The sequence below is a fragment of the Phalacrocorax aristotelis genome, chromosome 3 (genome assembly GCF_949628215.1).
Source record: "Phalacrocorax aristotelis chromosome 3, bGulAri2.1, whole genome shotgun sequence".
In the NCBI taxonomy this organism is placed as follows: Eukaryota; Metazoa; Chordata; class Aves; order Suliformes; family Phalacrocoracidae; genus Phalacrocorax; species Phalacrocorax aristotelis.
Window position 1 is genome coordinate 104,894,353 of NC_134278.1, and position 144,179 is coordinate 105,038,531.

The 144,179-nt window shown below is 39.7% G+C and overlaps 1 protein-coding gene across 1 annotated transcript; it reads right to left on the reverse strand.

Annotated features, from left to right (window-relative positions):
* Positions 1-1,693: 1,693 nt before the first annotated feature.
* On the reverse strand, positions 1,694-83,704 carry KCNK2 (potassium two pore domain channel subfamily K member 2). Its single transcript, XM_075089799.1, has 7 exons — positions 83,581-83,704; positions 81,345-81,820; positions 67,301-67,418; positions 31,165-31,325; positions 29,031-29,217; positions 18,992-19,131; positions 1,694-4,014 (listed from the first exon to the last, which is right to left on the reverse strand). Exons 1-7 carry the CDS (start codon positions 83,702-83,704, stop codon positions 3,697-3,699), a joined length of 1,524 nt encoding a protein of 507 aa, XP_074945900.1. The 3' UTR covers positions 1,694-3,696.
* Between the last annotated feature and the right edge of the window lie 60,475 nt (positions 83,705-144,179).

Below are 144,179 nucleotides of genomic sequence, written 5' to 3' on the forward strand. Positions count from 1 at the left end.
CTACTCATGCAAGGCTATCCAAAAATCGAGGCTTTGACCAACATAGACACTTTGGACACTTTACCAGATGTAGTACCCCAGAGAATGCAAAGAAAAGGCAGGATTAGCATAGACAACAGCAAACAATACAGATTATCTCTAGCTACTTCTCTAACAGATTTTGGGTCATATTTATTAATGTATTGTTTCCTGTAGCACTGAGGGATAAATTACTTTGTTAGGTGGTTCATGTGCCTTTACAGATTCTCATGTGCTAGAACTTGTCTCTCATCCAAAATGTTTTGCCAATGTCTTTTTTTTTTTTTAATGTTATTTGTTTGGCAGTACAAGAGAAAACAACCCTCTACCAAACTGAAATACCGTTTTCACAAACTTGCTTAATTAGCAAGTATCCTAACAGTCTGGAAATGTCTCCGTGTGTGTGAGAGGAAGAAGGTTACAAATGGAATTTCATTAAGTCCTAGTTCATGCTTTTGTAGCTCTACATTTGGAAGGGAAAAGTGAGCTATACAAGATTTCCAGAGGCAAGAAAGACACAGGTTTTTAATATAAAAGTCTGCTCTTACAGGAACAAAAAGAAAAACCTTTATAGAGTTCATATAAATTCACTTAGCCATTCACAGCATTGATGATCTATCACTGTATATGGAGAGGGAGAAAAAGATTTTCCAATAACATGAATGGTAATAGGCACATTTGGCTCATGATAACTCTATCTACTTATACCATCTGGACTGTTGCATCTTTTCTTCTTCTTCAGTTACTAAACTTACAAATAAAGGATTTTATTTGCTAATGCTTTGTTCCAAACAGACAAATCTAATATATTTTAATAAGGTAGGACAATTTAGATCTGTTACAAACGTGAAAAAAGAACCGATATCTTTTATATATAAATTAACAGGGTTTCTTTTCCCAGAGATCATATACAAAATGAAGGAAAATAAATGCTGAATGGGCTTAACAAATATCCATAATATCTCAAACATTGTCACAGGATCTTGAAACAGTGTACTCTTTTCAGCAGATTCTGAGATGACCAAAAGTGTCTTTAAAATTAAAGAAACCACATAGACGCTCACTTCCATAGGTTGGTAAATGGAAACAAACTTCTTAGAATGATCCAGGGTTTAAACTAAGATAGCACATCTCTGAGTGTCAAAGGCAATAAATCTTAAACACTACCAGTCCCTTTCTGAAAAATCATATCCAAAAGGCACTGAGACACACCCCACACAAACCAGATTGGAACAATGTAAGAAAACAGTCCTCTTCACTTACCACCACCAGTTGCAGGCTACGTTCCCTTGGCCAAGACCTAATTAAGGAGTCCATTGTAAAATATTCACTGCAGAAATGACTGCTCTGGTGTGAAAAGGCTACTGCCCTTAGAGCTGCTTGTTCACACACTTCTGCAGAAGGTTACCACCAGCATGGGAGAACTGGCAGGGCAGCAGATCTGAGCTCCCCACACGTCCCTCAGTACAAAGTCAGAGCAATTACCGTCAGCTCTGTAGCACACGACAGAAGAAAACTCCAGCCTTCCAAGTTTTTGAAACAAAATCGCAAGAAACGCAACTTAAGGTACAGCAACCAAACAACATTATTTTTAATATCAAGAAAAAAAATAATTTCCGTGCTGGGTGAGCCAAGCCTTTATTGCTAAACCAGCTGAAATTAAAGCAGGTGGCAAACTGCTATACTCTGTAACCAATGAAAGCACAAAAATCAGTTTCACAATTATTTCTTAGCATTCCAGTTGTAGCAAGCAGGAGATTCAGAAAAGTTTATTTTCATTAAAAACTTTATTTTTCATTGCAGTTCACAGTTTATACATGGCAAGACGAACCCTTGCCATGTGGACATTCAGAACACTGTGCTGGGGAGACAAGGGTCTTTGTTATAAGAGCATTACTCGGTGCTGTGTTGTGGAACTTCCTTAGTTTTAAAAGCGTACTCTCTGTAAATGTTAATTGACTGATATTTACACTGAATTGACTGAATTTACATATTAACTTATATTTATTAGAAAACAAGCTAAGCATCCAAAAAACATTAACATTCATATCTTGCATGTTATCTAATGGTCAGAGATGCTGTAAGATTTGCCACTTGAATCATGCCCAATCAGCAAAGTCCCGTTTGTTTTTTTAATTTACACAGAGCCTAAATTATTCTTTAAGGCCTGTTCTATTCGTTTTATGTACAGCCAGGTTACAACAGACTAACATAAGAAAAAAATGCAAAATTATGCATTCCATCCTGCATTTCTTCTGAATCTCATGTACACCTATATAAGCAAAACAGAAGATACAAAATTAAAGTTAATGTGTTTTCTTAAAACCAATAAAGAAAACCCATAGTCTGGTTTAGATCTGCTTCTCGTCAGCCTATCCTGTCTGAACAATCATCGGTATTCAGATTGTGCTATTTATCAGCTCTTCTCCATGCCTGCGCTTATATTCAGAGCCATCTCTATTTGAAATGTAGAAAGTCACAGTGATACCAGTTTCAGTTGCATTCCCACGTTAGTCACAGCTCCGGCACAGGCAGCCACTGTACAGCATGACATTCAGGAAAGCACTCCAGCAGGATTCCTGGGTAAAATATCATATGGCGTCTGGTGTGACTTGACTTAAAGAGGAAGTTAAGAATCCTTTTCACAGAGCAAATATCTGGCAGGAGGTTTATGCTTATTAAAAATTGCTATATTTTTCTGCATTGTTTTCTGGATGTGGTTATTAGAATACAGCAATTAAAAGCCTCTCCTGCCTCTCCTCAAAACAGTAATTTTTATTTGCTCTTGTCATCTACCAAATAATTAAGTGATAGATAAGCTGCAGGTTTTTTTGGTACATCTGAGACAGAAAAAAAAAAACCAAAACCCAAAAACCAACAAATGACTGGTGAACACTGCTTGGAAAAATACGACCTGAAGAGGGTCTGCAAATTCTACAAGTCAGCGTGAACAAGTATCAGCTGGACCTGAGTAAAACAAAATGCTTCTGGGGGACATGTTCGCAACTTTTGAAACTGCAGTGCCTTTAAATTTAGGGCTAAGAACATCATTTGACGCTTGTTGAGTTTTGGCATTCATTCATGCTGGTTGGTATCTTCATGACAGACACCTTTAAAACACCATTGTTTCAAGAAGAATGAAAGCTCAAATGAAATACACTTCTCATGCAAGAAAACCCAACCAAACAAAAAACCATACAGGAACTGTAGAGGTTCTGGTTCTTCAAAAGATAAGGCACTGACAAAAATTTCTTAGGTAAAAGGCTGCATAAGAATTTCTTGCCATTTACAAATGTGTTGTAGTCCAGAAATGGTCCATTCCTAGGCTCAGTAAGGTAGACCCTGAAATTTTAAGGACTGATCCCTCAAAGCTACATTGTTACCATAAACAAGTGTGATTCATTCTTGAGGCCATATGGCACATTAGGAGAAGTGAAAAACAGTCTGGGCAGATAAAGGCAGAAGACGTTGCTTGTTCCAGCATCTTTCGATAACAGAAGTGCCATTCATCTTTGTGTCTTTGAAGAGATGCGATGGTAACTCTGGACTGTAGTTTCTGTGGAACTCATGCACACATATAAAATGCTATTAGCATTGATCATCGACAGGGTGGAGAAAAAATGGTGTATGGCTAGTCTAAGCCAAGAGCTTCTCAAGGACTGGGATCCAAAGTCACAGCTATTTAATGTTTTCAATAACAGCTATCTCTTCTCCTGCACAGTGCGGTGTCAAACCATTCATGTAAATGCTGTCTGTCTTTGTTAGAGCTGGCAAGATGTCCTTCTCACTGGTGAGATGGTTGACTGACAGGGTTCTCTTGCAGGGAGTCAGGTCTTGATTGTGGTTGACGGCAAGTTCTGCAGAGAGCTTCCTTTTGATAGAGGTAGCCCGCTGGAATTTGTCATAGATCTCCACACTCAGGCGCCTTCGAGTTTCTTTGAACTCTGCAGTGACGTTGGCTGTCCACTCCGCAGCATGGGCTCTGAATTCCCCTACCTGCAGCAAAAATGAAAAAAAAAAAAAAATTAAAAAACCAAACCAACCAAACAAAAAGCATTACGGGGCTGAGGGCTTTAAAGGCTGTTTAGGCTCAAGAGCCTAGTGAGAGAGCAGTGTGGCTTTGGGCTGGCAAAGAGCCGCTGCTGGCACAGATTTCTCATGCTGCAGACTCACTCTCTTACTGATAGCGACTAAACAAGAAGAAATGTTGCACTAGGTAAGAGTTAACTATAATTCTAAAAACACAATAAAAATCTTTTCTGCTAAATTTTCTTTAATTATAGGCAGTCAACAATACAGGGAAGCTACAGAGCCCTGACAGCTGCACAGTACCCAGCTGGTCAGGGGATGCTGAAATCCCAGCAATCCAGGCTGTGCTGTGTATTGTTACAAGGGTGCAGGGTTATTTATGATCACTTCTACTGTCTCTGGAAAGATCCCTGGGAGACTTGGCAAAGAATTTTCTAAAATTAGACAGAAAAGCTTTTGAAAGGAAAACGTCAGCTGCTTGTATTATCTTTTTTTGTGCTTGCTCAAACGTAGCACCAATACAGCAGCAGTTTCAGTCGTGTCAGCAACATGTCTGCTTACCACCCTGACTCTGCCAAAGTGACATACTAAAAAGCAGCACGAAGACAATTGCAGAGTGGGACTCCGGGAGCTGTTACCGATCACACCCAAAGGAAATGCAGCCTGCCGGTCACCGCAGGCGGCTGCTGTACAATTACCATGTAGCTGGAGGGGGCTATTTCCCCTGCTATGCCCAGATCTCCAGTCAGGTTGGCTGCAAGGTGGTAGCTGTATCATCACCACCATTTCATGAACACATGTATAAGCCCCTGCTGCTCCCTCGGTTCCTGTGCTCTAACTCTATATGTCTTTATATTGACAGCTTTGGAAAAGGCTGATCCACTTTCACTAAAAACTACCCTCATTTTTACCCCTTAAGATTGTTTTCACCATTTCAGTGTTTCAGTACTAGGAAAGCTGGAGCATCCCATGAGCCCAAGCTCTGAGGGTAGGGCTGAGGAGGGGGAGGAAGGCAGCTGCTGGCACAGAATCCCAAGTTATCCTTATTTTTTCCCAGATATGGCATAAGGTAGACTGAGGAGCTTACTTTAGGTAATAGCCTGAGGTTAACTATGGCCTTGTAATTTATAAGCTACTTATAGTTTTGCTTTTGTACTTCAACCAAAACACTCTTACAATATTAAATAAATCATCCAGATAGTTTAAGAAAGCACCTTTTGAGGAGATTATCACATTATAATCACAAAGGAAATAGACTGTTTCTCTCAAAATCTCTTTTTTTTAGGCAGTTTAACAGTTGGAAGGTATAGCACAGGGAAGATAGACTGCTGATATAATTCTAAAGCAAAGCATTTCAGAAGAATTAACCCACTTAAATAAATTAGTCTAATTGGTACTGCTCAGTCCCGACTTTCAATCATTGGCAAGCAAGCTTGGATTTGGTGAGTATAGAAATTTTAAAAAAAAAGTTAACACAGAGAAATATAGGGGGTAAATCATCAGAGAAAAGTCACCACAGGCTTATTCATGCTTTTCAGTGCAGTGGAAAACAGGCATATAATGAAGGTAAAAAATAATCAGCTGACCCAGGAGTGACAGAGTTTCAGGAAAACTTTCCCCCTTCAGAAACAGAACAAAAAAATCTTTTCACCCAGGCCTCATTTTATTACATTTGTCTCAGCTTCAGTGAATTACACAGGTGACTAATGTGGACCCATTATGTGTATTTTCTAAAACAAAGATTATCATCTGTAATACATAGAGGACTTGCCCAGCTGAACGATTATTAGTATTTAAATTGTGCAATTAGGATCAGACACACTGCACTTCAGACCTAAAAATGAAATCCTTAATGCGGAAACATTTCAGCTGCTACGATATTTTTATTTGTAGTAAACAAGTAATAAAAATATGACAGGCAGTTTCTGTGCACACCCCAGGGCAACTTTGTCCTTCTCCAAAGTCTTACTAAAGGCAGGCTACTCAGATTCTGGAGCATGCTTCTGTCCAGGGGAGCAAAGAGCCAGTATACTGTTTCCTGTTTTACCCTATGGATTTGTACCCCTCACCAGCTGTGTAAGCATTTGCCAGACTAGTTATTTTGTTGAGGCATGCATCTCCAGGGCATTGCACATGGTCATAATTCAAGGGATGTTATCAGACTGGTAGCTTTAAAATTGTGTCTTGGCAACCTACAGAAAGCTACACGTATCTTGAACTTTCTCCCCATATGCTTTTTAACTTCCATTTGCTAGCAGTTTCAGTTCCCACTTCTGTCGTGTTTTCCCAGGAAAGAAAAAACAGCTGGCCATCCTTCTGATGAAAGCAAGACTATGTAACCCCTAGGATAGGCTCAGAATTCCCTCACCAGCCCACCTCACCACATGCTGGTGATGGACCTGTCTTGCACAGGGCAAGCTGCTATATTCTAACTCTTGTGCATGTAAGTTATTCAGGAGAATTTTAAAATTGCAGTTGTTATGATATCTGATTACTAAATTTTAATTAGATTTCTTTTGGGAACCAAGTTTATGCAGGTAGCTGAAGAACATAGTTAAATAATGCCTTTGGAGATGGGTTCATGTTCCAGTTAAGGTGATGTGGAACATGAACATGGTGGACTCAATCCTATCTTCGTATAGACCAGAATTATGCTGCTGCTTGGCACAATTTCAGTTTTATTAAAATCATAGAAAAATGCAGCGCTATGGCTAAGCAGAATGGAAATGCATTAGTAGTAAAACAGAGGTAATTGGCACAGCATGAGAAACTAGATGTTCAGTGCTGTGTGAACTATGCGTGCCCCAAATTACTGCTTTCAGCCCCTAGCTTTTGTGTGAACTGAAATGCACTCAAAAATGTTACCTTTTCAGAATAAAACTCTTAATTCCATAGCACTAATGGACTCAAGCACAAAAGGTTATGGTAAAAGAAATGTGCAGTTTTTAACAGCCAGTGTACCTAAGCAACTTGCTTTTATGATTTGATCCCACTTTTATCCATAGGGGCATTTCTGTATACGTTCAGGTTCTTTCTGTCCTTAGGGTATGACATTTTATCGTATTGCATTACAGCTCCTCTTCATCTGGGGGCTGACAGCCACAAAATGTCTATGCAAAGTGATTGAAAAGCCAGTTGCCTGTGCTGCTCAAAAAAAAAAATCTTCACATACCTACCTACTGTAACAATTGTTTACTTTTCTCCAATTCTCTTGCCTCATTACAGCTCACAGCTCTGTAGACTCTGCAGCTGTCATAGTTGGGGGCAATGTGACATGAGGACAAGTCTTCTTAGTCACAGAAATTATTGACAACTAAGTACTTACATAAGGCTGAATGACACAAAATATTTCAAAAGTAATAGGAAAAACATGTCACAGTGATAGCACCTGACTCAGCCATACAATAAGCAGCACTAATCTGGTGATGCTGCTCACTCCTAACCTTCGGGGAATAGAGATACCACCAGTAATGGGGACACAGTGCCTTGCCCAGCTCCAGGATTTACTTCCTCCACATCAAAATCCAAATTAGACTGCAAGGCATTGGACATATTTCACAAGGAGCATCAACTCTAACCTTTTAACACTGTACTTTGAACATCAACAGCTAGTGACTTTATTAGATATTTATGAAGCAATACCCTCCCTACATTATGAGTCCAGGGAAGACAGGTCTCAATGACAAATTCTCAAGAAATATGGTAATGGTAACACAATTAAATATTCCACACAGCACACTTCACCACAAAAAACTAGATACTTTTCTATCAAATAAACAGCCAATTCCTTGCACAGGCTGCCTGACCTCCAGCTACCACTGCAGATGGGCCTGGATATCCCATACATTCTGCATCATACCTGACAGCCCCATGGGAATATCTCGAATGCCATAGGTCATCTCTAACAGCACCTCTAAATGTCTATGTTAAGGTGCCTCTGTCTACCTGTGGTGGAAATGTCACATTTACTCTATTAGGATGTAATGAGGAAGAGCCTCTGTACAATTTGCAAGTCTGTCTACTCATTCCTGTTAAAGTCACTTTTTATTTTTTGGGGGTTTGGCTCTTCGTTTTTAACAATACATCAAACAAATACTGCATGAAGTTCCTGAATGATCAAGCAGCTCCCAGGCTGTGCACATGCGTTATCACCAATATCATTTAAAGACAGACATACTGAATTTGACAGAACTAGGAAAAAAAACATTCCTTCACCTATTCCTGCCAAAACCCATCTAAATTAATAATGACCCAGAACTGGCTCCCAGCCAATATCACTGGTGAGACCAAAACTCTCTATTCATTTTCATCGCCACCATGTTTTAGCTTTCTCGCTGTGTAGCTGAGCTCTGCACTTGGATAGAGGCCAACAGCATAACTGAGAATGTAAGTGTGTCCAAGGCGATGCTACTGTTAAAAATTTAAAAAAAAAAAAAAAAAGGCATTTGAAGGTACTGAAGCACTTGCTTCATTCTCCAGTACATTCACTCTAATTCCTTATACTTGTCAGGAGTTTGGGGATCTTTCTGGACACTCTGCTCACAACAGATTTCCAAATATTTGTACAAACAAAAATGCCCACCATGCAGGAAGACCACTGATCCTATTAAGTGTGGTCTGGACAGCACAAGCTACGTAGCCATAACCTTTACATGAGTAATCTGTACTTTGAATTAAGCCACATCTCTGGTCTAACAGAAAAAAACCCACAAGCCTAAGTAAGGGTGTCCCTAAATAGACCAAAATGAATACACATTTGTCTAACTTAACTTTGCTTTAGTTTCACTTCTCTCTCTCAGGGAGATTCTTGAAAAATCCCAGCAGTACAGTATAACCAGTTAATCTACTTACAGAGTGGGAAGAAAGATATCCTGCTTGGATGGAACTCAGATGTATGACATGAAAGCTATGATATACTTGGGAGGAGCTAAACCACTAAGTACCAAATAAGAAAAAAATTAAAATTATACATGCTATGCAATAAAATGAAAATGAAAATATATATTTCTAAATAATGTGTGTAGCTTTTTCTTTCATAGCTGTACTTTGTTGTTTCTTTTGGCATATAGGGCTCATACATTTTACAATGGCCATGTTAGCGCAAGCCAAAAAAATTAATTAAATAGCAAGTAGATGAGCTGGAGATATCCATCTGACAGCATTTTAGGAAAAAGAAAAAAAGTGTCCTTCCTTACAGATATTCTTAATGCTCTAGATGTTCTTCAGTATATAATTTCTAACATTTATACCTCATGTGTTCTCCAAAGTTTCACAGCTTCATTTTTTCCTTTCCAATGTACTTACTCTGTTACTTAAAAATAACTTAAAAATATGCTACTCAGAGACAAAACTAGAAAGAGCATGTACATGTCACATTACCCAGGCAGCAGAGTAGAGTACTTAACATTTTGTCTTAGCTTTCAAGAAACTCATCCAGTGTTCGCAGAAATTGCTCTCAAAGTCCCATTTGAAAATAAAAATTAAAAAAAAAAAAGGAGGTATGGAGAGAGTTGATGGGTTTAACAAGGCAGCTGCTGGGTGGGTTGATTCCTTGTGTGGGTAGGAGGGTTTGTCTAGCTGCCATGTCACTTTTCTGCAGTTTTGGGCAAGCATACACCACCTCTTCCCACCTGAGCTACTGCTGGCCACAAATTCATGTTCACTACATCAGTTGTCTATAGGCTAGAAAGAAAAGACTGGAGTGCAAAAGAGAAAAAGACAAGTTTCACAGACATTTGTTTTGAAGCCTATGCATTTTCTGTACATTAAAGGAATCTCATTTAAAGTTCAACTAAATAAATTCCCATCCCAATTATCTGGCTTTTAGTATTTCTGTAATTATAGCATTCTTAATAAGTACCCAAACCCCACTGTGCTGCAATCTGTGGACAGGTATTTAGGGAAGGTGGTGCTCTACTTGTCTTTAAAGGTAACAGGAAACAGTAGCAAAATGCAGTGTAGAAATAGCACAGGTACTAATGAGATACCTATGCTGAGCTTTCCCAGGCATTTCACCACTATTGTCTATTCCTTCATTCTAACAGGACCCTAGCAGAGAACTCTTCTAACACCAGGTCTTTAAGCTACCAGGCTTAAAGACATTCAAAATGAATGACACAAATGAAGCAGTAAGTGATCTCTTTTTTGGTTCCCCCTGACTGGTATAGATGTCCGTCTGTTTTTCAGACAAATATTAGAGGGGAAATGATTCTACTTTGTGAAATTGCCATCTTCTGGAGTAACATTTAAATTCCAGAGTTGTATTTTTGTAGCAATGGTGGTCAGAAACATTTTGGGAACAATGCTCTCCCACTGGATATTGGATTATTCAGTCCTGTAATAAGTGATGTTTGTGCCTTCATTCTGGTGAGCAATGATTGTTTGGTTTCACCCACATAAATTCCATGAGCACATCTGATGCCTTGGATGAAATAAACCACATTCTCCAATGGGAATGCAGAGAGCCCATGAATTTTGATTATTTTTTTGTGGAGGAACATCTATGGTGGCAACTGTGGGAATATGTTTTGTGGCAATGTGACAGATGGCAGATGCAGAAATGGCCCTTTTGCTCTATCATGGTCTGATTCAACAAAATAAAAACAGATAGCCCACAAAATTGAAAAAAAAAGTCTACAAAATCAGAACCAGATATACTAACGGTCACATTTATTTTAGCTTATCTGTTTTGTTTAGGTTTTGTTTTTTCTTTTCCCCAGAAATTTGAACAATTCTATGTCAGATACCTCCTCAGAACTATTATTGAATATTACCCATCAGAAACCTCTTTGCATAGAGCTGAATGTGTGTGTGTCTCAATACTGTACAAGTTATTGGCCTGATTATCTCAGTGTCTAGTGTTCTGCTTCATTAATAACTTCCAAAGATAAAAAAAGATGCTGACACTTTCCTATCAAAATCAGCTGTTCTGTTTAGTTGTTTCATCTACCTCAGAGAGCCATTTAGCCCCTCTTTCAAACTGATGAGAATGAATTACATCCACCAGTATTAGCCATAAGAAACTATTTAGATTTACATAAAGCCCTACCAGCTGAGCCTAAGGTGATTCAGGAGAACAGCATTCTGTCATCACTATACAGCCAATGACTTTGCCATGTCCAGAAATAGCAAGCATTTTAAGAATTATACTAGAAGCATAATGAAATACAAACCACAGGCAGTTGAAAGACTGTCTCAACTTTCTACCACAGGAAAGAGATGACGACTGTTTCATAAACCCATTGGACTTTTTAAGCTTATAAAGATATGCTAAAGAAAATATTAAAAAAGAACTTTTAATTTTGACTTGGTACTGAGTAGGGAATGGCTATTGTAACTACATGGTCAAGTCCCAGCAAAAAAATCATTTGTTTCTTAACTTTCTAATGACAATATCTGGAGTAATATTTGTGTGAAATATTAAAGCTCCACTTTGGTTGTTTAAACACTAGTATTACAGCTGCACTCGCCCCTTGTAAAGGAAAACATTCCATAGTTTCTTCAGTCCTTTTTATCCATGACTGCAAAGCAGTTTCCTCACTGTCAACACAACTTCTTGAAGATGCAAGGGTATTCTGCTGAACTGGCTTTGTCTGGGGACTCATCCAAAAGACAGCTATCAAATGCATACACACGCAGTATTACTAAAATGTTTTGGCATCTTTGCCTAACAATATCTAAGCACTGAGATTAGTTTCAAAAAAGTAAAGTTTTCAGGAATGTTAATCATGAAGATGTGGGCTGAACAGATTCCAGATTAAATATCACTCTGTCAATAGAGTTAAATCACAGATATGTTTGTCACAGTGACATAAAGGATCAATTACATCTTGTCTCCAGAGATCAAGATTTCCTAATGTAAACCATGATAATGTACATTCAAGGAATCTTCATGGGTAATTAACTCCAAGAAATGCCACTGCTATAACCGAGCTCTCTTTAATCAGTTTCTCTTATCATGAAGTGTAAGTCACTTGCTCTAGTTCTATTTTTGCAAATTCAATAGCTCTCGCCATCACTACGTGGTTGTATGCAGCCTGCACTGGAGGCATTTCCATCTCCTCTGAACCATCCAGTGAGGGAAGGGGGAGCACTGTGGGAGAACAGGACCAGGCATAGGGTCTGGCAGGCGAGGCACCGAGAGTGCCCCCCTGCCTTCGCAAGCACAGCATGCCTCGCTAGTTCATGGAAGTGTATGTAGGCAGCGCGTCTTTTGTACCTGGTACCACAGCAGCATCACTTTGGGACCTGGTACTTAATATGCAGTAACAAACAGCTGTCTCTAAAGGGCTTTAATATGCCCAGCTAAGAGGTGTGATATAGATATAAACCACACTAAAATGATAACAGTGTAGATGGTACCTTTGTGTGTGTGTTGAATCTGAAGTTAAGCAGGCATCACGTGGCCAAAGGACACAAAGCTATGAGGAAAGACATCTCAAAAAATTGTCAAAAACCATCAGCAGATTAGTTTTCCTGGGACTCTCAGAACAACACATTCTCTCATATTCATTACTGCACATAGTACTACAGTGTACTTGTAAAAGTGTGATCGATATAGAAACTCAGTATTACAGACTGTTGCTAGGGCAGGACCGAGAACACCACCAGGTTGACTTACAATCTCTTGAGAAGGGAAGAGGTCAAACTGCGTTCAAAATCAAATCAGCCATTTCTACCTTCTCCTTACAACAATACCAATCTTTATACATCTCCAAGATGTTATGGAGGGACTGTACTCCCATCTTTCAGTTTTGGGTTTGTTTTTTGGTTGGTTGGGTTTTTTTTGTTTTTGGTTGTTTTTTTTTTTGTTCTGTTGCTAGTCAAATTTGACTGGAGACCTATGGATACATTTACTGTAGAAAGATTTTATATTTTTCACCATCTCATTGAAATTATTAGAAACAATCACATTTTTGAATGTGGCTATTCCTTCTCAAACACACTTTTCTGTCCATCTTGGATGGACTGGAAAAAACTCTTCATGCTAGGTGGACTGATCTTCAGACCGTTCTTTTGCCATTTTTGTAGCTCTCTGCATTCTTTCCAAGTTTAGGCCACAGATCTAGGGACTGTTTTCTGTTAATATACCTTTTAATAACATCTGCAGCAGTAGCACCACTTTCCTACAGAAACCCAGTGATCCCCTGTTTGCCCATCCTGGAATTGTGTCATCCCTATTAAGCGCTGCCTTGCAAAAGGACTTCACATGCAACTGCTTTCACACCACGACTGTGTCTCACAAATATTTCTGATCCAGTGCTGCCTAGGAACAGATTTCCATCAAGTCAGTCTACCTACCCATTGAACTTGTGAATATAATATTCTTAAAAATAGTGCTTTTTTTTTTTTTTAATTTTTTGTAAGAAAAAGCCCAAATAGTTGTTTCTTTAACAGAAGCAGATCTGTGTCGCTTAAAACAATGCACAATGGATCAGCAATTGGCTCACGCCTTTGTAAAAAGCCTCTGAACACCAGACTGAAGGTTATTCTTATCACCTTCATTTCTAGGTGAACAGATTTTGTTTCTTAAAACAGAGAGAGCCAGATTAAGAGCTCACCACCACTGAAAGAACTTCTTCCTCCTCCTTGATCACACACCCTCACTGAATAGCCTCTGAGGCCTATCTGTTTGCCTGGTATGCCAGTTCAACTCACTGAAACCTTGCAAAATGGTTTCTCACTTGAGTCCACTCTTTTTTTAATCTTTTCATGCATACAGCCTACATTTGAGGTCCCTCCTTGGGGCGATATGAGAGATGAGTTCAAGTTCTCTTTAGTCTGGGACCCTTATGCTGGGTAAGCACCTTTAGCCTGAAGCTAGTAAAATAGAAAGACAACAAATATAGGGAGTGCGATAATCTCCATGGCATCATCACGACAAACCTAATTCTGTTTTGACAAACATGAGTGACAGCTCTGCCACGGGTGCCAAGAAAATTAAACTGAATGATGATTCAAATGGGTTGAATTTGTTTAATTTGTTTATAAATATCAAAGATAAAAATTGCCGCTTGAATTTCCACAAGAATTAAATGTGATATTTCTCATGAAATCTTAGGCTTGGTCTTTAAAGCTGGGATCTATATTGTTCAATTCAAAAGAAAGACACCCAGCATGAAAAATCACTTGTCCAAACTGAGCTGATGTCTAACATGAGTCAGTCACCTGGACTCTTGATATACAGTGAAGAGATTGGTCTCTGCCAGGATGCAATTCATCTCATATGGTAGATGCCTTAAAAATTCAAATGGATCATGCTAGAAACACCTATTTCCTTCCCCTGACTACAAAGGAAATGTAGATGACTAGGTCAGATGTTGATATCTACACTGGAGATGAAACCCATCTTTATTGACTTGAATGGAGTCTGGACTAGAGCTTAACAACAAGACTATTGTGAGGCCAAGGGACATAATCACTTAATTTTAAAAACAGGAATTTGAAATGTATAGCTCAAGAGACCAAGATTCCTGGTTGGGTAGGCATTTTTCCTGGAAATGCTGAAATTCAGAAGTAAATACTGCATACTGAAGTAAAAGTAAAATATGACAAGGAAAAAAATCCTGCTGGAGTTTTACCTTTCAAAAAGACTAAAATCAGAAGACTTTAAAAGTGCTCTGAGTAATCACAGTATAGAGAATAATGAAGAGGAGGGAATTTAAGGCAAGCTAGTACAGCTGAAGCTGAACTTCAGAGACAGATCGCCTACTTAAGATTACAGCACACAGCATGTTCCAGTGACTTTCTGACACTTCATCTATCTTACTGTATGAACTGCTTCCAGCAGCAGATCTATCCTTCTAAAACTCCCACTTCTGTCTCTACTTGTCTTTCACTTCCCTCCCCATTTGATGCATTCAAAACTCTCAAGAGTATTTCAGGAGACAAAAGCCACCTGAGCAACTGACAGACATTCTGGTTATGTGGATTTTAATATCCAAAAACAGCATTATTGTGCAACAGTGCATATCTGATCACATTTTTTTAATCTCAGTTCCACTTGCATATGGCAAACTTTCCTGGAAGTATCCTGAAAAAAGAAAAGTTTTATTCTGTTGAAATATTATTACTGCAAAGTCTTACATAAACTGCTTTTAAGAACAATGCAACTGCATTAAGAAAAATGTGAACAGGACTACAGATACTAGGTGATATTGTCAGCAAGTCGACTTCGTGGAATATGGAGGTTTTCTTTCACAATAGTGTCCCTAAATATGCTATGATAAACTATTTTTTACTTTAGACTACAGGAAAAAGCAAAAAAATATATTATTACAGCTGCCTATCAAAAAAGGTATCAAATACCTCAGCTGTTACATAGTTTTGGTTGTTGAGGGGAAGTAAAGAGAGGACCTTTTCAACACTTGCAATCCCTCTGTCTTCATCCTGGACTCTGGTACAATTCACTGGACTTGGCTGCTATCGGCCCTCTGTCTTAGACCACTGAAATCAACACAACCGATGGGTTGGACTTGATGATCTTAAGGGTCTTTTCCAACCTTAATGATTCCATGATTCTATGATCGCTACTGAATGATCTGCTCCCTCCTGTACCTAAAACACGGGAGGCTACTACTATTTTTCAAATTAAAAATATGACACAAATCCCACACAAAATCTTGTTTACTTGCAGGTGTTGATACCCATAGTAAGTTTCATGAAGGAAGATTTTCATTGTCTTATATTACCTAGGAAATACGTTAAACTGTTACAGTTTTCAGAGTGCATTAATTATGGTCCTATAGATTTTATCATAGCCTCTGTATTTCAGTATATTTCAGTATATAACATTGTTTCTAATTTCAAAGGCTACCTTTAGGTATAATGAGCTACTTCTTCAAGGTCTGACAGAATGTTTCCTTAAAAGGCAGTCAAAAAACGTACTTAGAACTAGGATTTTCCATTGCACTCATTTCTATTTGAACTCCAGATATGCTCCTCCGCTATAATCTGCATCCACAAAAGTTGGAACAGAACATCGTAAATTTAGGTTTAACTGAAAAAACAGACAATACAAGGAATTCAGAGTCTCCTCTGGCTTCTGCTGACATAGAGGAGACTTGATGATTACATTTCCACTAAACTCCCTCAGCTTCTTCACTCAAATTTTCCTAGGCAGATAGTAAGCATGAGCTAAGAGCAGCAGTTTTTAATCATAAAATGCTAATTGTAAAGTGAATATCTGTACAGTGCTTCTGTTCAAACACAGCAAATCCTATACCAAATGCAATATTTTTATATAACTTTCTTCCTACAAAGTATCATTAGGATAGAATACGGAAATAATTTTTCATATTTTCTAACTAGCACACAACTTGTGCTATGCCATGCCATAATTCAGTTCTCAGACTGGTCTCTGTCATTTTTAAAACTAGCACTTTTAAACAGCTAAAATATTTTCTCTCTGTTATGAATTCTCAGACATGCCTGAGCAATGGGTTAAGAAGTAGGGGGAGGGAGACTTCTGAACATCAGAGATATGATTAATTGAACAAGTGGTACCAATTATGTTATGTCTGTCTTTAATCAAACCTAACGCGCGAGACACTTTGTATACAGCAAAATCCTGAATACCTGCATCAGCCAAGAGAATTTGGATATATCTGAAGAATGAGGTTTTCTTTTCTGTAGACAAAATGATTATGCTTGTTTAGGCTACAAAGGTGAGAAAGAATAGAAAGATGAAATAGGGCATACATTCCTGGTGCCTGAGAAAAGAGTCTGGCGTAGAATTGTGCTGCATAACCTGGCAAATGGAGTTTTACTTGATAGATATAAGAATGTATTTAATGTGTTAAAGGAATCCATGAGTTTGTTGAATTCATATTTCTTCAAATCTTTTCCAAAATCAGTCTATATTGAATAGCTTGAGTATATAATAAAAACAAGATACTATAAATTCAAATACTATTAATATATTATCATCATTACAATAACATGGATAATGAGACACTTTAAACAAGGTTAAACCCTCAGTGTGCTATGTACAATTATACAGACAAGAGAGCATCTTATCCAGAGATCTTACTGTCTGGATAAGAGAGGAGAGTATGAGAAAAGTGAGATCAAAGACCAGATTAATTCTAGGAAGTAGTGTGAAGAACTAGACTATGTCACCAGCGTCTGAGGAAATGCAGCAAAACCAAGCCTGAGCAAGGTATTTTTGCAGTCCCAAGTCATAGTGCTTCAGTCATATCACATTTTTTCAAGAATCCAGAAACAAGTAACCCAGGGAAACTAAATGCAGTTTAGGAAATGCTCCAAGTTGAGAACATTTAGACACTAGGAGAGTGCACAGTGGAAACACCACATGTGCTTGCCCAGCTCTTTCTTCTTCCTAGTTCAGAGTGAAAAAATGGGCTAGGTCAACCTAATTCTGAAGTTCGAAATAATGATGAAAAAAAAAAGGCAGGTTAATGGCATTCAAAGTGATGTATTGGTTTCCCTGCAGTCAGTGTAAATCATGCAGGTTGGGTATTAAAGACACCCTCAATGCTTTTCCAGAAAACAAAATGGTGATTCTGCAAACTGTTGAACTTGTAAATGGGAACACTTGTGTGAGACCTGCTGCTCCATATCTGTGAAGGACACTAGTAAACCTTGTTGTGTGAGTTATAAATACCCTTTCAAATCTACATCACAGGGGCAGAAGGCGGTACTCTTTAAAAGGAACTGATCAAATAAATATTGTCCTCTGCTTCAGAGCTAAGTGTTTATGAAATGTCTGGTAAGAGCGTACTTAGAACAGACCTGCCACAATGCTGTGTCTAACTGTAAAGAGCAATGAGCATAGCAAGGGTAATGAAAAAGGGCTGCCCACTCCACATGCCTCACAAAGTGGGCTTAACCCTGCCCAAGCACTCAGCTCGCCTCCTCCTGCCTGCTGTCACCATCACTGCTGCCTTCTGGTCAGAAAGCAGCAGGGACTCTGAGGGTCTGCAGTGAGTGAAGGTGTATAGGGGGGGTAAGCTACCCTCTACAGCAAAGTCTTTGGGAATTCAAGGATTACATCTAAGTGTTGACGTCGAGCCTTACAGCTAGGAAAACAATTTAAAACAATATAAGTAGTAGGCCACTGCACAGTAACCAACATATTCATTCCATCAGAAAGGAATTAGAGTTTTTATATTTAAGTAACACAAATGACCCGATGCATACAGAAGAATTTAAGTTAAATTAGGGGGAAATAATATGTTACTTAGACCAAAATTAATTTATTTCTCAAACTTCTAGTAAACCTGAACTGCACTAGCTGCAATCAAAGGAAACTTTATTTACCCTCTAACATTTTCAAAACCAGGACATTTTCTTAAAAGACAAAATTTAAAGTAAAATATTGTAGCATCATTGGAATAATAAATACACATTTACAAGTAAAAATATACCTGAATTGAAAACAAAGCACCTGACTACAAATAACTAGGCATGCCACTGAAGATATTATGGTAAAATACACCCATGAATATTTAAATAATTAATTCCAATACCTTGCATGATATGAAACATTTATTCTCTTAGCACTATAAAATGATCAGAGATATCTTGAATATAACCATTTAGTGATTTAGTATTTTTTTTACATACCTGTGTCCCATATAGAAACTATCAAAGCTAAATGATTTTTGCCTCAAAAATTAAGGACTACATTCTCCTGTCTAGAATAATCCTTTTAGAGAAATTTTTTTCCTTTAAATCTGATGCAGTTGTGCATATACACTGAATTTAATAATACATTTAATCTCATTTTATATGCAGCCGTGTAAAAATCACTCTATGTTCAACTGGAGTGCTACTAAGTTTGCTGTAGCTTGAGCTGCAGCATATACTTCATACATCAACAGTTATGACCTATGCCCTAAGAGCAAAACAGCTATAAGCTCACCTGACTTCTAATCAAGGCTTTTAAAAATTAGTATTTCTTCCCCTTTCAAAATGTTCTTACCTCTTCCTTTGTCTTTTTTGATATGACTCTTAGCCAGTCTCCAATCATGCTGAGGACAGCTGCAAAGTAAGCAAGCCCAACAAGGATCCAGAACCACACCACTGGCTTATAAAAATCTAGGTACTCAATATCTGATCCCCCTGAAAAACAATACAGTTAAAATTAAAGCAGACTTAATAGTTATAGGTGCAAAAGTATTTTTAACTTAGTTCTTTTCCTAAAAAAAAAAAAAGTTAAATTTCTTACAACTTCTATTTTCTTACCCATGCAAAAATTCATAGCAAAGCATTTTGTTGTATTTGAATAAATGATGATCTAAATTCATCCACTCTTGAAAATGGTTTGGAGTATGCAAATTTTAGACAATAATTGCTAATCATTCATAATAATTAAAGAGTGAACACAGAAAAACTGATTCAACTTCTGATATATCATTATTTAAGGTAGAGGTCATTGAGGATAGTTTGAATGAAAGGACTTCCCAGCTGCTGCAAATAACAACGCTGTACCAAATTTCAATATTGCCCTGGAATACATAATGTGTTCATATCCCGAGAAAGCTGACTTTGAAACACATCTCAATCCTTATATGAATCCTTTAGCCCTAGTAAAGAAAAATAGCACCTGCAGTAACAAGTATCCCTGTTGGGTATGCAAACATTATCTCCATTTTGCAGAGGAGGAAACCAGGGGGCAGGGACTTGAGCTGAACTGATCATACTCAATAAAAAAGGTGGATAAAATAGGTGTCGGCTGAAGGCAGCTTTTTTGACTCCCACTGCCGTAAGCACCGGTCATTTCCTTCCTTCCAGCGCTAGAGTAAAAAATGATACATTTCAGAGGTGTCTGTAATGGAGCTTTCAGGTGCAATACAGCTATAGAGAACAGACGCTTAATTTCCACAAAAAAAAGTTACGTTCACCCAGAGCTCATGACAACACAAAATAACTCACATTCCATATCTTTCAGTACAACAAAACAAAAGCCTTAAACTTGCAGTTCAGCTGTGTTATGACAAATAAAATCGAGCTCCTAATTTGTGTTGCTGCAAGTAGAAGTTTGATATGTGTATCTCCCCACAAGTGAAGAGACTCTACAGTAAAACATTTTCAGGCACATCAAAGTAGTCCGTACGGGTACATGCTTTATGTATCTGCATCCTGTACTAAAACAGTCAAAGTAATATTGGCCCCAAAATATCAATATCTTGTTACAGTAACAAGATTAACTCTCATGAAGAAAAATGTTTTTTCGTAGCTGTAATTATCTAATCATCACAGAGATTATATGCAAATAAAGAATTTTACTGATGGTTATCTTTGTATGGAAGCCCTCACAGGCAGAAATTTTGTTATTCTCATGTCAATAAGCCTTTTCATCAATAAAATGTGTTGAGCTGTAGTGGTTTACTCAACTATCCAAGAGGTGAATCCACATTGCAAAAATAGATATACTTCAACACCTGCATGATCACAAGTGAGGTAGAAGACAGGGCTCTGTCTGGAACAGAAGACAGCCAACCACCAAATGGTAGAGTTTATCACAGCCCAAGGCAAACAAAATACCAGAAACTAAGTGATTTGTTAACATCATCCAGCTCATGTCTATTCAGTTAAACAGGATTTTAGGAATGATTCACCCAAAATCTATTGTCATTCAAAAAATTTTTACCACTATGCCTTTGCTCTATCAGGAGCTAGTAACGAACCACACTCAGCGGTTCACCTTCTTCTCCAGCAGTTCATACAATGCACAAGGAAGTATCATATAAAGCATCCATTCAGCTGGTTTCTAATTTTTGGTTGTTAAGTTTATAAGCTGAAACTGGAACCTAACTTTTCCAGTCTGCAGGGAGCATTTCCTTTACAGTTTATGCCTAGTTTGTTTGCAGCAAGGTTACCAGGGCAGAACATAGGACACATTCATACTCAAGAGTTTTCTTTACTGTCTGGCCGGGAGATGGCTCCATCTAGCCATGCCCAAAGGAGTTCACCTTTCCTAAAGTTAGAAGGGGACAATAACGCTCTAGGAAAAGGCTTAACAGCTAAAATATTTATCAGCTGCTGAGTTTCTGAATTTCAAGGACTCCTCAGGTGAGGTCTCAATTTAATGGAATACCAGGGAGAGACATACCTAAGGATATTTGTCCTGAGATAACTACTGTCTCCTGTGATGCTTAAACATCACAGAGTGCTATAATGCAATTACCTGGGAATGTCATTCAACAGGATTTCACTGGTAGGAAAACATGACCAAAAGTCAACTGTACTGAAGATATAGTAAATGGAGTTCATTAATTACCACTCTACAATTCACATAAATGGATATGAATGTATGCGGGCATGAGTTTGTATAGGTAACTGTATTTGTACTGAAGTATATGAGATAATTCATCTAATGATTTTACTGGTAACATTGTAAAAAGCATAGCAACATGATACATTTGCAAGGGTTTTTCATAGTATAATTTTTACTTAATGCTATCAACTTTCTTTTGCAAAGCAGATTATTTTATATAGCTCTTCAGGAAGCAAAATGTTGAGAAGGCAGAAACTGAATTTTGTTGTTTGGCAAAACCAGTTTTGTGGGCCAAGGGACAAAATTTTCCAACTTTGACCTCTATCTGAAATAGGAATATATATTTCTTCTTTATTTTGGTTGTAACCTACCTCCCAACAGGAGTGTGCTTACTCTTTAACTAGAAGTCTCACTGCCATAATCTTTTACCAAAAGCAGCCACAGTTTATTGCCAGAATCTTTTGTGGTAAAGATTTGATCCAAAGTCCCTTGCAATCTATGAGAAATCAGAGTCTTTCCATCCATCTTCATCACAGGCTATTGTACTGGTGCTGCCAGCATGCTTACATCTGCCAAACTACTTTTCAATTATTTGCAACTTTCAACATTTTGGAAGGCATAGGTTGTTTTATGGCTCAAACACATATTCCTTACTGAGGTGAAAAGCTTTGTGTCTTAAAGAAGGATGGCATTAAAGAAGATATCAGGGGTACATTAGGACATATTCTGGTTCTCAGGTAAGGGATCAGACTTCATATACATCATAGAATCCTAAAGCTTGGAAAAGACCTCTAGGATCATCAAGTCTAACCATCAACCCAACACTACCATGTCTCCTAAATCATGCCGTCAAGTGCCACGTCTACACATCTTTTAAATACCTCCAGGGATGGTGACTCCACCACCTCTCTGGGCAGCCTGTTCCAGTGCCTGACCACTCTTCCAGTAAAGAAATTTTTCCTAATATCCAATCTAAACCTCCCCTGATGCAGCTTGAAGCCGTTTCCTCTCATTCTATTGCTAGTAACTTGGGAGAAGAGACCAACACCCACCTCATTACAACTACCTGAAAGGACTCCAGACTAAACAACCCCAGTTGCCTCAACCTCTCCTCATAAGGGTTGTTCTCTAGACCCTTCACCAACTTCGTTGCCCTTCTCTGGACACGCTCCAGTACCCCAATGTCCTTCTTGTAGTGAGGGGCCCAAAACTGAACACAGTACTCGAGGTGTGGCCTCACCAGTGCCGAGTACAGGCACACTATCACCTCCCTGCTCCTGCTGGCCACACTATTCCTGATACAAGCCAGGATGCTGTTGGCCACCTTGGCCACCTGGGCACGCTGCTGGCTCATATTCAACTGGCTGTCAACCAACACCCCCAGGTCCTTCTCTGCTGGGCAACTTTTCAGCCACCCTTCCCCAAGCCTGTAGCGTTGCATGGGGTTTTGGTGGCCAAAGTGCAGGCCCTGGCACTTGACCTTGTTAAACTTCATACAATTGGCCTTGGCCCATTGATCCAGCCTGTCCAGGTCCCTCTGTAGGGCCTTCCTACCTCAAGCAGATCAACACTCCTGCCCATCTTGGTGTCATCTGCAAGCTTACTGAGGTGCACTCGATCCCCTTGTTCAGATCATTGACAAAGGTATTAAACAGAACTGGCCCCAACACTGAGCCCTGGGTGACCTCGCTCATGACCAGGCACCAGATTGATTTAGCTCCATTCACCACAACTCTCTGGGCTTAGCCATCCAGCCAGTTTTTTACCAGCAAAGAGTACACCCATCCAAGCCATGAGGTGCTAGCTTCTCTAGGAGAATGCTTTGGGAGACAGCATCAAAGGCTTTGCTAAAGTCTGGGTGGATACCATCTACAGCCTTTCCCTCATCCACTAGGCAGGTCGCCTGGTCATAGAAGCAGAACAGGTTGGTCAGGCAGGACCTGCCTTTCATGAAGCCATGCTGGCTGGGCCTGATCCCCTGGTTGCCCTGCACTTGCCTAGTAAGCTCACTCAAGATGTATCGCTCCATAACCTTCCCCGGTTCAGAGGTCAGGCTTGACAGGCCTGTAGTTCCCCGGATCCTCCTTCGAGCCATTCTTGTAGATGATGTTTTATTTATTTATTTACATAAAATAAGTACTTTTTAAGTAAATCATTTTCTTTATTGTTGCCACTCTTTCCCCCATTCTTTTACAGCTGAATGACTCAATATAGAAACATGCAATTATTTCTGTAAAATAGTCTGGTTTTGTTTGCATTTTTGCTTCAAATGTAGAAGCAGAGAATAGAAAGTGCTATTGGTGTTGAGTATCTTAATTCCATACCAGCACAAATTTCTGGGTTACTCAAACGTTGGCCCTTCAAACCAGGAAATGTTTTTACCATTTTTTATCAGCAGTACAAATTATTCTGGGTATAGAAATATGATTAAAACCAAACACAGTTTTAATTGCAGAATAATGAGTAGCTGTCCATCATCCCCATTGTGACAAACCTGGCCAACAGGCTTAATCCAGAAATGTCATTTATCCTACTCCAAAGGACTACAGAGGTTCAGCCCTGCAGCTTGAAAGGAATTACCTCCATGGACTGCGAAAAGGGACAGAGAAGGGCTAGCTTAAACGGAGACATGGAAAGGCAGCATGCATGGGACAAGATAACATTGCACTCTCTGTGAGAAAGAATGTAAGTAGGGCATACGAGTTACTTGATGCCACTCAGTGGAAATGGAGAGCTACTTCAGAATACAAAGCACAGCTATAAAATGCTCCTTGCAAGCTGTCCTATACAGAAATCAAGCAAGACATGGCGCGCTGACTTAAGCTTAAAGCAGACTGCACTGTTCATACCAGACAGCCCATATCATGGACATGAAGTCCTGAGGTGGCAAAGAACACTTCCAAATGCCCCCCCAAAAAAGACACAAACCCTGCAGGAGAGCACACAGCTCTTTTATGGGAAGCTCAACACGTGCCTCTTGCTCGGCATGACAGCGATTTCTTTCTGTAGAGATTTTTCTGCCAGTTAAGTAATATCACAGAGTGAGAGCAGCTCTACTGGGCTGCTCTGACCACCAGGTGAAGTGTTCCAGTTCAGTGACATTAAGTGAGACTAAAATATCTTAGTACTTTACAAACTGGGTCTCAGGCCAAGCAATACTGTACAGACCTAGATATCTGTATTACAGTGTCAATACACCAAATTAAATTACAGACCAAAACAGTAAAGAAGCAATAAGCTAAAAAATCAGAGCTCAAAGAAGAAAAAAAAAAAACACCAAACAAAAGACAAAAAAGCCAAAAGCAAATTAAAATAAAAGAGTTAGAACACATTTTTTGAAGCAACACTTGCAAAATTCTGTGATCTGTTGAATTGGACTGATTGCAGCACAACCTTGTATCATCACGCCCCACTGTGAAACAGACAACAGATGTGTTATTTATATTTCTGACCCCTACTTAATTCAGTCAAGTTCTGGACATCTCATCTAATCTAGATTTGAAACCTGTTAGATTAACTGCCTTAGAAATATTGGACTATACCTTCCAATCTACACTGCAGTTAAAAGGATTTATCTGCACATATGAACAATTTATTAACATGTTATACAATATATACCCACACATACCTCAGTGCTAACTTTAGTACCCCATAATATTTTTCATTATACTAAAAAAAATTACACGTTTGACATGTAAAGATCTCTTTCTTTTCTCTTTCACAGAACATTCATAATACTGGCTGGATTTTCTCCTGTCCTATTAAAGACAATGGTTTCTCTTGAAAACACGAAAAGGGATGTTTGACTATGTCCTGATTTTTATAAGACAGTGCAGGCTGTCGTACAGTTTCTTAGTTCCCTTTTTTTTTTTTTTTTTTTGTGAAAAGCCACAACAATAAACTTTATTCAATTACAAAAAAAAAAAATCACTTCCCTACAAAAATAAAATAAATAAATCAATCAACCCCTCCAAAAATTAGAAAAATCAAACCATTTCATAAGGCAGACAAACATTAAGTTTGTTTTTTGGAATACTGTTCATACTTTTTCTTGACCATGCACTACAAGGGCTCTTCACCTTTTCCCTCCTTGCATGCACCCTGAGTGATCAGTCTGTTATGTTTGCCCTAAGGCTTCTTGTGCTGGTGGAAACTGCACCTGAAATTTCCAGAGGCTCCAAATAGCAACCTAGATTCTGAGTACAAAAGGGGATGTTTTGGCATTCTAGTTTCTGGGAACAGAGTACTCGGTCTCCAGTACAAACGAGAAGAAACTTGTAGAAAAATTCTGGAGAACTCTACAAGAATTTCTAATACGATAACCCGCACTACAGCCTTTAATACCATTACATTCCTGAATCCCAAGTTCTTCTGTTGGCTCCCTTTTGATACAGCTATTCAGAAACACTGTCTCCTTTCCCTCCTAAAAGTTCTTCAGGGGTTCTCTTCAGCTCTTACCTGCAGTGGTGCCAGAAAGCAGCGAACTCCATGTTAGTGAAAAATGACAGATATTGTGAGAAATATTTGTTACAATACACATGTTATCACAACCATGACACTTGTATGGAGGGCTTGCAAACCTGTATTTTTTCCTCTGGGATGACAGTGCCCAGAAAAAAATTACCAGAATATTTGGAAGTTTTCAAATATTTAGGAATTTTGCATTTTTGAGGAAACTTTGAGCCAAAATTGACACACAATCATGAAATATCCCGTGGATCTCCAATATGCTACAAGGATTTGCCAATTTTATTTTTAGTGCTAAAATAGTTCACTCCACTGTGTTGCAAAATGGAGTATCGCTGCTCACCACTCTGCTTTAGATTTGGCTATAATTCTGAGTGGAAAAAGGTAATTTTCACTCTAGGTATTATTTACAAAACATGCCTTTCTGGCCAGGAAAATAATTAATAAATTAATGCCAGTGTGAGTTTTTTTCCAAATGCATTGCTGTCCAGGCACTAAATGGACTGAAGCATCATTCTGACTGCTGCATGCCTCACTGTGACAAACCAGAACCAAGAACGCCATGCTCTAGAGCCACAATTTCAGATGCAATACCCATATTCTATCATGACAACCTCCCCTATGGCCTTGTACAGCATTACATGCCTTAACTTCACGTGCTTGTTTCGCCTGTGTTTATGGCACTCAGCTTTCCTAAACTTCAAGGAAAGAGTGTTCTAGACGAAGCTTACCACAAAAATATCAATGGCCCTAGTGTCTGCAAGGTAGCTATGAATTCCCTAAAGGAAAAACAAGCGAACCAAAAAAAATCATAAAGACAACATACTAATTTGTTGGCATGTAAAAGATTCTGCACACCTCAAAATTAACAAGGAAGCCCAGCCCTTAAGACAAATTTTATCAGCTCTATTGAGAACTTGCAATGTCAGTTTTCTTCAAACAGCTTAGTATTTATGCACACCGACAACTGTAAGCTTCCACAATGCAAAGCACAGTCAATCAATACCTTACCTTTTTTTTTTCAGATTTTTATTTAACTAGACAGTTATGTACTAGAATAAGAAGACAACAAACGGCCCGTTTTGAAAAATCCTTCAAGTAATCTGTCATGAACTGAGTATGTTAGTCCACACAAAGATGATAATATTGTCAACTTCCTCCCTGACAAAATACAGTCCAGTGGCACCATTAACCTCTCAGTTATGATGGAGATGGTCATCTAACCCTATTCTCTTGAGCATCATCTCTTCAAGTACAAATCTAATTCCCACACACTAAAACTTTAAGTCAATAGCACATTACAGTACAAATACAAGTCTTGTGCACGTTACTCTAAAAGAAAATAGAAAACATTCATGAAATTTTGACATTATGCATTTATGGTGGAACTTGAAAATTTAAAAAAAAATGTATGAAGTGAAGCATAAAAGGCCATAAGCTATAGAGCAATGCAATTCAAGGACATTCTGTACAAAGAGAAACTGTTTCCTGGTAAAATTAAAAAACAGACATGATGTAGGAACCAATTATGATATCAAGTGATCTACAAATAGAAAAATCTGTGGAAATTTATAATGAGAGTAATGACGAATGTACTCAGTGTTCTAGTTAGAGCCAAGTGGGCCATTTCACATAATGCTTTACAGTAAATATAACCAGGCCTTTATACAGTATTATTTTTATTCCCTGTCATACATGTGCCCCTCAGGAATGAAAGTCTAAAACACCCAGACTCTTGGCTTGGAAACAGCATAAATTTTTTATTTGGTGCTAGTCAGATTCTGACTAGAATCACAAATTCCCAAAGGCAAAAGGGAAATAAGAAAAACAATATGGGAAAAGGAAAGAGAAATCACATTCACAAGAAATATGGAAACATCAAAAACCCAATGTGAAAGTCCAAATAAATTTAATTTGCCATTTTACAGCCCAGTTCTATAATTTCTGAGAATCTTTGGCAACATCTCGTGTGGCCTTTGTTTCTTAAACAGCTTGCATAACTTAGTATCTTCAACACTAACTAAATTTCCCTCCATTTTACCCAGATCATTTATGAATATGCCAAACAGTTCAGACACTTCAGAGGGCTCTGTGGGACTTCACTAACCTGAAAAACCTTTGCCAGCGACAAGACCAGTCACATTCCCGCCATCAAGGCAAACTTCAGGCAGGCCTGCAAGTCACCAGGAGGAGCTACCCAACCCGAGACCCTCACCTTGGTGCACTTGGACTCATGCAACAGCTGTGGCTACAGATGGGACACAGGAGGAGCCCACACCACATGGATGTCTGCTAGAAACGCTTCCCTCCTGCAGCATAGCTCACTGACAGCAACCCAGCACTGCTGTCCTCCTCATCTACCTTTCTCAGCTACCTCTGCCTTGCAGAGTTCAGGCGTGGGAGAGAGGCTTCTCGTGAAAGAGAGGATGGTGCTGCATCAGGAGAAGCATGAGATCAGGCTGAAGAAAGCAAGTCTCAGACTCAGAGCACAAAGCTCTGAATTTCTAATCCTCACCTCAACACATCACTGACTTGGACCAACACACTTCTTCAATGCAGACAACATATACTTAATCCTATTCTGAGACTTTTTAAGAAAGAAGCTGATGCAGAGAACTGGCCCAAGCTTTTTTTAGCTCAGTTTGTCAAAATTATTTGCAACCAATCCAATCCGGGTTAATAGAACCATAAAAGTTGGACAGGTTATCTATGGGTTGTGCTAAACCTTCTCCTTACATTACAAAACACACAGACAAATGCATACATAGCAAACAAAAGAAAGCACAGAAGTGGGATCCAACAGCAATAGAGGAATCTCAGTGGCAGGAGCAGAGCTCCAGAACAACACTCTGAAAATGCACACAAAAACTATGTCATATAACTTCACAGGGTGAGACATTTTAAGCAACTCCAGCTGAAGAAATAGACTCAGCAGACTAAAACACTGTATTAATTCCTGCGCTTATTCAATCTGTAAGAACAAAACATCTACCTAAAAATTAAATAAAGCATCCTTTAACAGTACAGAAGGAAAAACGGAGTATGCAGAGACAGACACCATGCATTTCACTGTCCCACCTCCTGTCGCTAGCCTGCCACATGATCCAAGATGAGGGCAGACCCCCTCATGTGAACTGACACAAGAATGATAAAAGATAAAATTGGGAGAGAGGAACCGCAACAGAGATGTGTCTGTCTCAAAATAATACAAAAATACAGAACATGTATCACTGGGCAAAATATCATAAGATAAAGAGTTACGAGAAAATCTTACCTGCAACATAGTCACCAAATCCAATGGTAGTTAAAGTGATAACCACAAAGTAAATTGCATCTAGTGTGCTCCAGCCTTCTATGTGCTTGAATATAACCGCAGGAAGAGCAACAAACAGCACGCAGCCAAACAGTATGAATATTATTGTTGAAATTATGCGAATCTTTGTCTGACTCACATTCCATTTCTGGAAAGGGAAGGGGAAAGAGAGGAAACCCATGGTTAATAAAACTGTGCCACTGTACAGAAGCACCTATCACCCACAGTGAGTACTACATTGCTGAAGAGGACAGTGCATTATAATTCTCAAACAAACAGGAAAATCAAAGCATGGTTTTATTTTCAAAGGGTTTTCAAAGCAAACATGACTACCCTAGGAAACACTTACTAGCAGGAAATGCAGAGCAGGGCTGGACTCTTCATTGCAGCCAGGTTTGTGATGTGGGTGAGTGGCATGTGTAGTATTCATTAATATTAACAGCTGATCATGCTAAAGTTTTGAGTGGGGGGAAAGATATTTGAGTAAGCTTCAAGTAGCTCTTGCACTTGTGATGTCTCTACTTTTGCACATCCACAGATCACTGAATAATAAGTGTGAATTTTAACCATGCAGTTCTCTCTAATCAAGTAACTGGCTAAACAGAACCACAGAAAATAGATCTGGAAGGGAGAGACCACTGCTTCCAAACCTGCCCTAAGACAAAAACAACCCAACTAAGCCACTGCAGGTATATTACTGGCCAGGCAATATGTGACCACGCTTAACTGTTCTTGTCTTCAGAAAGTTTTCCTAATGCTTAACTTGCATCTCCTTTCCTTCAGTTTAAGTCTCTTATTTATGATCTTATACAATGCAAAGAAAGAAATTACTACTTTGTGAACCAGTCCAGACTGGTTCTCAAAATTTTCAAGATAATTTTAAAGTCAAATTCTGTCCTCCAAATTAAGTTCTCCCCATCTTGAGATAATCTGTAGATTTAATAACAAAGTCCTGTATCTGCCCAGTAAATTATTAATGAAATTTAACAGTACCAAAGCTAGAACAGATGACTGCAATGTCCCGTTTGACATGCCTTGCCAGTTTGACAATTTTCCTCTCAGTAGTTTTCCATCCATCCAAAGCATGTTGGTTCAACTTAAAGTAAGCAAGGGATTGCACATAAGTTTCATTATGCCATTTATTCTATGCTTCAAAAATCTCAGTAAATACATTTTTAATAACAGCACTAGTAAAATACAACCTTAGTAAACTTTTCTCTGTGTGAAACAGAGACTAAGACTTCTCTGCTAGAATTCAAAGCATTTGGTTGTTAAGGACTGGGTATGGATGAACTTTGTTAGTATCTGCACAAGCTCCTAGTCTGTTTGACAGGTGTCTTCCTCTAATGTAGCTGTGCCACTTTGCATGAATAATTGAAGATCAGTAGCCAAAGAGAGTGAAGGGCATGAACCTCTAGGCTGTGCTAAGCAGTTCAGCAGAAGAGGCTGAAAATACCTTAAATGGTAGAACATACTACAGCCTAGTGAGGAGACCACAAAGGGAAGTCCAATGTCAGGGAATCACCAACAGACTCTGTACGATTTAGGCTGTCCTGCTTCTACAGACAGGTCTACAGACCTGTAAATCTGGAAATGTAGATGCCTACAGACTTTAAGCATTCCCTCCGGTATGATGGCATCTCTGCAGAGATTTTAAGACTTCTGATTTTAGGCTCAGACACTAATGAACTTCTGTGAATCAACTCAAAAGCAGCAGCAATAATTTTCACATTACCCCTATGGCTCCACGCTTCCATCTCTCCGATTCAGTGATTTCCTACCACAATCTATATGACAACCTTTAATGGTGAACATCATAGCACGCTTAGGAGTATAAAGGCAAAGCAAAAATAAAATATTTTGGATCTTGTTCCTCTTCCCGACCATAATTATTGTAGAAAATGATGGGCTTCATCCAATTCTCAGTTAACAATGTTCAATAACATGTTCAGACTTTGCTAAGTTTTTCCTACCTGCTGCTAGACGTCTGGTTACAATGATGAGCTATAACCCGTTTTTCCGACTTTTCATTTCACTTGTTAACTTCAGAAAAACAAGCAGCATTCAGAATAAATGAGGTGGTCAGAATACTCACAACAAAGGTATCTTCTACTTTGGCAATTCCTTTTCCAAAGATCGTCCCTAGTTGATCTCCAACACCAGCCAACAGAAAACCAAACAGAGGAATTCCCAATAAGGCATAGATGATACAGAATATCTTTCCACCTTGTGTGCGTGGGGAGATGTTTCCAAAGCCTAAATTACAAATTACTTGAGATGTTTAAGGAGTTACATATATTACATTACACATTTTAAAAGGACAATTTGCAAACAGGTCATACTAGGTTAACCCTATGACACAGCAAACATTGCAAAAAATCAAATTAAAGAATAGGTCATATAATCCTCTTTGAGGTAAAATTAAACTGCTGTACAATTTACCAATTTTTTTTATTATTGTATATATACTATGGAGAAAAAAACCCCACTCCCATTAAAGAAATAACTTTTTTTTTTTTAAATTATTTAAATGACAGCTTTTCTCACCTACTACAGGTAGTTAATACCAGTTGGTTAAGATATGCCTTAGTCTCTGCTACCTGGAAATGTCTACTACTGGACTTGTAATTGGCAGGCTGCAGTACTTGTAAACAAGATACAATTTTCCTTCAGATGTGCTGTGTTTCAAAGTGAAGCAGCCTGAAAAAAAGCCTCTTGGATGAGTAAAACGGGGATTTCTAGAATAAATAGAACTGCTTAGAGTCTTCATTATTAAAGGCTTTGGTTCTTTCAGCGTTGCAAACAAAGCTTAGGGAAACAGTTTACAGTTCACAGCTCTGTCCGTTCAAAAGTGGAAAACATTTTGTCTTCATTGTAAAAGAGCACCCTGATATGCCTGTAATAGCTTGATTGCTGCTGGTCTACTTAAAACGGAGAAAGTGGAATACAAAGAGCAAGGCCCCAGCATCTGTGAAACGCTCTCAGGTGCATCTCCCAGGATTGGTATTTTAATGATTTACTAAGGTCAGCAGAATCCTACAGATGAGTTTCATGAGCATCAGTCCTCAGTTTTAATTCAAAAGTTTTTCTCCTCCAAGGGGCCACTCAGTGTTTTGAGGGAACAGTGGGGCAGTAGTAGCAACACCCCAGAATTTTTGACGTTATTTCACTTTTTAGCACAATGTGCACTTTGAAGGAAAAAGACTTATTTGTTTCTGGGGGAAAAAAAGGCCTTTTGTCAGAAAAAGGCTTATTTTCCATGGAGAAATTAAACAAAGGTCTTTCTAAAAAGTTACCTTTTTTGTTGGAAAAAATAAATTGTAAATAAAAGTAATTGAGAAACTTATTTCTCAGTGTCTTAATTAAATATTAAAAGAGATACTTTTCATATACACAAAAATCATTCAATGAAAATGCAATTTTCATGTGAAAAAGCTGATAGACAAGTTTTATCAGCCCTATTCAGAATTTGCAATGTCAGTTTCCTTTTTAAAATAGCTTAGTATTTATGTGGAATGACTGTAAGCTTCCACAATGCAAAGCACATTTAATGAATAGTTTACCTATTTACCAGAATTTTTATTTAACTATTTTGAGCAGGTTGTTTTAACATAAATATAGATTTTTCTTTGCTAAACCTATCATCTTAATTTTTTGTTAGAATCATAGAATCCTTAAGGTCGGAAAAGACCTCTAGGATCAGGGTTCTGCTCTCATGTAGGTAAGCTACACCAAAGCTGTGTCAAAACTACTTTTTCCTTTCAGTACACAGAAGAAAGATGCCCCTTACCCAATTTCATTAAAGAAAAATTAAATCATATTGGGGATATATTTTACTCCTACATATTTTGCTCTAATAACTAATAAACCCTGTCAAACTAAATATAAAGGACAAAACTACAGGAAACATCATCAGTTACTGGTCATGGAGTCCTCCAACTTTGTAAGTTTTCCCAAAGTAGTATAATAAAAAAGTCTGTCTCAGGCAAGTGGAAAAACTCACAGTGCCTTTAGACCAACCTAATATGCTTCCCTAACCCAGAGCCAGGGCTAAAATTACAGATTATTATAAAATTCAGGAAATTTCAGCTCCACTGAGTTCACTCTGTCCCTTCATGCACCAAGCAGCAAAGACCCTTGAGTTTAAAAATAAAATTAGCTCATCACCAACCAAAAAGGGACAAACAGATCCAAGCTACTCTGTTTCATACATATGCCTGTTTATCCGTCAACAGGAGCTTGAATAGTTGCCAGGGTATAATTCCTGAGGGGTCTTAATGCAATTCAGAATCAGGGGTCTGGATACACCAGATATATAAAACTTACAAGGATTTGGAAAGTGTTCTCCCTTTATTTTGTTTAAGAACTGTATTCACTTGCCCTACAAAAGTGGTGTCTTGTAATGGTGACAAAATCCGAGCCCAGCGAAGCACATGCCAAGCAGGCAGTTCTACTCTGTTACCTTCATAAAGCAAAGTGGCATTTTCTGTGCATCCCACAGCTATTACAGAGACAACTGCTTCTGTGGCATACTTCTCATCTGCTGCTAATCCGTATGAGGACAAGAAGTTCACGTTCCGTTCTATATATTCTCCTCCCTAAATTAGGGTCATGCTTTGCTCAAGAAAAGGATTGTACCTCACTTCTACACTCACAAATTCTTGCTTTTCATCCTGAAAAATGACAAATGCTTTTCTTCCATAAACGACAAAGAAGGTCTTGTATTATTAATTATACTTCTTTAAAAATCTCACACGTTACTGGATAAAATAATACTCCAACAGGTAGTACTTTATCTCTGTCTAGATGCTCACTGCACATAATACAAACCATGGCGCTCTCATGTCAGGACATGTACTTTAGTGAACTGATCTACCAAGGGGTGCCTATCACACATTTATCATATGTCCCACAGTGTCATGTTTCATAACAGTCTGATGTTGTACACCACAGCCTACTTTGCAAGTTACACAAATTGTCCCTACATCCTAATCTCGGTTTCTCCGGTGAAAAGCTAATCCATCATTTATGCAATGGGACAGAAAATGTATTTGTATTTCATATGGTTGATGTAATTCCTGAGGGTTTTGTCTCAGAAAAGTATTATTCTTTTCTTTAAAGAAAAAAAAAAAACATAGAAAATCAGAAAAATCCTGCTGCTAGGTAAAACCAAAGGAAAACTTCATTTTGGTTCTACCTAGCAGCAACTCCAAATGTGGTTGGAGAGGAGCACACAGCCACGGGAATGCCACCACATATCACTGCGTACCACGCAGCTGTTGCCCACATGCAGGGCAGGAACGCCCAGCACTGCTGCAGCAGCTCCCTGGCACAGGGTTGTCACTTCAAGTTTCCACTTCTGCCTGGCACAGAGTTGTCACTCCCGTTTCCACTTCTGCTCCAGAGCCCAGCATAAAGTCTGTCTACAACTGTCTCGCTTACTGAGAAACCTCAGGGAATCAGCCATATCACACCACACTTTCTGCTGCCTCTTCCCTCCCTCTGAGCTGGTTGCCTAGAGATGGGGAACAGCACACGCTGTAATCGCCCAGGCAGCCTCAGTACCTCGGTTACCCTTCCCATCTTCCATCCCATGCAGTTTTTCTCTTCCTCTGGTTATACTAAATGGATTGTTCCTAGAACTGGTTGGTTCCCCATTACAACCAATATACTTGATTTGAACAGGGAAAATATCTAAACACTTGATTTAAACTTGCTAGATTTATTGGAAAGTCTTCCTCAAAGAGCTTTTACCCAACACTGACTGCAATGAACAGTACACAGTACAAAATTTAACTTGCAGAATGGGATCAGTTTCACCCAGGATAATGTCAGTACCATGTTCAGACTGTCCTTCCCTAATGCACCCCCTCACTTCACTTTCATAACCAGGAGCACGATTTGCCTCCTAGTTTCACCAAACCCCTTTCACGTCCTGCTAAATGCTTAGCATGCCTTTAATGCCCAAAGGACTTTGTGCATTTAGAATATGTTGTCTCTGACAAGCAGCTGTAGACAAGAAATACATTTTAGAAGGAGCTTCCAATAACCCCTGAGTGAATTAAGAATAAAAGGCCATTGCAAATAGATTGTAACCAATTGCTCCATTCAACAACATAACATATTCCATGGTTTAAGCTCCAAAGCTCTTACAGCCTCCAAGTTTCAAATCAGATTCAAGGGGAACCTCAGCCCCTTTGGCCAGCTACAGAGATGGAAGCAAGGGTATGCTAAATGAAAAAAATCCCAAAAGACTTTATAGGAATTATTTTTTATTTTCATGCTCCCTGTTTTTTGTATATTTGAGGATGAAAGTGTCTAACTTCTCTATCTGAAATAGATTCACTATTAAGTAGAAATTTGTAACTTTGATAACTATAAATATATTACTGCTTTTGAGCAAAACAATGTTTCAAGTTTTAATTTCTAGTTGTTTTTTTTCCCCATGACAAATGATAGATTATATTGCAAATATGGAAAATTTTGAAGTGCTAGAAATTCTCACACAATTGACAAGACAATTCTGTTCAGATGAGGCATGAGACTGTCTTTGCATTCAAACCCCCATAAAAAGAAGACTGGCAACTAATTTGAAAACAAAACGATCTAATTCCTGTTTTACGTAGAGAAAAAGATCCCTTTGCTTTCTAGTTAACTGGTACCTCAATCTTTTAGAAAGCTTTTTTAGACCCACATTTTCAAAGCTGAGTTAGAAGAATAGAGATTCCAGATGAATATAATTTCACAGAAAATTGCTAGACAAAGCAGGGCATCTACTGAAACTAACTGGCTGCAATTAAGTTTTTCTCATGTGAGAGATTACAGGTGCTTTTGAGAGTTCTAGGACTAGATTTTACTTGCAAAATTAACTGGAAAAGAGTGTCACCACTTATGATTCATTTATATTAAATAGCTTAAGTGGGATTGAAAGGTCTGGGGAAGGTTTGAAACATTTTCTTTCCAAACAGGAAAATGTAAATTCAAATACCAGTAAACGTTTTCTCACTGTTTTTGACATACCTCAGATTACACAAGAGATCATTCATCAGGTAGCAAACAAAATGAAGGTTATACTGAAATAACGTCATATATTTTGAGATATTAGAAACTACTCACAGCTGTAGGTTTGGATATGTGGGCAATTGATGAAACACTTCAATACTGAAAGATAAACTACTTGGTGAACACACACACCTTAATTACACAAAAATGGATTACAGAAACTTGATACTGAGAAGATTGCATAGACTCAGAGGAAAGGCTGAGCTCCTTGCTGCTGAATCCCACAAGGCCAGAGCCACGTGAACCAGCTACTGTGCCCTCGCCTTCAGCCACTGGACACTGTGCAGCTGCTGGCGGTATTGCCATAAGCTGACATCCACCCTGACTATGCAGCTCAATTACGGTGATTACCTTTTTCAAAGAGCATACATATGTTTTGATACTGAATGTCAAATTGATTTTAAGAGATCAAAAGATGCTTTTTCCAGACCCTGAGGAGCTATCTGACAAAATCCTTATTAAAGGTACGTTGCTGAATTTCTAGTAGTAAGATGCTTTTTTCATTTGGATCGCCATTTGGACTCAGGAGATCAGCGTTTAAATACATGCCTGCCCATCGGTGCCAAGGCAAAGATATGCACTTATTCATAGATGAATAAGATATCCCTTTTAGCATAAATAATTGTCTGGACATAATCATTAAACAAAAAGGCAGTATATGTCCCCATACTGGCTATGTGGAAATCTCTGCATGCACAGCAGAAATACTAAAACTTGCATGTTCATATTCACTGTGTGGAAACATCTGCATTTTTACACTGATCCCCTTTCATTTCCTCTTCTTAACTCTGTCCTACATTCCAAAGTTTGATATACTGAACTCAACCTGGCCACTGCTGTAAAGGATAACAAAACATGGTTTTACAAATATATTAACAACAAAAGGAGAATCAAAGACAATCTCCATCCTCTATTGGATGCAGAGGGGAACATTGTAACTGAGGACGAGGAAATGGCTCAGGAACTAAATGCCTTCTTTGCCTCAGTCTTTAACAGTCAGACCAATTATCCCCAGGGTATTCAGCCCCTGGAGTTGGAAGGCAGGGACAGATCACAGAATAAACCCCCCATAATCCAGGAAGAAGCGGTTTATGACCTGCTGCTCCACCTGAACACTCACAAGTCTATGGGGCCGGATGGGATCCACCCAAGAGCAATGAGGGAGCTGGCAGAGAAGTTTGCCAAGCCTCTCTCCATCATTTACTAGCTGTCCTGGTTAACAGGGGAGGTCCCTGTTGATCTGTGCAAGGGTAGGAGGGTAGGAAGGCTCTGCAGAGGGACCTGGACAGGCTGGATCAATGGGCCAAGGCCAATTGTATGAAGTTTAACAAGGTCAAGTGCCAGGGCCTGCACTTTGGCCACCAAAACCCCCATGCAATGCTACAGGCTTGGGGAAGAGTGGCTGAAAAGTTGCCCAGCAGAGAAGGACCTGGGGGTGTTGGTTCACAGCCAGTTGAATATGAGCCAGCAGTGTGCCCAGGTGGCCAATGTGGCCAACAGCATCCTGACTTGTATCAGGAACAGTGTGGCCAGCAGGAGCAGGGAGGTGATAGTGTGCCTGTACTCGGCACTGGTGAGGCCACACCTCGAGTACTGTGTTCAGTTTTGGGCCCCTCACTACAAGAAAGACATTGGGGTACTGGAGCATGTCCAGAGAGGGCAACGAAGTTGGTGAAGGGTCTAGAGAACAACCCTTATGAGGAGAGGTTGAGGGAGCTGGGGTTGTTTAGTCTGGACAAGAGGAGGCTGAGGGGGGACCTTATCACGCTCTACAACTACCTGAAAGGGGGTTGTAGCAAGGTGGGTGTTGGTCTCTTCTCCCAAGTTACTAGCAATAGAATGAGAGGAAACGGCTTCAAGCTGCATCAGGGGAGGTTTAGATTGGATATTAGGAAAAATTTCTTTACTGGAAGAGTGGTCAGGCACTGGAACAGGCTGCCCAGAGAGGTGGTGGAGTCACCATCCCTGGAGGTATTTAAAAGATGTGTAGACGTGGCACCTGAGGGCATGGTTTAGGAGACATGGTAGTGTTGGGTTGATGGTTGGACTTGATGATCCTAGAGGTCTTTTCCAACCTTAATGATTCTATGATTCTATGATACTCGTGTCATATACATATATATTTACAAATAAATACTTCATGGGGTTTATGGCTTTGGTTAGCAATATATAAGGGCATTTTCAGTCTTCTATGTGACTGTCCTCCCAACATTGTTAAGTAGCTTGAAAATTCCCATTCCCCTTTTTATGAATAGATAACTGAAGCACAGAGGGAAGGAAAGTCCAAAAGTCTCTGTATCATTTAGGACTGTAACTACACCAAATCTGTGGCTGAGGACTATGCAATCACATTACATTGACCCTTAACTAGGGAAACCTTGGCATCGAAAAGTCCTCAGAGAACTTTAGTCAAGTTTGTTCGAGGCCACACAGAAATCTTTTGTGAATACTTACAAAATCTATGACTCCTCTTCTGTCAGGGCACACACATATGCACATGCACATACATTCCTGAACACAGTGCAATAGAATTTGAAGGCTGAATAAGGACAGACTGTCTGCAAATCTGAATACTTGGATGAACTGAATAGGAATAACCTTGCAGTGAAAGTACAATATTTCTGTGTTACATATATACATTAATTCTTTCACGCATGCATATACTATAACTATATCTTATAGCCATTGCTCAGAAGCTGTTGCCTGTGGATCTTGTTATGGGCGTGCAACCAATGCTACTCCTCCAAGTTAATTCTTCAATTTAAAAGTTAAATACTTCTCTGTACAGGCAATTGATGAAATTGCTGCCTGAATCTTCCTGAAGGCAGTGCCCTGTGCAATAAGGAGGTGAAGGTACCTCTGTTTTAAACTGCGCTCTGCTATGAAACTGAAAATCTCTGCTTTACAGGAGTTAGGTGTAATTTCTCTACGAGTTACTGTAGTTTCTAGAAGTCAGTTCTCTTACTAGTTTTACTGATTTGGGAACCTATGTTGTCACAAAGTGCTATTTACTTCATGTTATTGCTCAGCACAGTACTCCCTTTGGTATTATCTGGATTCCAACCTACAAAATTCTGATTTTTAGCACTAATCCATAATTCTGTGTCACAGAAATGTCAATATATTATTTTGAAGGTTATAATGTTCTGGCTCAAGCCTGAAAAAAGACATTTTATTAAAAAACCCTTTCAATTACCTTAAGATATAACTTCTCTGTTTCAACTATGAGTAATAACAGGAAAACCTAGACTGACATTAATAAAATGTGTAATAGTCAAGAATTGACAAGACAGAGGCTGATCTTCTTTCAGTGATTTCTTTTCATCTGTGTTCTGTGGGAGCAGTAATCAAATCAATAAAACTTCTTTTAAAAGAACAGGCTATAAATATTCATGGAAAGCAAGTTTCCTTCAAGTCAAAGTCCTGTGCTGGTGAGGTGAAGGAGCATTGTAAGGAAAGTCTCTGTATGGATACAGAAGCTGTTGCAGTATTCAATAACTCACATTCTGTTGCTAAGGCAATTTTTAAGGAACTGGGTAATAATTGTTAAAAGGCTTTTAAAAGCTTAAACACCAATTCAGATAGCTCTTCCTCCCAGTACAGGTTCTTCATTTCATTCAGCTGTCACTTTGCCCAGTGAAGAATATCTACTAAACAGCAGTAGGACTTCTGTCCTTTTTTCTGTTATTTCTTTTTTGTTGTTGTTATTGCTTGATTTCATTTTACTTCTAATTATTATTCTAGCAAAATTGAATTGGCTCCAAAACCCAAAAACTCCCACTTGCTTTTTTCCTTTAAGTGAGATTGCTCCATGGGAGCAAGATGCCTGGCTAAAACATAATGTAGTTTAAAGTAAAAAGTTAATAGTTCACAATATCATGAAACTTTTACTACCCACATATTCTTATCAAGTGTCAACACGTATCAAATGTGACAAAGTGACATTCATTCTGCACCAAAGTCATGAACAATATCAACATTTAGATAAAACACGTTGATACAGGTGATCCACAGAAAAACAAAAATTGTGAATTTCAGATGTACTGATAAAAACTAGCCATGAACAGTCTCTCTGACATTGCAACTTTAGTGGAGATATGAAATAATTTTTTTTCTAGAGTTTGGGGTCTTTCTTTTAATACCTTTCCTTTTTGTTCTCTTAAAGTAATTGAAGAAACAGGTTTGTTTTTTTGTTTACAAATAAAGCAGTTCTTGGTTCTGAGTAAAGCAAGCTCTTGCTGGCCTCTTCAATCCCAAGTACAAAGCAATCCGCATGCTTTCCAGCAGATTTAAACTGCACCCTGCCTGTATATGTTTCTGTCTTTCCTACAAACAATAAAATATAGAAAAAGTTTTAGCAACTTCAAGACTATGGCAGACTTACAGCAACAAATGAGACGTGAACAGCTAAAATACATCAAGTCTCCAGCACTTGCCCTTCCTCTCTAGGACCACTGCTATTCCCAGAGGTGAGGACACCCAGTTTCTCTTCTGAAACATGTTCTGTGCCAGCACAGGTATTCTGCAAATGCACCCTGGTTTCACTGAAGTCACAGACTCAAAACAAGAACTAAAAATCCCATAATCCTACAGTCAACAGACCCAGACCTTAGATCCTCTCAAGCTGATACAACTGGCCAGAATGAATGCAGGCACCTTGACCTGTGAGGTAAGCTACAGTTTTCTTGGGTTTTAAACCTATTTTCATTTACCTTTTTTCACCTTAAGAGACCTTTCACCAGGTCAGTGTTCAAAAATGCAAATATTTTGCCTCATCAGTTTTTTTTCTGTATGTCCTGTATCTATCCTTACTTATGAGCTATATGTACGCAGCTCATCCAGATCATTCACCCTGAATCAGAGATAAGCAGAGAAATTCTGGGGAAGACAGTGCAGTCCAGGGGAGATCAGAGGCAAGGAGACTGCCAGGAAAGAGACCATCCTTCTTTGCACATATTTATCTAATTACACAATTGCTTCACCTTAGTAAGGGAGGTAGGAATGAGGGCTCTTCAAGAGAATACCTACACACGTTATTTTGCACATAATGTCAAATAACCAAATATTTTATTACTAAAAAAATGCCTCTTGGTGCAGTTAGTCCTAACATATACTGGCGTATTAAGAAACACAATTTCCTCAAAAGAGTTAAGGTTAAAAAAGAACACTACCATGTTTCTAAAACAAAAAGCTCTAAAGATTTTTATTCACAGTATTATCTTCTTTAAAAAGAAAATGAGAGAATTTTTTGACTGTGAGGCTCACCATCAGGTATCAGAAAGTGTGAGGTCATTCTCCTTTTTCTTTCTTTTTTTTTTTTTTTTCCTCCCTCCACTCTCCTGGGGCTTTCTTTACAATTAGTACTAATGTGGAAACTTAAGAACAGAAAAAAATGAACCACTATGCATAACTAACTTCTACTGACTTCACATTTTGGCTTCTAGTTGCTTATGTGTTATATTCCTGATTCAGCAAAGCAACAAATATGCTTAACTTTAAAAATGTTTAAATAGATCTATATTCAGGTAACATTTAAATACCTGAAAGCATACTCATTCCGTCAGCATAAATACCTGCAAAGATGAACAAACATATATACTTTGTAAAATGAAATCCTTAATAGATTTTTCAATTGATTTTCAACACTGTTGTTATGTGGCAGAAATCAATCCTGGAAATCATGCTGTCACCAGCTCTAATTTCTCAGAATTTCACACTATATATCAAAAATCTTTTGTTATAATGTCATTATCCAAGCAATTGAAGAAAGTGCAATTACAAGACTGCAAAAAAATATTTAAAATCCTTCAAAGGAGCAAGAATTAATTTTTGCTTCCACAGTTTTCACTTTTTACTGACTTAAAACTATGCAGGTGTGTGGGTTTTTCCTCTGCAGTGACAGTGCTTCAGCAGAAGGCAGTGGAAGATGAGCACTCTGGCTCACCAGGATCCTACCAAACCTCAGTACAACTCCATGTCTTCACTCAAGCCACTCAGTGAGCTATCACACCGGGAATTCTCCCTTGATTCTTTGGCAAAAAGAGCAGTCTAGAGTTGGGGATCTATAGAAAAAAATAAAGATAAGTTTCTCGTAAGAGTTTGTGCTTCTAACCAAAAGTTCCTAACAGAGCAGTAATGGAATATTAAATTGCCTCTGTGCATGCTGTAAAGCCATTAAAAAGATTATTGTCAGGCAATGCAAAATAAATTCCAAAGTTTGTGCTTTAAGTACACTGAAATATTTTGGGTTTACATGCTCAGCTTGCTTTTGGAAGAAGCCAACGTGATTCACAGTGGACAGGAATTTCAGCAAATAGTAAAATCATGAACAGTCATTTTCTTCACACCTTTTTAATACATAAGCTATGATTTTTCATTAATAAAGTAAGAGAAATCTTTCCGAAATCTCTAATCACCTCACCTGCACATAAGAAAATAATTCAAAATGGGACAGACTACTTCAACAAGACAGAGAATAAGGCTTTCAGCTAAAGGTCTTAAATTTATATAATCTTGCATTTCAGTTCACAGGGGGAAAAGGAACACTAAAATAAATGTATATAAAAATTAACCATGTGTAAAGATACTTCTCGAACACTATTTCACTTCTTCCCCTGCCCTCCAAAGCCCTGAGCTGGAATAGCTAAGTTAGACTAAGCTGTCTGACTCTACAAACAGCTCTGAATCTTGCCTGGACTATGGGATTTGTGTAGTCTCCTGAAATCAGGTATGAAATACAGTCTCAGAAAAAGCACACCAACTAAGAGTAAAAAAAATATTATTTATTAAGCAAAGGGAAAAATCAAAAGGAAAATAACTTGAGAATTTGACATCTAAAAGGTCAGATCATCAGCTCAAACATTTAGTGCTCCTCTTCATCATGGCCGTGAGGCACAAGGCACAACCTGTCTCTTCCCTGGCTTTCCCAAAAGGCCTCCAGGTATTCCCTGGAGCTGTCCTATTTAAATCTAAACTACTTGAGGGCATTTCACACCCTGCAGGGTCAGGCCCTTTGGTTTCTCCATCATTTAGCGTCCAACAGCCCACATGAAAGTAAATGATAACTCAGGAAAGATACCAGAACCAAATTAAGCGCTGTGTTGGATTACCACTGCCAAAGAGTAAAACAGAGTCAGAGAAGGAAAGAGCATCACCTTTGGGGAGCGCATACTGGTGTCTTTCAATATAACTAAAAGTTATAGGTTTAATGGATTCAGGTTTGGTGTAGTTCCTACTTTGAACAAACATCTTCACCCATATGTCAGTTTTAAAACACAGAAGCATCAGTTGACTTTTTTCTCTGTCTCTCCTTTAAGTATCAGTACATCTTGTAAATGCAACAGCTCTTTTCCTCAAAACCACGACAACTCTTTGAACTTAGAGACAGGGAAAACCTTTTCCTGAATAATATTGGTTTTCTTCTAATAAAACATGGAAGCATATAGAGATACAGACAGCACAGCAATTATGCAAGCTAAGGACAGTAAACCTTAATGACTTTTCAATAGGAATGTTCTTGGTATGAAAATAGGACAGTTACATTAAAGTATAACCCATGCACTTGTTCAACCTTAAAATCTAAAAGAGTAAGATGGAGATAAGACGACTAATATTTTTAGTAATATTTTAGCAGATAGCATATATTGATATTAATTTTTATATTGTTATTATAGCATTCTAAAATGCATTGCAAAGGAGAACAAGTGTTAATTAGCCTCACTAAAGGTCAATACTACTCCATTACTAACAGAAATAAGCAAATAGTAGCTCAGACTCATCCTCAATTATATGGAAAGTTTCATCAATGTTTTAGCTCCTGTGAATTCCATGTTAGTCACTCCAGTTTGACACAGCAAATAAGCATGGAATTTAAAATTCCCTAGGCTACATTTCAGGAAAAAAAATCCTGTATAAATAAATAAATCTGCACTCATTTTCTTAAAATGCATTTTGCCCTTACACACAGAAAATAGTATTTGCCAGAAGATACTTAGAAGGGTTTTTTACAAATATTCTGCAGCAGAGTTCATTAACTGTCTTTGAAGATCTGAACTGGTGTTAAGTTTAAGCATGTTTCTATTCCTTTGGGCTCTTAAGACACTTATGACATTTACCTATATAGCTTTTATTCACACAAATATTTATTAAATTCTTGTTTGTAAGCATTTCCAGCCTGAACAGACATTTGTGCTTATTTCCATATCACATCCGGATGGGACAATAAAAAAACCCAGACATTAAGAGTCTAGGTTAACACAAGAGCATTACTCATCATACTTTTGTCTACCCCTTCCAAAGGTTTCCATTTTTATTTAGGAGTATATGATCCTGAAAATCACACGAGCATAACCAAGACTGTCTATGTTGAAGGGCTTATAAGAAGCCAAATGCTTCAAATTATTTTCTTCATTATTTTTGGCAAATAGTAACAGCTAATTTTTCAGAAGCCTGAATAACAATCATGAACAGATTAAAAAAAATTAAAATTTATACTTTCCCCAATCCATATTAATTTCTTTACAATCAGCTTGAGCAAGGAAATTAGAGTAGCTAGTTTGTGTCCAAATATGTAAAAAAATAATACATTGTCTCCTATTTAATTTACATGGAATTATCACGGAAAGATTACTACTCAAAACACTTTGTAACTCCAGCTGCTTTTGCTTACAGGATCTCATTTTTCTCAAGCAACCAGAATGGAACCTAACCAGGATGATAACTGGGAAAACAGTGAATGTTTTTAAAAATCCCACTTCTAAAGCCTAAATTAATTTGTTTACACTACAGTTGTCTGATTCTACTGGAGACTATTCATCCAAGAGAACACCATAATCCTCTGACTATAATAATTAATTTTGCAGCAAGTAATTAAGCTATCATAAACTGAAGACTAATGATTTTTATCTTGCTTTAACCAGGACTTCTTTTCTGGGACCAGAAATATTTGTAAGGGCGATCTGTGTCAGTTTGGTATCTCCCAGCTACATCTGTCAACACAAAAATGGGAAACAAATTGTTTGCTGCCATTTTGGTTTTCTCAGCACAGCTCTGACTTGTGGTAGAAAAAGAACCATCGAGTGATTTCTTTATGTTTACACACAAACAGACCACGAATAGAGGAAAGCTAAATTATCATATGTCTATTCATCTGCCCAAAGACTCAGTGGGATTCATTACTCTAAGTCTTTTGATTCTCTTCTATAAGTGATCATGTACAAATGTTACGATATTTATCATCTGGCATTTTAAATTTTTCCACACCAAAAATATATTTTTAGGCTCGCAACTGGTGACTAAGACACTAATTAAATCCTTACTCCATCCCAGGTGTTAAAGTTGAAGTCAAAAGAACCTATGCACCACATATTTTTCCCCCAAATAAGGCCACAAAATTATCTGCATGTGTATATTAGCTCCAATCAAAAGGATGCAAATCTGGGACCTAAGGGTTTTCCATACTAGAGTTCCTGAAATCAATCTAAAATTGTACTTTAGTTCTCAGAGCATTAAAAAAGTGTATTGCTTCCACACGAAAAAAGGGGAACATCCCATGCAGCAAGAATTATAAGTGAATGAACGGCAATAACGGTTCTTCCAGATGGGACTGTTGGCAATTTAGGCTGCTTGGTAGCTAAATACTACAGCACTACACACATTAAAATACATTAAAATTGTGAACAACCAGACTAGAAATATTTTTCTAAACAATTCTATGTAAGTTTAATTTACACTTAGTTCTACACTTCAGAATGGTCAAAATTGATAAAACATTTTGAACAGAAATAAACGCTTAATGAAATGCCTACAGATGAAACTTATTCTCAGAAGAAATACTGTTCCCAAATACATTTTTCTACTAGAATAAAATGGTTACAGCCTTCTAGATGAAACCACAGGGGTAGAGCTGAATGATTCAAAGCTGTCTGTAATTGGAATAGCCGTTATGAAAATAAGTAGACATGGGACTCACATGCAGCCACACTCAGGAAACACAGAGAATATACAAAGTTTCTACATAATAGTATCCTGTTCCTTCCATGTCTTCAATTATATTCGTGTAGCATACACATACAAAAAAAATTAGGTGCAACAGATGTGCCTTTCCTTGTTCCTCACTTCAGGAAAGTTGCTCAAGACATCAGCTCATACTAAATCAAAGTGCTCCAGAAATACAGTAACAGTTCTTTTTATGAATGCATACTGGTGTATTTATTTAAGTAAAGAAGAAATGCCCTTCCAAAAAGATATTAAGACTAAGCTATGAACACTTTTGCCTTCAGAATCCACACATACAGGTTAGAAATACATGCAGACAATAATGAAAGTGGAGCAAATCATGAGTGTGCATACAAAGAGCCAGTCTCATATCCCTTGAACTGAAAAAGAGGAATCAAATTTTAAAAATCTGAATCCTCAACATGAGTACATAAAAACCCTCAAAAAAACCATGTACCAGACAGAGCTCTGGTAGTGAAATTTCAGGCTATCTATCCTGATGAGATGCTTAAGTACTTGGACATCATAAGATGTTAGCTTTGAAACACATGAATCACATTCCTGATCTTCAGAAGAATTTTTCCAATTAAAAATACAAATCAACTGCAGAAATATTATAATTTTACATAGATATCTCAGGAAAAATAATCTACCTTTGAGATTAAGTGTATTTTCAGATGTGTATTGCCAAAAGAAAGAAAATTACAACCATTTTAACTTACATTTAATAATCTCGGAATAGGTAATGCCACTCCCAATTCTTCTCCTGGCAAAGAACATACTGTGAACTGGAAATAAGTGTATTCAGTACTACAGAGATAGTAACTGCATATCTTAAAAAAATCTACTGCATATGACTAAGACACTTGATGCTACCTCTTCTATCCTGAATAGCCTCCAGATGCTCATTTTCATATATCAGTAGAACTGGAGGGGGGGGTAATAATTACAAATCTGATGCAGTGGAGAAATACAATCTGCGTTTAACAGAAGCTGGCATAGAGCTTTTCAGTGCAGCCTCTTCAGTAGAAACCTACATTGTGTGCCTCTGCTGGGTCGTACAATGCTGTACTCATAAACTCTTGGTAAACACTACGGAGTCCTAATAAACACCTAGTGCACAACTAGTCTTCCCTGCAGTACTGTTATCATAATTTTGATGAACTGAGAATCTAGAAACTACTACACAAACTGAATACTCGGTTAAACAATTTAGGCTAGGAAATACAGGATTCCACGTAAAAATATCTTCAAAATCAGAAGTTTTCTCCAGTCAGTATATCATCTTTGCATGTCAGCATTTAGCCAACAAAAAAAATTAGTTTATTTTCTTATTTGGCATCAAATAAGTATTTTAATCAGTATTTTAGGATGCAGGCCTGTCTGTAACAATGGTGGAAGACTAGGAGAAACTGGGCAAGTGATATAACAGTCAAGGAAGTTCAAATAAAATTTTTAGGATTGGACAAAAAAGTTGTACATTTCTCAAAGTGGCGGATGTTTTCCTTTTACTTTCTCACTCATTTTAACCCCTGCCACTCTCAAGCTGATTTGAGAACAAAGATCTCCCAGCAAAATTATTGAAATACGTATAAAAAATTCAGAGCCCAAAACTGGATATACACCCTGGCCTTTTGACAGTTGCGTAATAAAATTAATTAAGGATATAAATTACAATGCAACTTCTTCCTGTAAGAGCTCCCTCATGAATGCAATCAGCTACTTAAAATTCCTCCCTGTTGTTCATGCACAAAAAGAAAACAAGACACACTGCTAACTCTACTCTTCTTCAGGGAAGCCACAAGAGTGTGTCCTTTTTTCTCCCACTGTATTTCTAAGCAGACAAAAAGGATAGGCCTGGTGACTTGCCATCCCCTGATTTTACTATCCACATAACTGTTTCAAGCTTCAGCTACCACTACCCCTGCGTTACTTGTTGTCTTCTAACATGAAGGAGGAAACTGTATCTTTTAGCCAAGTGACATGAGGTGTCCCAGCTGAGGACACTCAGAACAAGGGAGAAAGACAACAGAAAGACAACAAGGGAGAAAGACAGCAGAAAGACAACAAGGGAGAAAGACAGCAGAAAGACAACAAGGGAGAAAGACAGCAGAAAGACAACAACAGGGAAAGGGTTTTTCCCCCACAGTTATTGAATTAGCTTTCTTTTATTTGCTCCCACACTTCTTTCACAACACCCCCTTCAGAGAGGGTTGACAAACTCCTGAGCCGCAAAGAATTTAGCTCCATTAAAACCTCTCTGACCAGAAATGAAACCAGGACCCAGAGCTCAGCCAGAGGCTCTGACCGCAGTACCAATCCTCTCCAAAATTCCTAAGACAGTATCTTAAAAAAGCTGGATATCTTTAGTTTTTCTACCGGAGATTAGACCTGCACATGCTAGAATCCTGCTCAGGGCTCCAAAAATCCCTGAGAAATCCCTTAGAGATGTTACATAAAACAGCACTATTCTCAAAGGGACTGATAATATGCATCCAAGATCACTCCTGCTATCGCTCAAACCAAAAGCCTCCCTAGACAGCCAAGCTTACCTGTCAGTCAACAGCTTCACACAGAACATGCAGAGCACAAAGTGCCGCAGACCCCCCACCAGGCAGGGAAGTATCAGGGCAGAGAGGAGAGGACCAAAGGTGTCACCACATCAACACCACAAGCTACTGGGCCACACAGCCTTGGTGCAGCTGGTGCAGACACCAGAGGTTTTAAACCAGCGTTTACTTATATACTGGTTGAGGGGGTTGTTTGCATCTTTGCATCCCAGAGACAAATACATTCAATGGACATTATACAGCAATTACCAAGGTATATCAGCTACATGTGAAGTAACGCTCAAAACAACTCCCAGAAGGAGATCTTAGGTATACAATTTATGTACAAGAGATTTGATTTCTCACACCTGGTCAGCCTCTCTCCATTTTGCATTAATTTGAAGAGAAATCTCTGCAAGAACAAAAAGTTGTTAACATACACTTACTTGTCTGGAGGTGGGAACAATTAGTGAGTATTAAAAGGTAAAGCCATATACTGCTTGTAGAGAGGCTATTTATATATTTTTTTAAAAAAAGACCTTGATGAAAACATGCTTAAATATGTTAAATAATGTCTAAACATTATTTGTGCAGCTAGGGAATACAGAAGTTTATTGTACACAGATTGCATTATATCGTTCTTCCTACTGCATGGCTGTATTGAAGCCAAATACCAGGAAATCTTCATATTCTTACATACAACAAGACATATCCTCCTGGTGGTCTTTTTGCTATTCCAGTTAAGTTATTGCCCCATTAGCACTGAGAAAGCTGAGGTAAGTTATGGGAATAGCTGTGGCTGCCCTACAACACAGCTACCAAGAACTAAATTGCTCCACTGTTAGAACACAAGTTGCTCTTCGGGAAATTCCGACTGGACATGAGAAGGAAATTTTTCACAGTGAGAACAGTCAGCCATTGGTATAATCTCACCAGGGAAGTGGTTGACTCGGCCACATTGGATACTTTCAAGAGTCGGCTGGACAGGCTGCTGGGCCATCTTGTCTAGACTGTGCTCTTCCTAGAAAGGTTGGACTGGATGATGCCTGAGGTCCCTTCCAACCTGTGATTCTGTCAACAGGTAAGAGAAAATTTCCGAAACAGAAGTACCTTGGACTTGAAGGTTGGACTTGAAACCTTTCTGCACTGTCAGCTGGGACAGTATATGCAGCACTCAAAGCAGCAAAGGTCTGAACTCAGCATCTGTCTACCAGTTTTGAGTGGGACTTCAGTGGAGAATGTCCAAAATACAGTAAGCGTGGGTAGCAACTGAGCCAACGGTGAAGTACTCAATAGCTGACTGCTGAACTTACATGCTTTAAGGAGACTGAAAGCCAGTGAGTCAATAGAAACATACAATTTCTATGAAAAGTAGAATTTTGATATGTGTATGAAAGGACAAGAATTGGCAGAGAGGACTTCAGAAGTTTCAAATAAACTCATCAGAAGCTAATATGTGTAAGAGAGAAAATTAGAATGGCATTGATTTGAAGAAATATTAAAGGATATATAGCCAAGTCACCTCGAGGTAGTTTCAGTAAAACTACCTTTTCACTGGACCCTGGTGGTTTTCCCCAGATCAAAGGAAATTTTTTTAAAATACTATTTTTCCAGTGTATTTAAATTAATTTGTGTTAAAATTACCAAAGCGTGCCTCACAGGAAGCACAAAGTCTCATGACTACAGAAAGACTTCAGAAGCATATGCCTCTACCACAAATCAAAAACAGAAGAATGGAAAATTCTGGGGTTAGACATCACTGAACTCACAAATACTGGATCCAGCTGTAACACCAGGCACGTCTTGTCTTCTCCTAGCCTCACAATCATCCCTTTTCCACAGAGTTCTCCAAGGTCCTGACCCACAAAGAACCTCCTCATGCTCCTCAAGTCAGGCATATGCACAGGTGCTTGTAGGCTCAGGACCTAGCATTTTAACTATACCACATCACACATGCATTATTTTTAAATGTTCACAGTTGGATATGATTCCATCTGACTCATGTATAGATTTACTAGCTGTATGCATCAATACTGTCAAATGCTGTCAAATCTGCTTTTCTCTCTGGAATCTTCAGATTTAAATTTCCCTAGAAATTTCTTCGTGATTTAGTACTTAGCTATACTGTTACTGATAGTGCCATATGCAATATATTACATGACAGATTTATTACTAGGGGCTTACATCTGGATTAGCCCAAAACCTAAGTTTTAAAATGCTTTGTGATAAAAAGAAGCAGCTCCAAATGGTGCCACTTGCTGTCTCAAAGCCCCTCCCTCATTCAGATGCAGGATGCAGCCTTCACCGGCAAGGTGTTCTGTTAGTTCTGCAGTTATTTTTCCAGGTGAGTTCAGAGGGGGGACAGACAGAAAAGGAGACAAGAAAGGTGGATGTAGACGAATCTGAGATGAAAAGGATGTTAGAAAAGGATGGGGAGAGGAGGGAATGCTGGAGAAAGAAGGCAGCACAGGACGAAGAACACCCACTTGGGCTTCCACACAACTCAGAGGAACATCCCAGCTTTAATGCTTATGGTAGGTGTCTCCTCTTTACAATTTCTCCAAAGGCCATATGCCAGGGAGAGGCATAACATTCCCAGAGACAGAACGCACTTTGCACTATTCTGTGTCCAATGGTCCCTCATCAATAAAGCATTCACCATCCCAGCTGCTTTTTCAGCTTCTCTTGCTATTTTTTTGGTGTTAGTTAACAAGCAGATCTCTGTGGGAGCATTTGTACAGAGGACTGCAGTTGAAGTTGCCATCCTCTCTCTCTGTGCCTACTTAGCAACATGCTGTTCTAACCAGCATCTGGTAATCTTTCACGTCTTCCAACAGCTTTTAATACTTCATTCCTCTATCTCATCATTAGAAATAGGTGCTTTAAGTAGAACACAAAAATCCAGCTTTTGCAAAATCCTGAGCTTTCTGAATGGGGATGAGAATGAAGTAGTTCTCTATCTTTACACCCAGCACATGAACCATTTTACCTTTGAAGGAGCACGTGGCCAGCCAGTGGCAAGCTGCCATGACATATTTTTTGCCCTTCTGAAACACATCACAGCATGTATCCTCAGGAAAGCCATACTGCTCGCTGTTGCATGCATCCTGTCTGGCAGGGAACTCACACATGCCCAAGACTGGCAGGCTACTTTCATGATGGATAACATTATATATTCATATGTATGCACATTCATTCACACATCTGTCAAACATAGGGTTCACAAAGCACCACGGTGCAAAACTACCCACTCAAACATGATGGGCTGGTTTCTCTCAAAGACAAATACAAAACTTGTTAATGCTAATGACAGCTGTATATGGGTCCCATCCTATCATCAATCTCTGTTTTATTGCTAGTTCTAGGGGAAAGTCCTCATGTTTCTTCCTTTGATTCCCACCTCTATTGCCTTATCATGGCTGCAGAGCACAGGACAGGACTTGTTCAGTCAGCCAGAACCTGGAGAAGGGATGTCGCTAATGTGGAACCCAATGTATTACAAATTATTTTCTTAATTGACAAATAATTTTGACTGCTTCATTAAATTTTATGAATCATATCTCTAAATTCATTTATCCTAAATCTGATCTCTTATTTTCAGCATATTATGGAAAGAATTACTAATTCTAATTAGTCCCTATGGGTTACCATTCACAGAGAAATATTAGACAACCACCAAGGTTAAGGTGCTCTAACCATCAAACATAAAACATGGGGGGGGAGGGCGGGGAATTAGTACCACAGATGGGTCTTTACACTTCCACATCAGTGCTGTACTTGATATTTGTATGATGATCCAGCAGCATATCATTATGGAAATCTCATTTTAAAAATTAAGCGAGAACAATAAACATTTTAAAATGTGTTACTATGAGAAGGGAGACATGAATCTCTCAATATCAGCAAGACGGTTCAAACATTTCATAGAGAGGCCTAAAAATAGTTCTTTTATAATCAGGATGGTAGAAGAACATAAGTGGGCTAAAATGATAAAAAAGCAAAATGTCTTTGAGTAGAGTATCTGATAGAATTAGAAAAACAACAGTATTTTGGGTAAATGAAGCCTTCCTCGGCTATGCCCAAAAAGTATATCTGTTCTTCCAGCTGTTTCGAGTGGCTCTAGTAAAACATAGTGCCTTTCCCTACAAATCATATGTCTTCTTACCAACAAGTAATCGCCCATGTCATAGTCGTTACCCTCCCTCATAAAACGCTGTGGTTTTATCAATATGTAGTAAGACTTGCTCATAAAAGAAGTCATCCCTACACAAAACATTCTTCCAAACTCTTAAGAGATCACCAACAAATAGTAGTCATACCCTGCTACAATCTACTCCTTCATACAACCATTTCCAGGTTTATGACCTGCCTTCACTAGACCCATCTGAATTATTTTCATTTTAAAGATAATTTAAAATTTAATTTAAATTTATCTTTAAAATCCCAATTTCTTTCCTGTCTATCTCTGCTTCTCTATTGTTGTTACTGATCACCAAGGATGTTTTTTAACTCTTTAAATATCTCTAATCTACAGGACTGAGAATTTGCCATACTACATTATCATGTAGGCACATCAAGCTCACTACCACTGGGGGCAATTGCCAGGACAGGTTACTTCAAAGGATGGCAGAACATGGCATAACATAACACATTTCTCCTGTTGTGCTTGAAGGAACTGTACTCCTGTCTCCTCTATGCATTGTTATTTCAATGAAACAAAGAAGCTGAACTTAAGATATCAAATGATCATTTCTGTTACAAGTTCTAATACATCAAGCTCCAAGACTAGGGATCTACAATCTGCAGTTCCTGCAAATCCACCCTTTAAAACAGATCATGATCCTTGGTCTCTGCAACACACTCACATTCCTTCATAGCAAAAAAATATACAGCAAAGTCCCAGACAATTTGATACTGTACACTTGGACATGCATGTCCAAGTTTCAGGTTTCTCACCCCACCAGTGAAGCACTCTGTGCAAACGTTCGTCTCTCCTGCAAATAAGTCAATGAAAGTAAAAAGAAAGAAGCAAATGTTGGTATCTTATCCGGTACACTAACCTAAAGTCAACTGGTTTAGTAGAAGGATACAATATTTTCCCTTTTTATGCCAGACCTACCAAAACCACTCAATTGGTTATAGTGCAGCTTCAGAGGCACCAAAGAATCTATATATTTAACAAGACACCTAGCAATGAAATCTTTAATTCTTGCATTTCAGAGTCTTCACTCTTGTCTAACATTATTTTGAGACTAATATTTTACTAGTAGCAATCATTCACTTTTAATATGCGTGCATTTCTGATGGCACTGACTCATTTCTTCTATAATTACTGCTGCAGAACCACACTGGTTACCGCTCCTTTTACCCAATCATAAGAAAAGCATAGCTTGAAGATTGCAAGAAAAAAAATACAGAGCAAGAGCAAAGAGTATAGAATAACGACTTCTCCAAGTCTGCACTGACCTATAGTGGACAAAAGGGACTATCAGTTTAGTTGAACAATCAAAGCCATATTTTATATTTGTCTGTAGACATGAAAATTCTGATCAATTTAACAGCAATGACTAATTAGCAGTCAAAGGTCAGACAAGAGCATGTGATGCTTGCAAGTACAGATCTAAAAGCTATTTACTAGGATAAAAAACATATTAATAAGAAACTGTCATAAATCATTGCCAATTTATAGATATCTCTTCACACAGATGATCTACAATTCACCTCACAGCAAAATAAGGTATTTCAGGCAAATGCAGACCTAAATTACATTTTTATGTAGCCTAAGAAAATACCACTTCAGGGCTCAGCTGAAGCTCGATAAATCTCATTATGAGACACACAAAAATTAAGAATTTCTCAGTTTTGATGATCTGTAACAAAGCAGTGAATCAGATCATGGATTCTTGTTCTGGTAAGCACATTTTCTCTGGCCAGTTCTTAACCAGACAGTAGACAGACATATGGTCAGAGAAGTTCTCCTTGCTCAGGCTGATGAATTACACTTTCCAATTACACTGTCCAAAATGTGGAGCAAGGTTTACGGCCCCTAATATATCTCCTTTCACATCCACCATCCTTTCTTATATCAGAGAAAGAACAGAGCAAACCAAGGAGCAACAGTTTCTTTGCCTTCATCAGGAGCACTGCAATAGCTGTTGGTGCCCTAGCACTTCCTGAATGCTAGGAAATGTATTTTCCTGCACCCATTTTTCCATGCAGCCATCACGGTTGTTTATTAAAAACCCAAATGCTGGCTTTTTGCAAATAATATGCGCTTTTCTGATCAGAGTGAAGTTTATCAGTCTGTGGTGCAATAAAAGCATGAATTGGTATCCAGGTCAGCTGGAAGAGGAGAAAGCGTTTAACCCAGCAACAATGCTGGCAGATTGCTAAAAGCATTTGGTGACATCAAATGTGTTTCAGCATAAGTATATCGAAATCTAAGACTACATTCAGACTGCCAACATCACTTTAGAGTGGGTATATGTAACCAAGGACCTTTCTAAACCATCAAAATTACCAAAATTATTTTCTACAGAGAATGTTACCTACTTAAAAGCCAAAGTTAGAGGCTCTAATAGCCTGACATTATCTTATTTAACTAAAAGATTGTTGAGTAAGACTAAAAGATCCACCACTACATTGAAAGAAGTTTCAGTCTTTTTAAGTTAGTCTGTAGTGGGTTCATGTTTTTTTTGTTTTGTTTTGTTTGGGTTCTTTTTTTAAACAGTATTCAAATATCACATAAAATTAGATTATGTAAATTAGAAGTAGTACAGATTCTTAATCTGAGAGAACCTTGATGCAGGAGTTTTTCTTGATTGCAGAGCTAGGAAATAAAAAATAGCAATTTTACCTGTGTATTGTAAGAGATCTCCCTAACATGTCATCAGTTGAACTGAGCAATACAGACACTTGGGATACTTGATCCTATTGTTACCATTATGACCCAAAATACTTGCTTCAAAGAATCTGTGATCTAAATAAACAAGCCATACAAAACAATGCAACAGCAAAGAGATCGGAACAGCGGATGGCAAGCATCATGCTGGTTCCACAAACTTTTGTTGCTGTGATGCATCACACTGCAAAAAGCCTCAAAGACCTCTGAACCAAGGTCAGTCATCCATGTTTTCCCCGATAACTGTCTTGTGCCACACTACCTGAAGAATGCAGGTAAACTGAGCAAGTCATTACTAATATATGATCCAAGGATATAATTTCAGAATGAAATTCTGCAAAAATTACAGGTGAACAAATAATCCTCACTATGGCTAATCCTGGGGGTTGAAGAGGAAAAAAGACAACTAAAACATTCTAAATTAGGACAAGAAGAAACACCAACTGTAGAAAAGAGGAGGGAATTTCCTTCCTATGCAGTCTCTTCAGATAGTGAAAGTTTTCACAGGCTAACAATACACTAACATGCAATAAAAGTATCCAAAATTAAACTTTCCTGAACTAAAGTAAGTTGTACAACTAACCCCAGCGACAGAGAAGAGTTTATTTGTTAGCCCCACAAGTACTGAACACCATCAATCCATTCTTGAGAAGTATTTAATTCAGATTATATGCCTGGAGAAAGGAAGTGAGATGAAAAAAATCTATACAGCAAAAGGTGATGACAGCAAGAAAGCAATTATTCAGAAGTTACAGCTGGAGCCTGGCTATCCAAAACAAGAGAAGACCCAAGAGCGATGTACCCCATTCTTCTATTTGGTTACAATTTCAGACATCCTCATGACATTCTGGCAGATAAGAAACACCACCAACATTTTCAAATAATGTCATGCTTAACCATATATAGTCTTAACACTGGATACCAGACCTTAAACATATGTTTTATAGAAAAGAATAACAAGTTCTGAGGAATGGGAAAAAAAAATACAGCTACATTCAAAGCATTAAAAAAACACCTTTGCTTTGATGGATTTTATTAAGTATTTGAATTCTCAAGATTGGATTTTTTTTCCCCTACTCAGACTGCTTGATACTTTCCACCTATTCATCTAAATATTAAATTAATATTTCTGTACCCACAGTACCTAAGCATACTGAATTACTGATTTCAGATGGACCAATGGTTTTGAGTAAGGTTCTCTGCAGGTAAGGGAGACTAAGTGGAGCCATGATTACCATCAAATTCCTGCCCAGCAAGTAAGGCTTGAATTTACACTGTTTGCATTGTTGCTATGAAACATCCACAGTAAAGATGTCCAAATGAAGTAATGTCTTTTCTTCTTTAATTATACTTGGCTTTCTCTAGGCTCCGGTTACTGGTCCAGCAAAACACATCAGAATCCAACACAAGTGCAGAAAAGAGAGAAAAGCACATCTCTAGTAAAGCCACAACAGTAAAACTATCTGCAGATACCAAAAGCCAAAAACTTAGATGCTAATCTCTCATTAACATCAAGCAAAGAGTCCTTCTAGCTGCTTCTTTTCTTTAAAAAAAAAAAAAAAGAAATAAAACCAATGTGAGACTGCCTTAGCTACAATAGGATGACTTTCAGAAAGTAAATTAACTTCAAGGAAAAAGGCGTCTTCCTGATGTTGCTGCACAAGTCCAGACTAAAATTTTAACCGTTAGTACTCCATATAAGAACACCTTGAGAAAGACAGCAACTCATCATATGTTTTACAGGCTAATAGTTGTAATACCACACATATTTACTTCCTTTTAGTTAGTATGTACCAGCCAATTGTCTTTCCTTTAGCTTACATCCCTTTCTTTCACATCTAGAAAAGCATCTCACTATTCATTGGTGAAACCCAGCATCACCAGAAAAGGGTAGATAATGCATGTATTGGGCTTTTCTGCACTGTAACCTAAGATTTGCATCCTGTGAGTCATTTTTACCACCTATCTTACTGTTAACTTGGAAGTAGCAGGTGTCTTTTGTAAATGTCTGTTCCTCCCAAATGAAAAACTGAACTCGTCAGAATATAACTTTTGTACTCAATGATTACACTTGCATTAGCAATTCAGTTTTTATAATTTTTAACCTTTTTATCTTAAGCACTGCATATGCAGATTATTTTTCTACGTTACTGTAGAAATAAACTTGTACTCCTGAAAAATACTAATTTCTAACCCACACCGAGATGTGAGCTAGAACTTTGCCTGCAGTCATACTGACTGCTGCAGATCTTGCAAAAAAGGATAACACCAGAGGGTGAGATTTTCCAAAGCACCAGAGGATTCAATACAGCAAAAGACTCACTGAAAAAAGTTAATGGATTTTGTTAATTTCCCCTTTGCCTATATTTCTACGCAGATTCCCTTTTGGTTTTTCAGGTTTTTTGCTGCTGGCAATAATGAGAAACCTATAAAATACAGAGAGCTCTCAGTGTATTAAGAAAAAATAACACTTGTATAAAATGCTAATGGATATTCTCATGCACTATAGTGATACTTTAATGCTGTTTTACTCCATAATGTTGGTGGTACAACACATCAGATTTTATACGACTAGCAGTTCACTTTTTCAAGAAATCTTTAAGCCCTTCTAGGCTAACTGTGTAACTTCCTTTTCATATTCTTTGGAGGGGGGAAAAAAAAGGAAAAAAATAGTTATGTGTCAAATATTATTGAAGTAGAATCCATTACTTTTTTAAATTCCAGCTGTCAGGGATGGTACAGCCCAGTTTACATACAAACATATGAATGGAGGGATAAGAGTCTACTCTAGCCAACCAAGCCTTTTCTTCAGCAGATCCTAGATCTCCAATTGGATACACCACTGGAATATCCAGGCCCAGCTACTCCCCATGAGCACTAGCCCCTGCCCTGCTCCAGACAGCCAGGGTGCCAAGGGCCATTCTGGGGACTTGTGAGCAGAGGTACAGTTGATGTGTACATTGAGCAAAGCCTCAGGACAACAGAAGCAATATTCCTCAGATCTTAGTTTCCAGGAATACAAACCGCCTCATCCTACACTCAGGTCAATATGATAGGCAAACGGAGTGGGACTTATATTAGGCAAGTTCTCACCTGATATAAAGCAACATGTTATTTAGCCAGTTTTGTCAAACTGCTCAGCCAGAGATTTTCAAGTCTTCAGAACCCAGATCTTGTGCTAAAGGCACCTAAAAAGTGCTTTAGTTTCTAGGTGATCAGTGGGCAGGAATTCCAGCTGAGATATTGAGCTTCACTTTCAAAGGAAGCTACTTTTATATTGTTAGTCTGAAGAAAGAAAGAAGAAAAACAAACAAACAAAAAAAAACAAACACATAAAAAGACAAACAAACAAAAAACCCACCCAAAACCAACAACAAAAAAACCCCAAACTGGTATTGATTATGGCTGCCATTCCCTTTTTAAAAGCTGGTCCTGTTTAGCAGCTCAGCTAAACAGTAAGTGCTAACAGCTGTGAATAAAGCAGCATATAATGGTAAACAGCTTAGCATGGCCAAAGGGGAACTTACCAACAGATCATCCTGATAGGGTATACACACTACATACACGTGCTTTTATTTTGACCTCTAAACCCTACATGTTCAGTGATTCCTATTTTGTTACTTCTTGTTTAGTAGAAACAAAGCACAAAGCATCCACTTTTTCTGTATTCTCCAAAATCCTGTGCCTCTGTTTGCTTATAACATTTGAGGTTCTCATGGTTGGTTGCACTGCTCCTGATGAAATTACAAGAAGAAACAAAAATGGGTGCAGGAAATAATTAAATTCTTCCTAGTATTCTGCCAACAGTGTAACCATATTCAGCAATTCTTCCTGGCAGCCTTCCCTTTATTGATAAACAACAAGCTTTTGTAACCTGGAAATGAAAATGGACATGATTGGGAGGCTCAGAAACCCTATACTGATCAGCTGGTGATGACAAATCTGAATAAAGAAAACAAAATCCAGTTCCATTAGCACACTAGCATTAACAGAGTAAGCTGTGAAAATTTCACTGCTCGTTTGCAGTGTAAATTGGGGACTGTGTCACAACTGATGAACTGACATTTTCACTCTACAGCAAGACCTCAGCAGAACTGTATTAAGTGTAGTCTGTTGTTTAGGAAATTACAGAAGGTACAAAAGAGTGATGGAAAGCTGCATACCTGGACATTTGTTTTAACACAACTTTTTGCTGGTTTTGAGGAAAAGGAAGATTAAAAGGTCAGAATATACAAGCACATCAAACTGCAAAAATGGTACGTCTTCTCCCTTGCTTTGCAAGATCCAACAATAAACAGACACTACACCAAAATAAAACCATCGGTCCTACCTAGCAGGAAGCTTATCAATGAAATTAAAAAGGCGTTTTTGACAAAAACAATTTTTAATTAATCATAGAATCATTAAGGTTGGAAAAGACCTCTAGGATCATCAAGTCCAACCATCAACCCAACACTACCATGTCTCCTAAACCATGCCCTCAAGTGCCCCGTCTACATGTCTTTTAAATACCTCCAGGGATGGCGACTCCACCACCTCTCTGGGCAGCCTGTTCCAGTGCCTGACCGCTCTCTCAGTAAAGAAATTCATTCCAGGTGGTTGGAAAAAAGTATTCCAGAATATAAACATAGTTGAAAATCAGTGTTAAAAGAAAAGTAAGTAGTTAGCAATACTCTCAATCAGAATTAAAAGACCAAAAATGTGTAAAAAAATATCAGTGCAAAAAAGATATGAAAAGTGATATGAAACGTCACTGATGCCACCACCTTCTCTAAAGAGACAGCATCCCCTTATACATCCATTGCCAAGTTTCTTATCCAGAATTCAGAACTTACCAGGTCAACAAAACCTCCCTTGTATGTTCACACTTCTAAGAGGCTACATCAACCTAAGCTTTTCTAATATAGCCAATAATTTAAAGTAACAATATCACCAGAAATATCAGATCCTTTCTGTTATGACTATGGCCTACAGAACATGCAAATGCTTGCAATTTACCATATACCTGCATGTCAGATACCTGTGCATCAAAATGGGGCTGAGAGAAAAAATAGTAGTTCTCTGTGTAATTAAAGCTGTGCATCATGCCATAATCTTGCCCTTCTTCAATTTCAGAGCCACCCTTAGCCTTTTTGAGTATTCTAGCATGTGCAGGAAAAAAACCAGTCCTCTCCTTCTCTTACTTTCAGTTGTTTTAGTCAGTGAGGCTCAATTGCTTTTCTTGATTTGCTCATTCAATTTAATTCAATTTTTCTGATATATCAAGTCCTCAATGTCTCTAACTGAGCTCTTCATCTAATATCATTTCCTTTCAGCTCTTCTCCATGGTCCTTCCTCCACCACTGTTCCAGGTTCCCTAGCTCCCAGCAGTCTTATCCTAATTATTACTTCTGAACCTTGTACAGTCCAAGTGTTATTTCCTCAGCATTTGAGTCAGATAAGCCCTCTTCTTGCTGCCTGAACAAACGCAGGAGAAAATTGAGGGCATAGAGGTAATATACTCTCTACTCACTGATCCTGGGAGAAATAATTACAGAGGAAATCTTGTTCAGTCGCTACTGTCCTGGGAGAGAGTATGCTCAGTTCAGATGAAATATTTGGAGAATTTTGTTGCCAAATCCTAACAGGTCTCTCCAGAGCGTGAGTGAACCGCTATTTGTCAACAGCCAATAACTGGGTCAAATTCAGACACTTTTTCACAGGAGCAACAAAAGAAGCGAAGGAGGTGAATTAGAATGGAACAAAAAGAGACTAAAAAGCTAGTTTAGCTCTAACATCTTCTATTAAGAATAGCAGCACGGGGATGGGAAGGTAAGCACAATGCTAACCTAGAGGAAAGATTGAATTCTGAAGAGATCTCAAGGGATTTTTTAAAAACAAAATAGTTCCTTCTGTTGAAATTTTATCAGATGAGATATACATAACACACATTGAGAGTCTATATGAAATCATGGTAAGATAACAGGAGCTTTGGTGGAGTCCTCTGCAGAGTAAGAGACAGAAGGAACATTTCCATCTCATTCCCCAGCGACCTCTTCAGCGTGTCTCTCACTACCACATTTTCACAGACCATAAATCTTAACCACTTTTTTTCTGCATTGCTCTGCAGCTGGTCTTATCAACTGGTTACACGCAGCTTTGCCACACACATACCCCCGCTAGAAGCGATATGAAATTTGGACACATGCATCCAGGCTACTAGTGGACGATAAGATCCATCACCTTGCCTTAATGAAATTTTACCTGAAAGGGAACCGAAGATTATTTTAAGTTGAGGAGCCTTGAAAGAAACAGGTCCTCAGAAGCCATATACTCCAATGTCTACCATATAGTCAAGTTTATTTAAGTCATAGTCCCAAATGCAGATTTGAATACTGAGATGATGGAGAAAATCACGTATCAGAGTATCCTTCAGGCAAAGGTATTTTATGTTTTTTACTTTTAGGAGTTTTTCACCAACCCCCCTCCTCAATCACCTCAGCATTTGCACTTCACACTCTTTTGCTTGCTTCTTCTCTCTTCCCTTTTAAATACATGAACAGAAATCCCAGCATTTATGTGCTGATAAGCAAGTTGGAGTAATCTTTTCAAATGCAATTTTTACGCTCATCCTCGATAGTTCTGTTTCTTCTTTAGTGGCACAACAAACAAACAAACGAACAAAAAGAAAACCATTCTAACATAATTATGTGATGCTTCTTATTTTTCTGAACTAAGGGAACAAATTTTTCAACATCATTTGCAATTTTTTATCTTTATGATTATCTGACATAATAGGTAACATATTTGATTATCAACAATATTTGTCTTTTTATAACATCAAACATATTTTGTATATTTTAATTATCAACACATTATTCTGTTACTCTGTATTTCAAAAATGCAATCAAATGGTGCCAGAAGGGACAGATTTAGAAGCAGGATTTTATTATCATATCAAATCAATAAGCAATGTAATAAGACTTTTTAAAATACCCTGTCTTCACAAGAAAAGCTTTCAGCCAGGCAGTGGGAAAATGGAGGAAATTACGTTTGAAGCTACATAACTAATTGCAACTCTAAAAGTAACAAATCAAGTTCAGATCTCTAGCCAAAAATGTTAATCTTTTTTCAGAATCTTAGCTGCTTGCTATTTACAGCTGTTCCCTAAAACATAAATATTTACAATTTGTTTCTTTTTCTTTTTTAAAAAAGGATTCACATTTCTTTGTACTCTTTAATAACAGTTGCTAGTCTTTCGACCCCAAAAACACATAACTCTATTACCATAACTAGCAGCATGAAGTTAGGTTAGAGACTTTAGTCATGAGTGAACTTCTCAAGAGGCTCAGTTTCCAGTGCATATGAGAAAACTGAGTTCAAAAATCAAGGGCTGGTGAAAAAGTGGGAAAAGACAAAAAAAGAAAAAGTGTTCTTCCTTTTTTGATTTGTAGACACAGTTAGTAGCAACAAATGGATTTGGACATCAGTATGGCTGCAAAGTATCTTCAAGTGCTAAGGTATTCATGGACATCTGTGAGCTCATCTGCATGGAGACATGACTCTGAAAGTCTGTGCTCTGGCAAACCACAGCTACCAGTGAGGTTGCTGGCACTCCTGATGGGCTCACAACTGCTGTTGAAGATACTGCATCTTCCAGGAGTCTGAAGAAGTGTCCTTTCCACTATATGTCTACTTGCAGTGCTTGAAAAAGTTGTCATAGACTGGCCTGAGTAACAGCAGAAATAATACATCTATTTTAGATGAAGACCCGTAGAAGTCTAGTAGAGGTTTTCATGATATGGTTTCTGATATTATGGTTGACACTTCATTTTTTATGTGCTGAGACAGCAGCCATTTGGGAAAACAACTGCTAAGCTCAAGGTCTTGGCATGTCTACTTTGTTTTTTCATTTTTCTAGCTACAGGTCTCAAGCTTGCAGTAAGAGAGGTCTCCTTTCCTACCCGACTGCCAATAAAAAACTTTCTTGGGCCCTAAAATACAAACTGTCATTGGGGAAGCGTGGTGTGCACACGTTGTGTCTGTATGCCCATTTCTGAGTTAAGCTACCTATTGAAGGAAATTATATAGAGGATAAAAAAACATGCTCGGTGCCAACAATGAGCTCTCAAAATAAAAAGAGGTGACATAGAGATTATTTTCCCCTCTTCCTCAGCACTATCTCCAGCTTTATGATTGAGTTACCATTTTTTCTTGCTTAAGACACTTGCTCAACACTCTTCTTCCTTTTCTTTGGACACATGGTCTTAGAACTTGACTGACTGGATAATGACGTTTACAGATAGAAAAATAGAGTATCTTCTGTGCTTTGCAGCATGCACAGTATCCCAGGGAACAATGCAACATTATTCTTTACAGACAATTTTTGCATTCCTATTTCCCCCTGTTACCCTTTTCCTTCTTAGGGACTGTCTGAAACTGCTCCATATGCACAGAGTAATCACATAGTTTCACATTTCTTTGTTGAGATGAGACATATTTATTCTAGAAACATATCCGCAAGTGAGAACACCTAACTAAGCAAGCCAAACCTACAATCAGTGAGGTCCCTTCCTGAAACAAGTTCTATGTGGTTGCACAGTAGTAAATGCGAAGCCAAAACCAAACTACTCAGACATGGTAAAAATAAAAGCTACAAAGGATCTTTTCTACATAAAGTATTGAGAAATTGTTTGACCCTGACCCTGACCCTGACCACTTCTTAGGAAAGATCTAGTAGCAGTATGACAGATTGTGTTCTATTAAAACCGAGTTTATTAATATTATAATATGCACTGTAATATTTATTGGATACCATGAAGGATTATAAGAGAATAAAAAACCATGTTAAATAAATATCCAGCCTTGCTTTCTCTAATGTTACCTCTGCTTTTGTTAGCTGGCTTCGAAGCCTGGTAGATTTACATGTCCCCATCACAGAGCCTTTGAGCAGCCTACAGGAGACCCAGAAAAGTAAGAAACTACAGATGGTTCTCCAAAATACTGGTCAATATTTTTCAATTAAATGTTCATCACTACTGTGATACAATAGTAACAGTAACTGTAAAACAATAACTTATTGCTCAGGGAAATGCTAACGGCCTTATCTATTAGCCCCTCTCCCCAGGAGCCAAATACTTGTGGGATGCAAATGATGCTGTCATTAAAGAGAAGTCTGGGAAACACTATCCGTAAATAAACTCTTGGTTCCATTTGAATTTCTTAGATTCTGAGATATCACCAGGAGGAGCGTGGCCTAAATGATAAGGTAAAATTATAGTAAAAAGAGATTTGGAGCTAGAGAATCTGCTGCAACGCTGGAAAGCTATTGTTTTCTCTAAATGGTCATAATCCTTTTTTCTTGTATTCAAGTACTTCTTGAGGTGTACAGTCTAAAGGCCATAATATTTATAAATTTTATTCATACTTATACAATCACTTTTACAAATCATTTCTGTAAAGTAGCTTTATGAATTTATAAGGTCCTGTCTTTGTCCATAGAGAATATCTGTATTGTTGGCTGAAATCTATGGCAACTCTCTGGAGATGTTCATAAACCACATTTTTAGTCTCTTGAGAAATTAAAATATCCAGTTACATGATAACCATATGCCCCCTAATTGGAAGGAGTGCCTTCATTTTCAAAAGGTGACTCATATATGAAAAGATATTGCTCTGAAGACAAAATCACTTGATGGCACATAATAATAAAACAAATAAGGGAAAGCACACCCAACTTTTATGCTTGTCACCATTTTCCTAGGAAAGTCATAATTCCAAGGGCTTTTCATGACAGCTCCTCCTGCTGTCACACTGCAAGCCCTGTGAACCATTGGGAAGATGGTTCACAGCAGTAAGGCAACCACACTACGGCTTTCATATAAGCATGCTGTCCTCAGGTCCTAAGAAACAAAGCTCAAAACTGCAACTGACTGGGAGCTTCCCATCAGAAAGGATCTCTGTTGAAAAAGACAGTTATGCCAAAGCCAAAATATTTTATGGAAGGCTTTTTTCCCTAGGTTTTCTCAGCTTTCTATCACAAAACCTGAAATAAATATTTACAGTTGCCCAGTCGGACCTGATTCTGACAACTCTGGTTTGCAGAAATGACCTGAAATATTAATTTTCAAATGGATTTCCTATTGGGTTATCTTGCCTCTTGGGGAGAGCAGATCTGTGGCCCGGATGCCTGTGCAGATCCCTCTCTCTCCTGTAAGCAGGAACTCACACATGTTTAGGTTGAATCAGGTCAATAAATTGAATCAGGAAACATTTTTATTTAGAAAAGCCTTAGTTTTACTTAGAAACAAAATAGAAAAACAAAATGTTCCACTGCTTTAAAATAACTTTTGAGTCATTTAATTCATTAAACACTTTTCATACATGAACTTTTATCCTTATTTGGAACTGGAACAAATATTAAGCACTTTTTACAGGACCATAGATACTTACTTACAACATAAAGTTTTGTGCTGTTGGAAGAGGATAATGTAAGACTGATCATAAAGCTATCCTTTCAAGGTTCTTGCTTTTCTTGGTTATAATCTGTTAGAATTACATTTTTCATTACTTGTTTTTTATTACCTTGTGGACCTACTATTATCAAATCATTAAGTTTGTTACTAACCTCAGGGAAGTAAAAGTTTCACCCTGTTTTCACTAAACCCATGTTTCAGTTATTCTAGATATGAAAAGATATTACACATGGACATAATATGCATACATATAGACATGTATATACTCAAACACACAAAAAAATATAGTATTCATGCACTTCTACATAAAGAAAGAACAAAGGTACATACAACAATTGAAAAGAACATACCCTTCCATCACAATTTGTGTATAGATAATTATTGTAGCAGTGCTACAATTCCATATACACTGTTCTCATAATGTACGTCTTCAATTTTTCTCATTTGATTTCTTCTTCAAATTTCCAGTCACCTTTGTGAATGCCCCTTCTATGATCTGGGAGCTATACTCCGTCTTTGAACCGTCTGTATACCATGTGCACTAAATTGTAGTCAAAGGGAAGAAACTGAAAGACGAACCACTGCTCCGGTTCACACCTGCTCAGAGGGACAGTGCCTCTCAAATGCAGAAAGGGCTGGGGCACTTTTTTTTTTTTTTTTTTTTTTTTATTTGGACTGCAAAAATGGACTTTGGGCACAAAAGCCCAGGAAAGCCCTGGGCTTGTGAGCATGGATAAATCACCCTACACCTTTGGACTTCTCTGAATGCAACAGAAGCCTCAAAGTAAGCCTTTGAAGGTAAATCTGCCTATCAATACAACGCTCATAACTGATCAAATTAAGCTGAACTGAATCTTTACTGTGTTCTTATCTTTTTCAGAATTTAGAGAAAACAATATAGAATGGGATTACACAGACTTGAAATGCTATACATCTCAGTCAAGATTTAATGCACATGTGCTTTAAATCATGCCCTATTTAACACTTGTGATTACACAGTTGATGAAATTCCCCCCAGAAAATGTTTACACAACCTCTTCTAGTCACCTTGCAGAAATACAGAGCAGCATTTTTCTTCTACAGAATTATCATTTAGTTAGGTAGGGATCCCTACAGACAGCTATAATTTCTGCTCCTACAGCTAAAAAGTAATTCTCTACTTTGAACCAGAAGGTTTGGAATATTTACCATTAACAAATACATGTACACACTGGAAATCAAAAGAATTTCAGCTCATTTACTATGAAAAGATAATAAGCTGTGTCCTACCTATGGTGGTAATAACAGTGCCAGCAAAGAAGAAGGAACTTCCCAAGTCCCAGTGACTGATCTGAGTAGTTGTGTTTCCTAAAGGTATGATTCCTGCATTTATTGCTGCCACTACTTGCTGCAAATTTAAAAAGATTTTTGTCAATATGCATGAAACAATGATATTAATATACATTACACAGTAAATTGATTAAATCTCTTCTTTAATCCAAGCAATAAAACAGGAAAGGATCAGTGTTGCTCTGCCCAAGTTTTGTCATTCAGTCAGGCTACAATTTAATCTTCAGCAGACACCCCAAGCACTTCAGCACACAGCAGAGCTGTAAGCTCCAGACCATTAAGAAGAATGCAAAAGCCACAGTATCAGAAACAGTATCACCTTAGCTAGACAGCAAACACAATTATTTTTACCTTTGTGACTATTTGGTGAAGAAAAATATGCATTAGACAAAGATTTACAATGAGAGCTTCGCAAAATATTTCTCTATTGAGTTAGGCAAGGAAACGTACTTCTTAAAACACAGTCATTTTAAAACTCCAAGAAAAAATGCCCATGCATTGTTTTGGATCAAATGAAGTCCAATTAATTAAAACACTTTTGTAGAATAGATAATTCAATAATTAAATACTAACAATTACACTTATAGGTATACAACTTTCACTATATTAATAAAAATTCAGAGTAAAATATCAAATGTGTATCTCTAAAATATACAACTATATACTTTACAAATGTCGTTCTTGAAAGATTCAGTTCTAGCAGCTAAAATGAACAAGCTTGCCACTAGTGCCATTTTTATAATCTCAAGAAATAAGAAACATTTCTTATTTCAGCAGTGTCACCTACTGTAAATTCTTATCACAAACAGTATTCCTGTTTAGTTATATTTCTATTGCAGATATATACCAGTACTTGAGTTAAACAGTACACATTAGAAAAAGTATTTTTAAACTTGCAGTAAATATTTTAATGAATGTAATAACTTACATTCATTCTGAAACTTTAAAACAGGGCTTGTATCATAATCACGATCCTTATTATAAAAATTGGTGTTTAACAAAAGAACCTCAGAGGCAGCCATACTGCAAAGCTAAAATGAACATTTTAACTAATACTTTCTGCTTGGCAAGTTGTCCAACAACGATTATGCACATAAAGGTATTCAGCAATAGGGCAGATCAGAATGGTTTTCCATGTGGGCCGTCTGTTGCAGAGGAACAGTGTTGTGCAGTGGCAATAGTTTTTTCAATCCCAACATACAGATAATTGCAAAGGAAAACATTTTTGTTTCTAAACAGCGCCCATGGAAGTCAGTTGATCTGGACAGAAATAACAAATACCAATGCTGGATTAACCAGGCCATCAATTTTTCATGACAGGATCTCAACTTAAATCCACCATTTCCAGTTTGCCGTTTTCAAAGCTCAGATGCACAAAGTAGCAATTTTAAAGTCCACAGCTGCATCTCTGCAGCCACAGGGATCTTGCTGCCACACCTAAGCCATTTTCAACACCCAGGGTTGTCAACAGAAAGCCAGCTGGGGTATCTTTACATAGACTTTACACTGCTTTATCTTCTATACCTTCAAGTGGTTTCATTTTAACTTTTTTTTAAACACCAGAAAGGCAAACATCAAAGATGTGGAATTTTCAATCCTACTGAGGAAGGAGAAAGGGTGGGGAAAGGGAAGAGAGTTTAATTTTGCTTTGGGTTGGAATAATTTAGCTTCTTCTACATTTGTACATCACATACAACTTGGCAACAGTAAATACAGCAGCACTGATACTGGCAGGTGTTTACATTACTGTGGGAAGGGACACACCAGACTAAGTGGCATCTGAAGACTATCCCTTGTATTGATTTTATAATTTACGCAATATTGATATTCCTTTGACTTACAAACCCCAGTGTGCTGCATTATAAAGCCTACTGAATACATTTTGAGTACTGTTTCATTTCAGTGGACTAAGAGCTTTCATCACAAGTCCTTGTACCTGCAAACGGGAACATGGTCTCCAGTGAGGATGTCATATGGTAAAGCACTGGATCAATATAATTTTATGGGACCGTTCATGCTTTATTACAGTTTATTATACTGGATGAATGCACTACCCAGAGCAACACACCTGTTTAAGCAGTCTAGCAAGACCAAGTTTTATACAGATACAGATGTAAAATGTTTTCAGAGCTTTATATGATCACTACACATTCTTGAAGCCATGCTACCTCAACACCTTTTATATGAAAGGTGTGCCAATCTATACTGCTCAAAGATCCATTACAGCTATGCATTTCCTAACTGCACTATACTGTACCTACAGACTTCCAGGAAAAAAGACTCAGCTGAACCCAATGCCATGGTTTTACCTGGGATAGAGTTAATTTTCTTCACTGCATCTGGCACAGTGCTGTGCTTTGGACTTGGTATGAAAACAATGTTGATAACACACCAATGTTTTGGTTGCTGCTGGGTAGCGCTTGTACTAGTCAAGGACTCTTCTAGCTTCCCACGCTCTGCCGGGTGCACAAGAAGCCGGGAGGGGAGGGCGCACAGCTAAGAGAGCGGATTCAAACGGGCCAAAGGGATATTCCATGTCATGTAACATGATGCCCAGTATGTTACCTGGGAGGAGCTGGCCGGGGGAGGCAGGCAGCAATCGCAGCTCAGGGACGGGCAGCGTCAGTCAGTGGGTGGTAAGCAGTTGTGTCGTTTGTAGTTTTATTTTTTTTCCTTTTTCCCTTTTCCTTTTTATTATATTATCATTATTGTTATTATTTCATAATCAATATTATTACCATTATTATTTTATTTTAATTATTAAACTGTTCTTATCTCAACCCACAATTTTTTTTTTGCTTTTGCTCTTCCAATATTGTCCCCCATCCCACAGGGGTGGGGGGGGAGTGAGCGAGCCGCTGCTTGGTGTTTAGTTGCCAACTGGGGCTGAACCACGACACCCAAAAGTAGTCTGTTGGGTCAGCCTTAACAAAACACAACAGATGGCTACAAAAGACAATTAGCCGCTATTATTATGTCTCTGATTTCAGCCAACTGCTAATTAGGAAAACATTCAGGGCAAGTAGGCAAGCGATGCTTTCTCTTCATACATCCTCCAACTTCTGACTAAGCACAGTTTTAGGGACTTTCTGAGCGGAAGGCTGCAGCTGCATCATGGTGTTCTGATTGGTTTGGGTGGATCATTTTACCATTAATTTACCTAACTACCTTTGGAGCTTGCTTTTATTTTGGGAGCCAAGTCATTCTGTGGCTGTAAGTTCTGCAATTTACTTGTGGATCACTTAAAAAGCATTTCCCTTTTGAGATTTTTATGTGCTTCAAAATAATTTTATAAATTCTTATGTTATGAGAAACACTTGAATAGCTATTTCTTATTTGTCTCTTTCAGGAAATCAACGCTCCTATAGACCCCTTGGCTGCCTCTTTTTTCCAAATTAAAGGCTCTTTCTTATCAAATAATATATTTACCTATTTAAATAAATCTGTTGAATATTGTGTATAAGTAATTTTTTTTATTGCCAGTATTTCTCATTGACTTTCTTCGGACCTTTACTTATTTACCTTATCAATTGTTTTAAAAATAGTTCTAGTCATGAAGAGCCAGATGATGCCTTCTTCATCACAGGTTATTAAGTTTCCAAACATACACTATCATGCTTTCTCCTGCACTGTTCCCATGTTTGGGAGGAGCCAGCCTTAAATACTAACAAAGGTGCTGCAGTATATTCGTTCATTATGTAGGAGTCTCCCTTACTATTGAGGATGACAGTTGGGTAAGGTTCCTGGTTTACTGAGATCAATACTACTATCTCATGAAGTCTTTGAATGTTGCCTGCAGATTTTTTGGGAGGGGTTATATAACCTAACTCCTCACATATGTACTTTTCAGGACACTAATTTCAGAGGAGCATCTTCTTTCTGACTACATCCACTGCACAAACTTACCTGGAATATTGGTTAACATTTCCTTAGCCTGGAATAAAAACCCAGGCTCATGCAGCTGGTTTCCACTAACTTCACTAGGGGCCAGGATCTCGCCCTCAGCGTTCAAATAGCATGCTACTCATTGTCAGTGCTCTTAGATCTCATTTTGTCTGCCACTTTATTCTTGGTCTTCAGCCTTTTTTTTTGACTGATGCTTTACTACTAGAGCAAGCACAGCCACTTTGTCACAAGTTTGGCATGTCATTCGTTCCTTCCTTCCTAACTTCTTTCTGTCATCTGTGCCCTTCAGCTTATCCTAACTTACACAATAGTGATAGTAACTCTGTGCATTTTGAATCTCAAAACAGTCAGAATCGTGAAAACTCTATATAATCTGTACATTTATCATATGTTGCAGCCTGTAAACACTTCGTCTGATCTTAACATGGGAATTTCTTAATTTTAAAAAAAATTGCTTTACAGTATTAAACTTTACTGACTGCCTCAGTGGTAATTTTCTAGTTTTTCTTATTTTTATTCCATATACAAACTAAATTCTGACTTCAAAACCAGTTTCACTTTAGCACTACAGCACTAGCCAGCATTAAAATAGGGACATAGACAGTTTCAGTTCTGAAACTATGTCGATTATTTCACTTGCCTTCCCTTCTTCCAGAGCATTTGTCTACTGGTTGTTTCATATGAGATGACTGAGCAGAGGAGGGGTCACCCAGCATGTAGCACCCACTCAAGGCCTCTATCTGTAATGATTTTAAGAGTAATATTAAATGGTTACAGTAAAAGTAATAGGTTTTTCACCATTTGCTCTTCTTTAATTGTCTTTATAATGGTGAAAATGTGGGCTTTGTTTAATAGTAAAATAAAAACTGAGACAAAATTTTCAAATATCTAAAGCTTTTAGGAACTTCATTCCCATTTTTTAAGTTACATGGATTCTTAGGCTAGTTCTGTACTGTATGTTAGGACAAGCATGAGTTGTATCTGGGTACAAGTCCTAACGTGTACTACATCCAAACTACCTGGCTTTATACCCATATTTGGGAATAAGCTTTAGTAGAGCATCAAAGAAAAGAGGCAGAGATGCTTGAGCCTAGAGTGGATGGGCCAGCATGACCTGGATTACTTTCAAAAGCAGCACCTGAGCTCCATAGACACATAAGCATTGCATTCAGGCTACAATTTTTTGCTTGAAATCAGAACACTGGGAAAAAGAGAGTGATAATATAAAATCTCATTTTAATTGAATGTCATCTTTTCATTTCCTATATAATATAGAAACACTTTCTGGTAAATACATTGTCCAGTTGTGTATTATCACATCCCTGCGTTCACACAGATATCTGTCCGTAGAGGCCACGCTGCACTACCCTTGTAGCTTAAGCCACAGAATTTTGTGACTTATTTCTGTCAGAATGAGAGATAAAACTACCTTTCAAACAGCACGGTCATTTTGTGAAAACAGAGGACAATTCTCCCAGATCAGGGATTTCAATCTCTGGTCCTCTGACTGTGCAAGGAGTCAATGGAGATGACTGACAAAAGCCAGCCTGTTGGCAGTAGAGCTACATTCAGTAAGCAGAACCACAGCAGCAATACAGAGAGGTTGTAAACTGCAAAGGCTGGCCTCTGGTAGTCTACCACTGTCTTATACAAGGATTGGGCAGAAACAGGTATGTGTCAAGCCAGTTGCCCCAATAGTAATCTCTTTGTTCCCCACCAGGCTCTTAATACGTGCTTTTGTACCATCTTCCAGTCACTTTATAAAGTGATATAACGCAACACATCATTACTCTCAGATTTTCTATCCAAAGATTAAAATACAAGCACCTTAAATTATGCTTCTGGTAAAATACAGAGCGTGCAGTCTTTCGTTACCCAGCTTGTCAGGGGTTAGCTTGTGCTTCCTGGCAATCATTTAACAAGCAATGTCAAAAAGTCAGATATGCCTCAAAGTTTCTGGAAGCTAATTTCTTAACCTGGATTTCTTCCTTCGTTGTCCTGCTGCCGTTTGACAAGAGCGCTCTCTCACTCTCCAGAATAATGATAAATCTTATATGGCTCAGCTACTGCATGAGTCCTGAGTTTTTATTTCAGCTTTGGTTTACAAAGAATGGAAATCCTTGTTCTTTGTTCAGAGGCACACTAGGATGCTTTTAACACTTAGCAAACAATTCTCTAGCCTCCAAAAGCACAGCTTTTGAGCCTTGCTGTTGAAAGAGATTGCAATGTTTGTATTATAATTCTGTGACTCCATGCTTTTCTTTTTAGTTTGTATAACATATGACTGTAATCTGCACTGGAGATTAGTATCCAATACGTTGAAGTATTGAAGAACTCTTTGTCCTATGTTCACAATCTACTTGAATTAAAAATGTGTAGAAACATATTGAAATACATTTCTATTTCTAAATATGCATTACAAACAGACTATGTATATAAATTTTGTGTGTGTTCATACATATATATATGCATGTATGCATACACGTTCAGGGAAGAGGGTTTTTCTTTCCTTCTTGAGATTAAAGACTTGAAGAATTATGCAGAGAGCTGCTCAGCAAAACTGACTTACTAATGAGTCATACCTGCCACCCTTTCTAAGACAAAAGCTGTCATCAGATGCATTCAAGCTAGCTAGGTTCTACGTCCTATAAAACTGTTCATCTGAAGTAAATGTATCCCTTAAGAGCCCCAACACCAGAAGCAGCAAGAAAAGTTAGAAACCAACCTGCCTGAACAAAGAAGTGACACGGGCGGTTAGAATTTATTTACTGTTCTCCCAAAAACCTGTGTTGCTCTTATGCTCATGAAAGAGAAAGGCTGCGATTAAAAAAATTCCTTTTGGTTTAAACACCATGCGGAAAATAGCTACAGAAAAGGGAACGCTCCCAGGCAACAGAAAGTTTGGCAAAAAATTCCCTCCCTCCAGAGGCTAAGTGAAGAGCCAGAAGAGAGGATCCGGCTGCAAGAGGACACTAAGAACCAAAGCAACCCCAAGCGAGGGGTGCACACAACCCAGGAGCTCTGCAGCCCATTGGACTTGACCACAGCGGGTGAGTATCTCTGTAGATGACAGGTCTGGGTAAGGTTATGATTGAAGGTCTTTCACAGAAATCTTTTATTTAATAAATACTTCTCTGATCTGGGGATATATGTAGAATTTGGCGGGCTTTACTGTGGAAGGAGACAACAGCATCTGAATGTTTACTTCTGACAGAGTGAAGCAGAAAGCAAATACAGGGGTGAAAACTAGACTTACAGACTTAGCAAGAGGAAAAGAGAAACAGGACCTTACTGTACCATCTAGGACTACCTTTACACTTAAAGTTAAGAATACATAAGCTCGAGTGCTTTGATGGGCGGACACCTCACTAAGGACAGATGCAGAAGGTAACACAAACTACAGTTCCTGCACTTCATCTTTTGCCTACTTTAAAAGTCATTCATTTCATGTTGCATCAAAAACACCAACAGGCAGCTCTCCTACTGGTATTTGCAATTTGTCACAAGCTTCATGTCTGACATGCAGACAGTACATTTAAAAACTGATGTAATGGTATTTTGGATCCCCAGATAAATAAATAAAACATTCTGCAGCATCAATTTCTTTTATGCTGATCTATCAATCTTTTCAAGGTTTTAAGTTTTACAAAGTACGAACACCTGCTGCTTCCAGGTTAGGATCCAGACATGGGATGGTTCCTGCTTCCTTTTAGAGAGGCTGGGTGGAATTGCGTAAGGGAGAAACTAAGAATATTTAGGGTTTAAACTGATACATGCAAACTCCCTCAAAAAGTGTCTGCTTAGAGGACCCATAAGCTACAGCTCACAGGACTGAGAATGTCCGTAAATGTTGTGATTCAACGAATGAATAACATTTGATTCAAGCTTAATAGGCTTAGCTAATGGATTTTAAATTTGTCTAAATAAATTTCAGATTTGCCTGAAAACAAGATCCTTGCACCTCTCTAATTTATTATTTCCAAAAATGCTACAGCAAGCTCAAATACCTTCTGATCTCTGGAAGAGAAAGAAAAATTTACACTTCTTTATTTTAACAGTTTTCTACATCATCAGAGAGGTTGTGGCTCAAGGAGCTTAGCTGGCTGAAATAAAACAATATATTCCTGAAGATGCAGCAAAATTAGTTTCTTGGGGCTACAATGCAAGTTGAAAAAACCCTACAGAAAAGACGTAAAATCATCTATTGGTGGAGGTGCAACTTAATGTAGCCAGCTACCTTGAATTCTAAAAATGAAGCCACAGAAAACATGTATTTTTAAGTAAAATATTTTTACAAGAAATTAATCACACAAGAAGCCATGATGATATTCTAGTGACGCCAGCTTGATGAAAGAACTGCTACTCCCATGTCAGTCATAACTCTGGCGGGGTTTCCTCAAGAGAGACCAAGGGAAAAAAAAACCACATTTTTCCCCAAAGGAGATTAAAAAAACCCCACATTTTGGTCTCATTCACAGTCTGAGAGATGAATGGAAAGGAAAGGGAGAATGCAGCTGATGCAAATGTAAGATGAAAACAGGCATGGGACATAACTGTGGACCCCAGCACGGAGAGCTGTTCTCCTCATGTTAACCACAAGCCCACACAGAACCCAAGGAGATCAACTTGTGGGATCAAGGTCAATTTAGCTAATCCTGGTGGTTCATTAATTCTTTTTTTTTGTTTTAAATGCAAGCACATTTTTGTGGGCACTCAGTTTTCAGAAGAATCCACATACCCTGAAAGGGGCTGGACTTAAAACTCTACAAGAGTTCTTTATTGCTGAGACAGCTTCGTGCAGCACCCTGAAAACTGGTTCAGATTTCGAAATGAAGGCTTTCCAAGACAAAAATTACCACTTGGAACACATTAAAAGATTGTGCTGTTTAGTGTGATATTATTTTTTCCACTTGCGGTTTTCAGAGTAAATATATTTGAAGGATGTTTCTGTTAAAAGAACCAGAAATGAGGTATGTTCTGTAATTAACTTGTTTCAGTGTACCTTTACTTGAAAACTCTCTATTAAGTTTCAGAATTAACTCACTAAGATAACTAAAATAATTCACACCAGCTTGCTGGGACACTCCACATATTTAAAAACATGTAAGTGAAATTTCTCTTATTTCCAATTTTTTTATGCAAAAATAATACTTTAAACAACTTGATGCTCGGGGATCAAAAGGATTTTTTTTTTTCTGTTTTGGTTTATAAAGGTCAACACTAAAACAAATAACTGATGAGCAATACATAATTAGCTGATATTTACACAAAAAGCTTTTCTCTTTTTTATCAGCTTTCTTTTTGACAGGGGGACAAATATTTGTCTCCCATTGCCAAGACATCCCAAAATGTGCAGTACTGGTCACATCCTTACCTCCTAGGAACAGCACGGGTTCTGGTGGGGCAGAAAGCAAATTCATTTCCCCTCTATAGAGGAATGACGTGTATGATACCACAGTCATGACAATTTTGCAAAGTTGTTGGATACCATATTCAGTCAGGCTCACCTGTCCCCAGAGACAAACTCAACCCCAAGAGATGTCACAAAGGTATCTGTATTTGATGGCTGCAAGGCACTGCAGGAGAACATGCATGCAACCTGCACATCAGCAATGTAACCTGAGGTCTCTTCACATTTGCTCTACACACAGGTGCATAAATAGAGCAGGACATTTTTCTAAGTACTTGGCAATCCACTTTGTGCATCTGAGTTTGGAAACAGCCTCCAACGTTTTCAAATGTTTAGCAGCAAGCTTGCTATAGGGAGCAGTCAACATGCTAAAAGAGAACTAGAACTAGAACTAGACTGAGTAATTAGAGAGACAAGTTCTCTAATTAGAGAATTTTTTTCATTCTTTAATGCTCATTGTTATTTTTTTGTGTGTAGCTAGATTACTCCCAGGTTTCTACCAGCTTCTGCCCACAGAAAGCTCAGTGGTGGGGAAAAAACCTGTTCCATGTGAGATGTAAAAAAATCCTTAGTGCAAATGAAGATCAAGTTTATGTATTTTGTCACATATACATAGAATCCACACAGTCTGAACTACATTTACTCTTTTATTCTGTCACCTTGCAGTTACTTTGCATTGCCTGGCAGGACCAAGTTGTGAGCAGGCATGGACAGAGAAACCAAAACACCATCCATGATGAATTGTCAAGAGTTCTTCTTCTTCTTCCAAAAGAAGAAATATCAGCAAAGTGTCTGGCCACATCCCTTTCTACAGCTTTTTGTTGTATTAGATATTGTATATAACCTTCACCAAACTAATGCTTTCTCATCTGTTAACAACTGAGGTCCTTTCAAGCCCTTCCAACTGGAACTTTAAAAAAATCAAGTTTAACATCAGACCACAGACAGCTTGCTGGTCTGTTGCATACTGATTAGACTCACCAAGGTAGTCCTTGTATGTTCACAAGCTTCCCCCGGGACATTTCTTTAGTTGTAGATTTAGATATACCACCACTGATTGCTGTGCACTTCCCACCTCAGCACTGCTGGGTAAACCATGCAGTGATCCACTTAATGTTGTCGATAATACTGTCTTCAGGCTACAGCAAAAGGAGTTGAAATTGCCTGGAAAAAACTGCCTCTTGGATGCACAGATATGCTCTGCGTGACTTTTGCATATTTTAAATACGGTACTAAATAGAAGTGCTCATGAAATATCAAAAAAAATGATGTACCTGTAAGCAGGTCTCAGGGTCATACATTGCTGTTGTTCATTGCGGGAGATTTTTGCTACAGTGAGGCAACAAGTAACTGGAGTGGTTTAGACTGAAAGAGATTTGCAACACTGGGCCATGGAAGTCAGAGACGGACAAGGTCATGAAGACCATCCCTTTGTCAACATACAAACAACGCTGCTGGACTGCGCTGAAAAGTTATGAGGAAAAGTCAGGTCAGTTTTCTGAGGCAGCTAAGGCTACTTGGCTGTCATCATCAGAGCGCTCTGTTTCATTAACTTTGCACATTTTCTGTGTTGCATAGCAGCTCTCCATTGCCCCATGTTTCACGTCTGTATAAAATACATAGTCTATGAAAGTATAACTCACAGAGTACACCTAGAAAAGCCACACAATCAATGTGAAAATATGTGATTTCAGGAATTGGAAACCCAAGGCCGTATGTGCTGAGTAGTTGGCAACAGTATACATTATTGTGCCAGGAAAATTTTTGGTAATCAGTGAGATAAAACAAGAATAGAGAAGACAGGAAGGGAAAATTCCTTACCCCATGTGCACCTATAGAAGCACACCACTCTGTGTTGTAATCAGCTCTGCGGCAAAGGGAAGATTTTAGGAAATGTGATGGAAACTAGATGCCCCCTGGGTGCTAGTGAGCTGGACTTTCGTTCCAATTCCACTTGTACAATTTTTTTAGCTAAATTTGTGCTTGCAAACTAGTCTTCCTAGTTTGCTCACCTGACTAAGCCACCTCACACTGTACTGTCAGTTAGCAGTCTCAGACAAGTCAGGCCTGCTTCAGAGTAAGGATTGAATGGCAGATCAGAAGTTGTGAAGACTGAAAAAGCTTGGCATGATAAGCACCTTGAGCAATGACTAGCACGAACCAGAGCCAAACCAGTTTCTGGAATCCCAGAACACTAAGTTCAAAAGGAAAAGTTTATAATTAATTTCATTATAGTTTGACTCAAGGTAAATACTTGATTAAAGAAGACATTACAGTCTGTAAGCTCTGTAATTTTCTTCACACACACTAATCATTCCAGCTTCCTACTACACTAGTAGGTATTAATTTTCAGTTTTATAGCTTTCAGTGAATTCTTAAATATCATTTACTTTTTCCCTACACAATTTACTTTTATTCATACAGACATCCAACGAAAACTGAAGAAACACTGCATTATATAGTAATAGCAGTCAGACATAAACCCAGAGAGACAAATGTATTCCAGGAGTTCAGCTTCTGTGACAAAGTGATAAGTAGGGAAAAAATATGACCCCATGGTTTGGGCAGCAGCCTAGACTTGGAAAAATGGATTTGAGACTCTGCTTTACCGCTGATTTCCTACTTTACTTTGGGCGAGTCACTTAATTCCTGACCTTAAACAACCTGATGTAATTTGTTATCACTTATTCTGTGTAAAGAAAAGCACCCAAATGCACTTGTAGGGCCAGGCTCCCTATGGCTCAGCTCTCCTATAAAAGGAGTGTAACAGCATGTTCCTACTTCCACGTCATGGTGTTCTTCTTCACAGAGAAGCAGAAGGAAACAAGGAGAAATTAAGTTTTCCATTTAGCCCAAAAACAAGCAGAGCAAACTCTTCCCACAACCATCTCTCATCCACGTGCTGTGTGAGGCCACATCACACCCCCGTGCTTCACAAGCCTTGTGTCTTTCTGGTCAAGCCAAGATTGCTAGCGAAGATGGGTGCTAATGCTGATACAGGTATCTGTGCTCTGGTAATTGTACTGAAACTGTCATTTATTTCACACAGAATGTCAAATGGGCATTGAATGCTGACAAAGTGGGTTTTTATTACCATTCTGTGCTTCTGGGTAGGGAATCATAAATGCTAAAATATCTAAGTACCCCAAAGCAAATTTCAACAGTTTTTGCCTTAAGGACCATTTCATAGATGATGTAAGATAATATTGCTTAAAAATTTCTATTTTTGTCTTCACAAGTACAGGATCTGACCTAAAAATTTCATATGGGGATATTTATACTACCTGCAAGAGATCATTTTAATCAAAATGTGCGCGTATATTTCTCTGAAAGATTATCTCACATTCTGCTGGCAGAACCGCTGAAACATAGTTATTACGCAGCATTGAAATTCGTATCGACAGCACCTCTTCAGGCATGCCTAGTCAGGACACATGGAGATAGGAACTGCCTGACCCGTCATTTAAAGGGTGGCAGTTTTGGAACATATTTTAGCAACAAGGCGGGGAGAAATCACAAAATACAAGACATTTTCCCGGTTTGCCTTTAAAATTCAGTAGTAGTATGCCATAAAAATAACTCGGTACATCAAAGCAGTGCATTTAAAACTGCAAAAAAAATTGGTGTCCATGCTGATGCTCAAGGCAGATTGGTCTAGAGAGGTAAAACCGACTTATAAACTCCCAGCCAGATCCGCCCTCAAAAACCACCTCCAGAAAGCTTTGCTGCCCATGCAACTGGCATGCTCCAGAGCTCGTCGTGCTAGCCGGAGCCTGGACGCCCACCACCCTCTCCTGCTCTCTGCTGTCCTATCTCAGGCTCTGCAGATGGCCACACAGCTACTGTTAACGAAGAGGTCAATCCTTGCCAACTCTTGGCTGTTCAGTCCAGCCTCCCAGTTCATGGTCTCATCCCCAGAACTGACATTATTTGGCAGCCCCTTGCTGTTCCCTGCAATGCCACTGGATATTCATAAGAACATGGGAACATGGGATTTAAGTTGGAGAGGGCCTCATAAGGCTCTGGATATAGTTCTGTGCTACTGCAAATAAATATTTCCTATGGTTCTGAGGCAGGTGACCTGCAAGGGTAAAGCCACGTTAGTAGGAACGCACTGATGTACTTCAGTTGTGGATGTGCCTTTAAGGAGTGGAGAAAACTGATAGTTAAGATCAAAATAGCAAGTCCATGGTACTTTCCTCTACTGAAAACAAAATCAATAAAAAGAAACATACAGCTGGAAGGAAAGCTAGCTTGATACAATCACAGTAAATTAGAAGTCCTTTAAGGCAATAGACGGTATATTTTCTTCCTCAGAATCAGGCATTTCAAATATTGACAGACCTAGTAAGGCACAATCAATATATCAATTCCTTTGTGAACTATTAGTTATATATATTGCTGATGAATAATCACTTAATTAGCATAATGGCATGCTTTGGTGAAAAGGCTGTCTACCAAGCGTACTGGACCTAAAAATTGCAATAGCTTTTCAACCATGAGGCTTTGCAAGAAAATTCTACCACTCAACTTCTGGTCTCAACACTTGTTACATCCCTCGGCCAATACAGAGCTTTGCTCATACAGTTTTTCCTCTTTATTACAGCAGTGCTGCCAGATGTAATTTGTTCCTCTAGGGCGTGGTGGCAAGGGTTTGGTATGGATTACCTGAATCAGTTCATCAAGCTCTGTTGCATTCACACAGGCATGCTGAGATACAAACGTCTGCTTCTGAATCACAATGGTGGTTCTCTGGGAGGTCTCATGAGGCTGCTCCAGGGCTTTAAATACTGTTGCTCCAATTATTAAATATACGACTACCACCAGAAAAATTGTAGACACCGTCTTCCATTTCATAACATTAATAGCCGAATCGCTTTCCTCCCGTGAAGAGAGCACGGTAGGCTTGGTGGAAAATGATAACCTTGGTTTGGAGTTCTGAGTGGCCGATTTGGGATCCAGCAAGTCAGGTGCCGCCACTGGCAAAACAGAAAAAGAAAGTTCATTGTTACAGTGCCGCTCAGATTGTGGTAAGTGAACTTCTTGCCAAGAGATTACAGAAATTCTGTTGCTTCCAACTGGAATTCTTAAACTGTCGAATCTTTCACATAAACCCCATGCCACCTTGCAACGAAGCTGCTGCTCTGAGTAGTATCATCCACTTCACACACATTTGTAACATTTTCTGTATGCATCTGTCCCCTTCTGGTATTCGAACATTTCATAAACGCAGAATTCCCTTACGGTCTTGCACTTAAATCAGTGTAAGGTGGTATTTTGCTGCAGAGATTCTTTACATCTGCTGCTCTCTTAAGCCCTGCTAAGCAGCTTTCCATCTGTGTTTTACCTCAGTGTTACAGAGGTAGCAGTAAAACAGAAATCCTCCTTTCTCTCACCTATTTTGTCCTGCGCTCCGACAAACGCTCTCCGAGAGCAGTTGCGCGATCACTTCTGAACTCCCCAGACACAACCGTAAAAATAATACATCGCTCATCATACCGGTCTTAAAGCATTAATTGCGTATCGATTACACCTTTCAGAAAATACCAGTAAAACATATGTGTACTTACTGGAAAAGTCGCCCATTTGTTAAGGCATGTATTTTTATTTACAGCTACAAAAACCCACTGGGTTAGGAAAAGAGCAGCTGAGTGTGTTATCAAGTATCTCGATAACTCATGTGACTACCAGCAACCACACGGGCACTAAAAAAGAATCCGCCACATCAAGTGCAGGTAAAGGTCTCCTGTGGGAAGATGGCCACAGCAGTTGACCGCACAAGCTATATTTAAATTGTTTTGAATTACAAGTACGTTTTGAACGGCCACGACACCGCTTCCAGCTGCCGGTGGGAAAAGCCCAGATCTAAATCTAGAGGAAAGTCTCCCTCCGGCCGGCGGCGGTGGGACGCGTCCCGGCAGGGTCGGCGGTGGCACTCGGCGGGGTCACCCCCCGGGCGCCCGCGGGCTCAGGCGCACACACCTCGGCGGCAGCGGCCGGGAGGGAGGCAGCCCCCCGCCCTGGGGGACCCGGGGCGCCCCGCACACCCCACGCACGACGCGGTCACGCCTCCCACGCCCACTCCTGCTGCCCCGGCCCCCGCCCCGCCGGCACCCCGGGGTCGGCCGCGCTCCCCACCGCGCCCCGCACCTCGGCGGGGGGAGACCCCTCCCCGCCGCCCTCCCCTCGCCCGTCGCGGCCACCGCGACGCTCCGAGGCCCCCCCCCGGATGGTGCCGGGGGTCGCGGCGCTCCCGGCCGGGGCAGCTCCCCTCCCGGCCGGCCCCGCCGACCCGCCCCGGGGCAGCGCCGACCCGCCGCGGCCGCTGGCGGCGAACAAAGGAGCGGGCACCGGGCACCGCCGCTCCGCCGCCGGCCCCGCCGCTCCCTCCCCGCGGCCGGTGCAATGCGCCGGGGGATGCCCGCCGCCCCCCCTGGAGGGGCGCAGCCCCGGTGCGGCGGGCAGCGACGGGCGAGCCCTGAGCCGCCGCCGGCGGGGATGCTCCGCGTCGGGGAAGCGGGGCGGGGGCGGCGGGGCTGGGGCGCGGCGCGGAGCGGGGCCGGGAGGGAAGGGAAGGGAAAAGGGAAGGCAAAGGGGAGGCAGCCAGGCAAGGTACAAAGGGGACCCGGGCCGCCGCGACGCGGGGAGCATCCCGGGCTTCCCCCCGCGCCCGGGCGCGGAGGAAGCAGGGGCGCATGCAGCATCCGCAGGGCTGGGAGCGGGGAGACACGCCATTGTGCTCGTACTCACTTCTTATTTACCGACCCGGTGCCCTCTCCTCGCTCCACGGGCAGGCATTTTTTCCGGGCTTGGGTAGATACAGTTAGGGCAAATTAAAAAAAAAAACAAAAATTTAAAATTAAAAAAAAATAAGTAAAAAGAAAAGAAAAAGGAAGGAGCAGACCGGGAGGAGGAGGCTGATGGATGGGTCTGGAGGAGAGGGAGCGGCAGGGGCGGGCGGGCTGGCAGCACGGATCCCGCCGGCTCCCCCCGGCCCCGGGGCGTGCGAGGTGCCTCACGTCGCGCATCGCGCATCGCACATCGCGGCGTGTGTCTGCGTGTTGTGTGTCCGTGCGTGTCTGTGTGTCCGTGCGTGCCCGTGTGCGGGAGGCGTGCGGAGCAGCCCGAGCCCGGCGATGCCTTTTGTGGGGCGGCGGGCACCAGCGCCGCGGGTCCCCCCCCCGCCCCTCCGCGCCCCCTTCCGCGCCCCCCCGCTGGCGGGGGGGGGCAACGCCACGCCGCTCCCCGTCGCTCCCGGCCCGCCGGGGACGCGCACCCCTCCGCGCCCCTCCGCGCCCCTCCGCGCCCCTCCGCGCCCCTCCGCGCAGGCAGCCCGGCGGGGCGGCGGGCAAATGCTGCAGGGGCGCAGGGAAAAAAATGGACGGGGGGGTAAGGTAGGGGGAGGCAGAGCGGTACCTGCGGAGACCAAGGTCTCGCCTGGAAACGAGCGAGGAGGGAGGCGAGGAGGGAGAAGGCACCGGCCACCCCAGCCGGCGAGGCAGGACCTGACGACGGTCCCCGCTCCAGCCCCAAAACGGGACCGCCTCGCCAGAGCCTCCCCGGGAACTTTTGAACTAGACGAAATGTCACGGCCGGGCGAGCGGGGGGACAAGCGGGGAGCCCTCGGCCCTCGCCCGGGAGCGGCGGGGGGCTGCGGAGCCAGGCGGCTCCCTCCTTCCCGGCTTGGCCTGATTTTTAACCCGTGTGCTTTGCAGCCCGGTGTTTTGCTGCAAGGAGTTAACTAGGTGGGATCTAGGAGTCAGGGATGGTAGCTGCTCTCCTATCGCACGCACTGCCAGCGTACTGCCTCCTTCCATTTTAGTCCGATGGATACATCAGAAATGCTGCTTCAGCTGTGGTTTCTGTCACTAAAAAGCCTGAAATTATTCTCGTTATCTTTGCCACGGGCTAAGTCCCTGATTTCCCGGTCATCTATCACCTGTGACATTATCCACGGGTCAGTTGTTCACGCTGAGGTGATGAACAGCTACGCTTGCCTGAAAGATGGAAGAGGGTTTACCAAGAGAATCCAAAAACTGCTGCCACAACCACTCTCTTAAGAAGTCTCTGCAAACACATTAAAAAATTATTCACTGTAAGAAATGGGTATAGGTCGCAAGCATTTAAAGCCAGAGGCTGTATCTGTAAAATGGCCAGTGTCAGTCATACATCGGGTCTTTAATAGGCTATAATCCTGCTCAAATCAGCAGCACCATCAGCAAACACTTTAGAAGTCACTTATTTTAATGCTTCTCCGTATCAATGTGACATAATACAAATGAGTGTAATATTGAGTTCTTTAGGACTCCAATTTCAGCAACATCAATCACGCCAATCTTCCCTAGCGTGTTCACACATCTCCGCGAGGCGCAGCGTAGGGCAGGAAGCTGCGTCTGCTATTTCAGTTTGAGCTGTAGCTCATCGCTCCCCATCGCCATGAATGAGCAAGGCAGTTGTAAAGTAACAAGAGCCGTTGGGCCCCATCCAGCAAACCCTTTTGCAAGTAGATCTTCAGTCATATGGTCAACCCCATCAACGTAGTCCCAACCCTCAAACAACAGAAGAAAAGTGGAATGCCCACTCCTGTCTACTGATACTCCCTTGCTCAAGGGATTCTTGAAGATGAAAGATTTTCACACCTGGACCTTTTTCATTAAAAAAAAAAAAAATCATCTTTTCCCATTTCTCCCAAAAAGGGTTCTTAACCCTCAGCCTATGTGAACACCATCTGTTCCTATCTCATCGAAAAGAACCATTTCACAGGATTTCTTCCAACATCCTATGGGAAAACACACATGAAAATTTTCCTCCATGCTGACCTGTGTCTCTATAAAATATTGTGGAAAATAGTACTACATGGCTTTCTTTAGCAATCTAAATATTTGGAATAAGGTTTTGTTTTTCCTTGAGTGGAGGAATTATTATTAAAAGCTGAATAAGGGCCAGGCTTATTGCCTACAATTTGAAATCAGCGGGAAGCCTCCCAATAGCTTCAGGAGGGTTTGGATCAGGCCTCAAATTCAGGCATTCCACCCAATGGGCAGAAACCGTTTTGAGATCCACTCCAGGAAATGACAGCATTGGTGCCTTAAGTTTCATAGCTGAAGAGCTGTCTCTGTGGAAGTAATTATTTCCATTAATTACCTACTAAATATCTCCAATACCTACTTCCAGTTGGCTGGTATTTTCCACCTATTGTGATCCCAGATGTAATCCTCAGTGGGAGCTTACTGCTTACTTAAAGTGGACTTAAGCTGTGCTTTCACACTTCTGCTACAGGTATAAACACTCCCCATACAGTAGGTGTAGGCATCTTCAAATCCATCTAGAAAACCCATAATTCTTATTGTAGTGTACAACAAAAAACATCGTGTATAGCAGCTCCTATTTTCTAGAGGCCTTATATAGCACCAGCTTTTATTCTGTGGAGTTGTGCCCTCCAATATTTTTATTGTAGTGTACACCACACATTGCCTGACTATTGTGTGTGACCATTTTGCCCCCAGATTTGGAACTGACATTTGACCAGTTTGAAGCATCAGGCCTGAGCTTTACTATGCAAACGCACTCAAATGCAGCCTATCACTGACAAAACATCCCGCCAACCACCATGGACCAAAGGGGCTACAACGCAGAGCTCCAACCTTGCAAGCAAGTGGGCTTGCTACTGAGCTGAAGAGATTTATCTGAACAAACTAAACACAAAAATAAAATGCTTTTAAGATCAAGTATATGCAGGTTTGTGTATTTCATGCTAACATGAGAAAGACTCACAAAGTACAGGACTGTCAAATGCTGTCTAAAAATGTATTGGCATGAGTTTGGCATGGCCACATTACTCACAGACGGTGGCTGCTGGAAGCTGCTCAACTCTTTGAAATGTTAAAAGTAGGCTCAGCAGAGAGAGACAGGCATGCAGCATGCAGAGGAAGTCAAAGTTGCATGATAAACATAGCAATCACATATTTATACAAATAACAGCTGTAGATGATCTAAACATAGCTTTGGTAGGACAGGAGCACACTTGTAAGGAAATAGTTATTCCAGAAAAATATCACCCTAGAAAGACCAATTTAAAAAGCGTACATAAAAAGGACTCTTACCTGTCACTAACACTTTCTTTTCCTCTTTCCAATTGCAGGAACCACCTACTCCCTGGGAGGCCACAAAGAGCACTTGCTTTGTGCCCAGAGCAAGGGGTTCCCGCTAAGCCCCTGCCTCCGGGTACAGTAAACACTCTTCTCCTTTAACCAGCTGTGTAATAGGAAGCACCACAGGTTCCGGCCTTCTTCACCCTTATTTAGTTGCCAAGGTTTTCTACATTCCCAAGGGACTGTTATGGCAAGGCTTCCAGTGAGGGGATTCCCCTCACTGACTTCAACACACTGCTCATATGGGCACCTATTTAATTTGCTGCAGGGGACACACACCTTTGATCAAACAATATATTGCTACAGGCTTCAGGCCTTGCTGGGGACTGCTCTAAAGCAAACGATACTTCCTTGTGATGTGAGAGCAGGAAACCTCTGCCTCTTTTCAGAATGGGCCAAACCACACACCCAGTTAAAGTCAAAGATAAACCTTTGCTGCTGCTAAGTTTTAATACAACAGAGCTCAGCAGAAATATTACTGGACTTATTTAGTAAGTTAATTTTAAGGCTTATTTTATTTATTCAGTGGGACTTATAAATGACTTGTCTCTTGACTTCTTTGGAGACATTAAAAGATCTCTGTCAGTTCTTTATGGATAATTATGACGCTAAGTTCATGCCATGTTACTGTATTCTGCCATAAAGCCATTAGTCATATCCTGTGATGGGAATTTACACTAAACAAGAAACTAATGGCATACAGCCTGCTTCTCCTTTGAGCAAATTGAGAAGGCAAACCATGTGCTTCAGAGGCAGCAAGGACACAGGACTGCTCCCAGTGACCGTGCTGAGCCTGCACCCTCCCAGCCCACCGTCAGCGTTAGGAGGCCAAGGAGAAGGCAACAGGCAAGAGGCACTTGCAGCTCAGTGATACTCAGCCCTCATCTGCCTCTGAAAATGGTAAAGCCTTAAAGCAGTGCCATTTAAAAATATGTGATCACTTTTAATTCACAATTTTAAATGAGTGAAGCATATGTGGTGCAGCTAGAGTATTAGTATTAATGAGTTTTATCTCACTAGCAAGCTATTACACCTACCCTGAGTGTCTTACAGTGTGAGGAATTATTTGTTCAGCAGAAAAGTCATTGTTTCTCACCTCATCAATTACTAGAAAAAATGTTTACATGTGCCCATCTATTTTCATACAGCTCAGTTGTCAGTTTTAATTAGGTTCTAATTCTTTCCATCACTAGTAATTCTTATCTATTTATCCACGTACAGCAAGTGGGAAGTTGTTTTAGAACCCATAAAGTATTCGCTGTAGTAATTAATATTGTGAATGTGTATTTTTCTTTACTGGCTTACAAATCTCCCAGTGGGTTTCCTCCCTGCCTTTGTCGTGTTACCAGACCTAATGGGATTTATTTGTCACATGTTCTGCCACTGTTTTTTCATATTTGCTTTCACAAATCAGTTATGCTTGGACAGCTTCAGAAGCAACAATTATAACTAACTTTTCAATGCCATTCTCATCAATGATAAATGTGAATTGCCATATGTCACCTTTATTATGGATTATTAATGCATGGGAAAAACTTACTACTACTTTGAATTACTGATCTCCTTGAGGGAAAGCTAGTGGTGCTTTGGGATGATTACGAAATGTTTTTCTGTAATCATCAAAATGTTCTACAAAATTGCTGGTTTGTAATTCGTTTTTCATTTCTGCTAGTTGTGGTCTCTTCAAAATAGGAGACTGACAATGGAAATATCTAGATTTTATATCTGGCTGTCCACACCCATTAGTAGCAATCATGCAACTGTCCTCGTAGATTTTCATGGCGCTACTGGATGACTGATGAGATGGAAACCTAATCTCTGTATTGTCTTTGCAGGCTGGAGAAAAGAATGGAGTATTTTGAAAGAAAAAGAACGTATCAGGTCTGACAAGAGAATGAGCAAAGTTTGTGCTGACTCTAAAGGCAGATAAGGAAATCTCCTTGAGTAAGTAAGCAGGTGCTTACTTTTAAATTATGTCTTGAGGACCTGAGGGTTTTATTTTTATCTTTGTAAAGTACTACATCCACATTTTAGAGAACTCTGGAAATAGTGACACAGACCTATGGCACAACAATTTCTAAATAAAATAAAATACAGACAGAGGACACTGGAAATCGCCTAAAATAGCATTAGTGCTTTTCTTGTAGAATAATCCACAAATAAAATTTGGATGAAGCAAAACAAACCAGACAAAGACAAGAGAAGAGAAAATAGCCCAGGCAAGACTAAATCAGTATCATGCAGGGATAACGAAAGAACTTGCTAGCAGAAATAAAGAACACAAATCAGGAGATGAAAAAGGAGAACATTAAGTATCATTTATGTTTTAAAACCACCAGACTTAGTCTACGTGGCAGTAGCCATATGAGAAAGTGCAACGAAATCTATGAATTATTTTCAAATGTGCACAAGAGACACTGTTTTCTGGGAGTCTCTGCATGTTCAGCTACATGGAGTTACATCTGGAAAAGATGCTACAGATTTTTTATAGAAAGACAGCATTTGGTAGTTGTTTGGTTTTTTTTTTTTTAATTCAATAGTTTGTTCTAAGGATAGACTTCTTATTTTATCTCTTCTCAATTATTTCGTCATTTTCTCCTCCCCTCAAGCCAGGCACAGAGCTCACAAATCACTCTGTGAAACTAAGCTGTGCGCTAATGCTAACGTCAAAATATGGCAGTTGTAAGTAATGGTTAGTTACTTTAGAGAGGCATAGAGTTTCAGCTTTTAAAACTCTGAGCAAAAGAAGTATCTCCCAGATTCACACTTAAGCACCAAGCAGAGATAAAGAGGCAATTTCATGTCACATTAGAAGTCTGACTTTGAAAATCTGGGCATCACAACTTCATAGCTTTATCTGCAAAGGATCACCTGCCCTTTCCAGTGATCAAATCCTTCCGCTGTGATAAAGATGGCACTGGCACCATGCAGTCAGAAAGCTGGGTGAACAAGAGCCCAGTTTTTGTAAGGTGCTTGGACAGCAAGAAGCATAAATTACTTTCATTCAGATGCACGGTGCATTGGCTTTGGTCAGCGCTTCCATCCTTGAACACTCTTCCCTCTGTTTGCTTTAAAGCATGGACCTTGAAATTCTGGGCTGGTGGTTTAATCTTGAGTTGGCAGCTATGGACTGTGTCGGCAGAACACCAAGCTAAAGGTTCATACTCATCCTTTCACCTTTAAAGTATCTGCAAATCTATCTTTACATTTTTGCTAGAAGTAAGGTCTTTCAGTTCTGTCATGCCACTGATATTAAGCATGCAAGGAAATTGATCCACTGTTTTGTAGTTTGCTGTTTCATCTTCAGTTGTCAGAGGGAACATTAAAAGCTGGTCTCCAGCTCCCAGGAAAATGTAGCTACAAAATATAGAGGAAGACTGGTCCACATTTTCCTCTTTGCATAGCAAAAATAAATATACCCCAGATGTAAATACCCCAGGCACCAAATAGAACCAGATGCACTTAGGTCTGTGACTGGTGAGAAATTTAGTTCATATGACCCCTTCATATAAAACAGCTAAAATTAACGTTATGAAATTTCCATGACATTTTAGCGGCCAGGACAAGAAGGCTGTTCTATTTCTAAAATCCTCAACAACTTAATATTTTTATAATCACACGCTCAAAAAGATCACTTGCCCTATTGCACAAAGTGGGCAAAGTAAGATTGTAAAAAATTCATTATGCTAGTGTAAAAGGTATGCTTTAATAAAAAATATTATTTTTTGAAATTATATATATTGGCACCAGATATAGCATAACTGGCGCCCTGTAACAATTTATGTAAAGTTTCTCTGAATTTTTTTTGTTAAAAATGGGAGTATACCAATTTCAGAAGCATGACTGGCAAGAAGAGTTAATAGAAAAGCCATAAAGAAACGAGTTCCTGAAATTATTGCTTTCCTAGCTTTTCATGTTCTCTCTCAGAACAACTTCAGATATTAAGGGGATTACTACTCATAAAATTTACTTAAGGCATTATCCAGAAAGAATATCTCAATGGAAGAAGTGCAACAAAAGCAGTGAGTAAGGAAGTCTCATTTGTACCAGATCCTTGGGGACTCACTGGCAATTTCTTTCTTTATTTTAGAGGGATGATCTGGTGATTTTCTTCTTACTCATAAAAATTGCCTAGAATATTTTGGAAAGTCAGCTATGATCACAATATTGTAACTAGTCAGGTAGACTTGTGGGAAAAATACCCCTTATTCCTAACTTACAGGGTCACAGGGAGTAGGTCTGGTGTCCTGCTAGCAAATCTACAGAAATAGGTGTAATCCAGATGTGAAGGATTTTGGATGTACCTGTACATGACAGCAGAACCCTGCACAAGGAGCCATGTGGGAATTCAGAGCAAGCTGCTGCATGCATAAGATCGTGAAGCATAACACAAAAATACTGCCAGCTCCTGAAGGTAGGGCAGGTATGGTCTTCACAGCAGCACACTCAGACTAGTAACCCTGACTTCTCAGCATTGCACACTAGCTCAAATACAGTACTTTTATGGCATGTCTGTGTTGCCTCCAGTTCTGGAGTTACTTCTATGTCAGCTACTTCTTTTTTTTTCTGGATCATTATGCAGGGGACAGACATGGCGTCCGACTTGGACAGAGGCACCTCTGTGCAAAACTGTGATCCCAAAACACCTATTTCTTTTAATTTCCATGTGGCTTGGTTTTTACCACTGGCGTTCTTTAGCGAGCTTTCTGCTTCTGGACACAAATACACTTCCCACCATGCTGCTCAACACTAATGGCATTCTTATGCCCAATTGATCCAGAAAATAAGCCTTTCTTACTTATCTCCTCAGGGGATTTTACTTAGTAGGCTTTTCTGGAAGGCTATCAGAACTAACTTTATGTAAAATATAGACATGGTTACCACTTTCTTTTAAAACATAAATAAAAGAAACGTCTCCGCCAGATTTTGTGCAATGGTTCAATGATTAGAAGACTCTCTCAGGATATGGGGAAAAGGACTCAAATTATTTCTTCTGCAAAAAGGAATTTAAATCCACATCTTTCACCTTCCAGGAGAGAGCTTATCACTAGGACTCTCCCAGTTCTAGCAAGCCACACTTACAGTACTGGACTCAAGTGCACTGTCCTGTGATTGTGTCTGATCTCTAGGAAATATTACTGAGCTGTATTTGTTGTTCTCACTTACATATTTGTGCAAAATAAGGTTTACACCTTAGTTCTATAAATAGTAATATATGTACATGGGTGCTTAGGAAGTTTAACCTCCCTTGCCATAAGCCTAAAGAATTTTACTGAAAACAAGTAAATGACCTGTTTACCCCCAGAGCAAGCACTGAGCTTGTCATTATGTTTTGCCTTCCTATTGCAAAAAGGCTGTCTTCAGAGTCAGTTAGCCGCTGACTTCCAGCTGAGCCTACACTGTCACAGAAAGGCACTCCAAAGGCACTTTTATAGAGCAAAGACACCTGTGGCAGGAAAGAGGCAAGCAAACTGGATCCCAGCACCAGAGGGCTGTGGCAATTATTTTGGAAATTATTTTGGCTTCAATGTCTACTAGCTACGTGGGAAAGACAAATCACCTTGAAGCCTAACTAGAATGAGATGTAGCTACAACATGTTTTATTGTTTCATTTCTCATACCTCTCTCCAGAAATAGTCACTGATTTATTTCTTTTTTTTTTTTAATCTTAATGTTTTAGTATAATAAATTAATTTTATTTTTGACTGAAAGCTAGTTAGAGCAAAAAGGGATTTCGGGATGGCTGACAAACCTTAAGCAGCCGTCTCCTCAGTATGTGGAAAATACTTCAGTGTATGTCAGACTATTCTTACAGTCCCAAGCACCCCAAGTGTCTCTTCTAGCTCATAAGATTCTGTCTGTTTACTGGAGAAAACAGACTCTAGGTAGGAGTTTCGTCCCCCACTATCAATGTTAATCAGAACCTACTTAGCAGGCATCAGGGCAATAAGGAGATTGCGTGAGATTCAAGGGACCTCCTTAGATTTATGACAACCCTGTAATCCAGCAGGCATTAAAGAACTCTAATACAACCCCAGTTCTTCCCACAGAATTCAGGATTCATGAGGTGGGAAAAGGACAGAGGGAGAAAGAGAGAAAACATTCCTAGCTTAGTGATTATGTATTCACTTGGCAGAGGTAGACATGCATTCCTGCTCCAAGGACTATTTATGCATTTTAACCAGTGACAGTTTCAATGAAAAATCCAAGTACAGAAACAAATTACATCTGATCACTTCTACAGACATTTATCACTGATAGTCATCATCAGTCTTAGTCAGCAAACACGACACTGACACCGCCTCCCTTCAAATTCTTTACTGAGTTTACTTGTTTGGCATGCAAGAAGACAAACCATCAAGGATGCTGCAAGATGCAGAAAATTCCTGCTAACTCAGTTCAAACAGAGTAATTAACAGAATTAATCAATTTCAACTGAATGAGATCAAAGAAATCTCCCATCAGCTGACTGTTTAGAATAACTCAAGGAAGATTAATTTCTATCCCAGTGTTCTCTTGATCCCAATAGGTTGTTGATGACAGAAGAGTAGAAAGAAAGCTTTTTATCATCAGTCACTTTCATTATTACTTGAATACCTGCTGTGTACAAGGATCCACACATTCCTCTATTTTTAGACAAGAAAGGAACCTGTCAATAACTGCTGAACTACCAGCCATTCAAAATGACCACTTAGGGGAGAACATACGCACAATAGCTGCTGTGTAGAATATTTAACAGAAAGCTCTATATGGAAAACACAGCTTATACTTAAAGTGTCACACTTAGCCATGTTTCTCTTAAAGTAAATAATATTGAAGCCATATATAACAATTACCAATGAACTAACAGCCATGCATCCTTCAATATACCACTTTCACACTTTAGATAGGTATATATCTGTATTACCTACACTAAGTGCATTTACATACTAGCTATAAGCTCTAATTCTTACTCTAAGATTAAAAAAATTATATTAGTATATTGCAAGCAGTTTATAATAATGAAATAAATACCAGTAGCTTAATGAACTTGTTTATACACTCCTACAGTTCAACAAAGATAGAGCTATCACTTAGCTGAACAGATTACTGGCATTCAAATGTGTGAATTTCTGATCTGCATCATGGGACTCCCTATCTCACCATAGATGTTCCCCTAGACCCCTTACTACAAATGTACTGACGTACAAGATGCTGCAGTAGTGAAGCCTGTACCTTTATGTTCCTTAGACTCATATTCATTTAATGCCACAGAATTTATACTGTCAAGCTGGTCACCAGTTTGTGAAAGGAATTAGATGGTCTAGCTGCCTACAATAACGGAGCACGTGGGTAGCTAAGCCGGTATTTCTTCCAGTCCAGATTCACATCTCCTCAGTTAATGCATGCTGGAGCGATCCCACTGTCTTGGATTACAACACCATAAGTAAAGTCAGCCAAGCTTTGGTCATTATCTCTCGTGATTTCACCTTGGGTCTTATGGGATTTGGGTTTAGTCAACACAGTGATTTAAAAGTCACCACACTTTGTGCTGATGCCTCTAGCTTTAGTCACTTTTCAAACACAGCTAATGCAGACCGAAGTTAGAACCCAAGCTCCCTATATAACGTACGGGAAAAGTCATTCACCCACAAGAGGAATTCACAACCGTCTTCCAGGACCTGATGTCAACTAGCCACTGAGCATCACTACAGAAAAAGTAGCGTACTGAATCCTGCCGAGCTCTGGGATTTAAATCTCTCAAGGAAGGATCTGTTCACAGTTCAGACTCCAGATGTTGTTTTGGTGGGCTTTTTGAAGTACTTGACAAGGATAGAGTTAAAAATGGGAAGTGAGGAAGGAATGGGAGAGAACAAAGAGCAAAAAGGCACCACTTGGTGCAGCTCAGTAGCTGAAGCATCCACCCAAGGGACAGGAGAGGAGATCTGGGCTCACATCTTCTACCTCCCTGTGAATGCTTTAACCAGCAAGCCATTGGGTGGAGCATTCTTAATCCCCAAGTATTTACCTGCTTATGATTTCAGCAATAAAGCATTTACTATTGGCACCCATGTCCTAACAGGCCAAAACTGAACACTTTTATTCCATTTTTATGCATGCCTTATTCAGGCAAATTCCCATCAACTTCAAAGGAAATCCAAAAACTTACAGGCGTTCAGTTCTCACATGATCTGTGGCTGTGTCTATATTTACATTCCCTTGCATGCCTTGGCACGCCCCAGGGTCCTGCTCCACAGAGCGTTCAGACCAACACCCGGCTACAACATGCCATGGCTCGTGCTCTGGCTCTGGGCTTGAGCTTTCCTTGGCATGGGAACTGGGTCTGGGAGGTGCAGGGACAATGGAATGATGCATGCCTGGGTCTTGCCCCAGTACAGCAGTGGCATTCAGCCTGCCTCTGCTTCTGAGCCCAGGGAAATGGGAAGGACTCCCACATACCGTGACACAGAAGTAGCCCACCTGCTTAAGAAGTTTCCATGGGCATTCAGCAGAGCACAGCTCTCAGAAAAGACTAGCTGCAGGAAGGCACAAAGGGCAAACACTAAAAAAAGTGTACCTGAAAAAAGTGTACCTGAAAAAAAGTGTGCAGAGCTTGGTTTTGGAGAAAATGGAACTATGATAGAAACCCACTTACCCACCATATTCAAAATCAGCATATGAACCAAACCAAAACACAGTCACCCATTAATTTAGAATGGAGGGCATGCCAATTATTCAAATCTGCCTATCCCTTTAGTCCTTACCATAAATTTTCTCTCTAATACAGACTGCTAAGTCTAGATAGGTAAGGTGTGTATTGGCCTGATTACAATAGCATATCTGTGTTAAACACTGAAGTGCTGTTTATGTCATTAATTTTTTGAGATGGAAAAGTGTTGTTATGTCCATTTTTATCAAAGGGATCTAGAAAATAGTGACTTGACAAGATTACATAGGGAGTTCCCTGCGGACAAGAAATTTTTAACAGCTTGCGGTTTAGCTCTTTGTCTATTCAGTTGTAAATGTGCGCTGAGAGAACTGAGCCATTTTTCTCCTTTGTAATGGGCATTTGTTTCTAAAATCTCCAAAACATATAACGGATATCATGACCATGGATAGAAAGTTTCTTTAACCATGCATGTACATTTAACTTCTGATCTTTGTTCTACATTTTCCTTAGTCTTCTCTTACAACCATAATGACTATTTTCATTTTCCTTTTTCTTTGTGAAGTTTGCCTTATAATTTTTTCTTTGCTGTCTATATCTTAATTTAGTTTGGGTTTTTTTAATCTGTTTTTCTTCCTACCTCCAAGTTCTTCTGGCCTTCTAGCTTACACATTCTCCCTGTGAGAGGCAAGTACCACACTCATTTCCAGCTTCCATCTCCCTCAATAAGAAGTAAAAGTTTATGTTTTAAAGAGACTGCTTTGCAATTACATTTAGTTTGTATACAGCTATTATGGAACTGAGTTTCTCACTGCACAGCCTGGGCTTTTTTGTTTGTATTCAAATTGCCTGAAGATTTCATATTGACCTGGGTATCAATATCCAATTTATAAGCAACAACAATTCCATTCATGTTCAAGAGGGCATTTCAGTCATCTGAAATGGTTCTCTATCTGAGCAATTTCCACAGAACAATCTTCCTCACTGTGCAGAATACTTATACTTAGTTTCCTTTTAGGTGCAGCTTCCCACAGATAGTTTTGTTTCTTGCCAAAATGGTAGCTCTATTGAAGGCCAGGAATTGTTTAGTTCCCCATTTTTTTCTTCAGGTGTAAACTTTCACATTACTTCTTGAAAATTCACTCCACATAAGAACTGTTGAAGTTTTTTTTCTACTTTGTCAATCAATTTTTTTAATAAGATTTCCTTGTCAGCCCAATCTACTGTGCCATCACCTCTTTTCCTTTTAAAACTTGCATTCTCATCCGAGAGTGTTCTGCAGCCTGACAAACTAACACAACTGCCTCTAAACATGTCAGAATCTCATATGATGTTTCTCTCTCAGTTTTGGTCTCTCTACTGCAATCTGATCTCAGAATTAGGATCTCATAAACAGCGAAAAAAATATGGTTTTTTTGACAAATATTAAATAAATTTCTCTTGTGGGTATTTCACATGCAATTAATCCTCTCAGAATTTGATTCTTTCAAAGAGTGTGTCTCTCTCAACTTTTTTTAAGCGCAAGCTGGTAATTAGACTGCTCTTCTTTAATTGTAGGTTATTAAATAATATCCACTGCCTCTGGCCTGAGGATCCTGGAAAAAGAGTAGCTAGCTTTTGCCCACCTTTCCCTTTTGAAACTTTTCTTTTCGAAGCTAAAAAATTTTCCTTTAATCCCTTTGCATTTCTTGAGAACCCAGATGCAATAGCTGTAGTCCTTCATCCCTCACATTTTCTTCTACTTTTCTGACACTGAATGCATAGTTCTTTTCCTCTCTTCTTCAGATACCAGAGAGTATGCTTGGTGGTAATTAATGCAAGAGCCCAAGCTGGATCCTGTAACTGTGATGAATCTTTCTAATGGTAACAGGTAAACTGACAAATATATACCAGCTATATGTAAACTGGAGCTTGTGAGGGAGGGAAGCTGATGATTCTCTTCTTTTTCCTCTTGCTGTTGATCTGTTCTGGCTCAAAGCAATAATTGCAGAGGGAATTTACACTTCTGCCTGAGACTATTCAGGGCCCAATTATCTTAAACCCTTGCTTCAACCTGAGTCTAAAATAAGCTTTTTGGCCATAGGAAGGAGATTCTTATGAGCAGTACGTCTCCTATAAGTGAAGGGGGAGAGTTAACACTTTCTGAGGGAACCCAAAGTGGCCAGCCCTGAGCAGAAAGCCACCGAACATCACACATTTGGGTACTGATCCTTTCAGAGCCACCTACAAAGAGCACTACTCATGTGGACCAGTGCATTCTGGTTCTTGATCCTGGTGTTAACACTGTATGAATACAAAGAAGTGCCACATAATAAGCTGTGCCCTTCCAGTATGTTTTAACCAAATTTATTATAAGTCCTGTTAAATCCACCATCATTTTTATACTGATTATTTTTGCTAGTATCAACAATACATAGGAGGTGGGTTTGGCCAGCAGGTGCTATCAGAGTGCTGCATGCCAACCCATGGGCCCCAGTGAAACAGCAGTGAGAAAAGTGCACTTAGTTCTAGTCATTGGTGCTCCACAAAAATTAGCCCAAAGAGAGGCAGAAAAGACTTCTAGATGGATTGTGTCAGAGGAAACTGGAAGACCTCGGCTCTCTTTTTCCAACAAAATGAAGGCTGAGAAGACATCTGATTTCTGTGTGTAAATCAATCAAAAAGACTTTTTTGAGCTAATGGACCATGTTGGCACAAAACCAAAACCATTCTGTGAATAAATTTTGGCTGGAAAGCATAAGAGCTAGCTTCTGGAACAAACTCTCAATAGGGAGGATGATAAAAAAACCCTAGCATTGTAAAATAGAGGTTGGTCAATTTATAAAAAAGATTTATCTGACATGCTGCCTGCAAAAACAGGAGATTCATCTCAGAGGCTCAGCAGAGAGATGGTCAATCTTCCTGACCCCATAAGCCACATTCTCCAGTCTTCACAGAGCCACATATACTTCAGAGAGCTGTGGGGAGAGTGAATAGCTCAGCAAGTCCCAGATCTTTTAGTGTTCCCTTGTGGATTTGGCCTCTGCATCCCAGATGAAGCCATGCCCTTTGGCTCATGTCCCTCAGCAGCCTCTAAACCAACACAGCCGACAGCCACATGAGCACTCTAACCCCAGTATAGGAGTTCATTTGGCATGCAGCTCAAAGAACCTGAGACCTTCATCCCAAACCCTTCCAGTCACACACACTGAGATGTAACGTTCTTCCAACACACAGCTCTCAGGTACCTGGCTGTCCATTCTCCAGACTAAGGAGAAGAAAAACCATCTGGAAGAATGTCTTTTAGAATAAGATTTTTTTTTAAGAACTTGTTCTCTGATCTCCTCTATTTTTAGCAACAGTAGCACTAAGAACCACAGTGGAAGTCGAACATTTTTATGCTAAGTTATCATCATCAGGGTGAAACACTGTACTGATAACTTGAGAAGATCTGAGAATTAAGAGGCAGTAACAGTGTCCTGGACTGCATGTTCTATCAAAGCCAAAACGCTCGCAGAAAGTAAGTGTCAAAGCCAAGGATATGTGCCATTTATTAATAGAAGATGAAGCTATTGCTGAGTTAAGAAGTAGACTCAAGTTACTAATATAATTAAAAATTGTGATTAAACATTAAGATGAATTAAAAAATTTTAAATTGTGAGCTGTCAAGTGCCAGGTAAATAATTTAAAGACAGATTTAAAAAGCAGTCTTTCTCTGCTCTTTCTACTTCTTCATATTACTAACACTTTTTTACCCTTTCTAATATAATCCTCACATTCTTTTCTGGTATTTGCATAGGTTAGCAGGGTTACTTGCCCCTACAATATACTTCTGCTTATGTGTTTGGAAATGGCAGAAGAGGCTCTGCTTGTTCCCATGTGAAATAGAAAAAATGTCGGTGAAGAGGAGGACAACCCTTTCTGGGGCAGTCACAGGGAACAAAATATATGTTTGTGGATAGAGCTGGGAAAATTAATCAGAAGAGTGGGCATGGGCTGACTGTGGGTTGTTTGGTTATCTAAATGTTTTCTTTTCAGGATTTTTCATCTCCATTTTCTCTGCTGTTAAGAGTTATTCTTCTTACTTTGGATGAATATAAACCTTTTCTTGTTTCGTCTAAAGGGTGTCAGAGGCTGATATGACTTATTTGCTGCTGAGGAGGCTCTAAGAAGCCAGGCAATTGCTGAAGCTAAACTAAGATGGCAGTGTGTGCACTGACTGCGCAGGTAGTCACAACCTGGACCTTCCCACACATGTGAATGCCCTCTTCCACATAAGCAACTACACTGTAGGTCAGAACCCTCATCTGGAATATGGAGGAGTCAAGGGACAGTATCAATCTGCTTAATCCAGCACCTGGCAGTATAAAGAAGTTGCATTACTGTGTCCGTGGTGGAGCTGAAATGCAGGTTCCCATGGGAAGATTTAGTTAGACTGATGCTTTCCTGTGAGCAAAGTTGTTTTTTTTTTTCCTTGAAGAACTGGCTTCTGTCATCAAAGACATTTTATTACACCTCAAAAAAAAATTCTCACCATCTCCAATTCATGGCAGCAAAGAACAGCAACAAAGCCTTGTCCCCGCTACGCCAGATGTGCGTTCCTGCTGTCTAGTTCTGTCTGCCACCAACCCGGATGAAGGCATTAGCCTTTCATGATTATCATACACCCCTATTACTATATGCTAACCCTGCAGTGATGCAAATAGACATCCACAGCTAGAGTACAGGGTATAATTACATCCATGCATAAAAGCCGTGCATGGCTGAGGCACTATACAGTGCTGAATAAGCTCAGTAAAAGCAAAGTTCCCACCCCATAATGTTTCCCATAGATTATGGGAAACAGAGCTCTGATGCACATTTTAATGTTAGTTTAAAATGAAAAGTGCACAGTGCCCAATGGATCAGTGAATACATTTTGGAGAAACCAACACAGGGGTTCCCAGACAAATGCCTACCTATTTTGAGAATTTCGAAACGGTGGTTGGGAGCTCCGTAGAGAAGACGGTAGACTTACCCCATTCTTAACTCTGAGGACTGCCAGCCTGTGCCAGGAATGACCCTCTGTTTAAGAGCTGATGATTTTCTGTCTAGAGGTCTGTCATACAGGCTGCCTTACAGCACACTCTCAAGTCATACAGCTGGAGGCATCCACAGTTCTGCCATCACTGTCCTGTTACAATCCTGTCTCCCCATAGCTTTAAGTATACTTGAGTTTTTGCAAAGAAGCTGTTCTGCACCCACAGCTAAAAACAGGATTTCTGCAGTGTTTGTTATGGTTTACCAGAAATCCCAAATACTTTTGCAAAGCCTGCTGGTAAATATGTTTCCTGGATATAGCTGTATTTTTCTTTCCTGTCATTACATCTCTGTTGAGAGACATTTTATATCCCCCAATTTTCAATTTGATATTTTAAGCCACCCAACTCCATAGCTTTGCACTTGTGTTAAGCACATTTGCATTGTGAAGATGATGTTCTCTTCTTTGCACAAGTGTTCAGTTCTCTATGGAAGCAATAGCATCTGTAACATAGAAAACTTCTATACAGAATTTCATTCCTCATCTGTGCGCCTTCTTTTTACCACACAATAGCAGTCTGGGTGAGCTCTTCATGGTGGCGTCCCCTCCTGCTGGATACTTACCTCAGTTGAATAGAAACCTGAAGTAGATTCTCAAATATAAGTATCCCAACCTCCTTACAATCTGTATGAGGACAGGATTAATGAAATGAAGCACATAAATGATGAAAAATTTTTATTTTGCAAGGTCAGGAACGTGTGGTTTCTTCCCTCTAAGGATTTTATATATGCTAAAAGTTTTTCTCTCCTTATATTCGTAAGGATAGGCTTTTCAGATGCAATTTTTGTATACCTTGTATATTTTTTAAGAATGCCAGAAGTATACCATTGCTACAAATTCCTTGTTCATTAAATTAATCTTTTCTTACTCTTGGTAAAAAGGCACAGTTTATATATCAGCTTCTTTTGGATTTTTTATTATCAGGTTGCATTTACGTAGCAAGAAAAACAAGACTCTTGCAGTAACTCTAAGTAGCTAAAGAAAGATTCCCAGAACACTTGCTATACAGGCAAATGGCCACACAGTTCACGTGCAGTGCCCAGGCAATGACGAAGGAAAACTGCCTAGTCGAGTGTCTGCAGTGAAACACTGGTTTCACTGAGCTTCGTTATTGATTTCAACAGAGTTTTACACTTAATTTTACTTTTGTATCATGCACTTTGGTAAAGGCAAGAATACTGTCCCACCTTGAATAAGATAAGTACTGTTACTTTCTGCTTTGGTTCACAGGCTGAGAGCTGGCCATTTCTCAGTAAGTCAAAGAACCACCATAAAGCCATTGCTGTCACATGAGGTGATAATTGCCACAGTCTCAAAAAGGACTCAACTCCAGCCAGCACATACAAAGAACAAGGGAAGCTGTAGGGTACAGCATCTCCTGAGTGTCTTGCCTCTCTATGTTTGCTGACAGTATGAAGAGAGATGATGGTAGCCCAGAAGACAGATGGTGAAGTATAGCTCATACTCTGAAATGCCAACTACAGCGGGGCTGAGCTACGTCAGCAGAGCTCTTCAGCGAGGCCCTTCCCTGCCATTTTCTTGCAACCATTTGGTTCATAGGAAATTGCATTCCAGAGGTCATCAGATCCAAGCAGCAGTGATTCATACATTAATAGGATTTTACTTTCAGTCTCCTACAGTTTATTCTTTACATGGGTTTTCCAAATTAAAGCAAAAGTGTGATGATGCCTATCACTTTTCACCACATTATTTCTGCATACACGTCATCAACAGGGGCTATACATCTTTCCACTTCAGTCCCAAAACAGATTATTTCTGCAACTGTGTTTTTTATACTCTGCTTGACAGAGGGTTTTCAAAATTCCTTAAAATAATTACAGTAACATTTGAAAGTGGTCAATGTCTGATCTGAAGCACTACAACATTCCAAAAAAGGCCTCAAGAAAACTTTAGAAACCTTTTCCTCCATTAATTGGTAGTGGATGTCACTTCAGTATTTCGTTTGGTTCTTTGCAATAGCCAAGGTTATACTGGAGGTAGCACACCTTTTAAAAAAGTATATAATAAAAGTTCAGTGTGATTTTCAAAATGTTGCACTCAGCTCCAATGTTTGATTTCCGCCTGCCTGGACTGCTTTGGAAGCAAATGCTTATTTGTGCGAGAGATCAGACTATGTACACCAGGCTCAGCCAGTGACATGTGCACATTACAGATGGGCCCTGCTGATCTGCTTCCCTTTCTACAGAAGAGTTGGACAGAAGCAGTTTGGGCAGCACTGGTACTGTAATAGCCAAATACAGTCTCGTATTTGAAAGTTTAACCAGGTATTCAAGGCTCTGCTTTCTCCGTGTGAGATGAACAGTGGGGCTGAAGGCAGACCTCTTGTGGTGTGGGAGTGGGTTAGCATGTATTGCCAGCAGCTGCCATGGCCTCATTGACTTACACCATGAAGGTACTTCAAAAAGGGGGTGAAGATTCAACTCTCAGAGCTATTGAGGCTGCACAACCTCAAGCCACGTGTTTATAGATGGGGACACGATCTGAGCTTCTGCCTTCCATGTGACAAAGATCACCTGCACAGGCTCTGGTAGGGCCTCTGCATCCCTCCTGCCACTTCTGGTGTATTGGTAACATCTCTGAAGCTATCCTCGTTAACCATGGAATGGGGGCAGAATGAGACTTTGAAGGGCTCCTGCAGCAATCTCTTAAGAGTCCTTTGGAGGTAAAGTAACAAGTCTGAGAAAGCAGAGCATGGTGTCAGCACTTCCTTTAGCATTCTACTAACTTTCCTGTGCGTACATAAGTGCACACAATACACTAAGTTGTTTTGTGAGCAAATATAAAGCAAATAGTAGCTGGGAAAATTGAAAGATCTATTTGAGGGAATGGGAATATTAGCACGATAAAATCATTATGTGGGCATGCCTCTCACTGAGGAGTTGTTGTTTTGTACACGTGTTTTTGTGAAGAGTGGGAAAAAATAAAAGTGGTATTAGGTGCGGCAGAGAAAATCCAAACAAATTCCCTTACCTCAATCAAACAAGAACCCAGCACACATGTAAAGGCAAGTCAATGGGAATTTTGCCTTATTCATCAGTGCTACAGTCCCAGGCACCCTTAATGATAGTGTTCTTTATTTTATAAATTATACTACAAGCCGTAAGTTGCTTATCTCTGGTCATATAATGCAGCTTCTATTTAAATTGAAGTTATGTGGTTTTACCAGTTTGCAAGAGATTTGACCTTTCACTTGCCTTTCTCTATTACCTACCAACACATTTTTAGACAGTAATACATTTCTGGCTTGGAACATGATGAAAATGAAAACAGAACAACAAAGCAGCAGGCATTTCTCAGCGGCATAAAGGATTATAAAACTGGAGATTCTGTCATTACAGTTTTCAAATTAACAGTTCAGCAACCACCACTCCATCATTCAGGTGACTGTTAAGAAAGTTTTTCTTCTGGCATTAACAGATGCTTAGTTTCTAATATGATACAGCATATATAACTCCCAATCTTTGAGGGAGAAAATGAGTCAAAATATTTTTTCTCCTAAATAATCTACACATTACCTTTTTAGTAAAAATACATGAAATGAAAATATTTTTTTTCAACTTTGGAGCAAGGTTTGGTCCATGTTAAATACAGAAATAAGCAACATATTTTGGCTTAGAACATAGGGTTGGAAGGGTTTCTTCTACTTGTCAATCAATTCTGAATGGATTGTTCTGCCTGTATAGGATCTCGCTGGTTTTACATATGGAGACTTATATACTTATCAGGTAGCAGGAAAAAGTGAGGTTGTAAGCTCCTTTAAGTTGCTTCCAAGCTGATCTATCTGTGTCCAATGTATTGTTCCAATACAACAGCTCCTAAAACTACTAATCAATTTTGTGGAAAAAATGTTATTCTTCTCTGGGCCTCTCTTCCCACCACAAATCATCGGTAAAAAGCATTATATTACAACCTTAATTCTTATCCCAAAGTGAATAAAATAGTTTCCTGGTTAAGTTTATGTATTTTGAATCACTTGATTTTGCCATCAAGCTTTTAAATAATGAGTATTCTGACTTGCAGAGAGACTAAGTCAAAAAAAATAATCCAGAACAAAAGAGCTATTAGGATATATTTTGCGCTTTTACATTGCTTTACGTGCAGATTCAAAATTTAAAAGAAGTGATGGCTTTTTTTTGTTACATGTAACCAGCAACAGGCATTCCTCATCTGACATGGATCAGGTTCATATTTAAATAACTAATATGGGATATACTGGTATCCCTGAAGTAAGACACTGTAGATGATATTAGCAGCCTTTAATTTGACCCAAAAGTCAAACTTGTAGGTTTTGATGACTATCACTTTACTGCCATATATTTAATTTCCAGGAATCACAATTCTTTTGTCTATTAATTCCAAGAACAAAAATCCTGTAGCAATGAAAACAACATTTCATTCTTCATGATAGTTAATTTTTAACATTTCAGATACCTTTTTTCATTCATAGAAAAAGTGATGTTTGTGGATCTAAAAATGTGCTAAATAATTTGTTTAAAATCAAAAAAAGTATGTTTAAAATATCTCCGTTTTTACCCAAACCAGGAAGAGCACGTGACCCAACCTCATACACAGGCACCTCTCCTGTTCAGTCCTTCCCGCACTGGAGCGTTACCAGCCTTGCGGCCTCACGCTTGTACAAACCCCTACATAGACAGCACATTTCTAGAACGCAGCTTCTTGCCTGCTGGAAGCAGACTTTCAAGGTAGACCTTCGTCGTTGTTGCTTGTTTGTCAAGACAATCAAAGATGTGGCTCCAAAGCTAAAACTATGAAGCTGCCTGAAAGTGCTGCTTTGCGGCCCCCGGCCACATGCGAAGTTATTTTCTACAAAAGGACTATTCATCCAGGAAAAGAAAGAAGCTCTGCAGTTTTGGCTTCAATTTAAGAAAAAACGGGCACCCTAGATAGGGGAGAAAACGCCTTCCTTTTAACTTCGGCATTAGTTAAAGCATTTTAGATACGGAGCAAAGAAACTATGTTCTTTTTAAAAAATTCCTGGTTCTCTTTACTTCTTTAAACTAGAACTTTGCAAAATTTGATGCTTCAAGCTCACGAGTTGGCAGTTCAATGTTTTTGCTGTTTATGTGGGTTTTGTTTTTCATTTTATATTTTTCTGAAATAAACATAGTAGCTGGGATGGGTTTCTGCTTAAAACAATACAGACTGGTAAAGGAATTTTGCTTTTATGCCTAAGAACAGCATACCTTTATAGATCTGAGAATGCAGATTCTTGCAGAATGTGTGTAAAGCATATTTTAGAGAACAATTTTTTAAATCTTTCTCAGTGTTTCATAACATAGAACACATGAGTCTGTTTTAAAAAATAAAATAAAAAATATCAGTTACATAACTAAGTGTCCCTGCAAAGCAATGGATTTATTTCAAGAATTAAAAGACATGGTCTTCCTTTTGGAGGGCCGATTTTAGCAAAGTTTACAAAAGAAAATAACCTTACTGTTAATGCTACTCTGTAAATTATCGGCATTTCAGCAAAAGGTTTAAAGTAACGATTCAGAACTCAATCTGCCACAATTGTCTCTTATTTTACTGAAGTGGGCTCACTTTAGTCTAAGCACAGAAAGGACTCCAGTTCTTTGAAGCATACAGGGATAGAAAGCTGCAGAGCTCTACTGAGGTCAGTTTCATCTAGTTTGATAGAGATAAGAGTTAAAAAGCTCTCTGAAGAAAGCTCTGTCGCCAGGCACTCTCTTTCTGACAAGGGGGTCTCTCTTGCCTGGATTAGTATTGGGTTCTTCTCTCTTCTTCCCCAGTCTATACAGGCTGAGCACTAAATGTCACAGCCCCATTGCTGATGGCTCTCAGCCACTCACCTTCCCTTGGTCCCACCACTAGAACCCCTTGCTTTGACACTGTATCTTTGCACAGCTCTAGAGCACTATTTCATCTATAAGTTACAGTAATTTACAGAGAACATAGCTTCTGCCTAATCCACAAACTGCTTGTCATGCTACTTCAAAGAATAAACAGTGACCAAAGCAAGCTGATCTCCATCTCCTTCCAAAACACTAGGAACAGTAGCTGAACACTGAAGATAGGCTGATGTTGAATCTTGATGTTGAAAAATGAAGAAGGATGTAATAAATAAAACAGTGGAAGGAGGCCAAAAAGGTATTTGTCTTCATGTTATTTTGTGGTTTACCGCATCATACTGAAGATCTCAGCATTAAACAGTTCAATGTTATATGAATTTGCCTGCCAGCATAGAGCAGTTCTTTTCTCTTCCAGAAGCGGATGTAGGAAGTAAACCCTCTCTTTTAATTACAGATTAATTGAGATGGTTATACATAAGAGAAAATTAAACTACCATCTATTTCATCTATGTCAATGAATCACATTAAAATAAAAGTATGGGAAATGTACTTAATATCAACCTGACGCCTCTCAACTTCTTAAACATGCTTTGTCAGTACTGCTTATCTTTTTGACTTCACACTTCAAAGGTATTAGGAATTAATGTCCATCTATTTTTTTTGCACTGTGTTTTTCAAACCCTGTCTTGTTATCTTCTCCCAGATAATTTTTAGCTTTCCCCTGTTCCTTCACTTGGTATACTTCCAAATTCAAAATCTTGACCACAGTAAAATTCTCACTAAGGGCCAGAAGAAACACAAAGCATACGTACTAAGCTTACATAAATTTAAATAATCTCTGCAAACTAAGTCATTACAGCTGTAGTGGGATGACAAATGGCTGGCTATATTTATTGATGCAGCTCCTTAACTAATCTAGAAAACGAGAAAGTTTGAAGACCAATGAAATAATGGAACAGAGGCTACGAGGATAAAACATCATCCATTTGGCTGGAGCATGACCTAGTATGTACCAAAAATATTTGCAAGGGGAACTGTTAGTCAAACAATGAGTGCCAGTTCTGGGACAGCCTTCTACTTTTTCTCCTCCACTTTCAAACATAATACCTATTTGCAAAGCATTTAGTAATACCAGAAATATTTTCTCTTTTCCATTCTCTTAACAGATTTTCATCTCAGCTTCTCCAGTATCCTCAGAGAAAGAAGCTGAGGTGCTGTTTGTGGTATTAGGCTGTTTATGATCTTTCCTTATTTCTGCTCTTAGTTCACCGTTCTCATTTTTGATTATGACTTTTCTGGCAGCACCTGTCTTGCAAATACTGAAACAGCATCAATAACCCTAAAGACATACAGATTAAATATCTATTATACACAACACACAAAGCAAGTTTAGTTTTTCATATGAAAAGGGTTTGTGCTACAGCCCATGGCTAATATTTACCTCCACCTTCCTCTTACATGTGGTGCACCAGCTCTCTTTTGAGATGTACTCTAATGTACCCTTCAGATTTAATGCCACAGATAGACACAGAAAAGGATTGTGTCTTACTAATCCAAGCCCCTGTGTGAAACTTCCATTTTAGGGAGGAGAGTCGCTACTTCCTTCCCTTTTCTTTCACAAAGTACGTTTTGTTTTTAAATAATAAGTTGGTGCAATTTCACCTGATAGACAGCAATAACTGAAGTTATATTCACACGTTCTATAAAATGCAGATTGCATAATATAGCATGATGGCTCTGTTCCATTATGCTTCATTACTGGGTTGAAAATTACTGACACTGTATGTTTTTCTCGTTAGTATTCTATCATTTTAAATTATGAGTGCACTGTAGGTTACTCTATGTAGTAAATAATCTAAAAACATTTCGTGCCTGGCACCCTACTACGAGTGAGCAACACCTTCTTTCCCAGATGGTCCTGTGGCCTTACTGAAATTCGAGTTAGGTAATTACATTCTGCCTGCCTGAGGTCTCCTTTAGACTTTGAAAATATATTCACGAGTTTGTAGTGGTGCTGCAGGCTATGGAACAGCAGCACTTGGGTGCTACAGCAGTCTTGGTACCTTAGGATAACTTACCTCAGCTATTTTCCATACTCTTTAGAATCATGGAATAAAAACTGATAGAAAATAACTTGGTGGTGGTGATGGTGGTGTTTGTTTGCAGTATTTAAAAATAAATGCTTGAGTTTACCAGCTTCCTAAAGATTCCTAAGTGGTCTTCCTAACTACTTCATTCTTCAGCTGTAATGCTAATGTTTGACAGGTTATCTAAAGCCTCTGACACTGCTTCAGAAAGCAATGTTAAACTAATTCTAGAGAAAAGTATGTGACCACTGATACTCTGAGAGAGCAGAGTAGGAATGAAAGTAAAACGAGGAGAAGTCACTGTAGTCTGCACTTTTTAATCAGCAATTCCAGCCTGAACATTCACGTCCATGGTACACACTTTAAACCTAAATAAAGAAGTATAACATAAAGGATTCAATTAACTCAAGAAAAAGTGGTCCTTCAATAAAAGGGTTAAGTATTTTTGAAGGCATGATTTCAGCATAATTAAGCATTCAAAATAAAATGAAATTCTAGTTCACTTTCAGAAAAGTTGAACTGTAGAGAGTAATACAAAGGAGACACATAATTCTGCAAACAACAGAATTGCATCAAAGAATAAAGTTCCATTATATGGCACTAGAGCTTCCATTATGAAGGTGATAAGTTGTTTATCCCCAATCCAACACAATTACTCAAGATTATGATTACCCTTTTGCTCAATGAGGGCTACAGACAACCAAGCAGAAGGAGAGAATTCCTGTTCACAAACCAAAGCCACTCATACATACACTGGAAGGACACAGACATTTTCTAAAGCTTTTTTGGAAAAAAAAGAGACCAAAAAAAAAAAAAAACCAGAACAAAAAATACACAAAAGCAAAGGAAATATTGTAAACTAGAACAGCTCCTTTTGTGGTAGCTCAAAAAATGCATCTCTAATTGAGAAACCTACAGTGCAAGTCTCTAGTCTGATAGAGATCTGCAAACAGATTTTCTTCTTTCATGCGGTCTAAGCACTAGAGCATTAATTTGTGTTCTCTCAGATTTTGGCTAGGATTTTTCTCAGGGCCTGAGAAAACTCTCCAGTCAAAACTTACATACCTGCTGATGATTCCCAAATAAAAACACAAGCACCTCTAATATCTGACTACAGTAGGGATTATTTATCCTAATATGTTTAAGTGAAAGCATGTTTCAGTGGGTTTTTTGTATAAAGTTCAGTCTACTCAACAGTTTCTGAATCTCCAAGATACAAATTAATCATCGCATTGTTACATATAAATAAATATGGACAGTATTTAAGTGATATTTGCAATCAGATCCAAGTTAAGGATATCTCCAACTTCCCAAATAAGCTTTCTCGGTAATAGCATACTGGATAACTGATGCAATTTGCCTAAATTATGCCATACAGATATAGCAAATCTTCAGTACCTACACAAGCATGTATGTCTAAACAGACCTTACTACAAAATCAACATTTCAAAAGAAAGGCCATTAACCAAAATAAGACACCTTTACTTAGAGCAGATCCATATGTCACTGAGGCATTTTCTCCGATTTAATTATTAATTAATTAATCTAATTCTACATTCTAGTCCACCATCTCAAGTTATGGAAACTGATTAAAAACTGTAAAATTTAACTAAATTAAGTATTTATCTATAGTAGTGGTACTTACAGTAAAAATTATGTCTTGCTTGTGGGTTCCTCATTTGGTGATGTAATATTCAGAAGTCACCATACTTTTGTTCTAAGATAAAGCTTTTCCTATATCGCTGTCTTTAAGGAGTCTTCTGAACAAGTCATTTCATCATAACATATTCTCTTCCGAAGTACACGTACGTTCTCTCTCTGTATTTCCTGTCCAAAATACTCAATGTACACATAAAAGTAAACTAGTGAGTTACTAGTTATGATACATGGCATTTATATCATGTTTTACATTTCCATAGTACTTTACAAAGGGCAGCTGATTGGACAACTTAGGAAGCGCTTAGAAACCTGAACCAAAATTACCCAGAGTCCCTTAAATGATCGAATAATTGTATCTCACATGTTCCAGAAGGTTTTAAAAGACGGCAGCTTCTTTGCTACAGATGAACAGATGAAAATCAGTGTTCCCACTAATTTTTCATCTCTTAAGCATCATTCACATGAAACATGCATATGCAGTATGCAGTCTAATTGCCACTGAAAGATCCCCAGTATGTTTTGGAGACTCAGGTGTGCCTCAAAGTATACGATTTTCTCCATTGTGTAAAGAAGGAAGACTTACATTGCTACAATTTCTTTCTTAATTTGTGAGTTTCCCAAGTAACAGTCACAAAACAGGATTTTAAGCATCTTATCTCAACTCTATCAATAGCTATTGATTAGAACAAGGGAGAAGGGAATAACATTATCTTTACAGGGTGCCATTTTGTCTTCTGTAACTTTTTTTAGATATTTAATTTTTCATGTCTCACCTATCCACTCTTCCTCCCTATGGGCTGCAGTATCATGATTATCCCAATTATAAATTTTGAAAAAGGACACTGATTTATTTAGTTCCCAACCTTCAGTTGCAGACAGATTTGCCAAATTCAGATGTCAGTAATTGGAGGTATGCTGTTCATATTTTTATTGAGTTCCTTTAAAAGAAAAGGCAGAGAAAATCGTATCACATAGTAATCTTACACAGAAAAACTGGTCTGTTAGTTATAATATTTGTGAAAATGTGATTGTCAAAATAGTTACCTAAGAAAGTAGACAAAGAATACTATTTTAAGTAATGTGGTGATATGGCAGTCATATAAACTTATTCTTAAATTTCTGGTATGTCATTTTAAATACTTTAAGATACGGGGACAGATTAAGAGAATGAATGTAACTGTCTCTCTTAAACATTCTGTAATCCACCTGTAAATATATCCATCCACAAACAAAGGAATATTATCTTTAGTAAAAGAAAGTCTGGCTTGACCCTTGGGACTTTAACCTGTAGCCAGTTGTGCGTGCTTGATTTCCAATCCACTACTTATAATCCCAATTCTTTTATGGCCGATAGATGAACTCCTCTAGACAAAAACAAAATGATCTGAAAAAAACCTGTTTCTGAAGGCAGTGTTACAGAGAACTCATTCCCACTCTTATTCAATTAAAAAGGAACCGTTTCTCCTGAATTTCACAGGTTGGTCATCTGGGCCCAGAGTCTGGAAAGAGACCCCTATGTGACAGCACTAAAGCAATTATAATGGTTGTGGCCACTCATATGATGCAATTTCTTTAGATTTTCATAGAAACTCTTAATATGGAGATATGCCATATGTGAGTCCCTGTGATAGATACTTCAATAGTTGCACATACTTAACTTTCACAACTTTCCACCAGGAGCTCTAAAATAGTTAATATTCTCCTTAAAGCCCTGATATCCAAAGTCAGGCAAATATTTTAGAACACCACATATTTTTCTTTTATTTCTTGGTCTTTTGTTTGTAGTAAAGAGCTGGAAATATGAGTTGTAGCTCACGAAGACCAAATAAAATAGGATCATAGAGTATTTTTTATTAACTTTAAAACTTTATACTTACCAAGAGCCTGAGAGCTATGATGAAGATGTAGATGCAAATTAAAGGCAAACCTGCCTTACAGCAAGACTTAGCTATGTATTATTTGTTAATAAGTCACAAGTGAAAGGAGTTCTTTAAATTAGAGAATGTTGTTTTATTTTTGTGCACTTTAAGTACAGGATCCCCGCTACTCTGCAAGCAACTGCTTACAGTAACACTTCTGACAGACAAGGCTCCTCTGCTCCCATTTAATTTGAAGCGATACTGATCTTTTGATCCAGCTTTCTGACTGTCTGTGAAAACAAACATGTAAATGCTGCCACCTAAGAACCAAAAAAAACCAATCCCACGGAAAACCAAGCCCCAGGAATTTTAGGTCAAAAATAAGTAAGAAGTTCCTAGGACTATAAGAAGCATCACAGATGGTCAAAACAAGCCTGACACTGTGAGCTGAAAGCATAAATTATCAAGAAAGATTTTCCACATAGCATGCATTTGTGCTCTAGTTCTGTTTTGACTACTTGGCTTTTTTCTACAGGCAAAAACATTTTCCTGGTGTGCATGTCTACAAAAACGCTTTCAGACGATCAATTCTCTTTATTTAGGCCATTTTTGATCATTTGGTTATTACACAAGCACACAAATTGCCTGTTCTTTTTTCCCATTTCTGTAAGTTGTGTAATTTGTTTCTGTGAGCAATTGCCACAACTCTCTGTAAATCTAGTGTGCCTGCACTTGGGTACTGACAATAATTAGGAATGTATGAAATTAATTCACTTAATATGCACCAGCTAATGCAGATCTTCAAGTGCACATCCAGAGTGGGGGAAGGGTCAGACTCTGTGAATCAGAGACTAATTAATATGTTTTCTTGGAATTCCTAGAGGAATGGGAACTCTGCTGGGTTGTGCCCTGAGAATTAGGGCAGATCAAACCATCTTTTCTTTGATAAAATAATGTAAATCTCATTTGTAGTCCAGAATTATGCAGCCATAACTCTGATATCATGTCTCTTACAATCTCCAACCTGTGGTCATTTGAATTTTCTAGAAACTGAAAAAATATTTCACCTAGTAGATCTTTTATTAATTTCCATTTTGTCCTCACTGTATATTTCCTTCCTTTCTTTGCCCTACACTCTTCTCTTCAACCCTGTCCCCAAAAATGTTTTTTTCAGGACCTCTTTAGTCTCTGCTGTAGAATGCACTTATATCAGATGGCCCAGGAGATCTTAGTGTCAGATATGGCAATTTTAGATTAAAAAAAATAGTAATAATAAGTTCCATAAGTTTATCTGCTTTATGAAATGGTTTGGGCATATTTTTTTTGCTTAATTCCATATTTTGACCATTTATTTGTAGTTTTTCTGTGTTGATTACAATTTGCAGTTGTGAATATATTCCCCAAAACGCCTGAATTATTCATTTCAACAGAGTTCAAGAATACTCTTACAATCTCAAAATAGCTTTACCTTTTTCTCCTTTTTCATCAAAAATTCCATTAATCAATTCCAAGTTTCTCTTTCTGATGGAATTTCAGAATGTGAAAATAGAGTCAGCTTTGAATGGTGTACCAAACCCACATCTCTCACTCACATGAATGCATATGCATAGTAATCTATGCTTTCGAGCAGAGTAGCAATTTATGCCTAACCGTGGAAGCATTTTATCTAATTTATCAGAGAAAGTTTTACTGTGCTCTACTAGCTGATAGAAGACAACACAAGAAAACATGCAAAATTTCAAATGCTTTTTTTGTCTTCTACCATCAGATGTAAACCTGCTGACATTCTGTAACAAATAAAACAAAATACTCAGATTGTCCTTCTCTGAAGAAGGTGATAAAAGACTTTCCTGTTTACAAAGTTCAACAAAGTTCAGATGCTTGTCTCACACCTAAGGCATGGAAAGCTACCAAAAAAGATGAGCAGGAAACACTTGCTTGTCCTTTTTCACATCACAAGACAATTAACAACAGCCAGTTACTAGAAATGCTAGCCTAAAGACATCCGTTTGCTTCCTTATCTCGAGTAACTGGCCTCAATTCCCAGTATCTGAGAGAATGGGCCAGCTCCAAACATGGCCCAGGCTCAAAACCAATGCACAGGGACAAAGGTGCCCCAAGGACAGGGATGGTTGCCCTTGCAGGCTTCAAGCTCGGCACCCAAAAGCTCATGGTGAAGTTGTTCACTCAAAGTTGCATCCCATGAGAACTCATAACCCGTTTCAGAAGGAAAAAAACAATAATCAGTCCTCAAGGTTCTTCCTAAAGCCTCTCTCACTTGTACCTGAAGGTATGTCCTTTTCCCCCTTCAACACAAAAAGTCAAGCAGATGAGTTTCAAGCGTTGCTGGAGTTGATTTTAACTAAACTGTCTCTCTGTCCTGAAACAGAGTGAGGAGTGCTCACATGCTGCCTTACAGTGAATCAGCTTTTAGTAAGCTGTTGTTTGCTACCTCGTATCTTCTAGCTAGCAGTTCTCACATCAGACACAATTCCCGAAAATAGTCCTATAGGTAGGCTGTAAACCTGCTAATCCATGAAATGTAGAGGCAAATTTGGCATTTCAGCATGCAAGCCCTAAATGAACTTGGACAAACAAACCAGTAGCACACTCTTTGAATCGGTAGCTGTCTTTTTTAACCAAATGTTTTCCTAATTTAGATAAAGATATCAACTTCCCTGCCCTGTGAAGCTGTAACTTCCCTAAAAGTGTAATGTTTTGTATATTCATACCAGATATGTCATTCATAGGGGTAAAGAAAAAGTGCACAACTGAAAGAGTGACATCGTCATGTTGTTAGCAAAATATTCAAAGTAAGTATTTTTCCTTTAAAATCTTACCAGATTAATTCCATTCCTTTTGAAATCAATGGAAAAACAGCACTTTGGAAAATTCCCACATGTAACTCTCTTAAGAGATAGAAATATAAACTACTTTTCTAAATAAAAATTTGTCTCCTTTCAAAGACATATAACTCCTATCTAACCAATCCTCTGTATTCTTTACAGGTTCCATAATGCCTCTCTACTCAATCTCATACCATTTTACTGAGGTAATATTGACTCTATTCCATGCTATAGATAACAAATACTTAGGCAAAATAAGGTACCTTAACTGTGCCAGAACTGGAAGAATTAGGGATAAAACTTGCTCCTACTCTATACTTCAGTCCCTGAATTACACATCAGTTACAGAAAAGTCATGCAATGCCTACAAAATGCTGATCTGCTGATAGTGTTGGACAATAAAAATTTGAATGTATGTACCTTCAACAGCGTCACAGGCATAACCATACTAGTGGCACCATTGATTTCAGGTATAATTAAACTATTCAAGCTGGTGACTTTGTTTTCATCTAAGAAACGGAAAAAAAAAAACAAACCAACAGATCCACAGGAATTGAATCGTGGACTTTAGATGCAAAATTATATTTATAAAGGCACAGATAAGTATGTATACATGTTGGCATGAAAATATTTTTACACAATAGGAACATCATACTACACTGACACACCACCACAGCACAGCCACAGATGCAGTGAAAGCAAAATGTGATGAACTCAAAATTGAAGAGAAAATCCTTTTCACTCAGCGTGACAAGAATTTACAAGATCAAAATTAATTTAGACATTTAGGCAACTATTTTTTATGTAAAGGAATATCCAGAATTAGGTACTTGTTCTAAAAGTTACAAAAGAAATTAAATCATTTTAGCAATTCTTAATAAACTTCACTTTGCTAATATTTAAGATGAGGAATCATATAAAAAGTGTGAAAAAGCTACAGGACTAAGGATGAATATGAAGAAATAGCACAAAAGAAATAGCAGTAAGGGTCAGAAGGGCTAGGAAGCAAACTGAGTTTTAAAAGCAATGAGTGTTTAAAAAAAAAAGCAACCAAGAAAAGGTTCTATTAATACTTCAAAAGTAAACAAAAAACAAAGGAAAGTATAGATGCATTACTTCACAAGGGAAAAAACAAACAACAAATGACAGAGAAAAGGTTAAAGCCTAAGGTAATAAGGTAGACTATGCAATTAACATAGTTTCAGTTTTAACAGAGTCTTACCTTGCTAAGCTGGAGTTCCCCCCAATAATAAGACACCCCATGTCTCCATGGAAAATTTACATAACTGTGAGGTAACTGTATTGGCAATAACAAAGCTGGTGTTAAAATAACCTTTAAGCTATGGCCATAAAAAGGTCTTGGAAGGAAAAGTTAACTGTTACGGCCATTTTACAGGGAATAGTGCGGCATACAGATGTATTTGGGTTTTAGGGGAAAGGATAGGAGTATGACAACTTGCATATCTAAGGAAAGCACTCTCATCTTGAATGATATTGTATCAGTCTTAGAAATGGCCTCTTAGCCAACAATTAGGGGAAGGAATGAGTGTTCATGAAAACAGCTGCAATTTGGAGGAGAGAATCACAGAATCACAGAATCGCACAATGGCAGGGGTTGGAAGAGACCTCTGGTGATCATCTTGTCCAACCCCCCTGCTTGAGCAGGGACCCCTAGAGCAGGGGGCACAGGACCATGTCCAGGTGGATTTTTGATATTTCCAGGGAAGGAGACTCCACAGCCTCTGGGCAGCCTGGTCCACTGTTCTGTCACCCTCACAGGAAAGAACTTTTTCCTCAGATTCAGCTGGAACTTCCTATGTTCCAATTTGTGCCCATTGCCCCTTGCCCTGTCATTGGGCACCACTGAAAAGAGTCTGGCCACACCCTCTTGACACCCGCTGTTTGGACATTTATAAACACTGATAAGATCCCCCCTCAGTCTTCTCTTCTCCAAGCTGAACAAACCCAAGCCTCTCAGCCTTTCCTCATATGGGAGACGCTCCAGTCCTCTGATCATCTTCGTAGCTCTCTGCTGGATTGCCTCCAGTAGTTCCCTGTCTTTCTTGTACTCAGGAACCCAGAACTGGACACAGTACTCCAGATGTGGCCTCACTAGGGCTGAGTAGAGGGGGAAGATAACCTCCCTCGACCTGCTGGCCACACTGCTTTTAATGCACTCCAGGACACCATTGGCCTTCTTGGGCACAAGGGCACATTGTTGGCTCATGGTCAACTTGTTGTCCACCAGCACTCCCAGGTTCTTTTCAGCAGAGACACTTTCCAGCAGATCAACCCCCAACCTGTACCGGTGTGTGGGGTTGTTCCTCCCCAGGTGCAGGACTTTACACTTGCTTTTGTTGAATTTCATGAGGTTCCCCTCAGCCCAGCTCTCCAGCCTGTCCAGGTCTCACTGAATGGCAGCACAGCCTTCCAGCGTATCAGCCACTCCTCCCAGTTTTGTATCATTGGCAAACTTGCTGAGGTGCACTCTGTCCCTTTGTCCAGGCCATTGATGAATATATTAAACAGGACTGGACCCAGCACAGACCCCTGGGGAACACCACTAGTGACAGGCCTCCAGACAGACTCTGCGCCATTGATCATGACCCTCTGAGCTCTGCCGTTCAGCCAGTCCTCTGTCCACCTCACCACCCACTCATCTAACCCACACTTCCTAAGCTTACCTATGAGGATGTTATGTGAGACATTGTCAAAAGCCTTGAGGTACAAAACCTCCACTCTCTCCCTTCATGTACCCAGCCAGTCATGCCATCATAGAAGGCTATCACATTGGTCAAGCATGGCCTCCCCTTGGTGAATCCATGTTGATTACTTTTGATAACTTTCTTTTTCTCTACATGCCTGGAGATTACCTCCAGAATGAAGTGTTCTGTCACCTTTCTGGGAATGGAGGTAAGGCTGACTGACCTATAGTTTCCCGGCTCCTCCTTCTTTCCCTTTTGAAGACTGGACTGGCACTGGCTACCCTCCAGTCCTTGGGCATCTCTCCTGTCCTCCATGACCTTTCAAATATGATGGAGAATAGCTTAGTGACAGCATCCACCAGTTCCTTCAGCACTCATGGGTATATCCCATCAGGGCCCATGGATTTGTGAGGATCCAGTTTGCCTAAGTGATCTCTAACCCAATCCTCCCCAACCAAGAGGAAGTCCTCATTTCTCCAGATTTACTCTCTCACCTCTGGGGACTGGGATGCCTAAGGGCCAGCCTTAGTAGTAACTCTGCCTCCTCTGAATCCTGCGTCACCAGAGTACCCACCATGTTCAGCAGCAGGCCCACAGTTTCCCCAGTCTTCCTTTTACTGCTGATGTATTTGAAGAAGACCTTCTTGTTATCCTTGCCAGATTTAGCTCCAAGTAGGCCTTGGCCTTCCTTATTGCATCTCTGCATACCCTGACAACGTTCCTATATTCCTCCCAAGTGGCCAGTCCCTTTTTCCACATACTGCAAACCTCCTTCTTTCATTTGAGTTTTCTGGAAGCTCTTTTCTCATCCATGCAAGTCTCCTGGCTCCTTTGTTTGACGACTTCTTCACAGGGGTGCACCAATCTTGAGCTTGGAGGAAGTGGTACTTGAGTATTGACCAGCTCTCTTGGACCCCCCTACCTTCTAGAGCCCTAACCCATGGGATTCCTCCAAGCAGGTCTTTGAAGAGGCTGAAGTTAGCTCTCCTGAAGTTCAGGGTTGTAATCCTACTTGCTGCCCTGCTTATACCACACAGGATCCTGAACTCCACCATCTCATGGTCACTGCAGCCAAGGCTACTCCCAACCCTCACATCCTCAACCAGACCTTCTTTGGGTGTTAATATAAGGTCCAGCAGCACATCTCACCTCGTTGGCTTCTCCACCATCTGTGTCAAACAGTTATTCTTGATGCTCTGCAGGAGCCTCCTAGATTGCGCACACCTCACCATGTTGCTTTTCCAGCAAATATCAGGGTGGTTGAAGTCCCCCATGAGGACCAGGGCCTGCGATTGTGGGGCTACTTCCAGCTGTCTGTAGAAGGCCTCGTTGACTTCTTCTTCCTGATCAGGTGGCCTGTAGCAAACGCCCACAACAGTGTCATCGGTATTTGCTTGCTCCTAAAATTTTACCCATAAGCTCTCAGCTCCTTCTTCCTCCACCCCTAGGCAGAGCTCGATACATTCCAGCTGCTCCCTCACATAAAGAGCAGCTCCCCCACCTCGCCTTGTTGGCCTGTATTTCCTAAAAAGCCTGTAGCCATCCATGACAGCATTCCAGTCATGCAAGCTATCCCACCATGTGTCTGTAGCTTCAATGAGATTGTGGCCCTGCAACCACACACAGATCTCTAGTTCCTCCTGTTTATTCCCCATGCTGGGTGTGTTGGTGTACAGGCATTTCAGAGAGGTAATTGAGCATGCAGGTTTCCCTGGAGGGGTGCATGAGGATCCACTATAGCTATGCACATCCTTCAGGTGGTTGGTCTTCTGATTATCATCTTGTGAGGCATCTAAGGCACCTTTGTCACTGCTCTGGTTGGCCTGGCTTATTCCCCCATTGGATGTGATGGCATTAGCATTGGCATTTTGGAACCTGCCCCCCAAGTCCTTCAATTTAAAGCCTGCCTCACCAAGTCGGCCAGCCTGCTGCCAAAGGTTCCCTTGCCCCTTCTAGAGAGGTGGATTCCATTTCTCCCTAACAGGCTATGGTTCCTAGGGCATGTCCCATTGTCATGAAAGCCAAAACCCTCGCAAAGGCACCAGCCATGTAGCCAAGAGTTGATTTGCATTATTCGTCTGTTATTGGCTGCCCATTTTTCTCCAACTGGTAAAATAGTGGAGAAGATGACTTGGGCACCAATATGGAACACAATATGGATCATGGAAGGGCAGAAATTTGGGATACTGACAATCTCATTCTGTCCTGTTTTAGTCTGGTGCAGCAGCTTTCAGCTATTTACTGCATTCATTTTATCTTGCACACAGAAACACAGAAACAGCCTTTCCTTAACCAGCTGATCTTTTCATACGTGCTTGCAAACTGCCAACTTCAGCCCAGCCAAGGATGGATTTCAAGAGCTGGATTCTGTTCCTCCTGGATGAACAGAATCAGATGAATGGCGTCTGCAGCTAGATCTGCAGTAACTAGCTGTGCCCAACAGGACTGTAGAGACAGGATTAATTTGAAGACTGTGAGACTGTATCACTGGAAAGAGACAGCATAACTCAATATCCCCAGCATGAAAATGGAGTTATTTACTGTCACTTTTCAGAAAACAACTAGAACTTTCTTCAATTATACAAGAGCACACTTGAGTTTTAGAAAAAATATGGCGCATTTGTATACTTGAGGCAGACGGATAGCTGCTGTGTCTTAGAAAAACACAGGGCTGCATGTTAGAAAAACAATATCCCATAAGTTAATATTCAATATTTATATATCAAATAGGTGACACCAGACACTCAAACATCTTGCACATGTTGTTCGCGTTAGATTAAGCTGTTTGATGATGGGAATGTGACAGTAGGAAATTATAATGAGCATTTTTGATGAGTCTGACAGCCAGCCAGGTAGCATCTCTGGAGCAAGACTGCCTTCGTAAGTTGCTCACATCCCTGACACCCACTCAGCATTTCTGCCATCAGGCTCCAATCTACATTGGTATCATAGAGAGGTGAGAAATCTTACCCAGGAAACACCAACATATAAATGGGCTGAACCAAGAACTAGTCTAATAGTTACATTTCACTTTTGGTTCTGCTGGGCAGTGCATTCCAGATGGTGTGGGTGCTGTGAACACCTCTGACTGCCTTCATCTGAAGAAAGGCAAAACCTCCATAGTCCTTCGGAAAGACCAAGACTAGTGGCTCTCTCAGTTACAGTATTTAGAAAATCCAAACCTGCAAGTTGCTTATTATTGAATATAATGATTTTATTAATGGACAGCCATTACAGATGTACCTCAGCCTTTCTAATGATTTCATAACCATGAGGAACAAAATTATTTCTATTTCCCATGGAGTACATATGTCAAATTTAATGGTCTGAAAGATAAATAAGAACTGAGCTGCTAAATCCATACTAGCACTCAGTACCCGTGAAAATCAAAATGTTCTCCATTGCACTTAAACAGAGGACATAAGATATTTTCGGATCATAATCTGAAACATAATATAATCTTTGCCCAGAAGGCAAAAGGAATAAACAGAAGTATTTCCAGTCATTTCTGTACAAAGTACAGAGAATCATTGTTAAAAGGTGAATCTGCTTCAGTCTGTACCTAAACTACTCAAAAGGACAAGGTACTTCAAAGTTGCTGTGAACTGTGTTGTTCTTCCATGGACTTCTAGACAACTGGATTTTTGTTTTCTATAAATAAATTGTTGAAAGCATGGATTTCCTTCTATAATGAGACAGAGAGATTCTGCTGACTTGTATGCTTGAGGAAGAAGATAGTTTATTCTTCTCCAGTTCACCAGGTGAGGGAAGAGTCGTACGAAAAATAGGTACTGTTCCTGCTTCTTCCTGTCATGTTAGGTCCACAGTCAAGAAAAGGTCTTGTAAGGATACAGAGGTGTCCTCCTACTCCTGTGCCATAAGCGTACATTTCAAGGCCAGCAACAATCAGACTGGATGGGAAGGAAGAAATACAGGCAAGGATGAATACAAGAGAGGACTCCAACTCTACTATGTGGACTGCAGCAACTTGGAAAAGCAAGATGAAAGCAGGGCAGGAAATCTGCAGAAGCTTTCCTGCCTTTTGTCTAACGCAGAGCCTTTATAAGCTAAGACGGTTGCAATTGTCCCAGGGTGGGTTGGGGAATATGTTGATCAAACTCAGCTTGGATTCTTCTTGCCACCACCTATTATCAGGATAGGAGCAGTTAACCCAATTCCAGCTTTAGCTTCAACCACTAACTTTTGCAACAGAAATAAATACTATTTCACATGTTGCTGGAAGGCTTTGCAGCAGCTCTATCACAGTGCAAGTAGCAAGAAAAAAACTGGTCTCCAACTTGTTTTAGCATACACTTTCCCCCGATGTGGAAATTACACCTTCCTTCTTGCCAGCCTGTCATTTTACATGTTGTTTCTGCACTTCGTCCAAATGCTGCCAGATTACCAAAACAAAAAACCAAATCATCACACATATTCCTAAATCCACTTGAAGGCACTAAATGTAATAATGTGATAAAATGGTACCTATTACATTACATTAAAAATCCAAGCACCTAAAAGCATGAAAATTAATAATTAAGAACATCAGTCTGCTGCCCACAATATAGCCACACTACGCCTATTTCATCATAACACCATTTACTGTCACACTTTGATTGTTTTTAAGAAGTATAACTTTGTTTTCTTTATGTCAGTAGCCGAATGTGTTCACTGAAAAGAGTGGGATCTGGATGGAAGGAACATAGGAAAAAAAAAAGAAATATTACTCAGCTTTTAGAAATAGGTCGTACTGAATATTGCTCCTTGGCTTTTACAGATGTCTAATGGGGAATGAAAGACATGAGGCATATTAACTTGAACCTATAATGCAATGGATGTCTAACAGAACCAGAAAAAGTAAGCCCAAAATACAAAGACCATCATAAGCAGGATGGTCATTCAGTCCAGAGATAGGACTGCTGTAGAAGAGCTTCTCCAGCAAAGATGTTCTAAACTTGCAAACAAATGGCCATCCCTACCACTAAATCACAGCATTTTCTACCAAGTTTCAACTGCATTGAAGCAGTCAAGTCATGTTTGCAAAGAGGGATTGAATCATCTGTTATTATTTTACTCCAGGTCATCCAAAATAGAAAACTTACTCTGACCTCTTTAATGTAAGGGTGACAGAGCAGTGGAACAGGCTGCCCAGAGAGGCTGTGGAGTCTCCTTCCCTGGAGACATTCAAAACCGCCTGGACGCGTTCCTGCGCCCCCTGCTCTAGGGGTCCCTGCTCAAGCAGGGGGGTTGGACAAGATGATCTCCAGAGATCCCTTCCAACCCCTACCATTCTGTGATTCTGTAAGGAAGTTATATTTCAAGCAGACCAACCTAAAGTTTTTGCATAAAACTGATATGAAAGAGTTTGAATAAGCATTCATACAAACAATTACAATGCAACAGCGCCAGTCATCCTTGCATTCTCTTTCTTTAAACTGTCAAGAGACATTTCATAGAGCTGAACATGGAAAACACATTTCAAAACTGCATTCACAAATCTGAATTTTACATTCTCACATGTAGGAATTGGGACCTAATCTGAAACCACACTCTTCTCCAAGTCTGTGGGAGCCATGCCATTCACTTCACCCTTGTTAGAATGTCACCCATGTATCCATTTAACACAGAGACTGAAACATCAGGGCTGAATTTTGCAGGTTTGCCCTTGCACAACCTTTTTGATTTGTTTCTGTTTAAGCAGAACCCTTTGCAGAACTGAGACCCTGCTCATGTTATTAGAACCATCATCCTGAAATAGACAAGCACAGCTTTGAAAGGATTCAGGTAGCATGTAGATAAATACATGAGGGAGCTGAAACCTGAAGATGAATTTCACAAGCTGAAAGAGAATAGATCAAATTGAATTATTCATCCAGCTCCAAACATTGATTAAATCCATAGCTGGTGGCTGAGGGCTCAAGCCAACACAGATTTACAACTAAATAAAATTTAGTACCAGAAATAGTTCCATCCATAGCATTTGTAGAGCAGGCTGCAGTTTCCCCTTCTCTCATTTTTGAGATACGCTCAGTTAATATCTCGTAATCTTGCTTATGGAAGGAAGGAGGAGAAGAGGACTTAGGTTTTTCTAACCTGCAGTTCCAAGACAATAGATGCCTCTTTGCTTTTACAAAAGAGAATGTTCTATAAAAGCGTATTTATTTTTTTTAATAACAGAAGTGTATAAATGCAAGAAATGTGTAGAACTATGTTTCTAAGATAATGTCAACTAAAAATTAATGAATATGGATAGTTTGTTTAAATTCTTGAAGCTGTGATAGGAGCAGGCAGAAGTTACTTTCTGCCTTTAAGTTGGCCACATCTGAATAGTTGCTATTCACAACTGTGAAGTATTAGGTCATGGCCATTGTAGGAAGCAAGATACCTGACTTGATCAGTCAACATTCTAAAGTGATTCAGAAAGTCATATGTCCCTACCTCCTCTAAAAACCACAGAAATATAAATATTATACAAGTAGACCTGATAAAATCAGGCTATTTTCATGGTCTATTTCTAATGCACAGGGCAGACTGCTACTGGTGCAGCAACTCAATCATATCAAATGGTTCTTGCAAGATACAGCTTCTTGTTTATGTTCTGCCTATTGAGAGTTTTGTTAAGAGAGGCCTGGTACTGATGGAATGTCATGACTTTGCAGGCTCCCTTTTTTCTGATGACTATTTCTTCTGAAGTCTAGTTTGCCAAACTGGAGGAGTAAGATGCAGCAGAATGCCCTGCAAAGGGCTGTGATTTCTGTACCAGCGGAGCATATGCATATATGTAATTCATACTGATTGACATTTGGCAGGCTACGTGCTTTCCTGAGTTGTTGAGGGCACAAAATAAACCAACGGGAGGCATATTTATTTTGCTTTTTCCAACACAGAAAACAGAAAATGTCAGACATGTCTTGTGCATAGAGCCTTCCAAATGATAAGATTCTCTAGATCAATTCTCCTCCTATTTACATTTGTTTTTCTATTGGCAGTATTGTATTTGCTCAGATGGAATCATTCTTGATTTACTCAAGTGTGAGAACAAAACAATCTGATTACTCTGTTCCAAATCAGCATTACTGTGATACTCCCAATTCTTTCAACACTTTTATGATTTTCAAAAAATATCCTGGTCTTCCAAAATTGGTCTTTAATCTGTTTTATCTTGGTCAGGTTCCAAGCTTCGTGTAATTTTTGTTGCTAATATTATCTCATTTCAAAATAAGGCTTTGTACATTTTTTCAGCTCATAACCTTCCTTAATATAACCGCTATAATTGTACTTTAGCAAGAGCACTTGAATGGTTGAGAAAAATACCTTATTAAATCTATGATAAAGTAGGGACTGAGCAATTATATGCTGGAAGGGGGAAAAAATCACCAGCGACTGCACATTACAAAGGTTGCAAAGTGCCTGGACGAGCTGACTGTGGCTCTCTGATTGATGAACAGCAATAGATATGCATATGAAAGTGTGGGCGCCTTAAGCATACCTCTGCCTTCAGTGAAGTCAGAGAAAAGGGAAAACAAAGTGCTTTACAGAAAACTACTCTCTTGCCTGGGCTGATAAACATACAAAATAAATAATATACATTAAACATAAGTAAGTGGAATGCAGAGAATTTATGTCCTCATATATACAATGTTCCAGCATATTAATCCAAATTAATCTCCTGCGCTATTTCTGTGGAGCTCTTTAACACAGGACAAATATGGCTCATTATTGACTTGTATTCTGATCTGAAACAAATCAGTGACAATAGCTGTGTGAAAACCTAGGACTGAGATCCAGTCCCATAATCACTCATGGACAAGTGGCAGTGTTCAAGGTGAAAGAGTATCCAGCCACCCTGCCAGAAGCAAGCAGGGAGATTAGTACAAGTAGCAGAAAACATATAATCCCAATGACAGAAGACACCAATAATGGCATATGCTCCCTTTGCAGTTATCCAGTCTTTGCAGAGGCAAGTACTCAACTTATTTCCTAGACTCCATGGGACAACCAGACGTTATGCCCACACAACTTCTTCAGCTGCCACAAATGTGGAAAACCTTAATCATAAGAATTCATCAGGGAAGGAGAGCTATGATAGTCTGCAGAACACAAGAATCACAGTAAAACACTCCTTTCTCTTTGTAATATCTGTACACACCAATGCCCACACTGCAAAACACTCCCAAAGAGCATCCCCTAGAAATGGCATTAGTATCTGCAGTTTCTAGTAGCATACCCCAGCCTTTGCAGCTGGTGTTTTTTCAGGACTACACAGCAAATACGAATACAAACTTTGCCCAGTATAAGAAGGAGATGTGAAAAGCAACAGCATAGAAGAACAAGTTCTTAAGGTTTAGGTAATAAAAATGTTACAGAATTTTGGACAGGGATGGGCTTTTGTTTGTTTGTTTGTTTGTTTTGGGAATGAATAAAATCAGATTATGGAGAATTGATATTTGAACACTTTCATGTTAAACTTTCTTTAAATGTACCCACTGATTTCTTACCTACATTCTGCTGCGTTTCATAGAAATCCCATGCCAATATTATTCATCTGTAGTAGGTTACATTTTACCCACTGCTATAGCAACAAGTCCCCCGGTTCTCTCTCCTCCAGTAATTCCTAGAAGGAATCGTAATTTTCAGCAACACGTAGTTGTTTTCTACAGTTACAACTTAAAGGTCATGACTAATTACATGATGCATCAACGGCAGGACTCCACTGATGGGAAAATAAGTTACCAATACTGAGTTCCCTGGAGAAAAGTCCACATTTGTGTTGGTAAAGTCCAGGGTCTGTAGCTAAGACAATACTACTCCGTGCTACTGTATCACACAGAATTTGCTACTAAATCATTCCTGTAGCTTAAAACTTAAACTCTGTGATGACTTAAGGAAATGGATGATAAAATTTTCACACCTGTTATATGTCAGCAATGGAAGACCCATTCCTGCCAGATTTTTGATCGATATCTTTCCACTACTGTGTCCTTCTCAAATGATAAATAAATCCCTGTGAAAAAACCACACTGTATACTGGTTCTTTTAGATTTCACCATTTGCAAAGCTGTATATCAGCTTCATTTCTTTTTAGCCCAAGTTGTTTCAGTGTTTAGTTGTGATCTGACCCCGATATCCCAAAACCTAAAAGTAACTGCTTTTATCAATGGATGGTCATTAAGAAGTATCACACCAAAATTAACAGTTAGCATGCTTTCGGTTCCATCCTGCCTTAAAACTCAAGAGCCCAAGCAACTTCAAGATCATCACAATTTAGTGGACAACTCTCATTTTCTTGGACTCTGCACTCCTCGTTTCCTCCATATGACATTGCTTATGTTCCCACAGAAAGTTATCCTAAAACAAGTCAGTTATCATCTAGGAACTTATATCTGGAACACGGCCCTTTTGTGCATGGATACAGCTCAAGGAGATCAGCACACTGTAGTGCAGCCCTGTAATGTAAGAAGCTCTTCCATTTCCAGTGAGTTCAAAGGTATCTTGGCTTTGGCATTTAGAAATCTAGATACTGATTAAAATTCTGGAATACTCTAACAACAGCTGCTTTAAACAGAAGTTACCAGATGGTAATATTTGAGTGGGTACCACGTCATCTGGCAAGGAACAAGCTAATGATGCACAGAATGCTTTGATGCACAGCCTTCAAGCAGTAAACTTAAAGTGATAAGAGGCTTCATGCAAGGACTCATCTACCCTGCTTTGCAATTAAGTGTGATACAAATAATTCTTACCAGTACAAGTGTATGGGTAAGGAGACACAAAGTTATTTGGCACATAAGTGTTGTTGGGATTAAAATGAGTATATCCCTCAAAATGACTAGTATCTGTGAACTTCTGCGTAAATTTGCAGAAAGCTATAGATCATATTTTAGATGTATTGCAGTTAGGATGGTGGGTGTTTGGAGCATAAAAATCCAGCAGTCATATGGAGATTAGAGAACAGGCCTCTTTCAGCCATATTTTGTAAATGGAACACGATGACAGCATAAAACCCAAAATCCAACTAAGCCTGTCAAGTTTAAGGAAAACCACCGGGAAACTCAGGAAATACTACTCATATGGGTATATCATCAATACAAGCAAGACTAGAGCTGTTCCCTACAAAGAACAACTTTGTATTTCAAGGCACCTAACTTCAGAGCTATCTGCTGTATGTGTATGCATAAACTGCTTTGGTATGAATGATATGATTGGTAACAGAAAAATGTCAGAGACAGTAAGATAATTTCTTGCACTGGTCTTGCAAGGGTGCATGAAGACTTTGAAGGCTGAAAGCATCATCAGTATCATCATTTTTTATTTGCTGAAGAAATCCTCAGAGCATTGTTCCTGCAGAAACAAAAGCAGCAGTGTCTATTAAACTGTGTGCTATTTCAAGAAATACATGGCTGTGGTCTGCCTTTCCACTCCTACTCCAGAGTTTATGCACCATATTTGAAACCAACCTGATCATGCAAAATGCAAAACTAAAAATAGGCCTTCACATGCACCTTGATTTCACTTTTTCGTTCGACCCTTGAGCACTTGCGCTACAAAAAGTAGGAGCCTATTTAAATTATATACTTTTACAGATCAGGGCTCAGTTAGAATCTCCCTGAAAAATCACGTTAAGCAGGGACCCTGCTGATTTAAATTGCAGTGTTGAAACCTTTATCAAAGAACACAAAATAATGCTGAGTGATTAGTTCAACATTTTTGTGTGTCGGAAAGCTCACTGATTTTTTTTTTTCTTCTTACTGAAAAGTAAGTGTCACAGGCTTGCTTTGAATTAAATACTCTATTTCTCATAAAATACATTTTTCATAAAATAAGAGAAGTCTGCTGACAAATAACAGATAACCAAAGCTTGACCAAGGTCAGGTAAATTATGGTCAGGAATATATACCTCTAAAAAGCACAAACATATTACTCATTAGGACTAATACTTCTCTTAGGAAAGAGGCCCTTAAGTATGTATATCCTAAACAATCAACCGTTTAAAAAAAACTAGAGCAAAATTCACTATAGATGGTTTAAGTCAGTTACTTGTCTGTGACTCTGGTGATCATCCTTTGTTCCTCTATCTTGCTATTTAGGATTTCTGAGAAAGAAATTAGAGTGATAATTGTTGTCTCTAGAAATTTAAGACAAAATAATCACATCAAATCATATCAACTTATTTATGTATTTTTTTATTTGTTCTGTTGGACCATTTCTCCAGGACAACTATTACATTCAATATCCTCAGTATATTAGCATCCTGCAGTAATGTATTTAAGTTGGGCATGTTTATTATATTTATTAACCAAAGGACAAAAATAACAGAATGAGATGTAATAGAACACATACATCTTGTGTGTAGTTAGCAAGCAATATATTTAATTGTTTCTCCTTCATGTTTGTTGATTTAAATGAAAGTCAACAACAGATTCTAAATTCAATACAATTTACTTAGTACAGACCAAATTCTGTTCCAGGGGTCTGAGCTACCCTGAATTTTAAGTACTGCTGCAGTCCTAGAAGTTTCTGCAGCAACCATGAGGAATTCCCACTGGAATGGACCTGTACATCTGCACTGGGGAAGAGAGAATTGTCCTACACAGCCCTGTGTCCATCAGCAAGAATATGGTCACATAATGTCCTGCCTACCTGTTGTATGTGACACTGACAAACAAAGAAACCTGGCCCATGCATTCCTTTCATTTTCCCAGCACCCGCAGTGTGAAATAAGATGTCTTGCAAGAGTGAAAAGCCAAAGTGCAGCTATGCTATATGGCATGAGCTGGGGGACTAGACAAAAGTAAGCGAGAGCTACAGCTCGCCCAGAGTGTCAATGGCAGAAGGCCAGGGGCTCAACATCAGCTGAGGGAACAAGTGACTGAGGTCACCATCACTGCCCACCACTCCTGATGTGAAGCTATCAGGTCAAGGATGTGAAAGAGTGGTATATGGCATAGCCTATTCCCATATGCACAGGGGAAAGGGTGCAGCTCCCCAAAACTTCCACATCCGCCCAAACTAAAGGTTCAGCCAGCTCAGTACCTATCTTTGAGAGTGAACAGAAGTATGTATATGGAACAGAGTACAAGAACAGGGTAAGCAAAAATCATCTCTCTTGGCAGACCTCACAGATCTATCACAATATAGTTACCTCATTTTAAATGGATGAGTTGTCACTGTTTTACCCTGACTTATTCCATCAACGGTTCTACTTTCCCCAGAGACGGATTTAAGCCACAAATTTCACATGTAGCTCTGAATTCCCCTGAATTTTCAGATTAAGAGATATGCCAGGAATTTTAGATTTATTTTCCCATAGCTGGGAAATTATTCTTACAAAACCATTGTTCTGTCCTGTCCAAATACAGTAAGTGAGCACATTTTATTCTCCTAAACTGTGTGCAGTTGTACAATTAAGCTGTTCCTATACCATTTATTTGTCATAATTTCACTTTGATCACATCCAGTACTGAAGTATTCAGCTGACAGAACAACTGGCTTTCTTTTTGAATAGTGGATGAGGAGTGATGAAAGTAGAGAAAATGTGCACCCAACACAATGCTGGAATTTAGATACATGATAAAATATCTAAAATGCTAAAGGATCTTGGGGCCTAAGGACCTTTTTTGTCTTTTGAATTACCATAGGAGTTTTTTGAGTGTTACATGGAACCGGGTTTAGAGACAACACAAAAAATCATTTAGACAAGGCACTGCGGTCTTCAAATAAAATGTAGATGAAAATGGTAGAAACCCTGAAGGTCATCCTACTGTCATTAAAACAAATTGCAAAACTGTTGCAAGACAGAGGGAGCAGGAGCCAGCTACCTGGTAAGTTATTAAATACTGAGCCCTATTTAAAAGTATGCAGCTTCTTCAATATTCAATCTTCAAAGCAATTTGTCATACACTATCTAGTTAACCTCCATAATATAAGCATTGTGTCTACATTTTGAAAATAGGGTAACTAGGGGTGATTTAGTGATCCTCTAGCAGAAGTGGGGTAACTGTGCCTCAGTAGCTGCCTCATTCTTTCTGGCTCTGAGTAAATGTCAGTATCAGGATTTAAAAACAGAATTTCTTGGCTCCTCTTCTCAGGACAATATCCAGAATGCTATCTCACTTTCTATGCTGCATGAAAAGAGAATTAAAATAACACCGGTATCTTTCACCTTGTACTATGTATATCCCTTCATTTTAAAAATATTTCATGTAACTCTATCCAAGCTCAAAGAAAACCACCTACAACCTGAATCAGAAAGTACCAAGTATAGTAATCCCCAAGGTCACACCCTCACTAGCTTTATTACACCTGCACTACGCCGCCTGCTAAAATAGCTACCCTATAAGCTAACTTCTGGAGAAATTCCTGCTTTTGCATACCTATTGTTGTTAGCATGCAACAATATCAAAGTCAGGGTAAGGTTTGCCAACCTTTTGATCATCTCTTTACACCCTGTGGGCAGACAACAAGTACAATTAATGCAACTCAATCCCTTAAGTCAAAACTGCTGAGATCCAAGAATTTCATACTTTTCTAACAGTGAATCCATCTTTAACGCATAGCACTGGAACATGAATTGAATATAGAGTAGGTATAATGCTTTAGCAAATATTCTATATTAACATTTCAATTACTTTTACTACCTTAATAACAAAGAAAAATTAATAAAATAACTGCAGGATTAAGCAGTTACTGTCTACTGTTTCCAGTCTTATTATGATTAGTTCGAACCCATTACAGGTACTTACATATCCCAGTTCTCAGAGAAGGAAAATGCAACCCGTTTTTGTTCAAAGATAGTACATTATACGGGAAAGCATTCCTAGCAATGCACAGGTCCTAACAAAACCAGCAGCTGGACAGACAAGAGGGAGTGTGCTCCTTAAAGACATTTAGCAAATGGGATTTTCATGTCAATCTGGACCTGCCATTTTTAAGTGAACCCTCCTGACCCTCTGCAAGAATGGGCAAATGGTGTTAGATTTTTCCTAGGGATTTTGACACAAATGTCCTCAGGTAAACATAACCATGCTAAGCATATTTATTTTAACAGGCTAATATAAAAATATGATGCTTATTTATTTTATAAAGATGCTCGTAAGGCTTTTCATTTTGTTTGTTATCAAGCACAAACTCAAAATCAGTGTGAAGCTACCATGATCAATTAAGATAATGACAACAGGCTCCTTTAAATTACTTGTTTTCCGCTCTGTTTACGCTGGTGAATTGCATTAAAATGTGTTTTTCAAGTTGAGGTATTCCGTGTCTTGTTAAAAGCCTCTGACTCTAATAATTTTATCCACTTCAAGATGCCTTTATAGCTTCCTGTGAAGGTAAGCAGGGTTTAGCATGAATGAGAGCACAAGTCCAAATATAGACAGTTGTGTTTAGCACTGTGTTTGTTACCACATTAATTTCCTGCATTCCTGTTCCAACATGAATGTCATTTCCCAGTGCAGAGAAGCCTCGGTTGTAGACAGTTTACAGAGATCAGCCTCAGGCCACTAATACTCTGGGACAGAAATGTTATTCTTTCCTTGGAGACCCATGCCATCTCTGGAATGAAGGCTGATTTGTCAACATACAAACAAGGATGCTAAGTGTACTTATTGGAGCAGGCATTCCTGAAATTTTCCCAGGGATGGGAAAGATTATTCTTTCTGTGGTATCAGTACTGGAATTACATATTTTCAGAAGCAAGGGAATTACCTTGGGGAGTGATCAGTTCTTCTCCTTTACTTCCCACTACTTCCAAGCAGTTCCAGACCTTTCCCCTGCTCTTGGCAGGCTGATCACCCTCTTTATCTCCCTCTTTAAAATTCTGAGTGAGGAAAGAATATTTTATCGCTGCTGGGGAGGAGTAGTTGCACAGGGAAGGGAACATGAAGGAAGGAAAAAGGTCTGGGGGTATGTTTGGTTTTGGTTCCTATCTATGCAATAGTCCATAAAGATTCATGCCACAGCAGCATCTCATAGCACATATTGCCTCATGTAGAGTTAAATCATTTTTTCATTTGGAAACTTAACAATCAGCAAGAATGCTAGCTGGCAGTAGACAGCAGCTCCTTCATCCAAGGAAGGATTCACATCTCCAAGAGGACATATTCTTTCTGCTGTCATTAAGCCATTTTCTGCTTTAAGCCAAAGAGTCTGCAGAAGGTCTGTCAGTCAAGACAAAACATATAGATTGAAAAACATGGTGTACACTTGGCCGTGCCATTCTCAGCAGTCAGCTACAGAACTGAGGGAAAAACATATAGCATCTGTGGAGGGTCTGGGAGAAAAGGTGATCTCTGGTTCACCAGTGTGTGTAAACAGGTAGAAGAGACATATCACTTCTTCTGTCCTGAATGCATCTCCCCCCCACACCCATGTTCACACATATCCATACCAACCAGTGCTGAAACCCACAACGCAACATGCTGCATTGCATCCTTTGCACGTTCATTCCGGACATGATGCCTACCCATCCTCCCTTTACAGCATCACATGTGGAACTGTCCCTCTCTCACACTGCATTGTTAGAGTTCTGGCCTTTCCTAAGCTCTCCTGCTTTTCTCAGTCCCTCTGCAGATATCATCGTATTGTTGCAATTGCCCTAGGGCAGCCATTCTTACCTTCACATCTTGCACCAGGGTCTTCACCAGCAGCAGCTGACATAGCTCATGTGACTCATGATCATAAGCCATGTATATCACATGTAGCGCTGGTTTGGTTGGGAAGAAGCTTTACTTGGAAACAGAAGAATGAAGAGACAAAGATGGCTGTACCATTCATCTCAGATATGTCTGGAGGTACACGTTGCTGCAACAGATTTACAAGTAAACCAACACTTTTTTTTTTTTCAATTTGTTTTTAGTGCTTAGGGTTATTTTTGGCCAAGAATGTTATTCTTTGAGCATCTGAGCTCCTCTGGAGGCTTCTTCTTCCTGTGAACCATGGACTGGTTCACTGAGCAGCCTCCAAGTCCTGTGTGGTAAGCTATCAGTTCCAAGAAGAATGAGTCAAGTGTTTGCCCACATGAAATTCATTCCCTGTTATTTTAGGAAGAGGCAGAGAGGCTCATAACTCATTCTCATCAGTGCTGGGAAGCAATCACCAGGTCTCTTGCACAATGCTGTGAACAGGGCTTTCATAGTGATTTAGGCAACATAATGTTACAGCCAAGGTAACACATGACATGGCAATGCCACAGAATGTGCTCTTGTAACACAAATGAAGTACTTCAACGGATATCCCTGCGCTTCACTTTAACAGGGCTCACCCATCTGCATCTAGGTTGAGATTTGTTGAAAATATTATGAAACAGATTCTGCTAATTATTTTAAAACTAGTTAATGAAATAATTGCATTACTAACAATGACAATAATAATCTGAATTGCTCTCAATACCATGAATTAAATCCCACAGATGTCCATCAACATCTGTGCCAGTCACTTTTCCTCTGAATCTGAACGGCGTGGAATCCCTGGGTCATGGGTTTCATTTTGGAAAGGTAAAGCTCAATCTGCGAACCCATATTTGATCCCACCTTTCTCTAAAAAACACTGAATCTATGTTAATCCTTCCTTTATCTGTGCAGATGTATCTTCTGTAGCAAACACAGAAAAGTGATACTCAACAGGGTGTCAGGTGAAGATGTTAAATCCTCCGCTCCAAGCCCAACTTGACACGAGGCCTACAGATAATCTCTTTTATCAGACTGCAAATTTGTGTCTTGACTGTCTCTGCAGAGACTAAATTACTGCAGTGGTCCATAAGGCTGGTGGATGGGTTCATCCATGCTGAGGTTCTTTATAACTGCAATGCCTAATTAGCTTCGTGACTTCAGGCCTTATAGAATCCACCAGCCCTGCTTACAGAGCCATAGCATGAGTAAAGGTACTGATGGTGTATCTCCAAACAGGGCTTAGAGAACAGACGTCTTGCACCAACTCCCAAATCTTGCCTTCTCTTATTGGGTTGCCTTCAGTCATGTAGCTTTCTGTGAAGGATCGAACGATGGTGTCTGCTCTACCGATGCATGACAAAACAGTAAATAGCACAGAGTACAATGCCATATAAAATGAGAGTGGCAAGTGGTCACTGTAGCTGAGATTGAGGTTAAATTTATTTCTAAATCTTCTCTGTCAACAAGCTATTTAAGGCTTGCCTCTATATTTTTATCCTTCCTGCTGGTTTGAGTTTCTGGATCATTACTGCAAATTAATGATAAAGATATTAGTAAGATAGACTTCCTTCCAGTGGTTGGAAACATGTATTTTAGAAACATGTTCCTCTACCAGTTTATTGCAGCCAGAAATTAAAGGCTATTTATACCTTAGATCAGAAACACGAAGGATAGATTTTACTTTTTAAATTTCAGCAGCAAGAGTAACTTATAACTGTGCCATTAAGCGGTACTCTGCAGATAACTACCCATAAGTACCCATCAGTTTAGCTTGGTTATGTGTGAGAATGCAGATTTTGTACGTTATGTATAAAAAAGAATATGATGGAAATAATCTCAACAGCCACTTAATTCTGCAGTCTTTATGGTATGCTTGAACTTGCAAGATGCACAATATCCGCTAATGTTCACAGGGTAGTATAAGCATTGGCAGTTGGTACGTTCTTTCAAGAAGTAAAATCTGTGCTTTAGAGAGCCCGTTAAGAGAATGGTCTCCTTCCTAAGTGATAGCTGTATGTGGCAACCACAGACAATAATATTTTTAAATTCCTGTACTATAAGTAGCCTTCACCTAATAGTTTGAATCTCACACTAATTCAAATGGGATCCTTTGCTAATGCGACCACTTCACAATGTAAGAGGTATGTTGGTTAAACTCGTGTGACTGCAGCTTCTTGGAAGAAAAATTTAGAATAGCAAAGCCACAGAAAACTGCAGCAAAAACTCCAAACACATTATGGTACACACAGCTTATAACAATATCCACTGACAAGATACAGAGAGAAAGAAAGCAGAGGACAAAAGGATAACATGAATTTGTACAAAAATCACACAGACACATTAAGACTGCCAAAGGTTGGGAGTTATCAGGTTTTTTCTGATATTTATACTTCTGAAAATTAGGCTGTAAAGCCTCTAAGGAGTTTTTGCAGCACAGCTACATTTCCAGTCTTAGTCTTGATTTTTTTTTTACTCCAGCATTATCTGTCTTGGTTGGACTAGCCCTATACACCAAGACAGTGACTAAAGAGTATATGTGGCAAGACAGCTAGGGAAGGTCTTTGGACCTCTTTCCTTTCAGTGATTCAGCAAGAGGGGCACTGTCATTGATTGGTATAGGTTTTAAAACGTAATGACATCTCACTTGTGCCTCCCTTGCCAATTCTTTTGGATGTACTATATGCAAGTAGGGTAAAATTCCCTGGTGTTGATCTGCTGTGCTTTTAAGATAGAGGAGGCGGGGAGCAGGGGGGAGAGAGAGAGGGGAAAGGAAAGGTGGAGGGAAGGAGAGAGGGAGGGAAGAAAGGGGGGGGGAAGGGGGAGGGAGGGGGAAGGAGGAGTGAAAGGAAGAAAGGGCAAGCCGGTTAATGTTTTTCTTTCGGCTTGTTTTTATGAGTCACTCCACTAAGTATTTGCATTAGCAGGTCTCCTGCTGCTGCTAGATCATTCAACTGTTTGTTTAGTTGCTGTGCCTCTTGAAAAGTCCAATAACACTGAATTTTTATACATCTTCTTTGTATTTTACTAACTAATTAAGTCTTTAACAACCCAGTAACTTCTCATCACTGTGGTCCCTATAGCAGCAGTAGTTCCCCCAAACTCAGTGCTATTACTCACTCGAGTAAAGGCTACAGAACAAGACTGATATTTATTGTTGCTTCTCCATACATTGTCTCCTGACCAAGTTGTATTAGAAAAAACGAAAATAACAACATAACTGAAATGTCGCAGTAATCAGGTTTAAAGTTCAAAGCTTTTAATTCCCACTTGTGAATTGAAATAAAAAGTCGCTTAATCTGGAGCTACATTTGCAAACCTGAACTTGGTTTATATATATACATACACTTCAAAAGTATATACACTTTGAAAGATTTGTATTTCTCTCTTCAGGTAAAAGACTAATATTGCTCAGAAACATATGAAATCAGAAACAATGTATGCACTGAGACTGATACTGTCTTCTTCCTGCAGATATAGGTCATTAAAAAAACCTTGCTAGTGAGTTAAAGAAGAGTAGGGCTATAAGCAAAACTCTATCACAGCCAGCATGAAAAGAAGCTGCTAAGTCTAAGGAAAGCAAAGGAAGAAAGAACAGCAGACAGCTTTTTCTGTCTTTATGAGGATAACCAGCAATTTTCTGCTTCACCTCCTTTATCTCTTGCTTCTTCTTTAACAGTCTGAATTTAACAGTTTGCTTTCAACAAACCTTTTTTTTTCTCTTTTCAAGAGTGCCAGCATAAGGTATGTTAATTAAATACAATCTAGAAACCTGCCCAGTAGATTAAAAGACAAAAACATCAGAACTTACCTGTTCAGAGAGAAGTATGGTTCAGACAAGAGATCCACTCTATGTGAGAGACTGGGTCCCAAGAGGAGCATTTGTAAAGGAAGCTCTTCAAAATAGGTCTATATCTTCTGCATAAGGTGTTTGATTTGTTTTTCCTTGTCTTCAATCAAAACAATGACTGATAGGAGAAAAGTGGGTGTTTAAAAGATGTAAAAGCCTTATCCTGGTTCTAAAAGAATCAGCACATTAAAAGCAACTTTTCTTGATTGCAGACTATGATCTAGGCAACTTTCTCTTAAGTGCAGTTCAACCCCAAATAGTGACTGCGTATAAATGGTATCTTCTTACTTATTACATCTGTTCCCTGTGTGAATTCGGAGATGCGTGTGCTGACTTCAGTAACAAAAATACTTTTTTTTAACTTACTTGTTATTCTTGCTGCACCAACATAACTGAGGGAGTATGAGCTAGAGCTCTTGTCTATCATCAACAGAACTATGGGATAATTAAAGGACTAGTCAGTTATTTGTATGCAAATTAACTGCCTAGGTGAAATTTAAAGCATAGCTTGCCCTTCGGAACATTTGTCACTTGTAGTGATCTGCCAGAAGACATGAAACTAGAAGATAAAAACATTTAGTTGCCTGATTTATTCTGAAGAATTTTAGGAAAAGAACGCCTTCCACTTGCCACCTGGGCACATTTTATTTTGAAGTTGTTGAAAACATTAAACACAATTTTCTAAAGCTGGAAGTTTAAGCCTCCTCCTGTATAACTGTTGCTTTATTCTAGATACATTCTTGTTCTATATGCCACTTAGGCTCAAGACAGACTTTACAGAGGGGATGTCACTAGGATGACTCTGGAACAGCAGTGTCACTCTGTACTGGAAACTTACAGCAAGACACTGCTACAATTTGTGTTCTGCAACTTATACTATTTTCCAGAGCATGGTATTGATGTTTAAATCTCTTTAACTATACACAAGGAGCACCAATGATCAGCATGTTATACTCAGAGTATCCTTCCTCATCTCTTGCTCTACAGCAGGTGAAACTAGCTAAAACAAAGTTATACCTCTGCAGTGGCTAGGGCACAATTAATAAGAATACACAATAACTAGCAGTTAATTAAAATATTCCTTCAGGTGAAGTGCTAAGACACTGTCTGGGCTCTGAAAAGGCTACATTTAATCCCTGCTAATAATCCTGTGAAGGACTTGTTTCAAAATTACACAAGCCTTATGCAGTTGCTTTGCCTATGGGATATGAACCTTTTGCCCAATACTGTGGCCCGTAATTCTTCCACTGTGGGTCCTTTGGTTCCAGTTTTGCTCTGTGGCAGAACTTCTTAACAGCTTCTTTTGGAGCTGCATAATTTGAAAGGCAGGAGACACAGAGCTCTGAATAAACACATTTTTAAAGAACTGCAGAAAATATCAGGGTAGTGTTCACATGAAATCTAATTTATCCTCTGGTCACTTAATGTGGATAATGGACACCAGTGATGGAATGTGCCTGCCCTGGGCTACATGCTGGTTCATTACGCACATGCGGCTGCCTATAAGTTTAATGTGAGTTTAACGTACCAAGAAAAGGGAAGACATCCCCTTCAGGGTGAATGCACGTTCTCAAAAAAAGCTAATGAACTCCTACAATAATGCCTGTTTCTAAGATAACACCAAAGATTGGATATTGATAAGTAAGCCTTTTATGACTGACACATATGCTTCAACTGTTCATCTCAATCAATACCATTTTATTGATGGCACAGAAGAATGTTTTTCTGCCAGCTCTTTACCCCTCCAATACCACTCTTAACATTAGATGTGTGGGGAGCATTACTGCGTCCGAGATCCTATTGTTTATAACGCATTCTAAGACACACGCAGTTAGGAAGCGCTCAAAGGCACACTCCCTGTAGGCCACGCTGACAGTCGATGTTGCCCTTCTGCTCACTTCAGCCCTTCTTCCACCTCAGACCCTCGGTGGAGGCGCCTGCTTGCAGCCTGCCCGTCATTAGCAGCCCCACCCCCACGCTGGAGCTCCAAGCAGTCAATGCAATGAGTTGACATATTTTATCGCTCACCCTTTGCCACCCATGTTTCTGAAAGCACTCAGGGTGATGCACTAGCTCCCCAGCTGCACCCCTCATATGCTTGGCCGGCCTTTGCTGCCGAGACCGAGGGTTGGTTCTAAAATTAGGACGGGGGAGCTATAAATAGGATCCGCTTAAAGCAGTTTCAGAATGCCCCATCAACACTGCTGCCTTGGAGGGGAGAGTGCCTTCAAGGAAGAGCCCCAAGGGGAGGGAAGGCAAGAGAAGGCAAGGCTGGGTGGCTGGCTGACTGAGCAGGCGGGCGCAGATGGCCGAGGGGCAGCAAGCCCAGGGAGAGCGGCGGCCGGCCGGGCAGGGCAGGGCAGGGCAGGGGGAGCGGCCGCCCGGCCCGGCCCGGCCCGACCGCGGGGCTCCTCCCCGGGCAGCCGCCGTTGCCGGGCAGATCCCCGCGGGCCAGCGGCTGTTGCTGCACGGGTCTCGGTCCGCAGACCTGGCGAGCTGCCTTACCCCCTGCCTGCGAGGTAACCCGGCACCCGCGGGCAGGGCCCCGGGCCGCCGCGCCCCTGGGCTGCGAGGGAGGGAGCGCCTCCCCGGCCAGGGCCGTGAGGGGACGGAGGCCTCTCTGGGGCTGGGGAGGGGAGGCAGCGAGCAGCTCAGGGTGCCAGGAGCCAGGATCTTCTCAGTGGTGCCCGGTGGCAGGACCAGAGCCTGTGGGCACGAACTGAAACACAGGAGGTTCCCTCTGAACATGGCGGGGTCACGTTTTCCTGTGAGGGTGTTAGAGCGCTGGCACAGGTTGCCCAGCGGAGTCTCCATCCTTGGAGATATTCAAAAGCCATCTGGGCAACCAGCTCTGGGTGGCTCTTCTTGAGCAGGGGGGCTGGACCGGCTGACCTGCAGAGGTGCCTTCCCACAGCACGCATGCCGTGAGTCTGTGAAATCCTGTAGAGCCTCACTCAGAAGTACCAGAGCTGAGGATCCTCCTTTGCTTAAGACTTCCAGGACTGTGCTTAAATGTAACAAGATCTTTATAGTTCTCTGTTGCTTCTGCTTATGGCTTTATGGTGGAGAAGGTCTCTTAGGGCAAACTTTGATTGCAGCTAGAAGGCCTCCAGTAGAGAGCTGCCTGTGCCTTGAGAGAGCGAGCAGCAGGGAATTACATTTAATACCTTCTCCTTTCACTTCTGACGTTCTTTCAGCAAGGAACAGCAGGGCTCCCCTACTACGCTGTATGATCTTGCTCTGTTAACTAATTTCCCCTTGTAACAGGAATGCTCTTGCTTGCACAATGGAAAAAAAATGTGGGGTAAAGCCTGGTAGCTTTAATAGTGCTGTAGTTTTAAACAATGTTATTTTGTCCTACTGAATGCTCTTCTTGTGTTCTGATCTAACCTGTGTCTTGCATCATTTGAGAAGATTTGCTTTTTCTTAAAAGCAAATAAATAAAAATCAGAAAACTGTCCCATTTCACTATCGGTCATTTTTTTTCTGAGAAGAGCTGGGTCTCCGTGATGAAGACAGCCAGTGTTTTGCTGCAGTAGCATAGCCAGTAGTATATTGCAAATGTTCATGCATCTGAAAATACTCAGTCCCACTTCAGAGAGATTGCTTATAATTAGGTACGGTTTTTGTGTTGAACCGCTAGCAGAAAATGGCTTTTTTCAGAAAATGGAAAGTTTAATTGCAATAGTCCAGTTTTGCTACACATTTTGGAGGGTTCATTTTATGAAGTCTTTAGCTGCCAACAAAGTCTTTTTCAGCCAAGCCTTGATGGTATTTGTAGAAACTAGTTGAGTACATAGTTTTTGAATACAAGGCAGAGGTGTGGCCTCTCTGTTGCTCTCACACATACACACATACCTGCCCATATTTCTTCATACCTTCTGCTTGAAAACACCCATGAGCTTCTAGACAATCAAATTGTGACCTTGTTGAAGTCAATGTCAACATCGTTATGGACTTCAGTGGGGGCCAGAGCTGGAAGCAGATTTACAATGGCAATTGAAAATCAAAAGTAAAATGTACTTGCCTATTTCAGTCATCATACATTTGTTAACTATTTCACTGGGCCAATTTTGTAAAGGATACAAATGGAAAACAGGTTTTATGGGTGTTTTTTTTTACCTTTCTGGTTTTTTAATGAATTACGAGAAATGAAAATTTGCAAAAAGATGTCCTGATGATATCTTGACTAACATGCTATGAAAAATATCAAGAAATTGCAACAAGATAAAAAAGTTCCCATCTAAATAAATGAAATGATTACATAGGTGAGTTTATAGAAACATGCTCATTTGTGTATGAAGAGCTGTGAGTTGTCCAAAAATGTGGAAACCTAAGATCTTTTCTAAGGAACACCAAGGAATATAAAGCTGCAGGTAGCAAAATAAAGACTTAAATATCTGGCTGGTGCTGGCAAACTGATACATAAAGATAATGAGAAAGTCCTAGCTCTTTTAGTTATTTACAACTGGTTAGCCACATTCTGTGTGTGAAGTGAATTCTTACTAAAAGCTTTTATGCCTGTCACTCAGGTAAGAAGCATTATAATATAATTATTTTCATCCTGCAATATCTGATTAGTCAAGCCAAAACCACACAAACATGTGATGCATGATGTTGCATGCCTGTGTTGGAAAAAAAATCAATAGATCAATTGTAGTGCATTTACACCAATGCATGCAGCATGGGCAATAAACAGGAGGAGCTGGAAGCCATCGCGCGCCAGGGCAACTATGATGTGGTCACCATCATGGAAACATGGTGGGATGACTTACACAACTGGAGCGCTGCAATGGATGGCTACAAGCTCTTTAGAAGGGACAGGCAAGGAAGGAGAGGTGGAGGGGTAGCCTCGTATGTTAGACAGTGTTTTGACTGTCTAGAACTCAATGACGGTAATGATAAGGTTGAGTGCTTATGGGTAAGGATCAGGGGGAAGGCCAATACGGGAGACATCCTGGTGGGAGTCTGTTATAGACCACCCAACCAGGATGAGGAGACCGATGAAGTACTCTACAAGCAGTTGGCTGAAGTCTCACAATCTCTAGCCAACTTACCAGATATCTGCTGGAAATACAGCACAGCAGAGAGGAAGCAGTCTCGGAGGTTCCTGGAGTGTGTGGGAGAGAACTTCCTGATGCAGCTGGTAAGCGAGCCAACCAGGGGAGGTGCCCCGCTGGACCTGCTGTTTTCAAACAGAGAAGGCCTGGTGGGTGATGTGGTGGTCGGAGGCTGTCTTGGGCTCAGCGACCATGACGTGATAGAGTTGTCTGTTCTTGGAGAAGTAAGGAAGGGGGTCAGCAAAACGGCTACCCTGCACTTCAGAAGGGCAGACTTTGGATTGTTAAGGTGTCTGGTTAACAGATCCCTTGGGAGGCAGTCCTGAAGGGCAAAGGAGTCCAGGAAGGCTGGATGTTATTAAAGAAGGAAGTCTCAAAGGCACAGGACCAGGCCGTCCCCATGTGCCGTAAGTCGAGCAGGCGGGGGAGAAGACCGGCTTGGCTGAATAGTGAGCTTTGGCTGGAACTCCAGAAAAAAAAGGTGAGCTTACAGCCTTTGGAAGAAGGGGCAGGTGACTCAGGAGGACTACAAAGATGTTGTGAGGTCATGCAGGGAAAAGATTAGGAAGGCGAAGGCCCAGCTGGAACTTAAACTGGCCGCCTCCGTTAAAGATAACAAAAGATGTTTTTACAAATACATCAGTGACAAAAGGAGGGCCAGGGAGAATCTCCCTCCTTTGTTGGGTTCGGAAGTAACCTTGCCAGGAAAGATGAGGAGAAGGCTGAGGTACTTAATGCTTTCTTTGCCTCAGTCTTTAATAGTCAGACTGGTCATCCTCGGGGTTGTCAGGCCCCTGTGCTGGGAGATGGAGCTAGTATGCAGAATGAAGTCCCAGTTGTTGGAGAGGTGGCAGTCACTGACCTACTCCTTCACCTGGATGTTCACAAGTCCATGGGGCCGGATGGGATCCACCCAAGGATACTGAGGGAGCTGGCAGAGGAGCTCGCCAAGCCGCTCTCCATCATTTATCAGCAGTCCTGGTCAACCAGAGAGGTCCCAGACGACTGGAAACTGGCGAATGTGACACCCCTCTACAAGAAGGGTCGGAAGGAGGAGCTGGGGAACTACAGGCCTGTCAGCCTGACCTCAATGCCGGGAGAGGTCATGGAGCAGATCATCTTGAATGCCGTTACGCAGCATGTGTGGGACACCCAGGGGATTAGGGTCAGCCAGCATGGGTTTATGAAAAGAAGGTCTTGCCTCACTAACCTGGTCTCCTTCTATTATAAGGTGACCCGCTTAGTGGATGAGGGGAAGGCTGTGGACGTTGTCTGCTTGGACTTTAGTAAGGCCTTTGAGACTGTCTCCCACAGCATTCTCCTGGAGAAGCTGGCTGCTCGTGGCTTGGACAAGTGCACTCTGCACTGGGTTAAAAACTGTCTGGACAGCCGAGCCCAGAGAGTGGTGGTGAATGGAGTCAAATCCAGTTGGCGGCCGGTCACGAGTGGTGTTCCCCAGGGCTCAGTGTTGGGGCCAGTCCTGTTCAATGTCTTCATTGATGATCTGGATGAGGGGATTGAGCGCACCCTCAGTAAGTTTGCAGATGACACCAAGCTGGGTGGAAGTGTCGATCTGCTGGAGGGCAGGAAGGCCCTACAGAGGGACCTGGACAGGCTGGATTGTTGGGCCGGAGCCAACGGTATGAGATTCAACAAGGCCAAGTGCCGGGTCCTGCACTTGGGTCACAACCATCCCATGCAACGCTACAGGCTTGAGGAGGAGTGGCTGGAGAGCTGCCTGGAGGAAAAGGACCTGGGGGTGTTGGTTGACAGCCGGCTGAACATGAGCTGGCAGCGTGCTCAGGCGCCAAAGAAGGCCAACAGCATCCTGGCTTGTATCAGGAATAGTGTGGCCAGCAGGAGCAGGGAGGTGATCGTGCCCCTGTACTCGGCACTGGTGAGGCCGCACCTTGAGTACTATGTTCAGTTTTGGGCCCATCACTACAAGAAGGACATTGAGGTGCTGCAGCGTGTCCAAAGAAGGGCAACGAAGTTGGTGAAGGGTCTAGAGAGCAAGTCTTATGAGGAGCGGCTGAGGGAAGTGGGGTGGTTTAGTCTGGAGAAGA

Coding starts and splice junctions, on each gene's coding strand:
- KCNK2 (XM_075089799.1), bottom strand. CDS start 83,704: ATGCGCGACGTGAGGCACCTCGCACGCCCCGGGGCCGGGGGGAGCCGG. Junction 19,132..29,030: donor ATTTGGTGACTATGTTGCAG/GTAAGATTTTCT, acceptor ATTGTTTTTCAG/GGGGATCAGATATTGAGTAC. Junction 4,015..18,991: donor CAAAAAAGACAAAGGAAGAG/GTAAGAACATTT, acceptor TTTTTGCTGCAG/GTAGGGGAATTCAGAGCCCA.